Below are 134,912 nucleotides of genomic sequence, written 5' to 3' on the forward strand. Positions count from 1 at the left end.
TTTACTTTCGTGTGTTGTTTACATCTAAGACTAAACCTGTCACCTGGTGTCTCTGACAGCTGTGCGGACATGCTTTTCAGTACTCGTGGAGAATACATTTTCTTGTAGTTTTTGGGGCCCAAACCAATCCTCTTAAGGCGTCTTTATAATGAAGATGAATGAATCAGCGCGATGGGGTTATGAATGCATAATGTATTCAGAATGCTGGGCAATTCCAAAGGATCAAGACGCTCCTTTCAAGTGACACAAAGATCGTCTACTGAAAGACAGATGTTTGCGTGGTTAAACTTTTAAGCACAACCGATTTAAAGATACTGGATAATGGTTGTAAAGTTTTACTTATCGAATACAAACATCTTATACTTCAAGATCCACTTTAGCTTTACCAAGTAGACAAACCAAATATGCACCTTCTGTTTAAAAAGAAAAAAACCAGCAGTTAACCAATTTAATTTAAAAGTTGTTTTTTGGGTATATTTTTAACTTTTTTTCTGCATCAGAAAACTACAGTTTTTTATACTATAAAATAAATCGAGCCAACAAAATGTTGAATGAAATACAATATTGACAATATGATAAGTCTTGGACATATAAATTTGAGCACCGGATAAATTTGACTATAGTACAACTGAGAGGCAATGTGGTTTATTTAAAAATGTAAAACAAATTTGATGGTCTTTTTTGTAAATCGATTTTTAATAGAAATTGACCCTTTCCAGACGTTTGCTGTGGTATGTAAAGACTGAATCGATTACATTTGGCACGTGCCTGTCGGTTCGTGAGCATTGTCTTCCTCTTACAGTAGACGATCTTTGTGTGGAGCTGTTGGAGAAAAGCTCCTCTCCCGCTGGCTGCAATGACCGAGCGACTGGACCATACTTTCTGTTTCCACATATGTGCGTGAGGCAGTTTCGGTTTTTTTGGGAGGCTTTCGGACGTTAAGAGCAGCGTAGTTTATGAACCCCGAGCTTTTTTAGTGGTCGGTGCTGGCCTCTGAGGCTAGCTGGCTTTCCGTAGAGTGAAGCCAGCTGGTCGGACGGGGGAACGGGTGCTAGCATACGGGCTAATTAGCCAGAAAGACTGAGCCTGGATTACTGTGTTGTATGATCAAGGGAAGCGCAGCTCTGCGGCTTCTGTCACTGCGGTAACTATGAAGATAACGGTGGATTTTGAGGAATGTCTCAAAGACTCTCCACGGTTCAGGTGAGTGTTTACAACTGGACTTTCCCTCCTCTTTTGTGGGCTACACTTTTCTATTCCTGGGGGGGGGAAGTGTCCGTGAGGCTCCAGTTCTTCTTCTTGCACGCCTTAAAATCAACAAACCAGAGACCATTCGTTCGTTGGCAGCAAATTTTTCTATTTTAGTCTCTTAAGAACAAAGAAGCTGGATCTGTCTAAGGAGCCTGCTGCTGGAATCCAAACACAAACTCACAAGAGTTTGATGACCGGAAAAAGGTCCCACTGCTGTTTTTTTAATGTATAAATTATGTAAAGATAGGAAAATACATTAAAAATGAATGCTGGAAATTACAGCAGCCATTCTCTTGCCTGACAGAACATGATACTTTTGTCCTCTCCTTTTTTTTGGATGGCTCATTCATCCCTCCAACAGTCTGTAGGGTTGGATCAGACTAAAATGTCAGATTGCTTCATTTCTTTTTAAAGTAATTTTTGCTTTTCAACAATGTAAATGTCTGCTATACACTGCAGTCCTTTGATTCACCCCCATTTTTAATGAAAAAAATAGGTTAAATAGCTAATAAAAAAAAATACCATTGAATTTTTTAAATAAAAATTAGGCTGAAAGAAACTATTTTGTTTATTTTTTGGTTGTTAAAAGATTAACTTGTGTACAAATCAACACAATAGTCTTAATTTATTTAGAATTATGCTTAAGAAAATGTAATATTTAGAATTCTCATACTATATGCATAATTATTTTGACATAAAACAGAAGTAGTTGAAAAGCTTTACTCAAATACTCAATAACTACATTATTAGTGCTAAAGTTCATAAGTGTTATCCTTGCAATCAAAAGTAACTATTTAATGGCTTATGATATTTGCATTAAGGCTTATATGTGACAAATGTAAGTTTTCTTTGCAAAACACAAGTTTTTGAAGTCCCACTCTGATCATCTTTTGATCTATTGTAAAAGCAACCCCAGTGGTCTTTTAAATATGATTATGCCTTTTTTTAAACCCAAAACATATTATTTCTTGGACATAGTTTCTGCAGAGCGCCAGGAGTTCATTCGAATAATGGATTGGGTTTCCTTTTTGTGCTATTCCAGATGCTTAAAGCGCTTACAATGTGTATCCATTATTCATTCACTTCTCATTCATACTTGGTGATGGTAAGTGACTGATGTAGCCTCAGCTGCCCCGGGGCAGACTGACAGAGGCGTGGCTGCCGGTGCGTGCCTGCGGCCCCTTTGACCATCACCATTCAAACACCAGTGGAGCTGCAGTGGAGGCAGAGAGGGTGAAGTGTCCACTGCCTCACCTCTGAGTTGTAGCTGAACCTGTTGGCGCAGAGTAAGCCTGCCACTCAAACAACATCTCTACGTCTGCTCTTGATTTACAACAATTTAAATGAAGAAATACTCTGAAATGCAATTTCAAGCTTAATTTTCTTTCATGTATTGTTCTCCATCATTAGAAAAAATGCCACAGGAACATGTTAAAATGTTCATTTGAGTGGTTCTTTCACATTTTCTTCAGCCCTAATAACCCCATCATGGATTTATGTAGAAAACATGTTTTCAATATAATTTTCAGGACTTTTAACAATAAGATCCAGTGGTTGCAGTTAATGTAATAAATTCATGACAGCTCAGCTTTTCTGGTCATTTCAACACCCATAACAGCTTTTTTCTTTCACTTCTGCAAGCCCATAAGAGGTGTAAAGTGAGATGTTTGTGCTTCACTCCCATCAGTCACTTTGTATTCCCTGGTGTTTTGAAAAAAGCATCTCTCTTTTTTCCCCCCCTTCTCCTTGCCCCCACACTGCGCTGCTACAACATCTTTTCCCAACAAACGAGGAACAGATGTTCAAAAGCCGTAGAAAAATGGAGTCCTCTTTTTATGAAGGCATTTCCTTTAGGATCATATTCAGTGGGTTGAAGAAAAGGCCCCTTCCCAGTCTGTTGACGTGCACGCCACAGTCTTCCCTGGCCTGTGTCAGATGATCGGTATGCAAGGTGTTGGCACAAACTGGTCCTTTGCTTCTAAAGTTGTTTTTTTTCTGTTACTATAATGTGTGAGTGTATGTTTGGTTGTGGATAGCAGGACTGAGTCATTGCGGCACAGTTTGAAACATGACTGTATCATCAACGGAGCTTTTTAAACAAAGACAGGAAACAAGATTAGCAGGGGGCTAGGGCTGCTCACAGGATCTTTTAAACATGGATTTTCTTCTTCTTTATAACCTCTTATGTCTTTAAACTCTATAGTTCTCCTATAACACGTTCAATTTTAAACAATTATGTCTTCCTTGAAATAAAACATAAATGAGTTGTGAGGTGATTGTTGTATGAAGATAATTCAGACGGCAATTCTCTAGCAAACTTGTTTTCTTTTTTATAGATGTTCTTTTTTCATTTATATATTTAATTTATTATGTAATTCATTTTCTATACTTCGAGATTTAATAGTTCATATATTATTTAAATGTTTTTATAGTCGTTTGCTTTTCATCAAAGGTGCACCAATTCTTTTTTATAGATAAGATATAAAGGCATATAGTATTGTTTACATAAATTGAATTATTTCTTCTTTATTACTATGACACTGCCAAGTGTTGCCAGTGTTTTATACTTTTTAAAAAATGTACTGAGCTCATGGAAAAAAGATCAATGTGCAGGTTGGTCAAATTTGATTTAACAGAACAGATGTTAAGGTTTTAAAGAACAAAATCTAGAGAAACTTCAATATATATACCAAAACCGTGAAAGGTCTGATGAACTGCCATGCCTTTTTGCTCACACTATTGTTTAGTGTATTTTGAAACAAAGAATTGACTCTACTTGGCATGATCTTCAATATTTATTAACAGTTGGTTATTCAAGGCTAACTAATTCAAGGATTTGAAGTATTGAGGGTCAACAGTCCAGAGTAATAGAGAGTGTGGAAAACAAGTGAAGTGAGTGCATGCAGGTTGTAATGGGTGGAGAAAAGTGTCAGGTGTGATGCAAGAGTTTCAGCTCAAATGAAAGGAAAGGTGCACTAAACTGTGGTGAGAGCAGCCATGTTGTCGGGCCTAGAGACAGTGGCACCGATGAAAAGACAGGAAGCAGAGCTGGAGGCAGCAGAGATGAAGATGCTGAGGTTCTCTTTGGGAGTGACCAGGATGTGACAGCACATGTTGGAGGTTTTGGAGACAAAGTCAGAGAGGCCAGACTGAGATGGTCAGACATGTCCAGAGGAGAGACGGTGAATATATTGGTAGGTGGATGCTGGTTCCACAGCTGCCAAGAAAGAGGTCTGGAAGGAAGACCAAAGAGGTTTATGGATGCAATGAAAGAAGACATGCAGGTAGCTGGTGTTAGAGGAGAGGATGGAGAAGACAGGGTTAGATTGAGGAAGCTGATTCGCTGCTGCATAACCCTGAAGGAAAAAGCCGAAAGGAAAATAATAATAAAATTTATAAGGTTATTCAAGGCTATAATTGAGGAAATACTCTCTGAACAGTATTTATAATCTTTTGGCTATAGGGTCAGTTCTAAAATGTCCAAAAAAAACATTGACTAGTCAAGTAATTTATGCTTATGTTAATGCTTCAACTTTATGTTGTTGTGTTAAAAAAATTTCCAATGCAGAGTTCAACCGTGACTCCGTTTCACATTAACAGTTATGGTTATTTATTGATTGTCAAGTTTTGTTACGTTGTTCTCTCATTTGTAAAACCTGCCTTGCATACCTGCATCCAATGATGTAACTCTTTTTTTATTTTTTATTTTTTTTATCTGATATGAATTGTATAGGACAAAAGGAGAAAAATACCTGAAAAAGAGCAGACTTGAGCAAGGAAAATAAGCTTAAGATTGGTATTCAGAATTTAAGAAATGTCCTCTGATTCACTGTTACTTTCCTCTACTTGTTTGAATGGAGAAATGAAAGATTCACGATATGTTTCAAGATTCTATGTTTTACCTGATCAGTGGCTTAATTTGGACAAAAACAAAACAAGCACAGTAACACTTAAATAAAACTATTGATTAAATTAAATCGGTTAGACAAAATGTACGATGTGCAACACTGCAACACTTTGTTTCACACAGTTGCTGAATTTAACAACTAATTTATTTCAATTAAATGTAACCACCAGTCCTCTGAAGCAGCCCCTTAGAAGCAAGAAATCACCTCAAAGCTATGATCATTTATTTTTTATTTTTTAAATATACACTGTATTACCAAAAGTACAGTATTTACTCGCCCATCCAAATAATCAGAATCAGGTGTTCTTACCATTTGGCCTGGGTACAGATGTATAAAATCAAGTACTCAGGCATGCAGGCTGTTATTTTTATAAACATTTATGAAAGAATGGGCCGCTCCCAGGAGCGTAGTGAATTCCAGCCTGGAACTGTTACTGGATGCCACCTGTGCAACAAATCCAGTGGTGAAATTTCCTAAATATTCTTGTCAGCTCTATCATAAAAAAAGTTTGGGAACAACAGCAACTCAGGCACAAAGTGGTAGACCATGTAAACTGATGGAGAGAGTTTAGCGGATGCTGAAGAGGTCGCTGACATTCTGCACAGTTAATTGCTACAGAGCTCCAAACTTCCTGTGACCTTCAGATTAGCCAGAGTGCAGTACACAGAGAGCTTTATAGAATGGGTTTCCATGGTCGAGCAGCTGCATCCAAGACACACATGACCGAGTGGAATGCCAAGTGTCGGATGCAGTGGTTTACCAGTGCACAAGAAAGGTCAATAGGACATGGATGACAGAGTCTGATGTGGATGAATTTGACTGGCCTGCATAGAGTCCTGACCTCAACCTGATAGAACACCTTTGGGATGAATTAAAAGCAGAGACTTAGAGCCAAGCCCTCTCCACCAACATCAGTGTGTGACCTCACCAATGCGCTTTTGGTTAAAATTCCAATGAACACTCCTGAACTTTGTGGACAGCCTTCCCAGAAGAGTTAAAGATGTAATAGCTGAAAAAGGTGGACCAACATCATATTGAACTCTATGGATTATATGTGAGTCCAGGCAGGTGAGCGAATACTTTTGGTAATATATGGAGGTGACAACATATGTAAAAGAACCACAACTGATAAAGTGTTTTTGTTTTTAACATGTTCCTGTGGCCTTTTTGTAATTATAGAGGACATGCATAAAAAAAAACATTTGGGAGTAAGACTGTGTTTTTTAGTATTTTTTTTTTCAAACTGATGGGATCAGGAGCAGAAAAAAAAGTTTGTATTGAAAATAGCTTTTTTGTTGCTTAGAAAATACGCTGGGCGGGTCACAGGTTCCCTTCTCTGCGCCATTCTGATGCAACCACTTGCAGACAAACATGTCCATGTAGGTCTTGGTTTTCCTAGTCCAATCCTAGTCCAACTGAATGGCTGAATAGCTCCAACATTGCTCACCATTTTTGGTGCGCTGGTAAATGCCATATATGTTTGTACCTTCCTGGAAAACCCAAAGCGCTTTACAGTGACAGTCCCATTTACCCATTCACACACATTCACACACTGATCGCAGCTCTGCTGCCGAACACTGGCGCCGACCTTCCACCAGAGGCTAGGTGGGGTGCATCCAAGGACACTTCAACATATGGGGAGGCAACCTGCAATCTTCCGATCAGACTGCCCTACCGCTGCACCACGGCCCATCTCATGTGAGGTTGGGGCTGTAAAAGGCTGTAAGCTAGCGAGATAGTGTTAGCAGAGAGCTCTCAGCAACAGCAACTCAGAGGCCAATTTCTAATGAACTGCTGCTGCTCTGCAGAAACAGCTTTTTTGATTTGGGCTAAAAACGGAATAATCATAATTAAAAAAAACACAGGGAACTTATTTAAAAGATCTCAAAAGATGCAAATCTCAAAGAAGGGACTCTTCAAAGTTTAAAACTAAACATATCTCATCATATTTGGCTTTATTATTCATCAGTCATGCTGATATTGTAGTATTTGCACTTTAAACAATTCTCTACAATAGGAGTAACTATTCCTAGTCATAAGTAAAATACAGAACATTTTAACATTTTTAGCTTAAACATCTACTTGTAACAAGATTGTGTTTGAAATCTAATCAATATATGCTTGTTTTATAATGCCAGTGTTTTGTATAAGGCACAAAAATGAATGTTAGTTTTTTTCTAAAGTTAAAATATATTGCTATAGGAAAGAAAACTTTCAAGTTAAGTTACTATTCCCTAATACAATCATAGATTTGCTAGAGGAATTATTTTACTGTCACATTCTTATGTTGGATCATGATTCAACATTGCAAAGACTTTTCAAATCTGTTTTTAATTGTATTTATGAGATTGCAGCAACTTCTCATGAAGTGTAGCTATGCATATGGCCCCATCTTTGTCTATATTTGCAGTAACCTCTGCTCTTTTGGGAAGCCATCTGTTGCAATTTCCTGTTTCAAACTGTGCAATTCAGCTGCTTTTGCTGGATTTCTTCCCCTCCTAAACACTACTGTTGTACTCTCATTCTTTTAACTCCCTCTTGATGAATTTGGCTGAAGAAGAGGAGTGTGCAAAATGGAGAAAATATGGAATTCACACCAGCTCTTGCTTGCTCGACATCTGTTTCCATTTTGGTGTTTGCCTTCAACTTGGTCCCAAAGAATATGGAGCCCCCAAAATGTAAACATTGAGGGCTGATTTTTAAAAGTAGTAATTTGGCAGACCCATGTGTTTTATGTACTTTGTTGTTTATATTTTCATCTCTCATCTTTATTTTATTTTCAAAACCGTCCTCAACTAAACACTGTGCTTGAAACTTAAAGGAAAAATATGTTAGTTTCAGTATTTGTGAATAAAATATTTGTGAATTTCCTTTGAGAATAAATGTTGTAAATCTTAAGCTTCTGTGCTTTCCTGGCTCTTTCAGTCACAGTTTAAAAAGAAAAAAGTATTTCAGACATATGGATGCAGACCCGAAGGTCATAGCAACATATTCTGATCAATTCATCCTTTAAAATATCTGAGAAGGATAATATCTAGAGTGCAGGTAAGAAACAGTGTTTCATGAATCAACTGAATTTAACCTTTATCTACATCAGGATAAATAACAGTTGACTTTGGGTTTCACATTGCTGATTGGCAAGCTGCCATCCTATGAAGTCAGCACTTGTTTCTGTTGCAATTTCCTCTGAGTCATTGACAGAGGCTGCTGAGGCAGCATGACCAACAGATATATCTGCATATCTATGTACATAGATCCTCAAAGCATGGAATATACAGGCTTGTTTTTTTCTGTTCCCATTTGATTTAGCTAAGCTGTTGTTTCTTAAACCTTATTTAACTGAGCAATTAGCTCAATTTTGCGTAGTTAAAAAAGTATCTTCAGAATAATTGTTTTGTTTTTATAGCTTTATCAGTGATTTGGCAATCTTTGATATCATGTTTATTGTGAAAGTTAGATATTTTTTTATAAGACGTGAGACTTTTTAAACAAAAATGCTCTCTGTTGGTAAATCCCGCAGTAGCTTTTTAGTCATTCTTCAGTGTTTTCTGGTCTGAAATGGCTGTAGTTTTCACCTTCTTAGTGTTTCCTTCCTGTCATAAGGAAATGACGGAGAAACACTAAAGGACGCACACCTAACCCAACATTGACTTTGTGTTTAGTCATTACAACCGTGGTTAGAATTTCCCAAAGACTATAAGCATTTTTTTAAACAAAAAATGATCTCATGTTGTTGATATTTTTAGTGTGTGTTTTCTGTGGTGGCTTTTATCTCACAAGACCCCCTTGCACGTCAGTACTTGTCTGTATTGTAACAATTACAGGATCCACGTCACGCCGTTCTTCACATTTCCATCCCCAGTAGCAGCTTTTGAATTGTTTCTCTCTTTTACCACTGTTATTTCAGTCACATCAAATAAACCACTTTTATGTCTTTTCATCAGCTTTTTTTGGTAAAGACATGGTATACTTGGAAAAAAAAAACTACAAATGTGAACACTATGCACAGTCTACTAAGAAACACTGATGAATGCAGAGGAAAGGACAAAATGACCAAAGCAACCCAGCTACACTTCAAGATTTCATGATAGGTCAGCTTTCTGAAATTGTAACTGTATTTCTTACAGCAAAGTTGGGTGTTTTAAAAAAAAAAAAACGTGAAGTAAAAAAAATCCCAAATATTCATGTTGTTTGTATGTGGATGAAAGGATAAACATCATAGTCTGATTTAGAGATAATTTTGGTATAAACATGCTCAAATGTAGATTTGAAGATTAAGATGAAGATTCATTTGGATTGTTGGAAAGTGTCATCGATCAGGATGTATAGTTTATTTCAACCAATATTTAATACTGACTCATATAAAAGTACAAATGGGAAAAAAAATGTTTAGCTGTACAGATTTTTCTCTAAATATATTGTGTAAACACGCTAAACAGTTTTACTGAATTGTTGTTTTGCTACACTTGGGTATATTAATTTACTAAATAAAGATTTAAACCTATACAGTACTGGCTACATTCTGTTAGTTTTTGAAAATGCTAAAGCTTAGTACCACCGCCCAAAATACTGAATTAACGATTTCAAACCCCAAGTTCTAAATTGGATTTTACAATTTTAAAAATTCAATCAAAATATTTTTTTTTTTCGGTTATGAAAAACAGTTATTGCTTAATTATTGATCTAGATAAAGAAATTGGATTTTACAATTTTAAAAATCCAATCAAAATATTTTTTTTGGGTTATGAAAAACAGTTATTGCTTAATTATTGATCTAGATAAAGAAATGTAGAACTTTTTATAGGAAAAAAAACACCAAGTAGGTGAAAGCATCATGTCTGCCAAAGCGACAACAAACAGATTTAAAGGAAAGTGGATTCATGGATGAATTGTATTTTCTTAGGAAAGACTTGTTGGTCATTATTTTTAAACACAGCCACAGAAAATAACCTTCCTTTACACCGGCTAACATGAAAAGGATTTTATGGGTTATGTTTCCAAATATGTAAAGAAAAGTGGTGAGAACTGTGTCACAGGCTCATCAAGACTCCTTTGTAAAACCAAAACCAAAACCCAAAACCAGTTTAACCGTTTCAGTCCTGCATGCACTTCTCACCGGCAAACTGCTGGCTGCACACCAACAACCCCACAGCTCCACAGGAGTCACATTTTCTTTTGAAGCATGGTTGCTGAGTAACTCATCAAGTCCTGCATTTGTCATTTCTTAGACCAATTTATTTCACAGCTGCTATTTTACACACATCAGTCTTTTAGTAATGTTTGCGTAGTTACAATTGAAAATTGATTTTACGGTAAGGTGTGAAAACAGAAATAATTGAAAGACCCACTCCAGTGTTCTTGGTGTTTATAACATGTTTTTCTGGTATTTTTGTAACGACAGAGGACGTATATAAAAAATTGAGCAATAAATTGTATTTCAGGGTATTTCTTTATTGAAATTGTTGTGAATCAAGAGCAAATGAAAAAGTGCCATTTGAAAAAGCCTGTAGATCTGATGTAGGTGCTACAGCCACAAGCTTTCTGCTCCACTCCATTCCGATGCTTCTACATGTAAACAACAATATCCTCCTATGTCCTTGTATTCTTTATCTGCACTGGCATCTGGCTTAAAACCGTACTGCTGGATAGCTCCAATATTTTTGCCACTTTTGTTGCACCACTGATGTTAGCTTGGATTTGTGAGGGGCTGTAAGCTAGCAAGGAGAGTGTCTAAACAAAGGAATGATGGGGACCCAGGGCAGGCTATCTCTGCACCGACCGTCCCACCGACACCTCAGAGGTGAATTTCTAATGAACTCCTGCTGCTCTGCAGAAACTATGTCCTATAAAATGACTTTTTTTTTTCATTTGGCCAAAAAATGGCATACTCATAATTAAAATACCACTGGGAATGCTTTTACAATGGATCAAAAGATGATTGGATGATTGACGTAATTGAAGACATTCTAAAAATGTAATTATTCTGTTCATGAATGCTGAATTGGTCACTTTTTACATGGAATGGGTTCCGAGGCTGATTTTTTTCCTCAGTCTTTTTCCATAGCCTTCTCCAATAGAAAGTCTTTTTTAACCGCGACACCGCGCCCCCTGCTGGTTCATCACCGCGGTGATCAAAAATCCCACACAGTCATAACTCTATTCTAATGTCAATTTTGTAATTATCTGATAGTCATTGTGTGGCTGTCTATTCCCACCATTGTTGAATTGTACTGCTTTTTTAAAACACAAATGGTTCTATACAATAAAAAACTTCCTCAGTGCTCTATTTATTTAGGAACTAGATATGTTTAACAATAAGGAGAAATATGATGAATAACTGTATGTTGAAAGGGCTGGATCTTTAAAAAGGGCCTTAAATATTCTAACATTTAAAAAGTGCATAACTCATTTATATCTGGTTATTTTCTTTTATTTTCCTCACTTTCATGATATAGAAGTTTGATTATATTGTCTCCAGGTTGGAATAAAAAGATTGCTTTCAGAGTAAAAACAGAATGTTTTCTTTATTGTTTAAAATCAACCATACAGATTCAAGTGATGAGACCCATTGGTATAAAATGAGACCAGCACACACATGGAGAAACCACCTTTTATTGTGTTTTGGCGGGTTCCTGCTTCGTGATGCAGCTGCTGTGTGTTTATCTGTGTAAAGCAAACATTTGCATAGTTCTTTGAAAAGAAAGACACAGCAAAGGTCTTTGTATAAAACACAAGTCATTAAAATGAGACAAAAAAGGAACACAATATAAAGAGAAAAATGTACTGTTGAAACGTGAGATTAAAAATAGAGCTGAAGCACAGCTTTTTGAGGAGAATGGAATGCTTTCCTTTTTTTTCCAGTGAAATGAGAAAATGAAATGGCATCTTTTTGGAATAACCTGGGCTTTATCTTCAACCATCTTGTATACGATTCAATATATGCGGATGAGTACATTATCTATATATTACACATCCATCATAAATAATCAAGAGAACAGAGATGGCAAACTTTGTAAATTCTCCCCCTCTGTGTGGTGTTAACAGTCATTCTTCAGCTACTTTTTTTTTTTTAACGTTGCTAAAACCAACAAAGTGTTTTTGATTTAGTATGTGTTTAAATCTCTACTTTGAAGACTACAGTCAGACTTTCTCGAAAAAGCACTACCTCCTCTTCACATCGCACTTGTAGTACAAATAAGTCATTAATTTTCTAGAGCTTTTTTCCCTTTTTATCCTCACTTATTCTCTCAGACTTCAAGGTCACTTGTGAATAAATGTAGAAAAATATAAGCGTAAGTAGAATTTTCTTGAAGTTGGACACAATGAGTCTTCAAAGACGATGACTTTGCCGTTAGCAATCGACACAGAAGAGCAGGGCTTAGAATATTTTCCTCAGCTATGACTCAAGTTAATACTTGGGAGAGTAGAAAATGATTTATTGCTTTTGACCCGGTCCATGCCCTACTTGTTTACGTGAGGACTGATTTTACTTTGCTTTGATTGGGCTTTTATTAAAATCTCATGGATAAGAGTAGTATGCCATTCCCAAATAGAGTCTTTTTTGCCTTTGACATGGTTTTAAATCCATATATAAATAATGACGACGATAAAACTTTAAAAGTTGAAGAATCCATAATGCCCCATGCAGGAAAATAACCGAGATCTACATTATTTATCATAGTATGCGGTCTCACAGTTTCAAAAATAATTAAACTAACTGATAACGGTTTAAATAAAAATACATTTTCACTCATTTAGCTGGATTTATCTTTGTACAAACATAAAAACATAGTTCAAATATTTTCAAAAACCTCACAGTAGAATTTCTAATCCTGATGTGTGGAGCCAAAATATTTCAATCACATGGACCATCTAAAATTGATTTTAGTCATTTTAATCCTCAGCATTTTATGTTACTGTCTCATGCAAAGTAAAAGAAGAAAGTAGGAAATTAGGGGAAAAAGGTAAAGAACTGAAAAGGAGACATGTCAAAACAAAAAATGACCTTATTTATAGCAGAATTAATAATAAAATGTCATTTTTCTAATGCATTAAGATATTAGCTAGGGGCCTAAGATATTTCAGAAACACAAATTTGCAGTTATGGAATTGCTCCGGAGAGAAAATTGCTATTTCAGTATAACGTTAAAATGAGCCACAGCAGCTAAATTTGTGAGTTTCATGTTCAAAAATCATCTATTAAATCACTTAAATAACTAGACCATCTACACTTTCAGGATGTCATTAAAACATCGAAAAGCTATTTTTCTATAAAAAAAATTCTGTTAAGTATTCTATGGCCTTTCCTGAGAAAGCTTTTATGCTTTAATATTGTGCAGAAAAAGGCAAAAGTACCAATGAGGATAGGAAAATGCTGGCTGCTGTTACAAAGAATGTTTGGTTTCTCTCAACAGCTTTTCTAAACATAAACTGGAGAATTTAACAGATGGGTTTGCAGGGAATCCCAAGCAAATGGACCGTTTGGAGTGGACTCCATCCATTTAATTGTTTGCTGTTTATAGAAACATGGCACTTCATGAATTTTCCTTTCTCCCAAAAATTTTGGAAACTTGTTTTAGTTTTTTAACCTCTTAAGACCTGGCGTCCACATGCGTGGAAATTACATTTTGGGTTATATTACCACAGCAGTTAAATCTGCTTAACTGGGGCCCTGTGACTAAAAATCTAGAGGGTTTGCCTAAATATTGGCTCCAGTCTTAAGATGTTAAGTGTTTTAAATTGTTTTTTTTTAATTTAACATTGATTTAGTTTCCATTCGTCTCATTGATGTGTCTGACATTGAGGAAACCCATAGGTCTACTGTACAAATAAAAGCAGAGTCTGAGCTGAAATCAGTTGATTGAGTCTTTTCTTCCTGTTTTTGTATTCTGAAGCTCAAAGACTCTTGATCCAGTGGAGAACCAATCTGTCTTGTCACATTTTAGAAGACCAAGTGCCAGACTTGATTCCAACCATTAGGCCTGACCCAGAATGACAGCTTTGTGTTTGGCTGCATTTAATGGTTAATGAGTTAGTTCATGGATGCGTCTGATCTCTGTAAAGCTGGTGTCACGGTTGTAGTTCTTTGTGGTTGTGTTCCAGATGTCTTTTGTTTCTATCATGTTTTGAGTTCAGTTTCCTGTTTTATTTTGAAGGGCTTCCTGTTTCGAGTTTTGCTTTTGGTCCCCATCTGTCCTGAGTGTTTCCACCTGTGTCTCGTTTGTCTGCATGTATTTGAGTCCTGTCTTTCCCTTCCTCCTGTGCTGCTCCATAGGTTAATGTTCCCCTGTTTTAAGTGTGTATAAGATTTCGAGTTTAGAGTTTGCCTGCCTGATGCACTGGTTTTGGTTTGTAGTTTTTGTTTTGTTATTAAAGCAAGCCCCTGTTTCCCTGAAAACCGTCTGCCTCCTCCAGCTCTCTGCGCCTGGGGGCTTCACTCATTCCCCGTTCGTAACAGCTGGAATATGTGCAGGAAGTGCAGTTTTCAGATTTCAAACCTTTGTGTTTTCACTTTCCACAGAGCCACCATCGAGGAAGTGGAGGGGGATGTGTGCGAGTTGGAATCCAAACTGGACAAAGTGAGTACCACCCAAGAAAAACATTGTTTAGTAGTTCATTTGTTCTGCTGTGTGTAGCACCAGCTAAAGAAAGGTGCATGTTTGCCTTGTGTTTAGGTAATGGATGACTAGAAAAAGAATCGGATATTCACAGCAAAAAGTCACAATGAGTTTTCATGTTTTCATTGAAATTTCCATTGAACATACAACTGAAGCTCACTACACTTTAGGGACCCTCTCCATCATCTTTAGATCTATTTTAATAGCGTTCCCAGTGGTCTTTTAATTATGAGAATGATGTTTTTAGCCAAAACCCAGAAACCTGTGCCGTTTTCTTGGACAGTTTCTGGAGAATGGCTGTAGTTCATCAGACTGTTTTCAGTTAAGTTTTGCTCATATGAAATCTGCATCTCTAACGTTTTGTTGCTGAGGTCTGCACTTACACTTTAACTGTGTAACCCTTGTGCTATTTTAGGCACTTTAACATTGGGAGTTGGGTCATCTAGACCCACTAGACAGTGCTCTGAACCTTTTTTCTTCAATGATTTCTGATCCTCACTGGTGTCCATGGATGACATGAAATCTTTCCACTTTTATCCACCTTTGTCATGGTAGGGAGAACACGTCAGTGTAAGGGTGGGGTCATCTAAGATAGCACAAGGGTTAAACCTTTTCAAATAAATGAATAACCTATTCAAACAAAGGAGAGTTGATCAGCATTTGTTCAATGCTTTGACAGCAGACCCTGGAGAGTTCAGCTATGCTCACAAGCTGAGCGTGAACCTTAAGATTGAAAAGCTCTTTTCTTTGTTCCTGGACTTCGACTTAGGCTCCCGCCCTCCTCCACCCCCCACCTCTGTGAGTCAGCCGCAGCCTCACTTCCCCTTTTACTGTTTAGTGGAAGGATCAGCAGAGAGTGGGTGTGTTTGCCTGCATAAGTATGGCTGTGATAGTGTTAATGTTACCCATGACTTGGGTGGAGACGACTTTAAGAGGCAGAAGTTCAACATTTTTCCAATTTTCTTTTTTTTTACCAAGCTTGCTTTTTTCTGACCAGAACGCAAAAGTCAAACAATAAGTGATTTGCTGAAAAAGGGCTGGCTAAAATCCCATTCCGATCAGTTTTTAAAAATTTGCGAAAGCGTTTCCAGTGGTCTTTAAATATGATTATGCCGTTTTTAGCAAAAATCATAAAAACTGTCATTTTCTAGGACGTAGTGTCTGTCGAGCGGCAGTGGTTCATTAGAAAATCACCTCTGTGTTGTGGACCATTAGTGTGGAGTAAGCCTGCCCCTACTTACCGACATCCATCTGTTTACACACTGTCCCAGTAGTTTACAGACTCCTCACTCCCCCAACCTAACATTACCTTTGTAACGAAAATGGCGAGCAATATGGGAACTATCCAGCTGTACAGTTTTGAGGCAGATGCCAGCTCAGACGAAGAAAACGTCGTCTAAAATAGGATGCTCCAGAATAGAGCAGAGCAGGGAGCTTGTAGCTTCTACGTCCCACTTACAACCTTTTTCTATAGAAGTTTTAGCTGCTCTTGGTTTACTAAGTTTTGAATGAAAATATACACAGAAATGCAATAGTAAAAATGACGTGTTAAATTACATGTTAAAAAACACAAATATTTGATATTCATGTGGAATGTAGCAGTACCTCCTAGGTGTCCTAATACATACTAAATATTGTATCCTGACACTAAAGCTAACATTCTGATAGCTTTATTTATTTTTTTCATTTTTAAAAAGGACGTGTCTTCCTAAAAAGCTTATAAACGACATTAAGAAATGTTAGTATGTAATAGATTATAAACTATGAATATTAGATCTTCTAGTCGAACATGCAAAGTACTTTAAAGAAAAATAAATTACTCTTTTTGAATTTGTCACCTTATTAAAGGTGTTTTCAGTTGCTCAAAAATTATTGCCCTATTTTCACAAATGTCTTTGATTATGTGTTTGTCATCAGAAGCCCAGTCATCCTCTGGAAATACCTGAAACTTTCGTAGAAATGAGAGAAAAGCCATGCATTTTCTCTAAAATGTGGCAAATTATTTTCATTATTATCCTTTATTTTCTGTCTTTACTTTTGGAAATGTGGCGATCTTATGAATCTCCTAGAAAAGACCAAAAATATTTTAGTTCAAATAAAAAAGGTCTGTTTCACCGTTTTTTTTCTCTGTTTGTGGCTTCAATTGCATCAGCAAGTTTACATTTGTCTATATCTGTAAAGCAGTTTGCTTTATAAATACGTGTTTACACAAAGCACTTTTACAAAAAAAGGTTTGATTAATTACAATCTCAGAATTTGTTCTACTTAGTTTTCAAATCGAATTAATTTTTATAAATAAGATTAATTTTAAACTATGTTTAGTGGTTTTGGCATCACATACACTTTCAGACTGTCATCTCACATGTGGGAGTAGATAAATTCGAAACAGCCAGATTGAATGACCAGATTACGTAACCTGGAATTATCTTTGCTCCCAATGTGTCACAAGTGGGAAAAGTGTCTGTTGTCAATTATCCAAGAGATTATGCAGGCTCTTGGCATCTTGTTTTCAAGTGTAAATCCTTTAATCTGTTTGTCCAGGTTTTATTCTTAGTCTGCTTTTATCTGTGAATCACAGCTGTTACAATTAGAGAAAACGTAGAAAAGAACTGAGTTGTCTGGTCTGTTTTAATACACTCTGGATTGTCTCTCTCTAATGTTCACCTGTGGTTTTCTTCTGTTTTGTTGACTAGTTGGTGAAATTGTGTATCGGGATGATTGATGCTGGCAAAGCCTACACCGCTGCCAACAAACAGTTTGTCAGTGGGATCCGGGAGCTTGCCCACCAGTCCACCAAAGATGAGGTCATTGAGGTAACAACGATAATCTCGTTTAATCTGGAGCAACTACCGTTAAACAGCTATAGGCGGGATTTAAAAGCAGCCAAGATTTTCTTAAAGTTAAACCTGCAGCTGTTGGCTGTTAGTTGTTCAGTATAAAAACATGAATGCGATTTTTTTTTTTTTTTTTTTTTTTTTTTTTTTTTTTACTTTATTGTAAATCATTTTTTATTTTATTTGTTCTTCATAGATGGGGTTGCCACAGGCATGTCCTCAATGTACCTGAATTACTGTCTTCTCCCTTTTTTCCACAGTCTAGTCTCACAAAGTTTGCAGAGAGCCTGCAGGAGATGATCAATTATCACACGGTACGTCATCACTTATTTAAAGAGGATGGGTTTATGTACTGTTACAGCTTCTGTTGAAATTTATTTGTGGAAAAGAGCTGCAGAGGAAAGCGTAGTTGCGGCCCAAACTCTTTGAAGAAAAAGGATTAAACATGTTTTCTTTTAGATATATACTTTGTGGTTTAAAGTGAGCAAAGTGGCTGTCGTCTAACTTCACTCTGAAGCAGGCTCTGCAAGGAAAAAAATGGGCCTTTCCTGGTCTTTTATTTTAAACAATGGCCAGTTTATTACTTTTTTTGACTGTTCTGTCCAACAGCTAAGCAAGCAGATTAGAGCTGAAAGCCATTTGTGTTGGACAGGTTTTACCATCACAAAAACAGGTTATAGAACTTCAAGAAACTAGAGTGTAGATTTGTATAAACCCCTTTTTGTTGTATTATTTTTATTTATTAGTTACATTTAGTGTGTGGGGGGAGGGAGAGGGGAAGAATGTGAGAGGGGGGGTGGAAGAGAGTAAAAGGAAGAGAGCTGAGAAAGTGGGGGATACAAGTACTGATTTGAATAAGTCATTATTTTAAGCTGTAACAATTATACCAGATCTGCTGGAAAGACAAATATTACATCAAAGGTGAAATTCTGACACGAAGATGAGCGGAAAATGTCTGTCCATCAATACACTGTGGGTTAGGAGGAGGGATGAAGCAGACAGGGAGCAGTGTGGCAGTGTGCACGTGCACGTGGGGGTGGAGATACATGCATGCTGCCGACGTGAACCGTGTGTGCATAAGGGGAACCAGCCAGCCAGAACGGGAGAGGGGAGGAGAGACCCCCAGGCCAGGAGCGCCCCGGCATCGGGACTCAAGCAGCCCGGGAGGGGGGGGGGTTTGGTTTCAGTTTATTACTGAAAGCAAAGGAAAGAAAAAGAAATGAAAACTGAAATATTCAGGGGTTTTGTCATTAAAAGGTAGATAGGCCTTCAAAAAATGACAGAAATCAGAACTGAGAAGAGATATTTGCCAAAGATTTGTTGGAGAATTTGTGAACTGCCAAAAGAATCTTTGAAATCTGTTTTTATACAAAGACATTGATGAAAAAAAGCCGCAATTTTAATTCTGTTTAACTTCACACAAAAATAAAGTGTCAACATTTCGACTGAAATGTTGCTTATTCAACAAATATAATGCCAATAACTGTAATTAGACACAATTTTATAAAAACTCTTTAGAAATGGTTAATTGAGAGGTGCACTGATAACCCAGATTATGTTAACTCCTGTTAGATTAACAATAAGCATGTCTACATTTAAAAAGTTAATATAATCCCAGTGGTTCAATTTTATGACCACCAAGATGTAAAGAAACATCCCTGTCATGTTTGACCTTTCTAAATTTGTTTAACCAAGATTAATTGTACATTTATGTTTTATCTTACTAGGACTACTGATAACTTTATATTATATTGAAAAGTATGCTGATAGCGTTCTACTATATTGACCTTTTCATTCCCATGACAACCTAATATGACATGTCCCTAAGTATAATTTATTTACAATTTTTCAGGAATTCTTTAAAAAATGTTTAAAGAAATACCATACAAAACTACTGACCACTTTAAATTCTATTATTATTATTGTTTTACTAATATTTTCTGTAAAAATACATTCACATTCGCTTTTTACAACCTTATTTCTGTGGCAAATGAGTTCTTAAATAAAAAAGATGTCTTTGATGTTTTTTACACAAAGAAAAGCAATGTGGGAGGAAGACCACAGTGACTTAGTGACTGAGTTTTCACCACGTCCTCCTCCTAACCTTCCAGTCTCCTCTACCAGGAAGTCTCCAGGAGCCGCAGTGCAGGCCTGCAACTCTTACTCATCACAGGAGACTCTGACCACATCAGCTGACTGTCTGATAGCTTTTTGCCACTCAGCGATCTTCTGGTGCATATTGGTTTTTCCCTGCCACGCAGCTCATGTTGGCTTTTCTTGGAGCAAAAGATCAATTAAAAGTCCTTATTAGGAAAACAAACAAAACTAGTGTGTTTCGGTGAAACTCATTTTTAAGGAAACGTGAGTTAATGAGAGTATAAGTCAAATACAGAAAACGACCCACCACATCATGTCTTCTGTTTATGTCTTTTATGAGGGGATTTTACTGAGTCAGCTTGTTTGTGTAAATTTAACAGCTTAATTGCACCCGCTGTTGTTAACAAAGCCTCTTTAGACAGAAATGCTGAATGCTAAAGTGGCCTTGAAAAGGAATGTATTTATCAGCTTTTTTCCTGAGTTTCAGACTGTGTTATCCTGTTTGTGCCTCAATTTTCCATCGAGTTTCTAAAAAGTCAAACTCTTTTCTTTACAGATATTGTTTGATCAGGCCCAGAGATCCATAAAAAATCAGCTGCAAACATTTGTTAAAGAGTGAGTATCAATTTAATAATTAAAAACTGGGGGAAAAAAAGTTTTTGATCTACAAAATGTCTGTTCTGTATGCTCACATCTTGGAGAAATTTGTATCAAAATATCAATTTATTGCTTGTTATTCTTACCTTAAAAGATAAGATTGTTTGTATGGTAAATAGTGGTGCCTGATGATTTTTTTTATTATTCGACTTTTATAATCACTATTTGCCTAATGTTGTATATTCCATGTTTTGTAATAAAAAAAGTATGGGGATCTGTCAATAAGAAAAATTTTCATAAAGACAAAGTTGTGCACAAATTAATAATCTTTGCACAACTTTGCAAAAAAAATATAAATACAAATTTAGTTTTACGTTTAGCTTGTCTGTTTTGAACACGATTTTTCTTTGTTTTGAATTTGACTCTTGCTTGTCTTGAATACGAAATTTCCCCGTTAACAAACTGTCAAAAAAACCTTGCGGGGTCACAGGTGTAAACATCGAGTCCCGAAACATCGATTGTGTTTAACGTTTTTATAATTAGCTATAATAATACTTAAAAAAAATGTGACCTAAAAAAAATTTCAGTTGTCCTGATATAGTTATTGTTCACCTTAAACTCAGAAAGAAGAAAAACTTTTTTTCACAGCCTGGGGCCTCATTTATAAAACTTTGCGTAGGATTTGCGTCAGAAGTGGCGTACGGATGAAACGTAGGACGTGCGTACGCACAGAAATATTCAGAGTTATAAAACCGTGCGCATGCACATCCTACGCATCTTTCCCTTAATAAATCACAACCAATTCTAAATGCTGCGCAGCTTTTGCGGCCTCATCACACGCCCATAGTTGCCCATAAATAGTCCGTGAAACGCCCACAAATGAATATTCATTGATTGCGAAACCATGCCAAACACGGAGAGAAAATCAAAAAAACGTAACTTCACTCAATGTGAAGTAGAAGTTATCGTTGGCGAGGTGGAAAAGAGGAGAAAAGTGTTGTTTGGAGGGCACAGTGTGGGCATTACTAATGCCAAAAAGGCACGTGAGTGGCAGACGCCGTCAATGCTGTAGCCTCACAACCTCGGACCGTGGCCGAAATAAAAAAGAAAAGGTCGGACATCAAAGTCAAAGCAAAAAAACGTCTAGCGCTGTACCCCCCCCCCCCCACACACACACACACCCGTGTCTGCCACGGGTGTGTGTGGGTGGGGGGGGGGGGGGGGACACCGGAGCTGACCCCTCCTGATAAGAGACTGGCGGCAATAATTGGGGAATCCCTTTTAAGTGGAGTGGTGACTGAGGCGGAGGGGGACACCGACGCGCCAGATGCACGGGGTGACACACCCCCAAAAGCCCGCAGAGGAAGTCGGAACCGGCTCATAAGCCACTCGTCCTCGTTTGCCAACAAGTCTCCTTGCTGTCTAAAGATACGTTCACTCCGAATTCTTCCATTTGCCATATCTTCTAAGAGCGCAAGATCAGCCATTGTGCGTCATTACGCATTGTGATGGGGCATTTTATTTCCATCCATTTAAATTACATCTGACAAGCTACAGATGTCGGTAATAATCGACGTGGAAATGGGAAATTGATCAGCGCAAATGTAATTTCTTGTTGCTTTATGAATGGTGAGACATACGCCATACATTGTTTTATGAAAAATAAAACAAACTAAATGCATATGCATGAATACCATAATTCTGTAGCTTATGAAGAAATATTTTACTATGAAAACAACTTTCCCCAGTGGGGAATTAATGCATCTGTCTCTATCTATCCATCTGTCTGTCTGATTGCACCTATATCTGCTCCGCCAGACGGACACATTGACGGGAATATCAGTTGTGTACATTATTTCGTTCTGTTAACTATATTATTTATATTATTTATGAGGATGAATTGCACAACATGCCAATATTGCAGAACATGTTTCACTTTTCTTTTTGCAAATATGTGTTCATTTGAATTTCTGTTGTAATTTTCGTTTGTTGTTTTTGTTTGTTTGTTTCACTGCTGATCGATCAAACGTGTTCGTGTAGGCTGTTAATTGTAAGACTTGCTTTGTGAAGTCTTCATGTTATTTCTGAGAGGCAGTATTGTCATTTTCACTTTCACGTGTTTCTTCCAACTGCCGACGTTGTCGCCGTTTCTCATTTCACCCGTTTTTGTGCGTACGCCTGGGTCAGAGCTTGCGTGGAGGACCGCACATTTTCCCGTCAAGTTTGCTTTTTATAAATCTCAACTATTGCGTAGAGAGTGGCGTACGCCTTCTTTTGTGCGTACGCAACGTTTATAAATGAGGCCCCTGGTCCTTGTGTGTACTCGGATACAAAGCTAGGCGAGCAGTCAGCAGGCATATTTCCATGACAGAAAGGCTGTTTGCTTGGTGAAGAATTATTCAGCTTTCTCACAGATGTCATGTTTGGTCTCTACCACAACTTCAGCTTCAAATCATGCTGCCCTCGCTGTACCCCAGAAATGGGAAATCAAAGCTCTGTGCTTGTGGTTCTCATTATGCTACAGACAGCAAATTTTCATCAGCTGCTATATGCCTTCCAAAATTAGACATTTAATTCTGTATTTATGAAGAACTGACAATATTTCCTTTTTTTCCTGTTATAAACTAGACTAAATGTACCTATATTTGATATTGGTAGTTCAACTTTTTTTTCTCCCCTTCTTTGCAGTGACCTGAGAAAGTTCAAAGAAGCCAAAAAACAGTTTGATAAAGTGAGTGAGGAAAAGGAGACGGCCCTAATCAAAAATGCCCAAGCTCCTCGCAATAAACAGCATGAAGTGGAGGAGGCCACCAACATCCTCACTGCCACACGCAAGTGCTTCCGGCACATCGTCCTCGACTACGTGTTACAGGTGCAACACGCCTTTTCTACATCTGAATGCAGAAGCGTCACAGCATCATGAGACAAATGCTCTTCTTTTGGAAAAAAAGGAAGCTAACAATTGCAGAGAAGCTTAAAAAACTGAACTCATTGTTGACGGTCACATGCAACATTGAAGTGGAAGTTAAGGCACAGCATCACATTAGAATTCCTGATACAGTGAAGCTGCATTTGCTTTTACAATCTTCAATGTTCTGATATTACTATCATTCCTTTACATTACAATTGATTGGGTGTTAAAAAAAAAACATAGTATTTTAGCCCCTAAGTACATCTGGAGCAAAAAACAGGGTTAGGGTTTTTCAGACAGAAAAATGTTTTTATTAATTAAAATAATTTATAGCATATTTACAGACATATCTAACTGCTCTAGAGGGGCTTGTTTGTCAGTTACCATGTTTGATGTTTGTGCCCAACATGCTTAACGTGTATTCACAAAGGGATGCTCTCTTCTCCTGTTTATTCTTAGTGTGGAAATATTTTTAGCATCTGCTCTCATGAATATTAAGAGGAACTTCTCTTCTTGTTTGCTTGGTTGTGTGCAGTTTTTAATTTTTGTTTAAGGTCAATGGAAACAAACAGCTAATTTCAGTACATTTTGAGTTGAGCAGAAACTATACAGAGATTAAGGTGCGCTTATAAACTGTAACTACCATATTTTTCATAGTTTAAGTTGTGTTTTTTTTGGCTGGGGGTGCAACCTATTCTCAGGTACAGCTTAAATGCCAGTTTAAAAAAAAGGCTCAAATGTTTATTTTTTTCAACTGACAACTGCTACAGGGCACTATGTGTGTATCAGTATTTGCTACTGACAGCAGAAGACAGCAAGTCATCAAGATAGGCTACAGAGACACAGAAGGACCGCTGAAAGCGGCTGTCTTTCAGACACAACTCTGACAGCAGATGGTGAATTTCACCGTACTTGGAGAGTCTCTGAAAGACTCTCTCTGTGCCTTAATTTTATTTTTTGGAAAATGTTTTATGTGGTCACCGCATGTGGTGAGAGCTGCTTGTGTCATAGAAATCATCAGCTGGGCTTAGAAATCTGCTGAACCATGGCAGCTCCAATGAATACTTGCTGATTTGTGATAGAACAGCTGTTAGCCCTTTTATTGGAGCATTGTAAAGGAACCAATAGCTAAGACATGTTGGTATAATTTACCCCATGATCAGGCGGTGACGGGAAACCCAAAAGCACCTTTTAACACGAGTGTAACATTCTGCCTTAGCAGAAAAACTCATTAGATTAGGCTTTGGTTTGAAATATATATATAAACGCGCCTCCTTTAAAGTTTTACATGTAGTGTGGTCAGTCAGCCCTTAAAAGATTGCAGATTACTGCTTCAGCTGTGCTAGCACCAAACATTTAGGATCTTTTATTGTTTTAGTTTGGAGCTTTTTCAGAATGCAGGAAACATTTTTTTACACTTTGGAAAATGTATATTTGCTCAACAAGAATAAAGTAAAAGTCTGAAAGTTTTATAATTTGTTTTTAATATAAACACATTTGATGTAACAAAAACCAACATGGTGTCATTGAATGGAGATGTGAAATATCCCAGGTAGCTTGCGTAGTTGTCTAACTTATCCTGACCAACAAAACCTTTAACATAGAAACCATTTCCTAAAACTGAAGCCTACTTAAAACACAAAAAAGCAAAAACTGTGGGAAATTTTACTGGACATGCCAGTAAGTCAGGCATTTTAGTCTGCAAAACTTCCATGAGAAGTTTAATTTTTATTAATAACATTTTCAAAAATTGTTTTCAGCCACCAGCCTCTTACTTTAAGTTATAAAGCTATAACATCTGTGAAACTTGTTTAACTGTAATTTTATATTTAGTAAAGAAACAAAAGTGTTAGGCAGAATTACCACAGCTTTACAACCAGTCAGCAACCAATTGCTCATAACTTTTCCTTGCGGCTGTTTTCATTGCATTGTACTAACTAAATTGACATTATATTCGGTCCAACTCCAGTCAAAACGACTAAATGCCTATAATTAAAGAGAAGAAGAGAGCTTGTAAAAGTTGCAATACATCAACTATTGTGGTTTAGTGAAAAAAAATAAAAAGGAAAAAGCTTCCCTTTCATGATAGGAGTTACCACCTCTGGATAAATTCAAGCGCAGTTAGAGCGGAGTTTCAGCCATGAAATTATTGTCGGCCACAAAAAGGGTTTTAACTTTTGCTCTCTGATGTAGTGAAGTGTGGTGACCACAACCAAACCTTTGGGTTCAGGTCAGTTCATAAGCATCGGATAACGCTCTGCCTTGCTTCCTTGTTGCTAAATGCATCACCACACCCAGTCTTTACTGTTGGCCAGATGGGGCTGGCAAGTGTTAGCCTCCATAGTAAAAATCATGTGTGCATTCTTCTGCTGTAACTTTCACCCTAAAACAATTTCTCTCTTAATGAGTTAAGCAGTCCATAAAAACCATGGCTCGACTCCCATGAAAACAAACACATTAGGCTGGAGTACTTTAGGCCTGTTTTAAAAGAAAAAATGTTGTAAGTGGGTTAAACTTTGGGGTAAACCTAGAACTTTGAGCTCCCCCTGGTGCTCTTGAGATGCAGTTATTTATGTCATGTACTTGCCAGCTTAAAGTCTACTTTAGTTTTATGCTTTGCATATTTCTTTCTCCATTTTCTCCGACTAGTGTTTTCTCCAATATAGCTTCATTTTGCTATCCTAACTAATCATTTTGGTGTTTTTTTAAAAAAAATGTGTTGCAGATAGTTTATTCCTTCTAAAATGTTTTTTATTTTTTTATTTCCCAGATTAATGTTCTGCAGTCCAAAAGAAGATCGGAAATCCTGAAATCAGTACATTTGTTTTTCTTTATAATAAATTATAACTACTGTATGTCTGCCTTTCACATCATACTAAAAACACGTTCCTGCTTTTTTTTTCTTGAAGATGCTGTCTTTCATGTATGCCCACTTGACGTTCTTCCATCAAGGCTACGATCTCTTCAGTGAACTGCAGCCTCTTATGAAACAGCTGGGTGGACAGGTACACTATTTATAATTTGCTATTGAATTGTTTTTCCAGTAAATGGTATTTATATTTTTGATTCCACTCTTCACAAAAATGTTTGTTTCTTTGATCTACTTGAATTGGGCCAGATTCCTTAACCAGATTTTTTTCCGGGGCCAAATTTTCGCACCGGTTTATAAAATAGGGGTAATAAAAGCGTTGTAATCTTTTTGCTAAAAATCTGTGAAACAAAAATACGCTTTTATTTATGGAGAAGTGCTGTGTTTGCAAAAAGTGTCAGTAGCTCAAAGCGACAGATGCAGGTAATGGCACCATTTCAAAATGATGCTGTTCCTTGAATTCGTATCTGCATGTACTTTTATGATCATTTGATGCTGCCAGAAAGATTTCTGGGTTTTTCAAGCTGAAAAAGCAAAGTTAATAATTGTAAAGAGGAGGAAGTGGTTTAAAAACAAGACTTAAGATCAAAGTAGATTCATTACATTTTATTCTTTGGAAAAGATATTTACTTTAAAGTCTCAGGAAATAAATATGTTTACAGACAAGACAAACAAGATACCTTTGAATGTTAATAACTAAACATAAATTATAGGTTAATGCATTATATTTACCAACATGGCTCAGTATTACGTTGTTGGTTCTTGTCTGCATAGTTTACTTGTTTTTTTTTTGCTGAGCTAATACCGACATTTGTTAAAACAGGTAAAAACTAAGCACTGCACTGGATTCTGGGCAAGAGTTGCTAGGCAACCGGATGTGCTGCATTTATGGACTAGACGTGGGCAAAATATTTTCTGTTGGCATTGTCTTGAATGACGTGGTGTTTGGAGTGTTTTCTGCTTTTGTGAACAGAAGCAGATTTTTATGTTAGTTTTTATTTGTCTGTCTTTGGTAATAGAAAGTTGGCCGCCGCAAATTAAGAATATTGTTATGAGTTTTGAGCTTTCCGTGGTATAGGATAGGAGGTCACGGTTGACTTTGGTGGTAACAAAGTCCTTGTTTTCAAAGTAGTTTTTGTCTAACTTCGAATCTTTTTCCTGGTTTTATGATCCTCAGAACAAAGTACTGCAGGCTAGTCAATTCTTTGTAGCTGTGAAATTTTTACTTTAAGTCAACTCGTACATTTAGCTTATTTGTCTTTCTCATTCTCATCTCATGTGTGTCAGACAAAGTATCAGTGGGGCTGTGCGTTTGTGGCTCTTCCCTAATAAACACAGCCTTCCCCCTGAGATAGAGCAGCATAGCTCACAGATGATTATCACAGCAGAGCTGCTTGTGGCAAGAATGAGGAAGAAAGCTGTTTGAAAGGTCTGTGAAAGGGAAACTCCCAATGTTTGACTGTCAGCTGAGCGAACACAGCAGAGAAACCCAAAGGTGGTCGAGCTTGAGAAAAGGAAACGGTCGGTTTTCTAAGCTTAAGACGACGACTAGATGAGACCTCTTTCAAGCGTGGAGTTTGCGTTTGCTGATGAGGGAAAAGTGGACTTGTTTTTTTTAAGGAATGGATAAACCAGAAGAAGTTGTTGTGTTTATTTTGTTCGCCAAAAGCCAGATCAAAAAGCTGAAGCAGCCATCCTCTTTATTGGACCAAAGTGAAGAGTGACTTAGCGAAAGAAAAGAGAAAGAAAAGCAAGAGGACGGAAAAAAGCTGCATCTTCAAAGTTAGAAAAGGCAGAAAGCGATCTCCTTTAAACAAAAATCAACTGCGAAAAGCATGGATTGTAAGCCGGAGGCTGTAAGATTCAAAGGTCTGGAAGCACAAGGAGAGGAAAGGACATTTTCAAAACCTAAACCTTGAAGAGGGAGGGAGAAAGGAGAAAGAGGGTCAGATTCAAGCTGAAGAACAAGAGGAGTATAACTGCTGTGGATTAGAAACTTGTCACGCTGAATTTGGAGCAGACCAAAGCGAAAAAGGAAGATCAGAGGCCGAGCTGTGGGAAACAGCAGCAAGAGGGATTGTGTTTTAGATCCGTTCCTGTCTCCGCCATGAAGCTGAAGAAGGTTGAAAGGCTGTGCAGGGAGGTGTGGAGGAGCTGTCAACAGGTCTGGTAATTTTATAACTTGATGCCTGTAAGCAATATGAAATGGACTTAGGGTTGCCATTCACAAAATTGTGGAATGCTATGTTTTTATATTTGCCTGATCCCTGAAATGAAATCTGTGTTATTAAAAGTGTGACTGTTTTCTTAACTATAAAAGAAAAGAAAAGTGAAACAAAACAACTTCCAGACACTTACAGTTAGAGGATGGATTAGGAGAAAATCCAACACTTTTTAAAACTGTTAGCTCAGATATCTTGACGATGAATTGCTTGGCTAATATGTAAACAATAGTTCAGTATCTGACAATAAAATTACAGTGATGAGTGAAGCCTGAAAGCTTCATCCAAGGTTGAGGTACCAAAACTTGAAAAACCTGAATTTTTATCTTTATCCACATCCTCCAGAGCAGGGGTCGGGAACCTATGGCTCGCGAGCCATATATGGCTCTTTTGATGGTCACATGTGGCTCGCAGACAAATCTTTAGTTATACTTTTATTTCATTAGACCAGTCCTTCTCGGGCGCGATGCGATGCTAGAGGCGCGCAGTAGTAGCGGTGCTTAGAGAGAAAAATCTGCGCCAGCACTTTCAGTTTACTATTATCTATTATTTCACAGAGTTTGTAACAGCCGGAAACCTGTGAATTGCCATGCCTAAAACTGCGCGCTCCCGTCTCTGAGAAAGAGCGCGCAGTTGCGGGGACGGGACGTCTGAGGAAGAAAGCAGATGGTGGGGGGTTGTGGGGACAGGCAGCAGGTGAATCGCGCAGGGATTGTAAAAACGTAAAACCCGCTTCCCGTCACTCACTGCAGCGTGTGAGTGTGTGTTTGGCTCCGCGTCTGCATGTGATAAGAATGTCTCACATTTACAGAACATTCAGACCTACGATCACGTTTAAAGTCTCAACGCCTGCGTGAAGCAGAAACTCACCACGTATCAACCGGACTAAACCATCAGCAAAACCACCACGAGAAATACTCATCATTTATTAGCAACAGCATAACAATGTTATAAAAAAGAATCCACAGACGTATTGTACTTTAAAAATGTTGAAATTACATCAAAGCACACATTCACTTGTATAATTAGTTTTAAACATATTGTCGCGGACTGAGTTTAACTTGGCTGTTGGGCCGCGTTAAAAGTTCTGGAGTTCAATGAACGCATCAAGCAGAGATCTGATTGGCTCTCAGTTCTGTCGCTCAGCCTGTTGTTAGGTAATTTGGACCAATGGGGTTCAGCTATGGGCCGAATAAGGAAAATGGGAGGGCTGGAGCGGGAGCAGGGGAATAAAGTTGGGAGAAGCGCTCTCGTCTCAGCGGGAGAGATTCAGGAGTTGCTGAATTAATTGTACGGCGTTTGTTGCGGTCTGCAGTAACCAGAATAAAGAACCTTAAAAAAGGGTAGGGTTTCCGTGCCTCAGTGTGGGAAAGGGACACTACATTGTTGTATGGCTCTTTCGAAATTACATTTCAAAATATGTGGCGTTTATGGCTCTCTCGGCCAAAAAGGTTCCCGACCCCTGCTCCAGAGGAAACAAAATTAGTTTAATCTCATTCTGCAACAAATCTACATCAGACGAATGTTCTGCATCTTCTAATAATCTTCTAATCTAAGCCGATGCTAATCTTCTAATAATAATTGTCAGAAGTGAACTTAACAAAGATTTACCTTTAATAGACAAACATGTAAGTAAACTTTATTTCCCAGAACAAGGAGCTTCACCGTGGTAAAATATGCAGAACAAAACAAGGCAGCCAATATTTTGTCGATATTATCAGGAAACTGTCCTAAGAGAGAGGGGGAATGCTCATTACATGTAAGCTGTGACAGAAGATATATTTAAAAAAATCCCAAACAAACTACAGTTTGGATTACGATATATTGGCAGGAGAAGGGGAAAAAACATTTCCCATCTGATGATATCAGGCTGCTTTACTCTCATCCACCCATTTCCGTTCCAAACAAAACAAAGGGCCTCTCAATTATTTTCTTCTCTGAAGTTGTCAGAGGAGCATGAGTGGGTTGTGAAGGAAGACATGAAAGCTTCAGTTTAAAACTTTTACATCTAAAAAAATATTGTCATTTCATTCAGCTGTTTTGCTTTATAAATGATAAATGGCGTATACTTGTATAGCGCTTTTCTACATTCTTCAAGGCCCAAAGCACTTTACAGTCACAGACCCATTCACCCAGTCACACACACATTCACACACTGCCGAACACTGGCACCAACCTCCCACCAGAGGCAAGGTGGGGTTCAGTGTCTTGCCCAAGGACAATTTGACTCATGTGCGTGCAAGGCGGGAATCGAACTTGCGATCTTACGATTATGGGTCGACAGCTCTACCGCTGCCCTACAGCCGCCCCATTAAAGATGGAACCTTTTTTTTAAACCAGCCATTGATTCCTTTCGAAACATTGTGATTTGTACTTTCTTTATATGCTTTGATTGAGAGTAACTTTCCATAGATTAAAAAAATGTAAAATTTGTGTTAGAAACTGGTCGGTTAAGAGAACCTGGGATCAGTTTGTGTGAAAGTGAAATATTTTCCCAGTATAAACTCATCCATGTTAGGCTATGATGATTAAAAATTGTACATTTGAGTGAGTGTGAGCATGTGATTGACTCGTGGTTTTGTAGCTTTTCCTTTTTATATTTATGTAAAAAAACAAATGTAAATCACAATATTTTAACTCAAAGAATTTGATTGCTTTGGTGTGGAGCTTATTTAAAAAATGTTGAACTTTGTCATCACATTTAATGAAATGCTTCCAATCCGATGTTAATTCGCTTTGAAGACTGAGACTTGCTGATCTAGGTCACCCTGCATCAACAGGCTATCAAAAGACCCAGCAAGGAATTTAGCTGCTCAGAGGCAAACTGGCTGGTTTTCAGCATCCAGCCTTCTATTAAAGGCTTTTTTGTTGTTGTTGTTTACTTCTCTCCTTAAAAAGAGCCTTTGTCTCTCCCTCTGTATGGACTTGTTACTTGTGGGAATGAGGAGAATCAATCATCTCCCATTCAATTTCACACATGATGAAGCTTCAGTAGCGCAGCCCATTTTATTTCAAGGGGACCGTTCGCTCCGTCTAGATCTGGCCAGAGGGAAACATTCATCTGCTTGATAGATTTTTATTTTTTTTTTTTATTTTTTTTTTTTTTTTTTTTTTTTTTTTTTTTTTTTTTTTTTTTAACTTGTCCTGTCCAACAGCTAGGCAAACAGATGAGAGCTGAGGGCCTCTTGTGTTGGACATATTTTATTCTAACAAGAGGGGTTATTCATCTTCAGACAAACCAAAGGTATGTCTGAATAAACCCCTTTTGTAATTGAGGCCAAACTTTATTAATTTCAATCATGTTTGAAAATCTTTGGTGTTGGACCGGACGGAAAAGGAAAGAGGGGAACAAGAGAGAGGGACGTTAGAGAGAGGGGGGGGTAGGAGGGTGATAATAGGAGGGGAAGGGGGGTAAGACCATGAAGCAGCATAGAGCAGGCAGGTTTACTGGTTGTTTATCGTTACGGTACGGTTCAAATGTAGTACAAAAAGGGCGGGGCCTGTTCACACACACTCAAATATTATCAACACACCTGCTAGCCGCAGAAATGTCCACATGTCAACATGCACACAAAACAGATAGTGTTCACGAACGCATACTTATGCCTTTAAACCAACTAGTGTGAAATCTTTCATTCATTCAATCATGCAAACTATTAGTGCAAAGGTGAGCTAACACCTGTGCTCAGGTGAGTGTTTATGTTCTTCTAAAATGGATGGTGGAATGTGAAAAGAAGGAGGAGGAGCGCCCAGCCACCCCCACACCCATACCCCCGCCGCAGCAGCAGCGGCAGCCGGAATTCCCCCAGCGCCACACGGGAACAGGCAGGGAACAACCGCCCCCCGGGCGACCAAGACCGCCACCCAGGCCAGGGCCAGCAGGACCGCCGCGAGGCCCCCAGAGCCAGAGAGCAGGGAGGCGCAGAGGGAAAGAGAGCGCCGCCCCAGCCCAGCCAGGAAAGCAGCCCCCCGCCGCGCCGGAAGAGCCCAACGCAGGGCCCCACCGGAGAGGGACGCCCACAGCCCCAGACGAGCACCCCACCACCACCCAGGAGTTCCGGGCATCCCCCCGCCCCGACCCCAGGTACGAGCCAGGACCCCCCAAGGGAGACCCGCTCCGCACTCCAGGCAGCCACCCACCCGGCCCACGGTTGGTCCAGGTAGGAGCAAGGCAGGGGCCCGCCGCCCCCGCCCAGGAGGGGGGAACCCCGGGGAAAAAAGGGCGGCCCATAAGGGATGTTATAAATATGGCCCGACCAGGCTCGGCCATGTTGGAAGTTTGGCGGGGCCCAGCGCCCAGGGGCAAGGACCAGGACCCACCCCCCAGGGACACGAACACCCCCGGCTCAGGTGTAATATGAACCCCCCCACCGTGCGGAGAGAGCACCGCCGGGCCCAGGGAGCCGGCACCCAAGGGACACGGCCGCCATCGCCAAGGGGCCCACACCCCCCACCAGGGACGGGGTAGGGGACAGATGGACCCAGGTCCCACCTTCCTTGTAAAATGTGTGTGCGTGTATGGGTGTTTGAGAGGGTGTTTGTGTGCATGTGTGTGTGTTTATGTTTGAATGTATATATTGAAGGGGGAGGGGTGTGTGTACTAAGGGGGGTGCAGTTAAAATTGGCGAGTAGGGCACTAAGGGGACATCTCCTGATTACTCACAGTGATGTCCCCTCACCCTCCACACCAAGGGGCCCTAAATGTCTAAGGTGCGGTTAAAATTGGCGGGTAGGGTGCCAGGAGGACATCTGCTGCTTGCTGGCAGTGATGTCCAAGCACCCCCCCTACCAAGGACCCTACGTGTCTAAGGTGCAAATAAAACCGAAAGAGGGGGGGCCCACTCCATACGGCAACCATAGGAGGGGGGCCACTCCCAAGTAGCCCCCCCCCAAGGCGCATCGCAGGCTAAACCCCCCACCCCCTCACCCTAATATGAGGTTATATAAGGAAGGGGGTAAGTTGGGGACAGCTGGTAGACTGTCCCCTGGTGGTCAAACAGCCGTCCCCCAGCCCACCCCCAGCAAAGGGGCCAGGGCCACCCAGCCCAGGGGCCCACCCCCGGAGGCGCCGACACCCCAGGCCCGGCACCACCCACCCCACACAGAGAGAGAGGAGCCAGAAAGCGTCGCCCCCCCCCGGAGCAAGCCCAGGCCCCCACCCCCAGACGCCGGCCCTAGAAGAGCTCTGGTCAGGCCTCGACGGGACCGAGGAGGCCAACCGGCCGAGGCAACCACTGATTGCCTCAGCGGAGACCCCGACCCGCTAGCCCCCCCGACCCGTACTAATAATGGGCCCCCCCTCCCCCCCAGAACGCCCCCCCACAGGACAGGGCCGACAAGCCCCCCACCCCACCCCACCCCAGACCCCGCAGCCGAAGCGGGTGACACCCAGAGCGACCGGGGGCCCCGAGAGGGTTGTCCCGTCCCGTCCCAGAGCCAGGGAAGGGCCGATCCCAGCCCCAGGTGCAGATGGGCAGCCCCTCCGGCGCCGCTGGGCCCCCCCCACCCGAGCAGGGCCCCCCGCCAACCCCCCCCAGCACAGGCAAAGGGACCACCCCCCCAAGCCAAGCCAGACCACCACCCCACCCCCCCACCACGCACCCCCACACCCAAGCCCAGAGGACCACGCAGCGCCCCAGCCCGCCCCACCCAGGCACCGGACCCGACCCCCCGACCAACGGAGCCCCCCACCGCCCCCGCCAGGCACCGGAAGCCCCGACCCCCACCCCAAACCACGGCAGAAGGGCAAGGAGCAGCGACGACCAGGCCCTCCACCCCCTAAGTCATGGAGTCAACCACAGGAGACCAGAGAGACTGAATTCTTTCAAAGTTACTTGAGCTTTGGGCTGACATTTTTTCCAAGCTGATATGATCAAACAGCAGATTTCTGTGTTGACTTATGTTTATATTTTTCTTGTTTTTCCAATTTATTAAAATAGTTTTTTTGGCAATACAAAGAGTTATGAAAATGATAGATGCTAATCCTTCTTCTATATCGATGGCACTCATGTCACCAAGCACACAAAGTGACGGTGAGGCAGTGATTGAAACCTTAAGCCAGACTGATAAATCGGCACATACCTGCTGCCAGAGAGCCCTGACAGGAGTGCAGAACCACAGTGCGTGCATGTAGCTGTCGGGTAGATTATTATCACAGTGCTCGCAAATGTCTGAGTTACTGAGACCCATCTTGAACATCCTCTGTCCAGTGTAGTAAATTCTGTGAAGAGTTTTGAGATGGATTAGCTGCAGATTTGGACTTTTTGTCAGTTTAAAGGTGTTTAGACAAAGTTCTGACCAGAAGCTTTCATCTGTGCTGATGCTCAAATCTGCATCCCATTTTTTTGTTGGAAGGGCAATATTGTTATCTAAATTACATAAAAGTTTGTATATTTTGGAGAGAGTTCTATTCATTGAAAAATTAATCAGAGTGGTAACTACATCTGGTAGCTTTAAATCGTCGTCTTTAATTTTATACTTTTTAGTAATACTTGATTTAAGTTGCTGATATTCCAAGAAGTTATTTATTCCATGTTTGTCTTGAAGTTCCTGGGGGGTTATGAATCTTCTATCAATAATTACGTGCTCTAGTTGTTTTATGCCCCCTGCTTGCCAAGCTGGGAAGTGAATCATTTTTTTGTTAATAAGGATGTCCGGGTTGTTCCAGATGGGTGTCATTTTGCACGGTTGAATTGATGATTTTGATATTTTGAGAAATTCCCACCAGGCTGTTAAGGTGGCATTTATATTAATGCTTTTGAAACAATCCTGTTTTTTAACTGTTTGGCTAATAAATGGTAGCTGTGACAGGTTGATCTTTCCACATAACACCTGTTCCAAGTCTAACCATGAGTTGGTTTCTGGATTATTTTTTAACCATTTTAAGATATATTGTAATCTATTTGCAAGAAAGTATTTGTGGAAATTAGGTAGTTCTAATCCTCCACAGCTTTTTGCAGATTTTAAAGTTTTTAGACTAATTCTTGCAGGTTTGTTGTTCCATAGAAAGCTTGATATGGATGAGTCTAATGTTTTGAACCATTTTAATGGCGGTTGTGTGGGAATCATTGAGAAGAGATAATTAACCTTGGGTAAGATTTTCATTTTAACCGTGGCTACCTTGCCCATAAGGGACAGAGGCAGGTTGGTCCAGCGTGTTAGATCGTCCTGTATGCTTTTCAGTAATGGGGTGTGGTTTAGCTGCACCAGTTCTGATAGTTTGGGGGAAAAGTAGATACCCAGATATTTGATATTTCCTGTTTTAACTGGAATTGTGAGTCTTTGTTCCATATTCCTGTTGAGTGGTAATAAAACAGACTTATTCCAATTAATGGAATAGTCTGATATGGAGGAGAATTCATTTATGATCATTGCTGTTTCATTTACAGAATGTAAATTCCTTAAAAACAGTAATATGTCATCCGCATAAAGACTAATTTTATGATGGCTGTGTTTGGTTTTTATTCCTATAATGCTCTCATTCTGTCTTATTGCTGCAGCTAAAGGCTCAATGAATATAGCAAAAAGAGAAGGAGAGAGTGGGCAGCCCTGTCTGGTTCCTCTTCCAAGAAAAAACCTGTTTGAAGTCTGTTTATTAGTTCTAACTGATGCATTGGGGTTGTGATATAATATTTTGATCCAATTGATGAATGCTTCTCCAAAACCAAACTTATGGAGGGCAGCAATAAGGAACTTCCAATTAACTCTGTCAAAGGCTTTTTCAGCATCCAGCGATAGTACCGTCATTTCCTGTTTTTTAATGGTGGCAAAGTCTATTATATTAACTAGTCTACGGACATTATCATCCGAGTGTCTGCCTTTGATGAATCCAGTCTGGTCGAAGTGAATTATGTGAGGAGTGATTTTTTCTATTCTCTGTGCTAGTGCTTTGCAGATAATTTTTACATCTGCATTGATTAAAGAAATGGGGCGATAGCTTGAAGGACTAGTGGGATCTTTGTCTGGTTTTAGAAGAAGAATTATGTTGGCTGAGTTCATGTTAGGTGGCATTGATTGGCTCTCATTAATAGATGTGACAGTTTTATAAAATGTTGGTGCCAGTTGTTCCCAGAATTCTTTATAAAACTCAGCAGGAAAGCCGTCAGGCCCTGGTGCTTTACCATTAGGCATAAGTAACAGAGCTTCATGAAGTTCAGACGGCAAGAGCGGAGAATCTAAGTTTGTGATTTGATCCTCATTTAGCCTGGGTAGGTTTACATTATTAAGAAATGAGTCAATACTTTGCTCTGACGGATTGATCTGCGGTGTGTACAGGTTTTTATAAAAGTTTTCAAATTCGTTATTAATTTTGACCGGGTCATGGGTGACATTTCCTGTTTGGTCCATAATAGAGGTGATTGATGATTTTTCTCTGTTAATTTTAAGCTGATTAGCCAGAAATTTGCCAGATTTATTAGAGTTTTCAAATCTTTCAAGTCGTAGCCTTTGTATTTGAAATTGTGTTTGTTTATTAATGATGTCATTTAACTGCAGCTTTAAATTTTTCAGATCTCCCAGAATGTGTTCCTGTGCAGAAGCAGCATAAGCAGTCTCCAGGGTTTTGATTTTATTTTCTAATTCTAATAAATCTGCTTTCTCTTTGCGTTTTTTGTGCGTTGAATAAGAAATGATTTTCCCTCTCATGACTGCCTTTGCTGCTTCCCAAAGAACGCACGGTGGGATGTCTGGAGTATTGTTGAAGTCTAAGAAGGTTGCCCACTCTTTTTTAAAGAATTCAAGAAATTCCTGGTCCTTTAACAGAGACGTATTAAACCTCCAGGTTGTACCAGAGGGTGTGGATTTTTCCCTAGAAATGTTTACAGAGACTGGTGCATGATCACTGATAATAATTGGATGGATATTGGAGCTTTGAATATTTTTTAAAAGAGAGTTACTGATTAATAAATAGTCTAAACGGGAGTGTGAATAGTGAACTGGAGAAAAAAAGGTGAACCCTTTAGTGCTTGGGTGACATGAGCGCCACGCGTCGCAGAGACCCAGATCATTCATGTACTGCTTTAGAATACTTGCAGACCGCCATGTACGCTGGTTTGCTGCTGTGCTGAGTCTGTCAAGTTCAGGGTCCAAAACAAGGTTGAAGTCTCCTCCTATAATGATTGTGGAGTCAGAGTGAACTGAGAGTGAGGTGAAGAATCTGTGAAAGAAGGAAGAGTCGTCAACATTAGGACCATAAATACTCACTATACAATAGTCCTTATTCTGAATGGATATATTAATGATTACAAATCTGCCTTCTGGGTCAGTAACTGTATCCTTATGAGTAAAATTAAGATTTTTATTAATTAAAACAGCAACTCCTCTTTGTTTGGAGTTGTAACTGGCAGAGTATATAACTGGAAATTGTAAGCAGCACATAAGGTGATTCAAAGAATCTGATAAATGGGTCTCCTGCAGTAGAGCTATATCTGCTTTTAGACCATCCAGGTGATTTAACACTTTCAGTCTCTTTGGCTCAGAGCCAAGTCCACGCACATTCCAGCTAACGATGTTAAGACTGTTCATAACTGCTCTGACTGAAAAGGTGTAAAGCTAAGTAGTGCTTGTGTGCCAGTCCGTGTGCGCGTGCCCGCATTTGAGAAGCGCTGTGCGCGTGAACGTTTTCTGGCTATGTGAGCTGCGTGTCGCGTGCGTCCTATGAGAGCCTGTGTGAGGTGATTGCAGTATGTCGGCGTGTGTGTGCGGGATCGCATGTGCACGCCCCTGTGTGCGCTTGTGTGTGCGCGCGCCCGTTCCGTGCATAAATAAATACTTACCGAGGATGAGTTGCTTCCAGGTGATTTACATATAATGAGGGGGGAGAGGGGGGGGGGAGAGTAAAGGAAAGAAAAAAAGAGAAGGGAAAACGAAAACAACAACAAAACAACAATAGAAACTACAAAACAACAATTTTTTTAACGGTGTCCATTAGAAAGAGAAGTACATAGTTCAGAGCACACGTTCACCTTCAAGTTTAATGTCAAAAGGGGACAAATGGATACAACTCTGTTTTATTACTGCTTCTACATTCACTTGTTAGCTGTTTTTCCATGTTTTTATGAGATTCTTTGTAATATTAGTATCCACATTTAGCCTCAAGAGTCTCTGAAGTGAATTTAAAAGCTCACAAACAGTTGGTCCGATCAGCTTGATTCACCAGTTCTATTTCTTGCAGTTGGACCAGCTGGTGGTTGATGCTGCCAAGGAGAAGAGGGACATGGAGCAGAAGCACTCCACTATCCAACAAAAGGTGCTTTAAAACTCAATGTCTCATGTGTCAGGGTTCAGACGCAGGCAAAAACACCTTTATACATTTATAACTATGTAATTTATAACATGAAACACGAGAACTGAAAACACATCTTTGTAAAAAAACAAACCATCAATAATTAGTTCTTTTTCTCCAAGTCTTGAAAATAAAAGATACAGAACATTTATTTTGATGCCTTAGTTGGACTGAAATATTACTTTATAACAGTTAACTCCTGTTGTTTCCAGAAACTTCTTTTTTTGTTTTGACAGGTTTCTCCTATAAAGTCACAGCATTTTAGGTTCCCTTAGAATGATGCTAAACAAAATCTGTCATTCCTTTTAGTCTCTCATTAGCTATGTCAGATGACAGCAGTAGTGACTGTTAGCAGATTGTTTGAAGTTTGATGTCAAAAGAGTCAAAGTAATAAGTAATTCCTCTTACTCTGATCTGCTGTTTTATTCAGAATAAAAATTCCTTTATGAAGTGTTTTATCAGTGAGGATCAATGGTTGATTTGTATATTTGTCATTTGAGTATTCGGAGGTAAAATCCACCCTCAGGTGTAAGGTGATCACTGAGGATGATCTCAGCCACACACTCGTGCATTATTGACAGTTGGGCCCAACCCATTTCCAAACAAACAAGGTTCGGTTTCAGTGTGAGGCTATGCCTTCCAACGGCTGTGCCAAAACAAATTTCTACACCATGTTGGAGAGTCTCTTTTATTGAATAGAAACATTTTAGATCAGAAAATCTCCCTGATCTTCACAAACCCTCAGAACTAAGGAGCAGCCGGATGCGAGTTGTTCATTTTCATCTTGCTCTTAATTTAGAGGCCGCATCATACGGCATCAGTAATTACAGACATCTGCCAGAACCTTTTCACGATGGGATACATAAAAATATGAATAATTCCAGATAATATTTTATTGGATGTTGTTTATGTTGTCCTGTGTTTTTCCTTTCTTCCTCTGTTCTCTGTTGTCTCCAATTGTGATTTATGGGTCCTCCTTCTCCCCCTGTACCCTTCCTCAGACTCATGTGCTCTTATTGGTAGCTTTATTTTGACCCTACTTTTTCATTACTGTTACTTTTTTCTCTTTCTCTGCTCCTCTCAGGCTGCTCTGCAGGTAAGCTCCTTTTCTATCATTTCTCACGCCACTCTTGTGTGTTTTCTGCACGACTTGATATGTGCTGCACACATGTCTAAAATCAAATTCATCATTGTTGCCCATACCCAGCAAAGAACATATTTAAATAGGAAAATAAGCACAAAATGATGCTATATAGGCTTTGGTTAGAAATGCAAGTAAATAAAACCCTTATTTTGTTAAAGAAACTAAGAGTTCCTGTAGCTTTAACGGCTTGTTTATGCTTTTAGGTGCTGCTCTAAATGTTCCTACTAACTTAAAAAAAAGGATTTTAATGCTGGAAAGGAAAGTTCTTGACAAATGTGTATGTTGTATCTGTCTGTAGTTTGACATAATTTAAGCATTACTGACATTTAATTTAAGCCTCTTTTAATTACATTTTTTAAATTTACACCTCAGACATCTTTTTTTTTTCTTTAATTGGCTAAATAGTCTAAAAAATTGACTTCTAAAATGTTATTTAAAGAGCTTTATTGTTCGTTTATATTCTACATCATTAGAATTGAGTCACGTTTAATTTAGCATGTTCAAAACAGCTTCCTGTTGGGCAAAATTGTTGTAGTTTAGACGTACCAATAACAGTAAAATACATACTAGTGAGCATAATTTAGCAATTTTGTTCCTAAATTTTATTTAATATAATGTTATCTTCTTTAGTAATACAGGTATATTTTTTAATTTGTCAATTTATTTATACAGTATAAGCGTGTGAATTGTTTTTTGTGAGCCTCTTTTTTTGTCAGAGTAATTGGATCCTTTTATCTGTAAACTTTCCTGGCTGTATTTGATAAAGAATGATGGTCCTGGTGGATGACTGGACTAAAATCCTGAGTTTTAGTGTCCATAGTGTGTATTATAAAGGTTGCTCTGCCGCTCCAGTTGTTTTTCTGTTGCCTTCTGTCATTCAAACTGCACATTATCTAAAGATTATTGGGACTCTGAGGTTGTGTTTAGTATTCTGTATCTCTTCCCGTTTTCCTGATTCAGCAGAATTTGTGGCGCCAGCGAATCGCTTGAGTTACTGTTGCTTAAAAAAGGACGGTTGACTGTCTATAAAGATTTAAAAATCTCTAAAGAACTAATTGGAAATCCCATGTTTTTAAAGATTTATAGTTCCAACTGAGTCCAAGTTTAGTCCCCTGAAGGAAACAAACTATTTCAGTTTCTACTAAATGGTCAGATGCTATGGATTTTCAGCTTGTTTGAGCAAGTTAAAGGGAAAAGCTTGGTGCATGTCTGCTGAAGTGGTTTGTATAAATGTTTTATGTGCAAGCCACTCTGCACAGAGCTCTAAATTATTCTAATCCTGCAGTGACACCAGCATCTCTCACAGACACACAAAAACAGATGACCTTTGCTTAAAGTCCTCAAAGGAGGAACAGCTGAATCTGTAAGGGACGTTGTGATCGACGGTCAGTCAGGTTAGAGTCTGCTGAAGAGACACAGCATGCTGCTCAGAGAGACTTTAGTCGTTCGGATGCTGCACAGAGAGGCTGCAAGGCTCTGACCGTTGATTGGACTTACAGAAAAATAACCCTTACACGGTGGATCACAAATAAATCTGTGAACCATGAAGATATTCAGCCGCTTTCATTATGTTTGGTATCTGGTGAGTACATCAGTGAGACTGAGAATATCCGTTAACGTTTGCTTCCATCGCTGCCTATGGCAGCTTGCAGCTTTACTTTCTGCTTTCCTTGTCTTTTCACTTATGTGTGTCGACAAGTCCGGCATGGATGTTTAGTTTGAAAAAATGCAGACACTCTTCTCTGTGTTCTCTTGGTGTGTGATGTTTTAGGAGGTGACAGAGTATGACTTTTTGCCAGACTACCGCATCTTTTGTGCCTGGAGGTCGAACTCCGTACGTAGTCAATGCATCAGTTTCCATCTGACCTCTGTTTTGTAACCCCACATGCCTTAGTCTTTCATTTCCTGTCGACTGCAGTGAAATGTTTGTCCAGTAAATTTCATCTTTGCCTGTTTCCTCATCGTTGAAGGCAGCACACACGTGTTGATTCAGCATGCAACTTTTTAATGCATCATTGTTGGTGTTGACAGTGACTGCTGTGCTTGCTGTGCAATTGATGTCGGAATGGTTTTACTCTTCTTACAATTTAGCTCATATCTACCAGTAATACTGCTAAACCGCTGACTCAAATACATTTGGATCCATATCTTTTACCGGTATATTTTCATTCCAAAACAATTTTTTTTCTTGTAGAAAAACAGGAATTCTTACTTTAAAATCATCTGCAACATATATTTTTGGTTGAAAGACAATTCTCTAAAGGGAAATTATTAGGTATTTCCTTGAAGGTTGACTGATTTATCTGTTTTCAAACTATCCCTAGTATATAACTGCAAGAATCAAATTTAAAATCGTAATCTTTTATTCAAGCTCACTCTGACAGAAATTTCTTGAGTGATTTAAAGAAAAACAGACGATTCAGTTTTCTTTGCCACACAAAATGCTGTATTTTCTCTTCATGGTTGTATAAAGAAATGCACACATGTAAAAAGAATTGTCATTTTAGTGTAAAATCCTCCCTACACCAATGTTTTTCCCTTGCATGTCACTACTTTTAGAGTACCGTAAATTCCGGACTACAAAGCGCACCCGATTACAAGCCGCACCCACCCATATTCACGTGTTTGACTGCTTTTATACATACACAAGCCGCGTCAAAGTACAAGCCGCACATGTGTTAGCCGGTATTGTCATCCTGACAGATCACGCCCAGCATCCCAGAGTGAGTGCAATTCATTAGCACATTGTGGGTGGTGCCAGTTTTGCCTCTGAGTCACGTATTTGAGTGTATCGACATCTGTCAAACAGCATGAATTTATATTCTGTTCACAAGTCCCTCAGTTATGGTGTTTTTATTTCATTTTTTTTTACTTATTGACAATCTAGGTATCTAACATAAAATTACAAACAGTAACCACATAATCAACATTACATCCCTCAGTTATAATGAGGAAATTTACATCCGCGATTCCACATTTCCCATGAGTCTTAGGGGCTAAAGGCGGGGCCAACGCCCGGCTCGCCATTCTGTTGTACGTGTTTAAGAATTAGCAAGTAGCAGCAGTGCATGGAGGGGTGAACGGGAAAAGCTCTCCTTCCGCTTGTGTCGCAGCAGCGTTATGGGAGTAACAGGACTGGTTAGAAAACACAACGGTAAAATACAGCAGCGGCGACTGAAAAGCGCGCGCCTCAGCGCGATACGCGCGCCTCAGTGCGGCGCGTGCGTCAGAATTCAGAAGCCTCTGCACTCCGCGGACGCCTCTGCGCTCCGCTCCCGCCCCGCGCGCTCCTTGTCTCCCCTTCCTATCTACTCCGACACCTCTGGCCAGGGCGGCTTCAAGTAGGAGCCCTTCGTCCCCGTTGCGCCGGTGAACGGAGCAAATCGTTTCTGTGCAAAGCAATCGGACTTAATACTGTACGTTTTGTGTATGAGGGGCGGATGCGTTGTTACGTGTGGGAGCCATCAGACTGCCATCGGCCCCGCAGCTCAATCAGCAGGAGAAGATGTCTCCAGCTCACACGGAGGCTGTGAGTTTTTCAAAGCAAAATCCCGCTTTTACGGTTTCCTTAGAAACCGTAAATGGAGTGTAAATTCACTCCATGCGCTGTTCTCTCCGTCACGCAGCAAACCGGCTTTTCCAAACCCGTTGGTGACGGTGGACTTTTTTACGCTGCTTTTAACGATTGCTTTTAACTTGAAAGCTTCATCATAATGTAGCGGCGATCACGTGCACGTTGGGTCTAATGGCCCCAAAGGATTCTGGGATGCGGCCGGGCATGCGTGTTTCGTTTTGTTGAACCATGACTGAAGTGTCTAAGACCTGAAGTCAAGTCCATGCTGTTTGGCTGCTAAGAGGTGTGTTGAATAAATATGCCTCGTGCTTAGTGTCAGATAGAGAATTCAAACTATTCACTGACTTCGAAAGTACGTACATGGCGGCCGCTAATTAAATCCATAAATTAGCCGCATCACTGAATAAGCCGCAAGGCTGTAAACGCAGGAAAAAAGTAGCGGCTTGTAGTCCGGAAATTACGGTAATTAATTTCTTTTGTAAATATGTGCACGGATTTCTCTTCAGAAAATTGACACACCGGATTTGTTTCTTATGTGCAGCCAAACTACTTCACTTACCAGTGAATGTGGTTCTGAGACCTGTGTAAAAGTTTACCAAAACTCTTACTACTGCCATAATGAAGGTTGTTGAGCTTTTTTCTTATCTGATTCCATCCTGGTGATGAGAGCTCAAAGTGTTTTAGCGTCTAATGAAGCTTCTGATCTGTAGGAGTTCCTGTGGACAACGAGGCTCATAGTTCTGTATCACTGCAGTGAGGTTGTCTGAAAAGTTTATACGTTTTGGACCTTTGGGAAAGGTGGATCAGACATTTTGTTTCGGTTTTGTAGAGGCTGAATAGGAAATGAAAAAACTGCTATTTGGTTTTCAGGGGATATTTTGTTTGCTTACAGAATTTATCGGCTCTGGCACATTTGGTGACTCAGTCCTGTGAAGGTTTATCTTTTTTATGAGTAATTTATTGCTAAAGTTGTTTAAAAAAACATTTCTTATTTATCATAGAAAAAATAACTGTGGCCAAATCACAAGACAGTTGATTTCAGTAAATTAAATCACCTTTAGAAAACAGTTTTTGAAACTTTTATTTTCACCTCAACTGCCTCTTCATTTTCAACATGAGTTTGCAGCAAACTATATTTGAATTTTTTAGGACTGCAGGGCATATGATTCAGGGTCTGACAGTAACAAATCTTGATGTAACAGATCTTTATGTAAGCTTTAAGGGGAGACGCTGATGCCTGGTGTAACAGGACACCACAAGGACACACATATTGTGTGTATGAGTGTGTGATTGTGTCACATAGTGTCACCTGAAGCTAAGAAAGCTGATGGACCCAAGATGAGGCATGTTTTAGTTTGGAGCTGCAGAGTCATTGACTGAAAGGATGCAGCTTACTCTGCTGCTATACACCTAAAGTTACAAAAACCTAAAAAGTTATTGTAATAAATGCTTGCCTCAAATACGGACTATCAGATTTTTGGTTCCATTTGTTATCGCACATTTTGTTTTTATCTTGCTTCTTTTCTCTAAGCTGCTGAGTTTGTAGAGAGTTTTATTTTAAAAACAAATTTATTGAAATTTAAATGTAAGCAAATTGAAAAACATATTACATTCAGGAAAAGTCAATCTGTACTGATATCATAATTAATTGAATTTTTTCCGCTCTTATCTGGACACCCGAGTCATTACATTTTCCAACAGTAGATTTATTGTTTTTTGATGTTTTAACCTTTTTTGTTTTCTTTTTCTGTCTCCTTCCCACTTTTGCCTCTTGTCCTTTGTTTTTCTCAGGACTTCTCGAACGATGACACAAAGCTGGAGTACAATGTGGATGCAGAGAATGGCATTGCCATGGAGGGTTATCTCTTTAAGAGGGCCAGTAATGCATTCAAGACATGGAACAGGTATGGCACAGCTAAAAATGTTAGTTTTTAAAAATTGATTATGGTTTATAGAGATTATAACCTAAAGAAAAAGGTACTGACCGTTAGGAAAAGATCGACAAATATTTCATTGTAAATTCTACTTAAACAACAAAAAATCTTAAGGTGATGTTTACTGATGTCTTATTAAGTAGCTTGCAAAAACAATGTTTTGACATTTGAATAATAGAGATAATTCAATGCATTTCCTGTTCATCATTAAAAAAGTCTTAATTAGTAAACATATGCCTGAGACAACCATAGTAATGGTTTGGTCGTTTGGCTGGAGATGGTCTAAACACCATTAGATTTAATTCCCTGGTCTTTTAATTTATGATTTGAGTAAATGTATGGTGGCTAACTTGAGACTATTTGATTTAATTCTGCTCTATTAGTTTTAGTTTAATGCAAATGACGTAACAGGAGAACAGGAGGGCAAGCCAGGGGCCAGTTTAGCTCGTGCTGGTTTGCGGCGCCTTCCGTCCGTCAAACCAGGGTTTGAATCCGGGCTGCTCCCTATTCCCTTCTCTGCTGCTGTGCCGGTCCTAAGCCTGGTTTGTTTGAGAGGGTTGCGTCAGGAAGGGCATCCGGCTTAAAACATTACCAAGTTAACCATGCAACTCATCCTTCAGGGAGGGTTGTTTTGCTGTGGCAACCCCTGATGGGAGAAGCCGAAAGTGAAAGGAGGGCAAGCCAAGACCTTTGTGATAGCATGAAAAATCCCTAAAAAGCCAAGTCTGTCTGCTGACCTGAAATCTTATCTTCATGTTCCCCACTTTCCACAGAAATGGCCATAAAAAAGGAATAATTTCACAGTTTTAAGTTTCACTTAATTTGCTTTGTTAGTTCATGTGATTTTACCAACAACCATTCTTATTTTTATTCTCCTTAATTTGTCTCAGTCTGACTGAGGTTTAAGTAAACAAGCTAAATGAATGGATTTTCTTCATCTCCCATCCCAACAGAAAGACATCCAGCGGGAATTTTTATTTAAAAAAATGTTTATCGCATGTGACTGTTTTCTAAAAAATCTTGTGATTTCTTTTTTTTTTTTTTTTAGACGTTGGTTCTCCATCCAAAACAATCAGCTAGTTTACCAGAAGAAATTTAAGGTATGTCAAGTGACTCCCTCCATGCTGACCACACTGAAAAATGCTTCTGTATGATTTCCAGCTCACAGTATTTTTAGCCTGCCTGTACTTAAAGGCTAGAACATTTGTAAACCATAGCTGTGCATGAGAATGGCTTTGTGTGAGGTTTCTCTAGGAAAATATATTTTATTGTTTTTATTTTTCTAAAAGTGCTTTACATTACTTCATTTGGATTGCATTGTACACAAGTGTTTGGTTTGTGTAGTTTAAGCCAATTTGTTGCCATATTTTCAAGTACAGATTGACCAAAGTTTTGATTGAGAATTAGCAACATGTATAAGTGCAAAATGGAATATTTTAGTCTGTGATTGTTGATTAGGCTTTATGAAGTTAACCGGTTCCTACAGCTTTCCTAATTTTAACATGCTGGAAGAGCCTTTCCGCTCTTTGATTTCTATTTTTTTTTTAAAAAGACACTCAAACAGCTTACCGGTACACACATGTCTGATTACGACTTTTCAACATCTAGATTGGGAATTTTTGTCATTTCTGGAGTGACTGGAATAGGAAAAGTTGATTGCAAAAAGATTGGCTTTGTTTTAACATTCTGAGACATTTCTTTGCAATTATGTTCTGCCCTTGTGTTGATTCCCCAGGACAACCCAACAGTGGTTGTGGAAGACCTGAGATTATGTACAGTCAAGCACTGTGAGGACATCGAGCGGCGCTTCTGTTTTGAAGTAGTTTCACCCACCAAGTGAGTTTGAATTCCCATCAGTAACAGTGAAAATAAAATTTAAAGAAGGAGGAGGGCTGTGCAGTGGTTAGCACTCTTGCCTCACAGCAAGAAGGTTCAAGTCCCGGCTGGAGGACCTGAAACGGATCATTAATGGGGGACCTTTCTGTGTGGAGTTTGCATGTTCTCTCCGTGCATTCGTGGCTTTTCCCCAGGGATTCCTCCTAACATCCAAAAACATGCTTCATAGGTTACTCTAAATTGTTCCTAGGTGTGAACGTGAGTGTGCATCGGTGTGTGATTTGTGGCCCTGTGACACACTAGCCTTCACCCACAAGTGGCCGGGTTAGGCTCTGGCAGCCCAGTGACCCAGAAAGGGACAAAACGGGTTTAGAAGACGAATGAATGAATGAAAGAAGGAAAAGAGTGTGAAGATGGAGTTCTGCCATTTGTTCAGACCCTATGGGAGCTGACAGCAGCTGTGTGGTATGTGTGTTCTCTCCCCAGGAGCTGCATGATGCAGGCTGACTCAGAAAAGCTGCGACAGGCTTGGATCACAGCCGTCCAGAACAGCATCGCCACAGCTTTCCGCGACAAGGGAGATGACGGCGAGGTAAAATCAGAGCTAAATTCCTAGTTTGTAATGTAAAAGGTGAGAATTCATCTTTGCAGGACATACATTAATTTACTGAAACACTTAGCATGATGTTATTTATAACAACATAGTTTTGACGAATACATTAAAAAACATTCTTTCAGTTTATTGTATCTCATTTTAAAAATCTTTAAGACAAAACACTTTCCTGTTGTCCTCCTTGGGTCAGAAGCTCGACAGGAAGTCATCCACATCAACAGGAAGCTTGGACTCCGGAGGTGAGCCAAAGGAGAGGTTACTGAAGGGTGAGAGCGCCCTGCAGAAAGTTCTAGCCATCCCTGGAAATTCTTGCTGCTGTGACTGCGGCCAACCCGATCCCCGCTGGGCCAGCATCAACCTGGGCATCACTCTGTGCATCCAGTGCTCTGGCATTCACAGGTAGGTTGTTCTTTTTTTCTGGCTTCTTCAAACTTCATCTTTAAAAAAGCTTAAACTAAATGAACCCAAATCTCCTTCAGAAGCTTAGAATGATTTTGCCAATTAACAAGGAAAATCACCAAATACAAAAAATTGTCTGTTCAAGGATGTACACAATACACATTTAGTACAGCAAGGCATGCTTTCATTTTTTATTTTTTCTGTTCATTTGGAGTTTATTTTATCTGTGAAAGCCTGAAATAATTAAAATGTTCTCTCTGTTTATGTAAGTTCCATGGAAATAAAAACATCTCCATCTGTACTTTGGTGTGAAAGGACAGTACAGAGCATTGCTCCTCAGAGATTTAGGATAATGTTAACTCACTGTTGTGTAAGCTTACAAACCTGCCCATAATTCAAATATTAAGATCTAATTAACCGGCTCAGTTCCCACAAATTCCCTGTTTTGGAATAAAGCATTACTGGCTCTATTCAAACCTGGACAAGTAGTTTGTTTAGATAAAAAAAGATTCCTAAACCTGAGATGACTGAGGTTTTACTGAACAGAAAAATCAACATAAATCATTAATTTCGTCAAAACTGATAAAAGTTTAACAGAACAAACAGAAGACAAAAATGACTATCTTACAATTTAGGGCTAAACACATAGTATTTAAAAGTTTTAATAATTTTTCACAAAGTATTTAAAAAATGGCATTTAATGGTTTTTGCTAAATATATATATTTCCGAGTTGAGAGAGACATTTCAAATGTTAAATGTTTGAGAATACAACCCTGACCAGTATTTGAATGGAACTAGAGGCAAAAACTAAAAGAGGACATTTGGCTCTTTCTGTTCAATATTTAAAGATTAATTTTAAGATTAATTTTGGAATTTACAAGTAAGTCATCCAGTACAATATAATGATTTTTTTCAACATTATGCTATTTTTTAAGCATACAGAAACTAAAGAAAAATAATAATAATGTCATGGTGCTGAGATTGTTTTGAAATCTTTTAACAACAGGAGTCTGGGAGTTCATTTCTCAAAGGTTCGATCGTTGACTTTGGACTCATGGGAACCAGAGCTGCTTAAGGTGACTGAATTCATTCATTCATTCATTCAAACTTCTTCTGCTCCAAACTTACCTTATTTTGGCATGTACATAAGTGACTTTTTTGTTGTTGTTGCTGGAAATAAATTCGGGTGTGACGGGCTTAACACCAAAGTTCTGCCCATGTTTGAACATTAAATCCCCCTACTTACTTCTAATGTGCAGTTCCAGTGATTGTGTTTTTTTATTTTTTTATTTCATAGTTGATGTGTGAACTGGGTAACAAAGCAATCAACGAGATTTATGAAGCTCGTCGTGAAGAGCTGGGAGCCCGAAAACCACAGCCAGGAGACCCCAGGTATTGACCCCAAGAAGAGGATAGATATGTTCTGACCAAAAGATCAACATCCATCTAGTGAATCTGTCACTGTTACCGTTATGATCAAGTTGCTAAAACTGTCGGGATTTCCCTTCATGCATCTGCAAAACGTGGTTTGTCAACAGGCATGAGGTGGAGGCTTATATTAAAGCCAAGTACGTGGATCGGCGGTTTGTTCGTCGACCATCAGACGAGGAGCTTCGAAACAAAGTGGTTTCTCTCAGTAAACAGGAGAAGAGGCTAAGCAGCAGTACTGAGCATCTGCCACCCAGAGCCCCTCCACCCACGCCAAAACTTGGTCCTGCTCTCAATGTTCCAGGCCAGACCGGTCAGTACATCATAAAAAGAAATGTTTTTTTTTTCCTCTCTGCTTATGTGAAACTTTAAAAAAATAATGTAGTACCTACAAAATCAAACTCCAAAATGTTTATTTCAATATTCCTACAAATGAAGGTTAGTGTTCTGGAAGGAAATGGTGCATCATGGATTTTTTTTCGTTCACACTGGCATACTGTATGTTCTTTGTGAACAGCATATGTCTGAGCCCTCTCAGCTTCGCTGCGCTTTCTGTAGTCTTTGTGCCAGTGTTAGCTGAGTCAGTATCTATCTGTGCTTTCACCCTGCCTTCCTCCTTTTCAACCTCCTGTTTTCCACTCTTTTCATTCCCTCCTCTGGCTGTTTTGTGCTCCACAATAACTTCTGCTCATAATGCCAACCCTAATGTCCCCACATCACCACTTGCTTTGCCCCCCTTCCGCTTTCCAAATCCCGAACTCCCGCCATCCCCTGCGTAGCTGCCGCCGGCGGCGTGGAGGCCCGCCGCGACTCTCTCTTCTGTCCCGATGAGCTTGACTCGCTCTTCTCCTACTTTGACAACTCCTCCAAACTTAGAAGCAGTAAGTACTAAAAGCTGAGTGTCGGCTTGCTTCCGGTCCACCCCCTCCCGTTCATTTCCATTCACATCTTGGAGCTGCAGACTAAAACCTTTCTTCCACTCTCCTGTTGCTTCCCCATCCAGAGCGTCTGAAAGAGCATGCTCTCAGTTTGGGGGAATTTCAGAGCCCCTCATCTACTTTGTTTTCTTTGGGAAAGGGCACATTTGGTTTGGTCTTTGGTACCTGCACTTTAATGTGTCATCATTCTTCAGACCTTAAGGACCCGAGTCCTAACCCTGGAGGGAATTTTTCATCCTGGTCTCTTTGTTTTTCGTTGCTTTTTTCACCTTAAGTTGGAAAAATATTAGGGGCATCTTTGGTTCTGGTTAATCAAACATGTAAAGGTTCTTTTAGTTGTATGAAAATGCTTTTTACTAAGACAAAAAACGGGTTAAAGACCCACTCCAATCATCTTTGATCTATTGTCAAAGCGTTTCTCATTGGCCTTTTGGATTGTGATTATAGCCAAAACCAATAAACCAGTCACTTTCTAGGACATAGTTTCTGCAGGGCAGCAGTCGTCATCAGAAATTCACCTTTAAGTTGTGGGCGGGACTGTTGGCACAGAGTAGCCCCCCACCTTCTCCTCTCTGTTGCAAAGCAGAGCAGGGAGCTTGTGGTCCTCCCAGCATATTTTCTACATCACAAATAAGCTCTTTTTCAAACAGCATTTTTTTGTCTTCTTGTGATTTGCAACAATTTAAATAAAGAAATTAACCACATTTTCTTAAAATATTTCCTCCATCCTAAGTAAGAATGCCATAAGAACATGTTAAAAACACCAAAAGCACAATTTTCATCGGAGTGGGTCTTTAAAGATACAAAAAGAAAGCACTGGTGACTGTTGACCTGCAGAGCAACCAGCAGAAGTGTTCCTTTTATTTTTATTCTCTGATATGAGTGACTCACATCCCGATGTTCCTCTGCATGTTGTGATGTATGTTGTTTGTTTTCCAGTGAGGAGTGCAGACAGTGGCATTCAGAACAGTGCTGATGGGAGCAGGGAGATGCTGGCCAACACACCTTCCAACAACAGCCTGGCAGATGCAGGTGAGACGGCTCGTCTGCTGCTGGAGTCTGATGAACAAACCCAAGCTGTCAAAAATACAACTCAAATGTAATATGTGGTTTGGACGTGCATAAAGGTTCAACTCACAAGTTGATTCTGTTTCCACATCAGGATATGATAAAATATTGATTTATTTTAATTATAAAATCTTTTTCACAGAGCTGGTAATTTAAACTGTTCGTTCGTCAATAAATTATTAGATTTTTTTACTTTACAAACTAACAGAATCTTTTTTTTTAAACAGGAAATGTATTTAAACTTTTTTTAAGTGGATTTGTTGACTAAGTAAAGATGGATTTGTTTTGAATAATTGATCAGTTAGGCCAGGGGTGTCCAAACTTTTGGCAAAAAGGGCCAGATTTGGTGAGGTGAAAACTATTCTTTGAACCTTGATAATAATATTAAATGCAAATAAACTGTTTAATTTTTTGCAATGAGATACTTTTCATTTCTTCACACAGAACCAATGCAAATGAACTGGAATACTTTTTTTTCAAAAACACTGAATTTCTGTTTTGAAGACCAGAAATAAAATAGTAAAATAGTTAAAGAGAATAATAAATAATTGAAGAATAGAATAAATGTTTACCGGGGAAAAAAAAACCTTTTGTAAACATTAAACCTGGCTTCATATGAAATGTTTCATCAATTATTCATTAAATGCTCACTCTACGCTTCTAAATTTAAACCATGTACACAGGAAATATAATATACAGGAAATAATCTCAGAAACAAAACAATTTGACCCTTAGGCTGTTGTCACAGGTTAACACTGTAAGTCAGTTTTAACAATGGCTTACAATGTAATTCAGGCAATCACAATCAAGCAATCGTACACACAGTTCCTAAATTTATGACAGGAGCCTGCGGGCCGGTAGAAATATGAATGCAGGCCCATGGCCCGGACTTTGGACATGCCCAAATTAGTTAGGCCCAAACCTTTTTGTTGTTTGTCAGCACCAAAAATTCACAGGGCGTTTAATCCCACAGCTCAAATGATTCTCTACTTCCTGAAAGCCTCGTGTGAACAGTTTCAACAGTACTGAGGCTAGAAGATCATTTTTTTTATCAGGACCAATGAACAAAATGATAAAACCAAAAGTTTATTCGATCAATAAAACGCAAATTCATCCTTTTTCCCTTTTGTCAGAAGCAGCTGAGTCTCCTCCCATGCCTTCTGCGGTTCCTCCTCAAAGGCCATGTAAGGACATGGTTTTCTACGAACCCAAAGAGTACAGCCCGGGTCTGCAGCTCTACTGGGCTTCGTGTGCCCGCAGCCTCAGAGACATGGCAGAAGCTCTGGCACATGGAGCTGAGGTCAACTGGGTCAACACGGAGGAGGAAAAGAGGACGCCACTCATTATGGCGGTGCAAGGGGTCAGTGTGATGAAGAAAACTCACTCCTGTCAGAAAGTCGGCTGATGGAAGTGTTTTCTGATCCAGTAAAATCTCACCTTACATGTATTTCATCATTTTCCATCTGAATTGTTCCATTTAGCTGTATAAATGCTGGTTTCAGGGCTCTCTAGTCACATGCGAGTTTCTACTTCAAAATGGAGCAAATGTGAACCAGCAGGACGCTCAGGGCCGAGGGCCGCTGCACCATGCCACCATGCTGGGCCACACGGGGTCTGTAAATAGATTTGGATGTTCTATGATGCTGAGAAACCTGCAGGAATATTTACTTTCCATTTTCTGTTTTAGGCAAGTTTGTTTGTTTTTGAAAAGAGGAGCAAATCAAAACGCAGCAGACATCGATGAGAAAACGCCCCTGACCGTTGCAGTGGAGGCAGCTAATGCAGATATCGTCACATTGTAAGTTTTACCCATTTCTAACTTTTTTTTTTTCAATATAGTTGGCAGCTTTGAAACATTTATTTTCAAAGAGAGATTTTGTGGTTTAACCCATAGAGTTTTCAATAATGAGCCGAGGCACCCTCAGCTTTAGAATTGAGTTAGTTTATTTTCTGACCTGATCTAGGTCACAAAGAAGTCATTAAACTTATTTGACTTTTTTAGGTATAAATGCAAAGAATCACTTTTACCACAATTCAGTTAAAACTTCGATTTTGGAGTTCTATTAATGATTTGTGTATTACAAAACAACAGCAAAAAATAAAAAATTCAGAAAAATACTTTTTTTTTTTTATTTGCCAATAGGCAATTAACCATGAAGAAAAGCTTTCAGTTGGCTTATACTAAGCCTGGTCTCATGTAATAAGACAATATGAACTCTATTAAATTTAGCCCAACACGTGTTCTAACGTAATGCAAACGTATGCAGTAGAGATGCAATGATTCACTTTCCCCACGGTTTGTTTCAATGGTGTAACATACGATCGGTTTGAAATCCATAATAGAGGCATCCCTAACTTTTATTATGACCACCTGTAACTGGATTTTTCTTTTGAAACTCCTCAGGTTGCGATTGGCCAAGATGAACGAGGAGATGCGAGAGTCGGAGGGGCCCTACAGCCAGTCAGGTCAATATCACTCCAACAGCCCCACCGAAATGCAGTACAGGAAGTGCATGGAGGAGTTCATTAACCTGCAGTTAGACGAGTCTCAGTAGAGACGTTCCAGCTGGAGTGGATTCATTGAACCCATTCTGAGTTAGAAACAAAAAACAAAAATGAAAGCATTATCTTTATAAAGCTCCAAAGAAATGACAAACCTGAAACGTTTGCTTTTAAGTGTGAATACCTGTATTTAAAACACAAAAGTATTTTAGATTGACAAAAGAGAAAATGTGGTGAAACTCTCTATCGTTATAGAATCAAAAGGACTAAAACATTTAACACTTTAATAATGAAAATAATGTTGTTGTTTTTAAGTAACTTGATTCAATGGGAGGTTTCCTTCCAGCTCATAGGTCCAGCTTTGTCCGGGGGGGCGTGGTGAATACCATGCACCCCCAACTATGCTGAAGAGCTTTGTTCCAAAGTGGAACATTGAACTTTTCTTTTTCTACTGTTGCTCATGTCAGAAATTGATTATAAGCAAACTAAAAGTTAATTTGACTTTATTGTGGGTCTATTTTTTTTGGTTAGATTTGACATATTTTTCCTCTGTTTAGGGGATTTGTTTAGGTCATTGATCCATAGCAGTTGTTAAAACATTTCTGCTCGTCTTAGTATCTTTGTTCTATTCTGTTATTGAGTGTTTTTTGACACTAACATTGCAAAGCAAACGCCATTTCCATCATCCGGCAATAACTACGATTATCAAATCAACATTTCTGATGGCGTTTTATTTAAAATCTGTTGGAGGTTATGCCTGCTTTCAAAGTTTGTTTACCTGCTGTATAAATACTGTGCGTCTTTTCCTTTACATGCCCGAGCAGAAAGAACACATTTAGATATTTTTCATAAAGCTTTTCTTTTATTGGGGAAAACTTTCTGATCCGTATGCAGATACCCTAACTGTAAGTCTTGTAAATGATGATGTACATCTGTTTACTGATCTGCATGGGACAGAAGAGGAGCGTCTGCACAGGAAGGACTCTGTTCACATGACTGTTACATTTTTCCTATTTAAGAAAAATATTTTTATTGTTAGTTAGGAGTGATCGTTTGATGTCTGTTAATATGAAAAATCCTAAATATTGTATTATGAACAGCATTTTACTGCAAATCCATTGATGAACTGGAATGTTGGTGTCTATTCAAATATAGACCAATCATGTATAAATTGTAAAGGTGGTGCAATAACTCTGAAGGACATGTAATCATTTAGAACACAGTAGTAGATACTCCCTGCTTTTATTTATCAGAATCTGGGGGGGAAAAATTTTACTGGAGTTTTCATAAACGAAGGTTGTGAAATTAGTGCAGATTTTTGGTGCCCCAGTTTCATTTTTCCTCTCATCATGGTGCAGGCCCCATCCCAAAAACTCCTCAGAGTGCTCCAAAGCGCTTTGATGCTGTGGTTAAAGGGAGAAGAGCGCCCCCTGCTGAACAAAATGTCTTATTTTGAGCATGGAGCCTGTTTGTGAACATTTTAAGAATCTAATCACTCACAAATGAGGCTTTTATTTTCTTAATGAATGGTTTTTTAGCATTTATGCGAGTTGAGGGACGTCTGAGCTCCCCACTGTCAGAGATTGTAATATTTTGGGTGTTGATGCTGCTGCAAGAAGCTGGACTGTTTTTAGCCTGAACGTTGCTTTATCAAAGTGTAGAAAATGTTTTTTTTTGTTTTTTTTTTTAGAAATAAGAGTATATGAACGAAGAGACTAGATAAAAATGTGTTTTCAGTATTTATGTTCATGTATTTCTTTACTTTAAATACAAGAGGGTTGTTTCCTTAAAAGAGTAAAGTGTTTGTCATTTACCTATCAGCTGATGAGGAATGATCAGATGTTGAGGATGTGAGGGAGAAGTGACTGCCAGCTGTTCTTACCTTCACAATAAAAGAGAGAGACAGAGCAGCAGCTGTTTTAACCTCAAAGCTACTCCCCATTTTTATTGGCATTTCTTAAATAACTTTATTGACAACTGGATTTGACTCCATAGTTCTGTGTTCTTCTAACAGTTAATCAAAAGGGCTGCTTTGGTCCACGTTGAGACTCTTTCTTCTCTGAAACTCTCTTCTTCCTCATGGCTCACATCCTCTCCTCATTCTGAATATTCTCGCTTTGCTTTCATTGCTCTCCTCCCCAGAGTTTGTGCCTTTCCTTTGTTGGTTTTCTTTTGCTTTGGGGGCGGTGAGGCCAGCACAACTGTACTTTTGTACATAAACTCTGCACTTTAAACACAATACAGTTGTTGACAAACCTGCTGTTTGTGGGCTTTCTTTTTGTTCTGAGTTAAAGGAGCTCTGCTCTGTTTTCTTGTATTTTTTCCTCTTTTCTTTCTGTTTTTTTCTTGTCTATGTGTTGTCATGTTTGTAGCCACACAGATTCTCTGACAGGTATGAGCAACTTTTTCTTTTTCATCTCTTCTTACTTCAGTAACTCGGGTGATAATTTCCCATAACAGTCTCACCGAAACGTGGCAACATGTCAGTTATTCGTATATTTCTTTATATTTGATCTGAACATTTATTAGTGACTTTAGGGGCTTGAAATGCCATTGTGAGGTCAAATTTCTGCCTGACAGAAGTAATTTAAAAAGAAAAAAGTGGTTTGGTGGGAAATACTGTGTGTCGTCACTTCAATGTGGATTCTCTTTGTTTTTCTTTGCTATGAATCTTAAGACATTTTTAATTTTAATGGACTTTAAGCTCATATATTAAATATCTAAACTTCAGACGGAGTCAGGAAAAATATATTATACAACAGGTTGTAAAAGCTGCTTATTTAGTTTCTCATCCGTGTTCTCTCCCCCTTTGTTTTTTAAAGGAGATGAAACCTACCAGGACATCTTCCAGGATTTCACTCAGATGGCATCGAACGACCCGGACAAGCTGAACCGCTACCAGTACGACACGCAGAGACCCTGACGGGCAGAAACGCCCTCCAGCAGCATTTTTCCAAAAAGAGCAGAGACGTTCACTGAACCTCCTGCTTCATTCACAAAAGACTGATTCCAAGGCTCTGCATCAAACATCCCAATCCCCACTGTGGCTTTTGTTGAAAATTATAGGCACTTAGTCAAACTTATGCGAATGGGAAAAAAAAAAACCTTTGTATATTAATTCTTTAAAATGTTAAAGGTACAGTATATTTAGTCTTAAGGGCCAAAAAATCCCGAATCTTAAAATCATCATTCCATTTGGCAGTTGAAATATTTAATCTCTTTACCTGATAACTTTTTTAAATGTTGCTGTAGAAAAAAAAAAAAAAATCGCATGAAAGATTTGAATGTCTTTCTGCTTTTGAGAATTTTCCTGCAGATCCAATCAATTTTCTTTGTACAGAAGTTACGGAACCAAACAGTTGAGCTGTACCGTGGCTTTAAAATACTGATTTAAATGTTCTGTGCTTTTTATTTTTTTAGAAATGTCTAAATCACTTGAGTTTTAAACGTTTGAGTTTGTGTTGTTTAAGGGAAAGTGATTCTTTGCTTTTAAATTCAGTCTGAAAGAACAGTTAGTGGTTCTTTTTTAGAAAAAAAATGCTTTATGTGAATTTTAATCATTTCTGGGATGAAACTGTTTGTCTGACTGTAATTTAAAACAAATCTGGTCTTGCACGATGCTTGCAATACGCTCTATTTCTGTTTAAACTGAGGAAAAAATAGCCATTCAGCGATATGACAACATTTTAAAGCTCATTAATCTGAAAGTCATGCTGCAACACGGGGAGACGGATATTTTGGTCTTTTTGTTTACGAGCTCAGTATTTACATCGATGCAGAGAAGTGAACTGAAATAAACCTAAAAGTAATTTTCGGCTTGACCCTCAAAGCCTGCAGCGCTTAGCAGAACAAACTTTACCTGTCAGTCTGAGGATCTGAAAGGCCCCTCCTCCCTGCTGACTGTGGGATCCACAGATCAGAACTGGACTTCTCTGTTCAACCTCTGCAGTCTTGTGAGGTGGTTTAGAGGTTTTGTGAGCAGTTGTGTATCATCCTGCCAGCTGATGACTACATCCTTCATATGTTAAAGGACACAACATATTTGGTGCTACAGTGAAACAGTTTTAGTCACTACTTTTTCCGCCTGAGCTTGGCTTGTTGTGAATCCTAGAAGTGATGAGACTGAAGAAAACATTTGCTGCTGCAGGTAAACCTTAAAAACCTCATGCTTCCTCCTCTAGCCTGGAACTAGAAAGGAAAAGACTCAGACTTGAGTCTAAAAGACTTTATAACAGTTAAACTCCTGATGGCCTTGTGGCAGCCCATCAGACGTGAGAATAGTAAACCCTCCTCTGCTTCAGTCGCATTTTTAGTAGAATAATCGTCGCTTATAAAAAGTATGATGTCAGCTGTTGATCCGAAATTGAATCCAGAATATGTTTAAGATTCTTAAAGCATCTTTTTGGGTGAAAAAGCCCCCAAGACAACAAAAAACCACTGCAGGCTCATCTTCATCATCGTGCATCAACATCATGCTGTAGAAAGAGGCTTTAAACGTTTGTTTGGGAGGCAACACTATTCCTCACCTGGAGGTAGGTTTGCAGCATTAAACAGCTTATTACCCACAGTGCTTTGTTTCTGCCTTGCACCTTTTTATTTATATATATATATAAATGAACTTTTAGACAGTAAAAGCTGCACCTAATCAAACTGGTTTGTTAGTTTCAGTTGTTTGTGGGTTTTAATGCTTTGGGGGTGAGGTGTGTAAAACATTTCCGTCTGTAAAAGCAAATTCACTGACAGGAACTTTTTGGTGTTGAATCCTCCTAACATTCTTCACATGTAGGTTTGGAGGCAACCTTTTTATTCAGCCAATGGGATCCAGTTCTTGTACATTTTGTAGAAAAGTCTTAAAGAACTGAAGTTAGTGGTACTTGAATCATTAAATAAGCTTTTTTATATGCTGTTCTTTGTATGCTTCCAATGCGACAACTCATTTTATACTGCCTGCCTTAATGCCAATGTACTGTATAATACACCTGTATTACGTCAAAGATTTCAATACAAGCATTTTGCCTTTTACTGGTTTTTTATTTGCTTTTTGTGAAGCGGCAGAACAAAAATATAGAGTTAATTCACTCAAAGTGAGCTGGAGGGAGCACAATGAACCCCCTCACCTGCCATCAAACCAATGTCTCACAGCGGTTAGCACACTTTCTTCACAGCGAGAAGGCCCTGGTTCAAATCCTGGCTGGGTGGAGTTTGCATGTTCTCTTCATGCATTTGTGGGTTTTCTCCCGGCACGCCGGCTTCCTCCCACAGTCCAAAAACATGCTTCCTAAGTTATTTGGTGTCTTTAAAATGCCCTAAGGTGATTGTGCGGCCCTGCTCACGGTGCGCCCCGCCTTCGTCCCACAGTAACGGCTCCAGCAGCTCCAGCAGCCGTTACTGTGGGACGTGTGAACCCTAAAGGGATGCCTGAAGATGAACGGATGGCACTGCAAGTCAATGGGGCTGTTGTGTTAGTCTTTAGATTAATAGTTGTGTGTTTGTATTGTTCTGTTATGTAGATAGTGGGGGGAGGCTTTTCATTTGATATTTTTTAGCTTTATTTTATTTAGCTAAATCATTAAATCTGTGGTTGTTCTGATCAAAATACAATATAAAAATTCCTATTGGGACCCTCCATTCCAAACTTACTTTACTCAAATGTTCTCTTTGAATTTGCTTTGTGGCTGTAATGTCAGCATTACGTCCAGCAGGGGGAGGAGTGCTTCCATACTGTCATGCTCTGTTTCTTTTCCCTAGATATCAGGTTTAAACCTCTTTTGAGTCTTTCTGTGTGTGTTTTTCTGCAGTAAGAAGTGACAATCCAACTGTTCTTTTTTAAATAACTCTCCATGTCAGTTACTCCAGCTAAAACTAACTGCAAACACGATTAGGTCCAAGCAGCCTCTTCAAACCACCTTCATCTCTTTAAATGATGAATCCTTCCATGTGGCCTTAATGAATTGCCAACTCTGCACGTTTAATAACTAAAGCTTGTTTATTTCTGTCAAAACGAGCAGTGCCAGCTTCTTGAGATGACTTGCAGGCGTGCGCGTGTGTTCATGCATGTGTGTAGATGGTTAGCCAGCTGCTTGTTTAGTCTGCGGCACACTCAAGCTCCTCACGCTGTCATAACTCACCTCTGTACAGAAAGCTCAGGTTAGCGCTGCTCCTGGGTAACATCGCTTTGTACCAGCTGGGGTTTTTGCTCCGAGGTGTCCTTTGATTGATTTATTTCCATGAAGGTAATGCAGGGGGACACGCATAAAGAGAGGAGCAAGTAAAAATGTGCAGGTCAGATGTGCCTCCATAATGGAGGCTTTTTAGACGTTGATCTATCAGAAAGAAAGGAGTCGACACTTTGAGTCAGATAGCAAAACCTCTGGAGTTTATGAGCTGATGAACATTTGACAAATGCTGAATATAGACAGACAAGATTGCTTTTTCTTTGAAAGAGTCTTTTAAAAAAACTGAATGCAACCACATTAGGTAGTCTGACATTCGGGAAACTTTTGTTTCTTTTTTGTGTTTTTTTTTTTAAGCAAACTTGAAACCAAATGCAGTTCTCTCATACTTCCACTTCAGTCAGGTGTAATTTTCACCTTCACTGCCTCCCAGACATCAGACTTCAGCTTTGTGCTACAAAGTTGTGGAAACTCAACCCATCTGCCAGCCATTTTCCATAGGATTTGGTTTTAGAGGTCATTAAAGGTCATGCGATGCGTGGCACCTCTTCCCATCTGGCTGCTCCCTGTCTGAGCCGACCTCCGAGCCTTTTCCAGGAAATCTGTGGTCTGATCACCCGTGAAGAAACGAAGGGCCGCTGCTGGAGACTTTTCCCTCCATAAAAACACCATGTGAACAAATGCTGAGACGGCCAGACCCCGTGAACGCCAAACTGCGGCGCATGTCGGTGTTAACAAGTCACCCCGTCCAGTGGTGAGTGAGGGTTTGTTTCCTCCAGCAGAAAACGCCTGCCAGAGGATGGAGTCCACACAAAAAACCTTTCTTTTCATTCAGGGATTTTTTTTCAGTCACTTTGCAGCTAAATGATCAGAGTTTGGACCACTTTCACATTTTTAAAAGATGTTTTTGTGCTGAAGAGCAAAAGTGGACATAAAAATGTAACATTTGCAGCTTTTTACAGTTGGAAAAATGAAACTACAAGACTTTTCGAGGCACTTCAAAGCCTGCTTGAAGATGAAAAATGATTTGTTAGTCTCTTATTAGACAGGAATAAAGCCAACTTTGTTTTATTTTTTTCAGTGAATGAGGTGGTATTTACTTCAGTCTGAACTAATGCGGCAAAAATATTATTTTAAACGTGAAAGAAGAAAGAAATGCCAGTAAAAGTGGAAAATTTACATCTATTGAAGATCTGGCAGCAGCATGAAAGAGCAGATTACCACTGTGAAGGGTGTCTGCTTCAACAGAACTACCAAAGTCTTTAAATCTTCACCTGAACCGAACAGAGAGGCCCGGCTTACATGTTGTGGAGCAGCTGTGTGCAGAGAATCCAAACAGGCCTGCCTGGATCCTCCAGATGCAGATGATGAATGGACGGGCGGCATGAATAACCGCAGTGTTAAATCACGTCTTCATGCTGCTGCATCTTCCTACTGAGGTGTGAGACGATGAGTTGTACCATGCACTACCTTCACCAGCCTACAGAAACTATGCGTGTTTGGTTTATGTCTCTGCCTTCCGTGAATGAACAGGCCTGGCTGTGTTCCCTCTTCTTTTCTTCTTTTTTTATTTTAAATTTCTTTCCACTGACTTTAGGAGAACGCCGGCTACAGTCGGCTTTTTCTTTCACCTGCCTGCTGCCGCCTGAACGCCCTGAGGCCTTTCACCACCCAGAGGCTGGTGGTCAAACCAGAACAGTGCAGGTCTCCAAAGAAGGTGCAAACCTGCATCAAACCTGTAGTGTAGTGAGTGATTGTATTTATTTATTTTTCCCTCCTGGCATATTAAAACTCCTTCAGTGACGGAAACCATCAGGCCGTCATAAACGTTTGGATCAAAGTGGAGCTGTCGCCTTCTTTTCCTCAGATTTGACATAACACTTGCATTGCTGTTTAGTTATTGCAGCATGTTGCCTCCATTCTAAAGTCAAAACTGCATATTTTCCTTCACAGAAATGCATTTGTTTGTCATTTGGACCCTTTTCATTATAGAGACTTTTGGAGATAACATCAAATGTTAAAAAAGCCACAAGGGTTCCAGTTAACTGTCTTACCTTTCAGTGGAATCTAACCTTTCTTTGCTAAAAAAAACTGCATTGGAAAAGCGGGTCAAAGTATTGGCTCTGTCTTCCCGAAATATGTTTAGATTTAAGTTTAGTTTACAAAAAGACCCTGCGATGAATCAGTCCAAAAGGGATTTCAAAACCATTTCCAAAGCTTTTGGACTTCACTGAACCAGAGGCTTTATCCACATATGGAGAAAACCCGGGACTCACGAATATTACTTACAATGTATGGCCAATTCATCTAGGAGCTCATCAGAAAAGTCATGGTTTAACCTCCAGAAGACTAATCAAAAAGGTCTGCTAAAGGAGAGTTTCAAATCCTCACTGATGAAAACCGTGTTTTTGGTGTTTTAAACATGTTCTTGCAGCATTTTTCTCATGATGGAGGACATATGGAAAGAAAATTAAGACTAAAATTGCATTTTGGAATATTTCTTCAATAAAATAGTTGTGAATCAAGACCAGACAAAGAAAGGCTGTAAGAAAAAGTCTGTAGGTGTGACGTAGAAGCTACAGTCAGCGGGGCCACAAGCTCCCTGCTCTGCTCCATTCTGATGCATCCATTTGCAGACAAACAGATCCATGTAAATCTTTGTTTTCCTCATCTGAGCTCCCATCTGGCTCAAACTGTACGGCTGGATTGCTTGAATATTGCTTGCAATTTTTTGTTGCACTGGTAGTATTAGCTTGGGGTTGTGAGGGGCTGTAAGCTAGCTGGGGAGTGCAGCAACAGATGGATGGGCGGGATGTGGGGACGGGTTTACTCTGCGCCCCAAAACACAGAGGAGAATTTCTAATGTATGACTGCGGCTCTGCAGAAACTATTTCCTAGAAAATGACTTCTTTTTTTTTTTGCATTAAAAACGGCATAGTGATAATTAAGAGACCACTGGGAACGATTTTAAAGTAGATCAAAAGATGATCGGGGAGGGTATTCATGGTAAAAGATACTGATGGATGAGCAAAGACTTTCAAAAAGAAAATATCTCCTGGAAAAATATTCTATGGAACTAACTAGATAAAGGTTAAACCATCTGAAAGGTGTGAGTCATTCTACAGTTAGCATAAATTCAATATCTAATCAAAAAAGATGGCAGAAAATCATAGGCATGTCGGTAACAGGAGAACATTCAGTGCAGTTCTTCAACCAAAGCTGAAGAATGAAGGTTGTGAAGTAAACTAGTCCAAGTGTGGCCGTAAAAACGTGTTTGAGCTTCTAAAACTCTGCATCGAATCAGTGAGACTAAGATATGAAAACTCAACAACAGTAGTTGCTAATGCTTGATTCCAATTGATGCTGCAGAGAGAGGGACAGCTGGTAACTTCAAGGGAGGCAAATACTTTTTTCTTTTTTCCACACGTGGCTGATTAGATTTGGGCATCCGTCAATCATCTAAATGAACTTCAATCCCATATGGAGGTCATGGGGTGGCTGGAGCCTTCCCAGCCACTGAAGGTGGGGTACATGCTGGATGGTTACCATCACAGACAAACACCATCACACTTATACCTAGAAAACATTGTAGAGACACCAAATCACCTCTTTTTGTGGTGTGGGATGAAGCTGGAGTGTCCCACACACTCCAGCTTCATCATCAGATCATGCAAACTCCACATAGTGAGGACCCCCAGACGGGTTTTGAACCAGGGTCTTTAAGCTGTGAAGCAAGAGTGCGTACCACTACACCATACACCTCTAGGTTTTGACAATTTTTTATGTTTCCTCAATCTTAATGAGAATTTTGGGAAAATTGAACTAATGATTTCATCTTAATGTTAAAAATTCAGCTTTATGTGGTAAAATTCTGAAATTGGTGTGGTAAAAATGAAAAGTTAAATAAATGTAACTTTAGGCTTTAGACAAATCAGGCAACAGAGCACATACATCTAAAAACGTTCTTGTGTGGACATTTCAGTGAAAGCTAGTGTAACTCATTTTTTTCTTGAATCTTTTCTGATGGATGTTCTTGTTTAGTTTGATGCTGGTCTCCTCCGAGTTTCCTCCACACAGTCGACGCTTCCCTTCCACCAAGAAGAAAAACCGTTTGCAGGTTTTAAGCAGCTCGCCAGCTGGAAAACCGAAGTTCACAACAAAGAAGCTGTGAAGTTTAGCTCTCTGATTGAACACAGAGCTCACTGCCACGTGTCCTGCTCTGCTGCTGCAGCTGAAACGCACCGTCTGCAGAACGCTCCACATCCTGGAGCAAGCCTCACCTGTCAGGAGATCAGAGAGGTCAGGTGATGACCTTTAGCAGCATCGGACGCGAACGACAGGGTTTCGAACAACCGATGACTTCCTGCAGTCAGACAAAGGGGACTTTCTAGTCCTGACACTCTCACCACTTTAAAACTTGCTTCTGTCAAAACATTTGTATAACATTTAACAACGAGGACAAACTCCCTCAAAAAGTAAATCCAGAGCACAACTCACTAAATCCAAATATTTTTATATTTTTGCTGAATCGAAAGAGAGAAAACTCACTGTTAAAGAACAAATGTCCTTGTTGTATTGGGTTTATTTTAAAAAATGTAAGAAAAATAAAAAAAAATAATGTTTTGATACAGTTAAAACATTTTAGACGTATAAAATGAGAACAAAATAAAAACCGATGGAAACATATGAGAAATTTCTAAATACGCAAGGACATTGAGCAAAACAAATAAAGTATAAATAGTATTAGAAATATGGAATTCAGACACACACACTGAGAAGACTCCGGTTCAAATCCCAGCTCGGACATTTTTATGTGGAGTTAGCGTGTTCTCCTCCTGCATGCGTGGGGTTTCTCCAGCTTCCTCCCAACGTCCAAAAATATGCCTCAGAGGTTAATTGGTTACTCTAGTGTCCCTTGGTGGGACTTGGAGTGTGTGACCCAGTGATAGACTGGCACTCTGTGAACCCCACTTTTGCCCAACAGGAGCTGGGATAGGCTCTAGCCACCTTATGACCTTAACCCTTGTGCTATCTTAGGCACCTAACATTGGAAGTTGGGTCATTTAGACCCACTAGACAGTGCACTGAACCTTTTTTCTTCAATGATTTGTGATCTTCACTGGTGTCCATGGATTACATGAAATTTTTCCACCTTTATCCACCTTTGTCATGGGAGGGAGAACACGTCAATGGTCATCTTGACCCCATAGGATAGCACAGGGGCTACAACAGTATAAAACAAAATGTTAAGAGATAAGAGAGAAATATAAAATTATAAAACACCATAAAGACTCACATTTAGCAAAAAGCCCAGTAACGCAAAAAGGTCTTTAAATGCTTAAAACCTCAGCTGAGTCAGTGGAACGCAGGAACAGAAACAGAACATTCCAGAATTTGGGAGCCATCATTTGGAACAGTCCATCCCCTTTAGTTGTAACCCTTGTGCTATCTTAGATGACCCCACCCTTACATTGACGTGTTCTCCCTACCATTACAAAGGTGGATAAAGGTGGAAAGATTTCATGTAATCCATGGACACCAGTGAGGTTCACAAATCATTGAAGAAAAAAGGTACAGCCCACTGTCTAGAGCAGGGGTCACCAACCCTGTGCCCGCGGGCGCCAGTGCGCCCGCGAGCACCCCTTGTGGCGCCCGCAGGGAATGCACCCAAAAAAAATCTTTTTTTTTTTTGTTGAAGCAAATATTCAACAAACAACCACGGCATGTCTGTCAATGACAACAATATCAATTCTGAGATAAAGGTAGACAAAGAAAACCCAAATATGTAAACAAATATAACTTAAAAAATAATCACTAAAAGTAAGGGTCTATTAAAAAAGTTTAAATAGATCAAATAAATTACACAATTTCTGGACATTCTTATGATTCATGTAATGTAAAGATTTTGAGAATAGGTTGAGGTGGTTGAGTAATCCATTAATGTGAGGATTAATATTGCTGTCTGTTTTTATTTACATTTATGTTTAAAAAGTTAAAATGAAGTTAAAGTTCTAAAGGTTTAAAAGTTTAGCTTTAGCGTGTTCAATAAATATTTATCTTGTTCGGCTGCAACCTAAAGTCTGTTTTGAAATTAGGCTCCCTCTGCAACTGAGTTTGACCCCCCCTGTAATACGAGTCTAGAAAATTCATGCATGTCTTTGTGTGTAAAATGAGCAAATAAAAATAGGGCACACAAAAGGAAGTCCTCAAATTGTGTTGTTTTTTTTTGGGGGGGGGGGCTAGGAGGTTTTTGTGGCGCCCTTCATACCACTTGGTGCCCATGAAATAGCCCTCGGTCTCAAAAAGGTTGGTGAACCCTGGTCTAGAGGGTCTAGATGACCCAACTCCCAATGTTAAAGTGCTTAGGATAGCACAAGTGTTACATGAGATTTTAGTCAAAATTATCCACAAAAAAGTCAGCAAATACTGTGACTATTATGACATTAGGATTTTAAAAATATGGATAAAACAAGAAGGTATTTAAAAATCCAAAACAATCAAAGGTCATGTTTTCAGAAAACTAATTTTATTCTTATCCAGGAATAAGAATCTATTTAAACATCTGTTTCAAGGAAATGGGAGCAGCTGAGCAGTAACATGGCTCCCAGCTCAAAAAAAAAAAAACACACCTCGAGGATGAATGAGACAAAGTGGAAGAGGAAAAAATGCATATTACACAAAAATTCTACTAGAGATTAGGAAAAATGGATTATCTGCTGGAGCCAAAGTCCACAACCTCTTGGGTTTGTTTGCAGATAACGTCCAGAGCTCCCTCATGGACCACCGACGCATCACCGGTCAGCCAGTCCTGCCAGGACATCTGCAGGACCTTGACCCGGTCTGCGCGCCACACACCAGCTGACCTGGAAGCCCTCCGGTTGGTCTTTTTGTTTACTTTACCAGCAATGCTAATCCTTCGTCCTTTCAGCAGTCGCACAGGGGCATCCGCAGACGATGACCGCATGCGTCTGCTCAGCCCGCCGCCTCCTCGTCCCTTTGTCCTCCTTACAGCGCCTGCACACGTCCGGATAACCGCTTTTTTCCTTCTACGGACATTTCTGGTCCTCAGTAGTGCGGCACAAGGACAAAAAGTAAACATCTTTGCTTTTTACTAGAAAAAAAGATTACAGGAATCGTAATAAATCGGTGAAGTCAGAAGCATGAATGAAGTTTGCGTTTTTTTTAAGAGGCCACACATTCATGCCGGAGTGGAAAAGTCAGGAAGAGACCGGCCCTCCGTGTGGAAAACATCTTCCCAGCTTCCAGTTTGAGGGATTCATGGCAGCAGGTGGAGAGGAAAGCAAACGAGGAGCCTCTCACTCCATCACACAGGAAGAACGGAAAGTCTGACGTGTGCTTTGAGCAAAGGCAGATGTTCCACATAGCTGCAGCTCAATCCACCTGAGATTTATTGGGATGTGCTGGAGGTGAAGGATGAGGCAGACAGCAGCTTGGCTGGACTTGGGGCTGCGAGCGTGACCCAAGTTTCCTACTTGCCTGAAGAGACGGCGCTGCAGAATCTTCAGGAATGTTGTCCCAGAAAAATGGAATTTTTTTTTAGGATGTGAAGGAGGTTCTCGTTACTTCAGGGTAACAATGGATCTCAGGAGGAGCCGTTTTCCCTCTTCTGGGTTGGGACATGAACTTGGAATAGTGAGAAGAAGTCACAGCATGATGATAAAGGCAGCTGCTCTCCACCAGGTTTACACACGGAGCGTTAGACGACTGCCGTTCCAGAACATGATGCAAAAAATAAAAAATGTCCACCGTTTTATCCGCCGTCCCCATAAACCACTTTTCCACAGGAAGCTGGTTTTGCCCAAACAGTCAGGTGTGGGAGCTGGCCCTCAGAGACAATGAACTTGTTCATGTGTGGAAAACCAAAAACCACATTCCTACTCAATAAATTCCTCTGCAGCTCAGGTTCTATTTACAAACCGGACGGTTCGACATTTTTATTTGCCATGGATTTCTAGGAAGTTTGGCGCAAACTAAAAATCCAATCCTAGATTCTGTTCAGAACACAGAAAAAAAAAAAAAAACTAAAATCCCATTTTACTAAGAAAAACTCTTGCAGAAAGCAAATCCCTCACAGTAAACCCGTCCATACCGAAGCACTTTAAAATGAAGCTGCTTTGTGAGATTAAACCTACATTTGACCTTTGGTCCTGAAAGCAGGCTGATCTGAATGGATGATCAATGTTCAGGCAAACAAAAACTCACACCTCTGTAACATGTATAGTTTTTTTATTGAATAGACTGAGAATTTTACATTAGAAGATTATAAAACAAAGCTAGAGTGACAGAGGAAAATCCAGAACAGAAGGGGGGCGGGGCTTGGAGGCTGATACAGATGCTGAAAGGAAACCAAAGTGTTGGATCCTCCATCTTCTGATACCTAAAGAGAAGAAAAAGTCTGTAAAAAAAACACAAAATCAAAAGACATTCAATTCCCGCTCTGAACATTTTTGTTCCATTTGCGTTGGTCTTAAATACATTTGCCTTTTCTACTCAATCAGCGTAAGGTTTCTGCCTTCAGGCTCTCAATTCTATATAATGGAGAAAAACCATCATTGACAGAAGAAATGTGGACAAATGTTTTTCTGAATACTTTCTTGCTGAGCAATGCTCCCCTCATATCAGCTGGGAGCATCCCTCCGTGAGCCCGGCTGCTCCTGCTGTTTGTGTTGGACCTAGGCAGCCATGCACGTAATGAGATGGATGAGGTGTCGACGACCAAAATTAAGGCCTCGGCGTTCACCGCGTCTACCCCCCGCCCCCCGAGACTGAAGAGGTGTGTGACGGACGAAACGCTGCACAGGCCGACTACAGGGCGTCAGTTTGGGAGCTGCAGACGGCAGAAGCTGCTCTGATGATGGACTGTTTGCTCTGAACTCACAGAAGTCAAAGTGTTTCCAGAGTTCCCGTCGCTCTAACTTCATGACTTGCTGACATGAACTTCACTGCTGCAGGTATTTGGAATAATTGATGGGATTCTGGTTTTGTTTTTGTATTACAGACAAATCTAAGAAAAGTGGGAGGAGTTTCTGTGGGCTGACCTTTGCTGAAGGAGTGTTTCTACTCATCGATGTACTCAAACGGCTCCGGAGGCTCCGGCTCCTGCTCTTCCTCTTCTATTTTGGGCCCATGTGCCGAAACTGGTTCCACCAGCTCTTCTTCCTCCTCACTGGTGTCCTTTAGGATGATGATCCCACCAGTGTGCAGCTGGAGAAGAACAGGATCAATTAGACACGGTGAGAAAAAGAAAGACCAGGATTTCTGTGAAATGTGATGCTTGTGACGAAGCAGAAACGGCTCTTTGACAGCTGGGGTTTCAGTAAATCAATAAGTGTCCCGACAGTGAGCAGACTTCCACACTAGTCAAAAACAGGCCCTTAAATCAAAAACAAACCCATAAAAGGAAACTCAACTTTAGACAAACGACAGCAGCTTTCTAGCGCTCGACTGAGATGGCCGTACGATGTCAGACTGAGCACTCTAACAGGACCCAAATTCAAACATTGCCTCCTTTTTATGGGGCAGGGCGGGTGCTAGTGGAGGACAGCGTGGCGTCCTGCACAGAACTGTACACATTACCAGCAGAGCTCTCTGTTCAGGCCCACTGGGACGATCTGGGCCAGAAAAAGAAAAGACTTCCACCAACGTGAACCCTTTAGGAAGAAACCGACCAACTTCCTTCTACTGGGTTTTTAGTCTTCCCTTTTGAAGGCCTTTTCAGTGAAGGTGAACAGTTGCAGGCCGGATCAAAGCTGTGGGTTCTGTGTGGGCCTCATCTCACTGGATCGTACCGGTTTGAAGGGCTGGTAGCGGCAGGCCTCCGGCATGGTGAGGACTTTGAGCTGAGCTGGCATCGCTCTGGCCGGGTTCTCCATGAGCTGGAAGTTGGGCTCTGCCTCTTTTTTCTTCTCCTTCTCCTTGTCTTCATCTTTCTTTTCTTTTTCAGTTTCTTGGACTTCCTGTGAAGAAGAACAGAAAGCTGAACTTTTCTGCATCCACATTTCTAAACCTTGACAAAAAAAAAAAAAAAAAAAAAACTATTGTCAGAACAAATTTCCATCTTTTGCAGGATTCTCCTTCTGGTAATAATACTGACTCGTGCTAGTAAATGCTTGAGTTTAAGATGAGTCAAAATGTTTGGTGAAAGATTTGCTGTCTGCTTCTTAAGCAAAAGGAAAAAGCAGAGTGGAGAGTGAGCTGCCATCTCTCAGCGCCCAGCTGGGACAGAAAAACACTTACGGACTGACAGAGTCTGTTGGAAAAGCCGGATGTGTGCGAGTGCACAGATGAAGAAACACGTGGAACAAAAGCAGGCCAGAAACTCAATCATGACAATACCCCAATAACATTCAGCTTAGCGCCGTCTGTGCTTGATTGTCAGAAGATCCTAAGTTAAGCCATCAAAGCTGTTCTGCAGCCAGCAGAGTGTAAAGACACTTTCAGGTTTCCACACTGCAGCTGCTTTTGGCTGCAGCCTCAGAAAAGTACATTTCTGTGTGTTGTGAGGGTCATGGAGTGTGTGCTGGTTCACGTCCCTCCACAACAACAATAAATACACTGAGAATAAAATTCTCAAAAGAAGCTTTTAATTTGAAAAGACCACCCACAGAAGGTCAGACCGTTGTTTTTTCCATTAAATCTTTAAGTTTCAGAAGAAGAAGCTGCTTACTTCAAGCTTTTTGTGCTTATTTAAATACACAAAAACAAATGCATTAAAAAATGAAAGGAGTGAAAAGAAGGTTGGAGGTTGAGGGCTTTTTCCACTCACCACTTCCATCCTCTCCTCCTCCTTCTCCTTCTTCTCCTTCTCCTTTTTCTTGGCTTTGGCTGTGATGGAGAGAACGGCGGTGGATACCTGCCATGTCGAGACACGTTTCAACAATGTAAGTTAATACTGTCGACATTTGGGCCTTCTGCTTACATGAACTGTATGTAAAAGACAGTCAACCACAACATAAACAACTTGTATTTTGTTCTTCAGGAGTGGGGAAAGTGAAGCAGCTGAGAAAAAGGCTAAAATAATAAATAGCACCAGCCAGAAAGCGGGTTGAAATGATTCACAAATCAATTTAATGAGGATTTTCTCTGAGAAAGAGGCTAAACACATGTTAGCTCTCACCTTCTCCTTCTCTTTCTCCTTGGGGACCTCCAGAGCAGGAGGGTAGGCGAAGGTGGACGGCTTACAGTTGGAGCGGTACTGCACCTTTGGCATCTAAACAGAAAGTGGGACATGGCTGTTCAGAAGCTCCCTGGGACCTGAAAATACTAGTGATCATGAAAAGCCCTTAAATCGTGAGCAGAAACCTTAGAAATCCACTTTGAGAACTCCTTTCCTCTCACAGCCACAGACTCCTCCTCATGGAGTTGTGACGAGCCGCTTTGTCAGCTCTTTATAGACAAATGTAAAAGAAGATCTCCAGCTACGGCTGCAGCGGTGCAGGCTTTATGTTTGGTGTATTCTTTAAGTTACGACTCTCTGCTGAAACTGCATGATTTAAGGGACAACGACCAGGAGAACGCTGAAGATTAGAAGCAGGAATATCATCCTAAAGCTTCAACTACACCTTCACTTCTTCAGTTAAGACGATGTAAAGATTCATTTGTAAGACTGTAAAAGGTCAACTGCATTCAGATCAAAGCCCAGCTAATGTTAGTTTAAGGTTAATGCTTTGTTCATGCCGCACTTCCAATGGAAGGTCTTTGTAAACGCACGTATATGCGTGTTTCAGGCTCGCGTTCAAAACTCATCACAAATTTTTGAAGCTCTACGTACTAAACAGCAGCCATTGAAGGTTAAAGCGGTTGAACTTTGACCAATCAGGGACTCAGATTTGGTAGTGACGTATGGGTATCATTCCAATTGTTTGAAGATTTGTCAGGGAAGAGAAATAAATGACTGATTAATGATTTGACACCAAGTCTTTCGAATATCAGAATAGAGCTGTAAAATAAAAGGCCTGAAGCAGGATTCATGAGATTTGCACCTACAGTATGGTGTGGACACTGTGTGCTAAAAGCGCGTTCAGGAACATGTGTTCAGTGTGTTTTGAACACATCCCCGGTGTGAACTTAGCATAACATTAGCTGGGGGTGTTGATCCCACAGCTACACATTTTTGTCACTAAAATATTGACTGGTCGTTTCCTTTTACTCAAACTGTTTTTTTTATACCTTTAAAAAATGTCTGTTTGCCTTGGGGAAAGCTAAAGACCTTTCAGTACCTTCAGGTCCTTGTTGAGGCCGATTATAGCCGTCGGTGTGAAGGACAGTGAGAGGAAGTGGGAGAGGGGGAACCAGAACCAGAACTGGGTGAAGACCAGCAGGCCAACCACAGATGGCATGTGAGTATGCCCGGTTCTGGACTGCAGAGAGATGGTCACGTTTCTTCCACCTGGAGGGCAGACAGGAAGTGAACAAACAGAAACATCAGAAAACAGCTTGGAGCTTGAACAAAGCACCAAGAAACCAACAGCTTTTGACTAAAGAGGCCTCTTTTAGTTTGAAGAAAAACTAAAAAGCTCAGCTTTTCCAAGGAAACGAGGGTGTGGGGGTCAGGACATTCACCACCCTAGGTATACTGACTTCAGTCTGAGCTGATATTTTTAAGGCGGGATTTGAAAAGACAATGAAGGGAGACCGTCCCACCCAGCAGCACATTGTTTCTCTTTGAATGTGCATGTCAGCTCTCATTTATCATGGAGTTCTGGATCAGACACGACTTCATCAGGACATGAATCAACCAAAACGCATCATTTCCCAGCTGCACCATAGTCGCAGATGACATTGAACCTAGTTTATAAAAACATATTTAAAATCTGGATTTACGTGTCCAGTTTGATTTGCCTGAACTGGATATAAATCAATTCTGCAAACAGTAGCATTTCAGTTAATGATTTTAAAGAGTGTAATCATTTTGTTGTGTATCACATTGTCCACGTTTTCTTTTATTATAAACCGAATGTATTAGCTTGGGCGTCCCAAATTCTATTCAAACCTTTCAGATTGTATTTATACACTAATAATTAGGAATACACATCAAAACAAAAAGGATTTTTTTTTTACTTGTGAAGAAAACTTCTAAAAAGGTCTGCATGAAGTGACATTTAGAAAATGTGGTTATTTATGGTGTCGGGGGGGGGGGGCATTCGTGCGTCTGTGCTGATTAACGGGGGTCAAAGTTGCAGCAGAGAGAAAATGTTCTCCACCCGGCTTCCTGGAACTGAGGACAGGACAGAAAGCAGATTCATGAGGCATCTCTACAAAGGTGAAACAAAACAAAAAAAGAAAAGAAACACACACCCAAGGAAAAGCTGCAAGGGAGTAGCTCCAACTAAAGAGGAATTCAGTCCAAACAATCCAATCTAAATCATCAGCTGTCTTCTTGATTTGGATCCACTTTGATCTGAGAAGGGTCCCGACTTCATCACGGGAGCCTCATCTCCACAGCTAAATCAGAGCTTAAAGCCTCCACGTCCTTCAAATTAGCCGCCGGGCCGAGTGACTAAAGAGCAGCCGACTGACGGAAAGTCTTTTAAATACTTAGAGAGGTTGAGTGCTCTTGACCCGCCACCCCCACCTTTCCCGCTGTTTTTGCCAACTCAAAGCATGGTGGTGGGCCAATTTTCATTCCAAGGAGTTGTCAGGATAGCTGCGATCCCTCTGAGGTGTAGCGTGACTATAACAACAACCAGCTTGCGTGCTCAAACAGAAAACACCGGAATTTAAAAGAAACCCACCGAAGAAAAGATGTGAATAAGAAAGAAAAGACGAGGATGAAGAGAGAGAAAGAGCAGAGACAGATATTTCCTGTGTAATGAGCAGCGGTGGTCATGGAACTGGGCTCTAATCGCTTCCGCCAGTCAAATGAAACACAATTACCGTGCACCTCTAACACTCCTAACGCCCTGCAAGAACCAGGCTAGTTACGCATTCGTACAGAGGGAGTTTGAGAATGTCTGACACATAACTAAAAACCTTCAGCGTCATGCCTAATAACCCGTAAAGACGCAGATGACCACCAAACAGTGGAGTTTCAAAACAGACCAACCGTGGGGTTTGTACAGGGTCACCTTAGAATAAAGCAAATCTGGGAATCCAGAGTAAACAGATTCAGACAAAAGACAAAAAACGACCACATACATCTCACAGAAAGCTTTCAAGAAAAGTCTTAACGCAAATTATTGGGTTGTTTTTTTGTATGAAAAAACAAAAACAGTGATGGAGACCGCAGTATAAACTTTTTTTCATGACATCTTTGTTGTTAACAGGTGTTTAAAAAGTCTCTGAACTTTTGATATTCATATGAATCTAAGAGCTTAGTTATTCATTAATTGCATATGTGGCCAAAAAAGAAAACAAACATTTGAAAACCGTTAATATCCTCTGCTGATGATTTTGTTTATTTTTTATTAGCTGAATCATTTCTCTAGATATCATGACAGGACCACCTAACAGGAAACAATGGCCAAGATACACAGGATCTGGATATTTGCTTTCTTATTCAGAGGCTTAGAGACATTGATAATTATCAATAAATAATAAAAAAAAAAACTAATGGATCACCAAAAGGGAGTAGAGGACAAAAAGAAAATGTAGACAAAAACTAAAAAAAAGACATCATAAAAGGTTATGTTCTCCAGAAGCAGGAACCAAGAAAGGTTTTTTTCCATGTAAACACGGGGCAGCAACCCAAAGTGTTTCTGCACACGTGTGAATGTACAGTTTGTGTGCATTAAGTGGGAAAGCCTAGCTCGGCCTGGGAGGGTGTGCAGCTCTCTTGGACCTCACACACATTCACACACACCGCTTGTTTGAGTCCACAAACAGCCACGCAGACACACAAACATAGAGACAAACAGTAATCACCAGGAGGCCAACAGGCCATGTTGTGGAGAGCAGAGCGGCGCTGAGGTAGGACCGCCAGGCGCTAATGCACCTTAGCATGATCTGTTCCAGAGACTGAGTTCACGGGTGGTCAACCTAAGGAGGTCTATCTGTGTTTGCATGAGTGTAAAGGCGATCCACTTAGGGTGCAGACATGTACACACAAAAACCACAAACCCACATAACATTTAGAGGAGTTCACTTCAATTACAGAGTAATTCAGAAATACAGATCTCCTCATACTCCACTGAGGAGCGGGGGTCACATGGGCCGTGCAGGACCACATACCCGCTCTATCTGGTGCTCTGTGACAGACAGGGTAAACCCAGCGTTGCCCTTTTCGGAGACTGACCTGCATCCAGAATTCCCTGGGCCAGGATGGCGCCAAACTTGGCCATGACATCATCATGTTTGTCGTTGATCACTTTCGAATACAGTTGCCTGAACTGGTTGACCTATAAATGAACACGAGCCGTTTAGATATACCGTAAAATAAGCAAGTACTGGATGATCTGCTGACAGAAACTAACAACACAAAAGCCCCAACATGGCAATGATTCTGGGGTGTGTGTGTGTGTGTGTGTGTGTGTGTGTGTGTGTGTGTGTGTGTGTGTGTGGGTGTGTGTGTGTGTGTGTGTGTGTGCACTAAGCAGTTCCTCGGTTCATTAGGGTAAAGTCCAACACCTCCCACACCGTTTGGTGTAGAAGAAAAAAAACAAAACATATACACTATTACATAACAACTTGAGCTTTAAAGGCAATTGCTGGGCAGATTGAAATGCTTCTGTTTGTTTTTTTGACTACCTGTGTCAAACTATGAAGTTCTGTGAGTGAAAGCATGCAGGTTCGACTGATCTAGGCCCAAGTGGACAACTTCCATGACAAAAACGTTCTACCTTTACAAGTCTTATTCTCTTTTAGAAACGTCTCGTGATCCTTCTCATATCTTAATCAGAACATTGTGATTTGAGAGGCATCAGGAATCATTAAACATTCACTGAAGCATGTTGGTATTTAGCACAGAACCAGACGGGGAACATGACAACATTGTTCTGAGCTCAATGCTTTGTTATATAAAGTCTGGATCGCATCAAAAAAAAAATCCTCTACTTTTTCATGGAATCTACAGGAAAGTCTTTGATCCACGATGATGACCGCACAATGCACTCACCTTGGGACAGGTGACTTCAGTCTGTTGGATCATGATGAGCGCTGAGGCAATGAGGGCACCCTGCCTCACATAATTCACCGGATCGTTGGTCATGGGCTCCAACAAATTGATTGCTTCCTGCACAGCAAACAAATAAAAGCAAAGTTAAAAAATTCATCTAAATTTAGTCCTTTGTCCAGAAACTGTAGGAAGCTAGAAATATATTCAAAGTTGTGTGAACTTCAGAAACGCCAGATTGAATGCTGGATTATTCATTCAAACACATTGGAAAGTATTCCTGCAGAAACACAAAAACAAAGATCCCTGATTTTACAGATTCTGTCTCCTTTTGGTGCTTTGCACTGCAACCATGTGGCATTTATGTGCTTTTAGAATGAACAGCTGCTGCTCTATTTACCAAGTATCTTTTTAGGTAATGTTTATTGTGATAATGGAGTCTGGGTAATTGAGTTTTTTTTTATTTGGTTTAACCTTAAAAATATAAGCTTCGTACAATATTTTCAGTTCAACTAGGAATTTGTTGTAATTTAAATATTTAATCAAAAATTAGTTTTATTTCCTTTAAAAAAAAATTCATTTATTAATTAAAAAACTATTTTATTAACATTTTGCAAAGAATTCTTGGATTATTTTTTTTTTTGTAAAATGCACATTTTACAAAAAAATATCTCATTTCTGTGACAAGTCAAGGTGGGAGTGTCTTGTAACTGTGTCAGAATGTAAAAGTCAATGAAAACAAAGGTTGTTTTTCTTTTCAAATCAGGAGATGACTGATGATGCACTTCTGTCTGGTTAAATACAGGAAAAGAAATTATCAACAGAGGCGAACAGAGCTCACAAATTAATTACATTACTGTCATCCATATCTGGTTGCCGCTGACAACAGAGTTAACAATCGCCATCTTCCCATGATTACAGTGAAAGGAGGAGAGATTAAAGGAGGACCACCTCCTGGTCTTTTCTGTCTTGGCTCATCTCTGCTGCTCTGATTTGAGCAGAGCTGGAAAGAGCCGACAGGTTCAGAGGGAAGTGTCATCTGTGATAGAAGAGTGATAACGGCGGAGGGAAAAGGCAGCAGGTCTCCAGGATAAGTTAAAGTGTAAAGAAAGTGTTGATAAAACCACATCCCTTCTACAATGGGCTCGAGGGGGGGGCGCAAATGAGGGTAAGAAAATGCTGGTTCAAAAGCCTTTCTGGGGTTTTCCGTCAACTTTCTGCCCAAAAGTGAAAAGACCTTTAACCTGGTGTTAATTCAAGATGTCTAAAATCTGTCTGGAACATTGTGTAAATAAAGCTCTCACTCTGAAACAAAGCAGAGAACGTCTAACCTCAACATCATTTCCATTTAAATGCACATTTATAAAAAGGTATCAGATGACAGGTTTGTGAAACAAACATTTCATTTCCACAAAAATGTGTTTGGGAAAATTGCTTCCATTCAGTGAGCTGGGCTGAGATGACTTTTTTAATGTTATTATGGAGCAAATATTAGGGCAAAAGTGCCAGAATAATGAGGAGGATCAGTGAAGGTAAACAGAGTGCGGTCCTGCTCCACATCTCTTTTCACATCATCATTGTCACTGAGGGACGGCTGTCCTGAGAAAACCAAGCAATGCAGCACTGGAACTATCTAGCTGAAATATAAACGTTAGTGGGAAAGAGTTCAGATTACAATGGTTCAAAAACTGTGGCTGGGACTTTGTCGTGTGACACTCAAGAGCCAACTTGACTGAGATAACACTGGAACTGACAGCACTCTTGATTTCTGCCCCTACACACTAATATTTAGACTTCACTGGGCTCGAATGCAAACACAACAACTCTGACCAGTTTCTAAGAAAACCTACACTGAACTGTTAGATTTCAAGGTCCCTGTGCCTCCATAGGTTTATAATTAAGGCAAATGTGTGTTCATGAAGAATTAAAAAAAATAAATAAATAGAAAATATTTGACAATCTGCAAGGGGTAAAAAGAAGGTTTTGGGGTTTATTTAAAAGGTAATAGGGTTAAAGCTACATTTGTTCTCTAAAAATGACCCAAAAATGTCAAATAGAGCTTCTGATAATTAATTTAGAACCAACAACCTTCTTCTACAGCCCTAAATTAAACTTGATCCAAGAGATAAATGCAACAATGTAAAAATATGTCTTGAAAACCGTTACACTTAGAAAAAAAGCCTTACCTTGTTGCCAGTTCCTGCACAGCAGATTCCCAGAGCCATGGCAGCTCCACAGCGCACGTGAGGGTTGTAGCTCTCGGACAGCAGAGACACCACACTGGGACACTGCTCCGGGGTCCTGGAGAGACACGAAGAAAATAATCAGAACTGGAAAATAAAAACACACCTGTTACTCATGCTGATAAGCTCTGTTTTCATTAAGGGAGCAATTGGTGTAAGCCAAAATCTTATATATTAAAAAAAAAAAGACTTTAAACATCTGATCATGACAAAACTACTTCAGGACAAAAGTAGATTTAACCTTTTTCCCTTTCTGCATTTAGATGAAAGAACAAAGAAGTCAAAGCTTTGCTTGTGAAAACACTCCATACAAATAAATGAATTCAAAGTAGAAACAAACACACAGCATGTAGTAGAAAAAATATACATAAGAAGCAAAACATTAGTGATGATAAAAAAAAATGCATAATATTAATACTGATGCATGGATGCAATAAAATAAAATACTAGTATTATTTTGTAGCCATTACGACAAAAATGGAGCTCAGTTTTTCCTTTAAAAAGCAATAGTGTTGGGGCTCCATGTTATGCATTTTAATTACAATTTTGAAAATACAAAAACATTTTTGAGCTTAAGTCCAAAATCTTTGGTCGGATGATCTGGCGGTAGTGCCAATAAAACAAGATTCTGGAAAAAAGAAATTGGACGAGGATTGTGTTCAAATGTACAAGTATAACAAAAATCAGATGTCAAAATTGTGTAGATGGACGTCACGTCATCCATACAGGACAACGTCCACATTCACCACAAGTTTTTGTAGACCAGCAAAGATAAATACTCTTTACTTCTGTCCGTAAAATCTTCCAGCTCAGATCCTCGCTTCTTTATAAATAGAAAAAAGTAAAGCAACAATCGCACAAAAGGGTTCTCCCCATGAACCATTTCTACCTCACCCATAGTGTCTGGTTTCAAATGGGGGAGAGAACAGAGAGTGACAAATGTAAACAGTGGGGTGGCTGTGTTGAAGGAAATTACCTCCCTGAACTGCTGGCATGTGGCCAGCGAGAAGACATTCATCTGTTTTGTATAGAGCCTGACTCACTGGTAGGACAGAGGGGAGGGAGTTGAGGAAAGAGTGAGACAGCGAATGAGACAGGAGAGAGTGAGGTGGAGCGGGCTGTGAAGAAGAAGCAGTGATTAGGAATGGGAGCGAGCTGGAGGCGCCACAACATCTGAAAGTTTTAAACCTGTGATTGCAGCAAATGATGTGAAGCAAAGACTCCAGTTAGTTCCGACACGAGGAACCAGAGCGCAGTGCACGTGGACTCCACCATCTAAAGAGATCTGAATGCAGCTACTGCACAACGCTTAAGAGAATCGGGGTGCGAGCAAAGAATAGAGGATGTGGAGTAAATAATTAAATACAAAAAGTGCAAAAAGATTGAAACGGACCGAGCTGTTATCGTATTCACCCCAAGACTGTAAACATCAAGGAAAAAATCTTAAAAACAAAGACAATTGAGAGGCCCGACACACAAGAAGGTAAGAATTTGTTTTAATAAAGCTTTTTTTTTTTTTTTACTTTAAGCTAAGTTCTTGATGTTAATAAAACAAACAGGTAAGAAGTTATCATTGTTCCTTTAACAGACCTTTTCCTAATGAATGGATAAAAGCTCCAGCTGCATGGAAAATAAGCGACGTGCTGTGGAAGTACCACTCTGGCTGGGATTATTTTAGCATTGGACGGCTTTATTTTTGACCCTTTCAAACGGTGAATCTTCAACCAATTGTGAGCTATTCATTTTGGTCTGTGGACAGTGCAAAGGAAGATGCATCTTGTGCTCAAACCTTGAGCCATCCCACTACACTCTGCACCCTTGCCTGTGGGACCCTGTGACCATGCTGACCGCCTGTCCATCACCACAACAATCAGAGCCCCAAACCTCGCTCAGGCCCGCTGGAATTTCAACAGCAACATGTCTCAGCCAGTCGTGGCACAACTCAACACTAACAGCTCACGAGCGGCTGAAGCGCCTGAGATTCAGCTGAAATGGGCCGCCCTGCTCATCATCATGGTCATCATCCCCACTATCGGAGGAAACATCTTAGTCATTCTTGCAGTGTCACTTGAAAGGAAGCTGCAAAATGCCACCAACTACTTTTTGATGTCACTAGCTGTAGCTGATCTGCTGGTGGGACTCTTAGTGATGCCGATCGCCCTGGTCACGGTGCTCTACAGTAAGTAAAGTCTGGGACTTTAAGCCCTGACAAATGAAATGCTAAAACATATGCAGTAAAATAGATATCAGCCGCTATTTCAGATATTAGTTGCCATGATTAAGATAAACACCAACAAACCTGATGCAATGGATAAAAAAAACAACAGTTACATAAGTGATTTCTGCAAAAAAAAACATTTCATATGTTTGCATAAAAAATATCATTAAGGAAGCTTTCTAATTTAATAATTCTATGGAGCACAGGTAAAATAAAATGTTGTCAAACACAAAAATAGAGGTAAATGCTAATAGCTTTTGAGTTGTAGTAGATATAATCAAGGCCAAACGAATTACCATTAATTGAATGTAACAAGGTAGTGGACCTTAATTGCTCTGGTAATGGAGCAGCAGCTGCACAGCTTGCACTGGGCTCATGTCTTGGGACTTATAATAAATGTCGACAAAAATGCAAACAAACAAACAAACAGAAGACTTTTGTTAGCTCTTGTAGTTGTGCTGTGTATAAACACAGGGATTCAAGTTTGTTTCATCTTTGGAACGGTTGATTTATTACAACTACACTTCTCTGTGACAGCGAAGCCATCATTCTCCATTCATTTAATTAGAGGAAAATGAGCCCGATCATTATGAGGTCTCTAACAACAGGCGCACAGGGGTGAAGGATAGTGTATTGCAAACTCATTTGTAGTCATGCCTCCTTCACTTTTTAATGGTTTTCACAAGAACCGCATGAAATACTAAAGCTGTGGCAAAGTTTTGTCATCACAACAAATCTGTTTAAAATTAGGCTGAGAAATCACAGTTATGTAGAGCAAAATTATTTGTTATAAATCAACCTAAAGTATCTTACACAGACTTTTTTGTCAATTTTTATACAATCTACCAATTTTTTAATAGACCCTCCTTTCATGGAGTAATAGGGCTTATAGGAACAGATTAAATCTGTTCTGGTGCTCGTATTAAACTTACACAGATGTCATTATTAAACGGTTAACAGAGATGAAACTAAAAGGACCTTTGTAAACACACAGAGTAAATTATCAGGAGGTGAAACAGCACAGAGTACATGAGTTACAACACAGACGGGAGCAGGAGCAAAGGCAGCGCCTCATCCCTTAACTGAAGGACTTCAGACACTCCCAACCATACACACGAGGACAAAGTATGACCAGATTTCAGCCAAATATATGCCGCTTGTGTGAAGCTATGTGAGACAAACATAAAAAAATGACATGATACATTTAAATTTAAAAATAAAAGTGTCCTTCTATGCAAGTCAGTAAAATTTTTGACATCCTCCCTCATGCTGCTCGTCTGGTATCACCATTCAGGCCTTTGTAACTCAATGTGCTGCAGGATCCAGTTAACGCTGGCTATCCAGGATGCTGTTAACTTATTGACCCACCTCCCTGTAGTCCTGCAGTCATCTTTAGGTTTTGATAGTAATTACCAAAGATGATAGTCATGTCCCTTGACAGGAATTTGAAAAAAAAAACTGCCTTTATCACTTGTGCTCTATGGTAAAAAAAAAATTCCCAATAATATTCTTGGTTAAACGTTTCTATTTTTTGATTACAACATTTAACAAAAACTGCTTTGTTCACATTAAAATGTTAAACGTTTCGCAAAGTAGTGCAGCAAAGTAGGACTAGTGTAGCAAAGTAGGACTAGTGCAGCAAAGTAGTACTAGTGCAGCAAAGTAGTGCAGCAAAGTAGTACTAGTGCAGCAAAGTAGTACTAGTGCAGCAAAGTAGTGCAGCAAAGTAGGACTAGTGCAGCAAAGTAGTACTAGTGCAGCAAAGTAGTACTAGTGCAGCAAAGTAGTGCAGCAAAGTAGTACTAGTGCAGCAAAGTAGTACTAGTGCAGCAAAGTAGTGCAGCAAAGAAATACTAGTGCAGCAAGGTGCACTAGTGCAATAACCTTTCCTTATGCTGTTTGCAGTAACTGAATATTAGCGATCCCTTAAAAAGAACCTGTTCCTTTTCTGTCACTGCCTTGGTAATGCTGAAAACAACCTTTATGTCTTTAACAAAAACATTCAAGGAGGCAAAAAACCTCCATAATAACATTTTCAGGCATAAAAACATTCACTTTTTTTCATTTACTACACACAGAAACTTTCATTTATTCAACACTTAAAATATGTACAAACCATAAATGTTTTTTTTTGCTCTTTGATTGACTGGGCAGCCACAGGTATAAAAAAGCTGAGGAAACTTGAGGACTGCATCATTGGGATCCCTTTAACTCATTTCTTTCACTTCCCAAACTAGCCAACATGAAGATGCTTTTCTCACCATCAGCAGATCTGCATTAAGCATCAAATCTGTTTATAAGAAGGTTCTGCACTAATCCAAACTCATCTACAAATTTGACCAGGTTCTATGGGAATTCATTTTAAATATACACAAACGGCTGTGCTTACATGGCCTGTTAGAAGTTACACAACTAATACAATAACCTCCATTTTACTAATGACACCTAATGGAAAGAACTTCTGCTCATGAGTCCCATTTTTATGCAAAACTATTCTATTTGCCACTGACTGGTTTTTGCAGTTAACCAGATAAGCTGCACATTGGCAGGAATAACAGAGGAAAATATCTTTCCACACTTGTAAACCAAAGGATTTCTGTACTTAAAAAAATCTTAGATATCAGCTGGTCCCTAAAGATGCTTTACCTTCATACGATTATGTAAAGAAACAGTTTCTAAGCTCCAACAATTAGAGCCTTTTTAGCATTTCATGAAACAAACTTTTACAATTTCTGAAGAATAAAATGACATGCATTACATTGTTAAACCTTAGAGCTAAAAAAAAAAAAAGATCTTATTTGCAATTTTCAAAGTAATTATTCCTAAAAAATGTATTCTTCTAAACTGTGAAAGATTACATAAATGTTGTGGTAATTTAAAACACTGACAATTTAAGTTGAACAAATTTAAATGTAATGGCACTAAAAAATAAATGAGATTATTCAAAAACCATGCAAATTTATTCTATAACCTATAAAATAAAATAAAAAAATTTAAAGAAATTATATTTAGTGTAAGGTTGAGTTTTTACTTAACTTTGCATACAAGTCATCTTTTAGAAAACAGATCCAGAAGGTTTCTCTCGAGACCAAACTCAATTGTTTGTTGAATAATCTTCACAGAAACATTAAAACTGTGGCTCAGAAGATAAAGGGAAGGGAAAAAATAGTATGTTGAAAGCCTATGAAAAGAGGACGGGGGAGAGAGGCAACAACAGAGTAGTATTTTATGAAATATTTCCAGCCACAGCCTTTTGCAATGTTAATAGATGGGAGACAAAAGCCAGATTTCTTGCCAGTTTTAAGCCTGAGACTCAAAAATAAACATTACTGTTGAGGATCGTCTCAGCCACAATCTACATAAAGAGCTTCTAGTTCCATAAACAGTCAGTGAACCCTCTTGTTTCCAGTAAAGTCATTCCTCACAGAGATAAACAAACACCAATCTTTTGCACGACTGCTACTTCTAATCTCCTGCCATTCTGCTATACTTAAGATCAAGTTCTCTGACATATAAATCACCTTTACAAACTCAAACTGAAGAAGTTACCACTATAAGATTTGTTGACCGATTTCCGTCTCATCTTCTCTGCAGACTCTGGATGGCCTCTTCCGGATTTCCTTTGTCCCATTTGGCTTTTCCTTGACGTGCTTTTTTCTACAGCGTCCATCATGCATCTATGTGCCATCTCTCTAGATCGTTATATAGCCATCAAGAAGCCAATCCAACACAGCCAGTACAAATCCAGAGCCAAAGCAATTGTCAAGATTGCATTGGTGTGGCTTATATCCATTTGTAAGCATCAACTAAGAATTCTACAACTAAGTTCTGAATATTTTATTAAATGTTTTTGGTTTTCTAACGCGAAAGCACACAAATATAGTTTTCCTACTGATCACCTGTTTTCGTCACATTTCAGGTATTGCAATTCCCATTCCAATAAAGGGGCTTACAAACTACCATCCTTCCAACAACATCACTTTCAACAGCAACCACACCTGCCTGCTGAAGACGGACACCTTTCGGGACTTTATTATATTCGGTTCCCTAGCAGCGTTTTTCATCCCACTCATGATCATGATGGTCATCTACTTACTTACTGTGCAGGTGTTGCGTAAAAAGGTGTATTTGCTCAAGTCAAAAGTGACTCAGCGCTTTAACTCCCAGATAGTCTCCTCAGTTTTCCAAAGGGAAGCAGCTACACCACCACTTCAAATGGAACCAATGGACATGCTGGATACCAAACTTCCAAGGATGCAGGACAAACTGAACGAAGGGATGGGGACCCCCCCTACAGAGGATGAACTGTCTTTTCGGAGAATGTCCACAATGGGAAAGAAATCAATGCAGACTCTGAGCAATGAGCAGCGGGCTTCAAAGGTGCTCGGCATCGTCTTCCTGTTGTTTGTAGTCATGTGGTGCCCATTTTTTATTACAAACATCACATCTGCTTTGTGCACTAGTTGTAGCGCGAGCATCGTTTCTCGCCTTATGGAGATCTTTGTTTGGGTGGGTTATGTGTCTTCAGGTATCAACCCGCTGGTCTACACACTTTTCAACAAAACCTTCAGGGAAGCATTTACCCGTTACATCACCTGCAATTACAGCAACAGCGCAAGCAGCAGGACAGGGCCACATCTAGCAGCACCACAGGGAGACTGGAAATTAACAGGGATTTCATTCAAATCTTCCATGACGGAGAACTCGAAACTGCTGGTGAAACAGGGAATGAAGAACGGCATTGGAGCCATGGGCTGCCAAAGTCCACTAAGGTGTCGCCACACGCCTGTGAAATCAGCTAGCTGTGTTATGTTAGACACATTACTGCTGACAGAAAATGAGAATTCTAAGGAGGAAGAACACATAAGTTGTGTATAACGATTAGAAATTTGGAGAACTTGACGTGTATCAGATTAATGGTGCAAATTTAATATCCAAAGCCGAAATATCTCCTCACTTAAAATAAAGATGATGCCAACCCTGAAGGCAATAATGTGAATCACCGGCATGACAGATCACACAAAAAGACAAAAATGTCAGATGCTATGAGGAAATAACTTAAAGACTGGTCAAAGAAAAACTGTCATGCGAGCTTTTCTTTAATCCCCAAAAAAACTCAAGCTGCCAGACACGATTATTTGAAAAATCTGTTGTACATAAAATATGCTCTTCTGATATTTGAAACTTTACCTGCCTGTATGCTGTAAACCATCTCAGACCACATGCTCCTATTAACTAAATCTTTTAAGCAAAATAAAAAATAAAATCTTGCACTTTTGAAATGATATTTCTTCCGTCAGCTGGATTGTATAAAAATATTTTTGGGTTCATCAGCGTGGAGTTTTGACATGTTCTAAGAGATAGAAGAGGAAAACAACCTCAACATGCATATTGTTGATGTTTTTAAATACTTTAAAATCGAAGAAAAGATTCAAGTAAGTTTTTAAAATCCAGTGTAACATAGCTAGTGGTAATATTATTGTGATATGGGCTCATAATCAAATGGTGGCACAGGCAGAAATAAGAGGGTAAAAAAAGACAGAAAAGGATTAAAAAATCTCTTGTTTTAGTTGGTTACAATTTGTATGGACTTACATTTTACACATTAAATTTGAACAAATTAAAAAAAGGAAACATCACATCTGAGGAGGGTTATACAAGCTCAGAGTACAGTATGTCATTACTGTATTTTGGTTTGAAGCCATTCAGTCCTAAATATATTTTGGGATCAACGGTGAAGAATGACAAAAAGTTTGAGATAAAAATTTGGTGGATGTCCAATTTTTATGTCGATGTGCATGAGCGGGAAACGTAAGGGGTTATTCCTGAAGCCATGAGCACTGGAAAGTGTAGACAAACTGTATTGCTCTGGTTCACGAGTCTTTCTAAACAAAGAAGATTTACATAGAGTTTATCCAGCAGCCAATTGATCAAACGGCCCATCAAAGCCTTTTTTGGTTTAAACATGTACACCCTGGTATGGTGTAATGGCTGAGCTGTTCATGAAGCAGAGCTCAGATCTATGATGAGTAAAGTCACATTAAAAGGGATAATACTTAAAAATAAAAAAAAGGATGGGAAAAAGAAAAAAAGATTGTAAAAATTATGCAAAAAACGTTTTTAAGAAAAGATATTTCCTTCCAACAGAAAAACCCTGGAGGTTGTGAATATCATTGCATTTATAGTGATACTTTTTTTTCTTTGTAAAGTCACAGTTTATACTCTGCTGATTTATGCAAGATGAGTGTAAAGACTGATGACCAAACTGGTAGCAAAAGTGAACTAATCAGAACAAATCCTTCAGTATTAAATCTAGGATACCTAATAACCTTGAATACATCTATGTCAACCTTTTGCACAATATTTGTACAAAATTAGATTAAGCATGATGAGTATAATGAATGGATTTTTTTGTGTGTTTTTTCTGGGATGACCTAAGGTGGCTCCTACCTGAACAAAATGAAGCCAATGGACTCCACAGCAGCTCTTCGGACATCATCATTGACGTCACTTACCTTTAAAAAAAAAAAGCAGGCAGACAAATGAGAAAAGATTGCTCTATGGCACATATGTCAAACTCAAGGCCCGGGGGCCAAATGTGGCCCTCCATGTCATTTTATGTGGCCCCCGAGAGAATAAAAGTTTTTGATTTCTTAAAATAAAAAATAAAAATTGGTGTGTATTTATATATATATATATAGGGGGAATCTGCCTTGAAATATCAGATTGGGCAACTATACATTAGGACTTAAATACTGTCCATATAACCTAACCTGACAGAATCAAATTTAAAAGGATTTATGATAGAGTAACAAGCAAACATATGTTTTCTATGCAACTGTAATTGTCACTTTCAAAAGTTATAATAAATAAATAAATTAGTTGTTTAACATTAAGGAGTAGTTACATGTATGTTTCATTACATTTAGTTACATGTATAAGTTATATCCGGCCCTTTGAGGACAGCTGCTATACTGGTGGCCCTCGGTGGAAATGAGTTTGACACCCCTGCTCTATGGCCTCCTGACACTGATGACATCGTATGTTTTAGATGCTAAAGGAATGGCATCCTCAAAAACAGTCTCTCCAATTTAGTTTTGCACACAGTGCCACCTACAGGGCAACAGGTAAACACATTCAACAGAAAACAAAGTTACTGGAAGAGATGTGCTTTTACTATTACTTAGCTTGTCTGAAAAGAAATAATAAATGGTAAACTCAAAGAAAGGAATCTAACTTTGAAACATTTTTTCATAAATGTCAGGAAGAAATGTACAAAAAACTATTTTATGACAGAACTTTTTTTTCCAAGAGTTAAAAAAGTTCAAATAAACGATGAAAGCAATTGTAATTCAACAACAAAACAAGAATTATTAAATAGGAGGGCATATTTATCCTGCTGGCATTGCCAGCAGGATAAATATGCCCTCCTCATCCTCCAATTGATTATACTCTACAGAAGGGTAAAAGGAAACACTCACAGCGACATGGAGCAGACGTCGGATGGCCTTGTTGTTCCCAGAGCCGCAGTAAGCCATCCCAACAGTGTACATACCAGATCGCCTCAGAATGGGGTCCTATGAAATACAGTGAAAGAAAGCAGCGCTTTGAGATGGTGTGTCTGGATTCACAGCAAAGATCAACACAGGCTGAGTCATTTCCCACGTCTCGCTCTTAAAGAATAAATCCTGGCACCCAGAACAGAGAAGCAAGCTCAAGTTTGACATGGTATAAACACAACTTGCTTTTGTAAGAATACTGAGAGCACTTAATACATAAAACATTTTCACATTACAACTGTAAGCATAATGAGGATTTTCTTTTTTTGGTGGATATCAACTAAGCTATTTTTTTTAAATAGTAAAAACATTTAAGCACTTTTCCTACTGAAGACTAAAACAATTTTGCGTTTATACTGTCACAATATGACAATCTGTAGCTTGCAATAACAGTGATTCTTCTTCCACTTTCGGCTTCTCCCATCAGGGGTCGCCACAGCGAACAAGTCGCATGGTAAATTTGGCAATGTTTTACGCCGGATGCCCTTCCTGACGCAACCTTCTCAAACCGGGCTTGGGACCGGCACAGGGGTAGAGAAGGGAAAGTTGCAATAACAGTGATTAATAATGTAAATTAAAAATGCATTACTGCATTTTGTTTCCAAATTTCTTTTTGTTTATACCTTATCTCTACAGAGACTTTCAATTAGAGCATCCGCCTCTTCCATCCGTGCATACATGACCATGGCAATTCCCACAGCCAGGCCACGCAAGATTTTCTCATGTTGGGTCTCCTGAGCATAGCCCACCATGTCCTCGATTGCCTGAGCTGATTTGGAACCAAGCATCACCAAACCCAGAGCCAAACCTGCAGCCTCACCTGGAATAAAACATCACTAAATGTCACATATTTGTTTTAATATTCTTGTGCAAAAAATGAAAGAGAAATAGAAAGTCATTTCTTTCGAGCAGATTTTAACAAATTGAGAAAGAATTATTTAAATGCAGACCGGTGACAGCATCGTCCTGGTAAAGGTTTGACTTGAGCAGGTCATAGACATCCTGCCTGGCTGTGCCAAGGGCAGCCAAACCCAGACCAAGGGCACCACCATGGCGAACAATCTGTGACAGAAAACCAAACCATCAAGAAAAGCAGCAGTGTGTTTAGCAAAAGAGATATTTAAAAGTTAGACAGTCTCAGATAAACCACCTTATGACATTCCTTCTAAATTGGGCTGTAGAGAACTTTATTTTGTAAACCTGGCCTTTTTATTATGGGAGCCTTAGAGAAATTTCTCCGCAGTGGCCAGTGCAATGTAGACGCTTGGCAAAAAGAAGAGAAAGATTCTCACGTCATTGCTTGCATTCTTGAGCTGGCTTAGCAGGTAATCAATGATGTCTCCACCATGATTGGCATGAATAAGTCCCAGAGCATAAAGGCCTCCTCCTTCTTGGTATGCAGAGCCGGGTGATGTGTCTTTGGGCAGATATGTGGCCATCAACTGGAGCGCCTCTTTTTCGTGGCCCTGTAGGAAAGCACAAGAAACAATGGATATAAAACAATGTAAAGAAAACTGACTAGTTTCAGGATTGTTTTGCAGAGAAATAAAAACAACTTTACCTTATGGATGACACCAAGACTTGCTGTAGCTGTAAATTTTGCCCAATTGGTGGCTCTGGCTAGCCATTCTAAGTTCTCTCTGTAAAATCAATTAAAAGAAAACAATTCCCTTTTCTCTCTCTCTTTTTTTTAATTTGTAAGAATCCTTCTGTCTCCATTGTTACCTGAGGAACTGGTCACTTGTAGTCCCTGAGTGCATAAAAGAATTGGCTATGACCGTGGCTGTGTGACACACAGAATTCCGGACTGCGTCCTGAATGGAACAAAAAAACGGGAAGAAGAAAGAAATCTCTTTAGAATTACAAAGCCCTCTGGGTAATTGATGGATCTCCATTTGTAGCAACTTTGACTACCTTTGTGTTTTTTAGAATCATTAGATCTGTGTTGTTATTTCGAATTAAGAACTGCAAGTGCAGCTCAATAGCCATCTCCCCGCTAAGAATCTTGATCATCTTGGCATTCTGGTCTTTAGGTTCATCCTTCTGCATATAATTCAAACAAGCAAGAAAAATACAACAATCAACAAATATTTATCAAATAAATGCATCATAGGTACAATATAAAAAGTTACTCGTCGTTAAATGTATACCATTTCTGCTGGCTTTCCTGCAGGAGAGCTGCCAGCCTTTTCATCAGTCTCCATTGCCTCACTATTAAAAGAAAAATAAAAGCTCCTTTATGTCATCCTGGTAAACCAATATAGTGAACATTGGTTAGGCTTAGGGCAATTTTTTTATTTACATTTAAGAGTAAGGAGTTTTTTTTCATTTGGTAATGTATTATTTGATATAGTGAATAGCTTTTATTGTCACATGTACAGCTTTTACACTGACATACGATAGCGTGCAGTTAAAAGTACTAAAGTCTTTTTTTTTTTTTACATAAAGCGGTATTAATATCCATCCTGGTTTTTCATCATTAATAAATAACTCAAATCAATTCAAATATGGAGAGGAACTGGTAGTTAATTGTTTTTCTATCCAGTCATACCTGTCTTTGTCTGCGGTTGGAACAGTGCCTGTGTTTGTAGAGCCGGGAACAGCAGGGATCGGTGTTCCAACTGTGTGCAAGTTCTGAATCACAGATGAAAGGAACTGCTGGCTGGCGCTCTCATAGAGGTCAAAGCAGATCTGATACGCCATTAGCAGGTTGTCGTCTTTAACCAGTTTCTCAAGGATGTCACTAACAGCTTGAGGGTCATCCAGGAAGATCAAGCACTTTGATAGAAAAAGACAAAAGTCTAAGTGTAAAATAACGCTTTAACCTTAATTTATCAATGACCTGTTTATAATGACTGGGTTTTGTTTACAATCATGTCTCTTCATAACTAGGAAATTACAATAAAATGTATGTAAGATAGTTCCAAATAATTCAATGTAGTAAGTAATTATTTACTCCAGGCCCATTTTTAAATAATTATTTCATCAAAATGTTATAGAAAGGAAATAAATAATAAAACCTGAAAAGATATAACAAAAAACGAAAGAAAGACACTTTTAAAAGTGTTGCAGTTACCTGGCAGACATTAATGAAATCAGGCTTTTCCAAGTTCATATAGAGTTTCACCAAAACCCTCAGCACTTCGTTGCGGAACTTTTTGTTTTGCATCAGGGACATGCACACCTTCAGACTGTAAGCAAGAAGGCCACTGACGTCATTCTGCATTTTGGGAGAAGAAATGTATGAAAAAAGAGACATGACACCAGAAAACCATTAAAAACAAGTTATTGAAATCCTAAAATGTTGTGAACTTCTTAAAATGTACATATTAAAAATTCACTGGCATTAAGGAAAAAATAATAGCCATTATTTAAGCAGTTGTAAGTAACTGTCATACCTTTAGAGATTTAGGAAATTCGGATAAAAATTACAATCAAGACAGAAGGCATTTTTGGTCTTTAAATAAAATTTGAAATGATTATTTTAAATGTACTACTTTTCATATACAACATGACCACAGAAGATGCTGACCGATTCCAAAATGGTTTTCTCAAAGATGTCAAGACGTCTAGTTTCCAAGGCAATTCCAATGGCCTGCTTGTACTTATGATCATCAAGACAACGCAAGAACATCTTGTTGACAATCCCCTCGAGGCGGGGGTCGATGCTCTTCTTCTCCTCATCTTCTGGGAGCTCTGCATTCTCCACCCGCAGCTTGGTGTAATGATCGATGCATTTGGCTGCAGAATACAAAGAATGGACCATAGCTTTTAAAATCTTTTCTAAAAAAAGATATCAGCACTGCACCCTCCATTCAAATTTGGGGCAACATTAAAGCATAAGCTTGGACCATTTTTTTGAGTAGATCCATTTAATTCATAACTTCACATACACTTACCAATAATAGTTTCCACATATTCCGAGTCATCTGTGACACTGAAGAGATCTCCAGCACCAAGAGCATAATTCAAGGATTCCTCAAATGCTCCAAGGTGGTAGAAAACCTTTGAGGCCACCAGGGCAGCAAATGCTCTGCTCCGAAAAGTCTCATCTTCATACAGAACTTCGCTGTAAACCGAAAGGAATTGGTAAAAAAAAGACTGAAAAGGAGTACTTGAGAAGCATATTTAACAAATATTTACATATTTAATATTCAATACATGATCTGAGACTTTATGAGCTTTCGATTTTTAATTAAAACTACAAGTCGTGCTTTTCTATGCTTGATTTTTGCCTAGCTGTGTTTCAGTGGAGTCCTGATTCTCTGGAATATAACTTAAGACATATGTACAGCATACATAATAATTAAAGAAATGATAAAACTAGGACAGTAGAGCTTACATTTTATCAACAGATCCTGAAATCTCAGCCCAGAAGTCATTTACAATGGAGTCCAGCTTTTGAAGAGCAAACTCCTGCCAATGAAATGGAATGTTACTTACACACTCATTAACACAATTTAACATACTGAACACATTTTTATTTCACATTCCACTCTTCAGTTGCTCAATAGATTTGCCTTTAAAAGAAAGTCCAGAAAAATAAAGCTAAAACACTAAGATTGTTTAAAGCCCATTCATTCAATATAACTCTTCATTGCAGATGTTCACATCTGTAACTGAGTACTTTTTTGGTTATTATTTATGTAAAGCACTTTGAGGTGTTCTGTATGAGGAAAAGTGCAATATAAATGTAACTCAATTTGAATTTATTTAAAATGGGAAAATCTTATTTTACAAAAGAAGTTGCATTTTTTTTCTTTTGACTTCTCCTTACAGGGCTAACTACAGTAAATCTTGTGCCTCTATTCAATGCTTTTCTCATGTCCACGGCATCCCATGGGCCTCCTCTAACCCTCATTTGTTTCATCTGCATGTAATTCAAAATACTTTTGCATACTTAAAGATTCAATGATCTTTTTTTTTAATTGTCATTGAATTCTCTACAACGAAATTTCCAATGGCACTGAGTCACACTACAACACTAAAGCTCCACCATCGTATATATAGATTTTTTTTTACCTTGAGTTGGGGGTCCTCTTCATCAAGGAGTGAAATTATTCCAGCTTTAAAAAACGGGAAAATTATTGTTTTATAACTTGTATCCGTACTTTAACATTTTTTTCCCCAAAAAATATTTGGGAATGTAAGAAGACCATTCAGAACATTTAAGTTAACCCAAACAAGACTTTATTCAATATCAAAAGAACAATATTATAATTTATAATAGGGTATTTGCGTACAGCCTTACGCTGTTATGAACGTTTAACGGTGTGTAATGCAAATAAATTACAAACAAATGTACCAACTTGATAACTGCTGAGAACATTGTAAATAACGTAAATGTGCTTTTAAAAATTATTTCACTCAAGAATTTAATTATCGAAGCTAGCAAGGTTGTGGTAATGCAGTAGATCATGGCACTTAGCCTAGTCATAATATACAGTATGATTTGTTAAAACATCTAACAACTGGAGAATGGCTGTCAATACGGGTTTTGTGTAGTTTAAGCAAGGTAAAACGGAGTAAAATATCAGTTTTCATATGTTAACGGCTGGTTAGGGTTGTTACCGCTGTGTGTGACTCAGCTAATTCAATGGCAGCTAGCTTAAGTTGCGGGTATCAAATACAGACTTTCGTGACTTACCCGCCGAAGTTATCATGACTGGTTCTTTAATCGCACCTTAAGAATGCCTGTTTAAATTTGGAATTGGGTACGTTTCTCTGAAACTAATGGTAGAAAATACTTATTGTATGTTAAGAAGAACCAAACCAGTAACTCTGCTTTTTGTCCGTCTCTCAAGGACCTTAACCGTAGCTGGCCTACGCGCGCCTGTATGACACAGTAGAAATATTTACAAAATTATTCGTATCATTAAATTTTAATTAACCTTTGGTAGTTTTTATTCAATTTTAAGAATTTTCAAAATAAAATAAAATAAAAATTTACTGAGAGAAAAACATATTTGAATGCCAAGGAGCGAATTCTAGGCAGGCAATTTCAACTTCATTCAACAACTTTCAGAGCGTGTGCAAGTGTGCTTATGTGCTCCTGTGTCATAGTAACCATACCCATTTTGATGATAACCCCCCCCCCCCCCCCCCCCCGTCCTGTTCGGTTTTCAAAATGCAGCCACATTGATTACTTTGAGTCAGTACATCATGTTCTCCACCGACTACCTGCATTTACTAAATGTTCAGATCTATTTCTTGTAAAATTATAAAATTTCAATTCATTTCCCAGGCTCATATTCAAGACGTGAATGCACACAATGTCTATCTTCACACTCAAGAATCCAGTCTTCAAAGCCTCATTTAAGGGATGTGACGTTATGTTGGTTACTCTTCCCTAAAATCAACACAAGAAAAAAATATCTTAGCAAAAATGAATCTAAACTTCAGACAAAAATACATTAAATGAAGATGGAATCGAATGAAATGTTGAGGTTTATCCTTAGGAGGTCTAACTTTAAATGTTCATTGGATTAATTTAGAGAGCAATATTAAAATGAAATCTTAAAACAGACAAGAGTTGTATTACATGTTTATTACAAATATTAGTAATCTCAACATTACATTGCAATACTTATCAAATGCACTAAAATGTGTAAAAAACAAACAAACTAAAATAAAAATAAAAAACCTTAATAGATTTATTTACTTTATATTCCTGTTCAGCAGGTTAGGCTCCTTTTGCTCACAGTTAGCTTGAAATACAGCAGTTTGGCAAACTTCAGGAAGCTGATGCTTCTAGCACTTACCTTCAATATTATTAAGTCAGTACTGAAACCAAACTTTATCTGTTTAAACTGACTAAATTCAGATAATTTTAAGGTCAGAAAATATCAGCTGATATTGTGCTTTTGTGTAATCAAAAGTAAACATCAGGAATCCCTAGGCAGTAGGCTTGGAAGTTTTCTGTTCACCACCCAACTTTTTAGAATCTAATTAAAGGCTACGTTAGCTTAAAAAGGTTTTTAGTTTTCACAGTGAAAACACGATTGTCCACAGTGATGGTCTGCAGCCAGTCACGTTTCCCAGGATCCGTATCAGCTGACTATCAATTCACATCAGTTTCAGCAGAAATGACATGGGTTTTCAGTGGGATTCCTTCTTCCGAGTTTTCAGTTTCACCTGAAAATGAATTGAAGTTGAACTTTAGAGAAACTACATGTTATACAATACATTAAAAAGCTTCTGACAAATTTAGATATATAATTTTGCTTTTTTGCAAAGGTTTATCTGAGCTGTGTCACTTCTAATTAAAAAAAAATTAACAAAATACAAAGAATCTGTTCTACTTCTTCAATAAATTTCTATATTATAGCATTACATGTGACCTAGATTGGACTGTATTTATTTTGAACATCCACTGTTGACCATGTTGCATTATGCCCTGCTCCAGTACTCTAACTGCAGCAAGTTAGTTATTAAAAGCAGAAAAAGTGTTAAAATAAATCAAAAGACATCAAATAGGAAAGTAAATCCTTTTGCCCGGCTCTGCAAAGTTGAACACTGCAAGGATATTTCTACCTTTCTGCTCACAGGTTGAAGATTTATTATTATTCTTTCTGCTGGATTCCCTTCTCCTGAACCAGCACGGACACAGAGGCTGGTCTCTTTTATCTGTGGTATTATCTGAAAAGCAAAAAATGAACATTCAACAAATTGGCAGATCAGTTTCAAGGACCAGAAACTTCTTTGAAATAGCAAACATTAATAGCTCATTTTGAAATTAAAGTGACATTCAATGACAAAATCAGCAAATATCTATACAATAACTTTAACTGGACATTAAAGCATTCTAAAGAAGCTGTTGGCAGATTTTGTGGTGCAACAGCCCATCTGCAGATTTTTACCATCAACCAGAGAACCAACGTGATCTTCATCACTGGAAGCCTTGTCTTAAACTGTATCTTAATGAAAAAAATAAATCTTGTCAGAAACATTGCCATTGCAGGTCCAACTTAAAACTGGTTTGAAAATGGACATGTAAATGTCCTTGTTGAAACAAACTTTAATTAAAAATGTTTTCCTTGAGAAACTTTTAAAATCTTTGGGAAAGCTGTGTAAAATAGGATTTTGATATCAGTAGTTTCTAACTGATTTTGCTGTTAATCTTTTAAATAAAAAATGATTAAAAAAATGATTTAAATTTGTAATGTCAGCTGTTATACCTTATTTGCTATTAAAAGTATCACTCTTGTTTTATTTACATTTTATTTCCAGAGTACTTTTTTTCTATTTCAAAGCCACTCTTTGTCTTTCACGGTCTAAGAACCCATTTTCCTTTAATGAATACATCTTTTGTTCAGAGGTATTTGGCTGGGAACAAAAAAAGAAAAAGAAAAAATCTGTGGCCTTGTGAGTGTCATAACCTGACCTACATGCCAGAGTGTATTATCACACATCTCTGACTAAAGATCAGCTATCATTTTAGCTATGCAGATTTTCTATGCCAATGGGTCCAACAACCAGTTTTTCCACAATATATTTTAAGTATTATTGCACCTGCTGACTGAGATGCGCAAACAACTTTGCAGGCATTTTTCTTGATGCTGACAATTTTGGCTTCGGTCTTCGGGAGGAAGCAGCCGACCCACACCGCCTCAGAAGGATGTTTGTGGAAAACTGCGCCCAGGAGACTCTCCAGGACCTGCGCGCACCTGTGCGTCTCTGCGCTCTCCTGCGTGGTGTGGACTAATCCAATCAGAGCGGGCCGGGGGATTGACGCGCCTTTTGTGCGCGCCTTTACGTCCTTTAGGATCTCTATCAAACAGCCTTCATTCGGGCCGTGGCTGATAAAAGTCTGCGTGAAGATAAACACGATGATGCGGGAGTCTATCGCCCGCTTTTTGCTGTAAATGTTCGCCCTGCTCGCTGACTTGCTCGTTGGCCGCTCCTCCTCGTGCGCTTTTGACCCTTCATCCTTGGACTTCACTCCACTACTTTTACCGGTCTCCACTTTGCAGTCCTTCTCATGTGCGTGATGGGGGCGCGGCGGCTGTTTCTTGCTAAGCACCGGGACGTTTTTGTTAAACATGTCACGGATGAACTCCTGAAAGACCAGTCCGGTGTCATCTCCGTCCGTCGCTTCGCCTTGGCGCGCTTCACCGACCAGATAAATTCTCTCTTCACCACCGATCCGAGCTATCATCTCCCTAAACTCTGTCTCTTCTTCGGGCGAACTCGTTGAATCTGCCATTTCTGCCGTTTAAATTGCAAAGGAAGCTTTTCGTAACCTACATTCATGCGACTCTTCCTGGGAACGTCGATGTGTGGCTGCAGACAGGACTCGCCGATTGGTCGATGCGTTCAGAGGGCGGGGCTAGCAGCTCAAATGGGAGGTTCCAATGGGATGAAGTCAATCTTTAATGAACAGGTAGACTTGTTTATAACAATAACAAAAAACTGTCATAAACCTGACATTAATTAGCACACCGTTAATTATCAGATCTATTCATTTATAATTTTAATTTGTGGAATGACGAAATATTGCATCGTTAGGGAGTCACTTTTTTTATTCCAATTATTTTCATGGAAAAAGTCCCAGATGTCTCTCCAGTCTTGTACAGTCCGGGTTTCTAAAAGAAATATAAAAAAAGAAGAAAATTATAAAATAGGACAAAAATGATAATTATGTTGAGTTGCTTTTTTTTTAACATCAAAGCTCCTCCACCCTTAAGTCCCTCATCACAAGTGGGCTGAGTTTTCCAGACTCTAATCCTTTAATCCACTCATGCCAGATCTGTAATTAAATGCTGAAAAAGTCTAAAATGTCATAGCGTCTGTGCTGAAATTCAGAACTTCAGCTGCAGCAGTTTTTATCAATGTTTACTGAAACATATATGATAAAGTCTAACTAGTATCAATACACTGATTTCAGACACTGATCTTTGGACCCAGGGAGCACTGATTACTTAGTGTGATACTTTCACAGTACCACAAAATCTGCACATTACGTTGCTTCATTATGGTAAAGTCTGGCACTGATTTTGATAAGTTAGAGATTTATACATGGAAAGATAATTACGATTGAGCAATAGAAGTTTTATGGTTTTGGTGATTCTGCATTGGTTTTAAAGTTTAAACCAGTGCCAAAATACTGACCTCACTGTTGAGCATGAGCTGCTGAGGAACGAGAAACTCCTTTGGACCCCAGAGAGAGACACGGAGACCCAAACGAACTAGAAAAAAAAGACATATTTATTCTTCTTGCTTTTGGACAAAAAATATTTTAAACTTTTTTACACTTGCCAAACTGCCAAGCCACAATTGAATATAATGCGTAAAAAGCTAAGAAATTGCAAACTTTTGTTAAAAAACAGTTTGACATGGGCAAATAATTGCAACAGAATCATGCATTCATTTTTGAGAGCTTCATTGACTGAATTTGCAGTTTCTCAAAAGATAAAAATATGACAGATGAAGGACACATGGGCTCCAAAACCTCTGCATATCATATCTAAGTTATCCCGCTTGACATGTTTGTTCTCATTACTGGGTCTCCCTGACATAGCCTTGAATCCCCAAAACAAATCTAATTGCAAAATGCTTCATTATGTGTCATTGAAGGTGGCCAGAGAGTGTGCATAAATCATGGAATATTCTGGAGTTTTATTAAACTCCACATATTTAAGCTTGATTTTACTTTAAAAAAAAAACTAAAAGCAACAACAAAATAATATTTTCTTAACCGTCGTTAGAAGGTGAAGTCTATTAAGTTGAGGTACTTGCAAAGAGATTAATCAGATTGCAGAACATAAACTGAAAACAAATAAGACTTTGTGTCCTGATATGCATTTTTGTAAAAAAAATTGCAGCATTAAAGTTACAGAAAATGTGAAATTAGTTTGCATGCCATTGTTCCTGGGTGTTGTGAACATGTTTCAGCACCTGTAATTTTTTTTTCTGACAACAAATCTCTGAGGGAAGAAAGATCAGAGGCAGTCAGAATCCTCAGAGAGTCCACGTGATCAGCAGAGCCCAACTCAGAGCTCCTTCTGGTTCTGTTGGCATTTTGTTCGGTCACACTGATGTTATTTGAAATCTGCAGGGAAGTATGTGTTCCTATGACAAAGAACATTAGACATTAATAAATAATTGTTGATACAATACTTAGTTTATTACCTTCATTTTCATAAAACCAGTGGCACAGCTGCAATGTAAAAATGATGTAGTGCAAACATTGCAGACCTTGTATGAGAGGTTCGTCCCCTTGATTCCTGTAAAGTGGATGTTTTTCATAGCTTGAAATAAATTCAGGTGTCACAATTCAGGTCACATTTAAATAACCTCCGCCTCACATGCTGCAGGCGGAGGTTACATCTTTCACCTAGTTTCCAAATGTGTTTGTGCACATTAACATATGTGCATTCAAACATTTGCAAATGGAATAAGATTTGCAAGTTTCTGGCAAAAGTCACAAGTGTGTAATAAAGGATCTTTGAAAAAAATATGTCTTATTTAAATTGTTTTGAGGGTTCACATCCACAGTTCTCAGAATTCCCTGATTGTGAAAGACAATTTGGCAGATTTAATCTTTGCCCTCCAAATCTTCAGGCATACTAAAAAACAATGGAGTTATTGTTTAACTAAAATTCGCACATTTTATAGTTTAGTATTTGAAGATATTTTAGAACTTCATTGATGGAGTTACTTCCATTCTGTGCAGTTTGGCTATGGTTGAATATAGCCTATAGAAAACTGTAAAATATTATGAAAACAACTAATTGTACTTCTTATTGTCCCAGTATATCATGTCAATCTCTGTTGAGTCTCATGGAAAAAAAATCACATTAAAGACTCTGAAAAACCCTCACTGTTAGTGTTTGTGACACCGCCCACAAAAACGATTGTGCCCAAAGAGCAAAATAGTTATTGAAGATACTTTCATGTGTTTCATTACTTAAAGGAATTCAAGAGTAATATGAGAGAACAACTTCTTCCTGAACAACAAATCACAGACTTGTTAAAAAAATTTAAGAAACAAAAAACAAAAAAATGCGACTTTTAATTTCTAATGTAAAATGGCATTGAATACAAAGAAAACACATTTCTATTAGTAACTATACATCTTGTAGACAAAATACATTGTTTTCCCTTCTGGTCAGACTAAACATAATCGATCATTTTAAGAGTGACTTGCTTACCAATGAATACGCTTCCAAGAAACAGAAAATTCAGACAACTCCACAAAACCCCAAAGCAAACTTTAGTCTTTGCCATAGTGAGCAGGTAAGCAAGAACTAGGGTGGTTCTGGGAAGAAAAATGACAATGCTTCTGTGTTATACACTACACAATAGGAATGAACAGAGAATGAGAGGTTTTATATTTCACACAGGTGCTGACTGTTCTCATAAAGCTCTTTATATATAGGGGAAATGTTTCACATGTTAATACTAATGCACACATTTGGAAACAATTATCGACTTAACTTCATGACCATTATGTATGTTTGAAAGAAAATATAGTTTTATTTATTTATTGTTTATCTTTTAGGTAAAATCAGAAAAATTCATTGTAGTTATGATGATAAAAGTGAAAAATAACATATCAAATAAGCACCGACAGATTTTAGCTCTCATTTCTTATAGCAGTTTGTTATTTAACAAAAGATGACATGATACAAACTGTGGTAACAAAGTCTACATAAAACAAAGAGAGCTCTGGAATTTTACCAAAGGCACCAGTACTGGACTGTCACATAAGCCTTTGTTTAGTGAAAATAAATCCTTCATATGAGCACAAAAACTCCTCAAAATGTTTCATTCTTCAGCTGAAGGGTGTAGACTTACACTGGAGGAGGTAAGAATTTGATTCCTTAGTGATTTTGTAGGTTTTCTCACTTAAAAAGACAGTCTGTCATCCTAATAGTAAATTCATTTTAACAGTGAGAGATAGAGTATCACAAAGATGATCAAGAAATTGACTTAAAAAATGTATACAAATTTATTTGCATTTCATGGAGGTAAATATTTGATCCTCAAGTAAAAATGTATCTGGTTCAAACAGACCAGTCAGACTTTTCGTCTTCTAAGAGTTTCTGGCAGGCTGTACCCTAGATTGTGGAACGCTGCCCCCCACAGGTTTCAATCAAATCGTAAGATACAGACCAGTTCGACAGAGGAAATGAATGACTGCTTGTCTAAATGATAAATCAGAAACACATGATGACAAGGCACCAGGGACCTTGCGACCACAGCTCCAAGCAGCAGTAGAGACAATGCAAGTGTAAAACATGGTCCACTCTGACTCAATGTCCCCAACCTCCCTCTGTACCTGTTTGAAGTTTTCCCGGATGTGGGAGTGCCACAGATGCCACAGAAGGCCACAGATGTTGCAAGTTTTGAGGGAGCGTGCAATTGGCATGCTGATAGCAGGAATGTCCACCAGAGCTGTTGCTAGGGAATTGAATGTCCATTTCTCCACCATAAGCCGTCTCCAAAGGCGATTTCGGGAATTCGGCAGCACATCCAACCGGCCTCACAACCGCAGACCACGTGTAACCACACCAGCCCAAGACCTCCACATCCAGCATGTCCACCTCCAAGATCGTCTGAGACCAGCCACTAGGTCAGCTGCTGAAACAATCGGTTTGCATAACCACAGAATTTCTGCACAAACTGTCAGCAACCGTCTCAGGGAAGCTCATCTTCATGCTCGTCGTCCTCATCGAGGTCTCGACCTCACTCCAGTTCATCGTCGTAACCGACATGCGATGGCGTCTGGCACATTGGAGAGGTGTTCTCTTCACGGATGAATCCCGGTTTACACTGTTCAGGGCAGATGGCAGACAGCGTGTGTGGCGTCGTGTGGGTGAGCGGTTTTCTGATGTCAATGTTGTGGATCGAGTAGCCCATGGTGGTGGTGGGGTTATGGTATGGGCGATATGTTATGGGCGAAGAACACAGGTACATTTCATTGAAGCATTTGGAATGCACAGAGATACCGTGACGAGATCCTGGGGCCCATTGTTGTGCCGTACATCCAACAACATCACCTCATGTTGCAGCATGATAATGTGCGGCCCCATGTTGCAAGGATCTGTACACAATTCTTGGAAGCTGAAAACATCCCAGTTCTTGCATGGCCAGCATACCCACCGGACATGTCACCCATTGAGCATGTTTGGGATGCTCTGGATCGGCGTATACGACAGCGTGTTCCAGTTCCTGCCAATATCCAGCAACTTCGCACAGCCATTGAAGAAGAGTGGACCAACATTCCACAGGCCACAATAGATCAACTCTATGCGAAGGAGATGTGTCACACTTCACGAGGCAAATGGTGGTCACACCAGATACTGACTGGTTGTCTGGGTCCCCTGACCCCCTCAATAAAACAAAACTGAAGGTTTCAGAGTGGCCTTTTCTTGTGGCCAGTCTAAGGCACACCTGTGCAATAATCATGCTGTCTAATCAGCATCTTGATATGGCACACCTGCGAGGTGGGATGGATTTTCTTGGCAAAGGAGAAGTGCTCACTATCACAGATTTAGACAGATTTGTGAACAATATTTCAGAGAACTGTTTATTTTGTGTATGTGGAAAATGTTTCACATCTTTGAGTTCATACCATAAAAAATGGGAGCAATAACAAAAGTGTTGCATTTATATTTTTGGTCAGCGTATAAGTCTGGGGCTCTGAACAAGAGCTCACCTGGTGGGGGTTCCATGATCATGAGAAACGTGAGACATTGGCCAAAAACAACATCGCAGCAATTAATTGTTGATCTCAAAGCACAGATTGCCACAGTCTTTAAGAAAAATATTGGTAATATTTTACAGCGCAATGGTTTAACAAGTTTCAGTGCTTGTAAAGTCCCCTTGATTAAGAAGGCCCATGTGCAGGGCTGCACGAGGTTTGCCAATGAACACTTTCATGATTTAGAGTGGTTAGGATGAGGTGCTGTGGTCAGATGAGACCAACATTAAGCTCTTTGGTATTAACTTAACCCGTCGAGTTTGGAGGAAGAGTAATGCTGCCTATGACCCTAAGAACCCCATCCTCACTGTCAAGCATGGAGATGGAAACATGCTTTAGATGTGTTTTTCTGCACAGGGCACAGGTTTACTTCATGTAACCTTGAGTGATAACCTCTTTCCCTCCAGGTGTCTTAAAATTGGTCGTGAGTGTGTTTTTTCAACAGCATAATGACCCAAAGCAATCAGCCAAGGCAACCAAAGTATGGCTTAAGAAGCATATCGTGGTCATAGAGTGGCCCAGTCTGTGTCAGGACCTCAGTTTGTTCTCATGACATTGACCTCAGTCCTGAAGCTCAGAGTTGCAGAGTGACTGCCACCAAATCTAAATGATTTAGAAGTAATTTTTAAAGAAAAGTGGACCTACTTTTCTTACTTTTACTTTTACTCTTACTTTTCTTTTCCTACTGATATTTCCAGAATCCTATTCATTCATCAATTATGAGAAGCATCTAACCTCTATGCTGCTAATAAGGGTTTTGTCTTTGGTGTTTATGTTACTAAATGCAACAGCATCTGGGGCCTGTTTCAGAAAGGAGGTTCAACCAACTCTGAGGTTAAACTTGAACTCTGAGTTGGTCAATCGAGAGAACAACTCTGAGTTTTCTGTTTCAGAGAAGCTGATCGGAGTTAGGTCAATCAATTCTGAGTGGATTGATTCGGAGTTAAGCGTGCGCACCGCGGCTATAAGAAGCCATTATCAATGGAGCGCAGATATTACAAGTCACCAAGGCAACCGTGAAAAAAAAGAGGTCTGCGTATTTTTCGCCAGCTGAACTTGACGTGCTGCTGCAGAGTTACAGTAAATATGAGCACATATTACAGAAGAAAAGCAACACCGCTGCATCTGCAAAACAGAGACAGTTAGCGTGGGAAAACATAGCTGCTCAAGTTAATGCCTAAGTTTGCATTTAAATCATTGTTATAAAATATTGGCTGTAATAACTTTTTAAATAGCATAAGGTGTGAAATAAAAATGGCGATATTTAGGTGTACTTTTGAAGTGTTATTCCTGGTGTAATTGCATGAAATGCTGCATAGTGTACAGAACCAATCTGGGGGAAAATGCATTTAACGTCGGTAATGTTTAGAGTGTCATGGTATGACTATAATTCGGAGTGACCCAGATGCTGTAACCCAGAAGGAGACTCGGACATTAAGGTGAGTTTAGAAGTTTTTATATAGGAAGGTGAGTTTTGGCTTATTTCCAACAGAGGCGCGGCGGCTGGCTGGAGGAGAGCAGTTGCAGGATTCCAGAGGTGAGACGGCGTGAAACCAGAGGACTGCGACCAGGTGAGATCCAGAGTAGATTATTCCTGAGGCAAAGACGAGAGGAGCAATAAGTAACACAGAACTTGGTAAACAGAGCAAGAACATGAGCGAGCCTGACTATGCACCGTGGGAGGTAAAACGAACTGGCACCGACTGAAGATCCAGGAGATCCTTAAGAAGGCAGCGGTGATGAGGTAAGTGGTGGCAGCTGGTCGCGTCCAGAACAGAGCAGACGGGGGAGGGGGAGAGTAGCTGGCAGAGGCACCATGTCAGTACCCCCCCCTCAACGACCGCCACCAGGCGGTCCAAGACGACGGTCAGGATGGGCGCGGTAAAAGTCGTCGATGAGGGTATGGTCCAGAATGAGGGAACGGGAGATCCATGAACGTTCCTCCGGACCATACCCTTCCCAGTCCACCAAGAAAAGCACCCCCCGCCCACGTCGCCGGACATCCAAAATCCTACTGACCGTAAAGGCCGGGGCGCCGTCGATGGTACGGGCGGGCGGCGGGGAAGTGGACGGCGGGCAAAGCGGACTCTCAGTGACTGGCTTGATTTGAGAAACGTGGAATGTGGGATTGATCTTGAGGGCAGCAGGAAGACGAAGCTTGACGCAGACAGGATTGATGACACGGTCAATGATGTAGGGTCCAATGAACTTAGGAGCCAGTTTCCGGGACGAGGCCTGTAGAGGAATGTTACGAGCAGACAACCAAACCTTCTGTCCAGACTGATAAGTGGGACTCACCACCCTATGACGGTTGGCTATCTGACAGTTGCTCTCCTTGGTGCGGAGGAGAGCCGCCCTGGTCTGCACCCAGATGTCACGACACCGCTCGAGGTGGAGCTGGACCGAGGGCACTGCCAGATCCAATTCCTGGGAAGGAAACAAAGGGGGTGAGTAGCCCAAGGAGGCCTCAAAAGGTGATATCCCGGTGGCAGTGGATGAATGAGAATTGTGGGCATACTCCACCCACACCAGGTATTTGGACCAGTCCTCCTGATTCTGGGCCACCAGACATCTGAGAGCCGCCTCCAGTTCCTGGTTTGCCCGTTCGGCCTGTCCATTGGCTTGAGGGTGGTACCCGGAGGTAAGGCTGACAGTGGCTCCGAGGGCGGAGCAGAAAGCCTTCCACACTTGGGAAGTGAATTGCGGTCCACGGTCGGACACGATGTCGCTGAGAACCCCATGATGACGGAAAACGTGGTGGACTAGGGCATCGGCAGTTTCCATGGCAGAGGGCAACTGTGGCAGGGGAATGAATTGAGCGGCTTTAGAAAAACGATCAATGACTGTGAGAATTACCGTATGGCCTTGTGATGGCGGAAGCCCCGTAATGAAATCCACCGCAATATGTGACCAGGGACGGCTTGGCGTGGATAGGGGCAGTAGATGTCCAGAGGGAGGCCTGTTGGAGGACTTAGAACGGGCGCAGGTACTGCAGGCAGAGATGTACTCCCTGACGTCCCGCTCCAGAGTGGGCCAGAAAAAGCGTCGCTTTAAGAGGCGGATGGTCCTGTAGACTCCCCCGTGGCAGGCAATGCGGGACGTGTGTCCCCAGGCTATGACCTCAGACCTGAGGGAATCAGGGACATACAGAGTGCCAGTGGGACAAGATGTTCCGGCGGGGATCTCACCTTGAGCTTGCTGGACTTTGCTCTCGATCTCCCAGGTGAGTCTACCAACGAAACAGGACTTAGGAAGGATGTAACAGTCAGAGTTGGAATCAGTGGTGGAATATTTACGAGACAAGGCGTCAGGCTTAACATTACGGCTGCCGGGACGGTAAGAGATAGTAAAGTGGAAGCGGTCGAAAAACAAACACCACCGGGCCTGGCGGGAGTTTAAGCGTTTAGCGGAGCGGAGATAGGCAAGATTCTTATGGTCTGTCCACACTATGAATGGTTGTTCTGCTCCCTCCAGCCAGTGGCGCCATTCTTCCAAGGCCAACTTAATAGCCAGTAACTCCCGGTTGCCCACATCATAGTTTTGCTCGGCCGGGCTTAGTTTGCGGGAAAAGAAAGCGCACGGTTTGAGCTTTCCAGAGCTGTCGTCCCGTTGCGACAGAACCGCCCCCACACCGGAATCAGAGGCGTCCACCTCCACGATAAATTGCTTGGTGACGTCTGGTTGGATCAGGATGGGGGCTGAAACGAAAAGCCTTTTTAGTTTCTGGAATGCAGAATCGGCAGCAGGGTTCCAAGCGTAGGGTTTATTAATGGAGGTGAGTTGAGTGAGAGGCGCCGCTATGCTGCTGTAGTTCCGGATAAAGCGGCGGTAAAAATTTGCAAAACCCAAAAACTGTTGAAGCTTCTTTCGAGTCTGCGGTACTTCCCACTGAACGACGGCCTCAATTTTAGCAGGGTCCGGGCGTATGTTGCCAGCTTCAATTATGTATCCCAAGAAGGGGATGGTGGATACATGAAAATCACATTTTTCGGCTTTAACGTATAACTGGTTGACCAATAATCTTTCAAGGACGAGGCGAACATGGTGTTCATGCTGGATGGAATTTGCGGAGTAAATGAGGATGTCGTCCAAATAAACAAAAACGAATCTGTTAAGGAAATCCCGCAGGACGTCATTTACAAGGCGTTGGAACACTGCAGGGGCGTTGGTGAGGCCGAACGGCATAACAAGATATTCATAATGGCCTAGTGGGGTGTTGAACGCGGTTTTCCATTCATCCCCTTCACGAATGCGCACAAGGTGATATGCATTGCGGAGATCGAGTTTGGTAAAAATCTTGGCCTGTTGGACAGAGTCGAATACAGAATCAATTAAAGGGAGAGAATATTTATCCTTGACCGTTATTTGATTTAACTCGCGGAAATCAATGCATGGACGTAGCGTCTTGTCTTTCTTCTCTACAAAGAAAAAACCTGCGCCGACAGGAGAGGACGAGGGGCGAATGTGACCTTGAGACAGAGCTTCTTGAATGTAGTTCTCCATGGCGACCTTTTCAGGTCCAGAGAGATTATATAATTTCCCCTTGGGGAGAGGAGCACCGTTTAACAGTTCAATGGAGCAGTCGTAAGGTCGGTGCGGTGGAAGTGAACTATCCTTAGCTTTACTGAAAACAGTACGAAGATCGTGATAACAGACTGGAACCTTAGACAGGTCAATTTCTTTATCTTGAGCAGAATCAGGAGCGTTGGGAATGGGCAAGGCGGAATGGAGACAATTAGCCAAACAGTAGGTGCTCCAGTTAGCGATACGGGGCGAACTCCACTCTATGCACGGGTTGTGAATCTGGAGCCAGGAAAACCCCAGGATTATCGGGGTCTGTTGACAATGAGTAATGAAAAACTGATGGTACTCCCGGTGATTTCCATTGGTGAAAAGGAGAACTGGGCTGGTGCGTTTAGTGATGCGAGTAAGTTGTTTGCCTCCTAGGCCGGCAGCCTTAACAGGATTAGCGAGAGTTTCAACAGGAAGAGAGAGTTCCTGAACGAGACGTTGGTCAATAAGACTATGTTCTGCTCCTGAGTCTATGAGAGCCTTGACTTCGAAGACTTTATTTCTGTGACTGATCTTGACAGGAACAAATAAAAACTTGGAATTGTGGATGAGTTCCGAAACTTTCCCCCGTGGCCTGTCATCTACTAGCGGGGGGTTTAAACGTGCGCGGCATTCGGAAACCATATGACCGGCTTGGCCACAATAGAAACATAAGCCCTCGACGAGCCGTTTTAAACGTTCTTCGGGGTTTAACTTAGAATGACCGATCTGTATGGGTTCCTCAGAAACATTGGCAGGAGTTTCATGATTTGAAGGTTGAATCACATACACAGGAGGAGATGGAATAACCGGAGGAAGCGGAGGCTTACGTCTTTGTTCTGCAAGACGTTCTCGTAGTCGGACGTCAGACCTTAGGGCAGCGGTAACGAGATCTTCAAATGAGTCCGCCTCTGGCTGTGAACATAAGTGATCCTTGACACGTTCGTTTAGTGACTGATAGAAAACTCCTTTAAGAGCAGGATTTGGCCAACCCGTTTCGACCGCTAAAATGCGGAAATCTATCAGATGATCGCTTACCGGGCGGTTACCTTGTTGGAGACTTAGTAACCGTCGGACTGCTTCTTCCTGCTTTCGAGGCTGATCGAAGACTAGTCGGAACTCCGCTATGAACCGGTCGTACGGAAGATGAGTGATGGGATGAGAGGCCAGAAAGGCTTGGGCCCATTGTAGTGCCTTGCTGCGGAGAGAGTTTACAGTCAGTGAAATTCTGCTATGATCCGCTTGGTAGTACCTGGGAGCCTGTTGGAAAATGAGTTGGCACTGAAGTAGGAACCCTCCACAGGTTTCAACATCGCCGTAAAAAGGTTCCGGCTGGAGACGGACATTTTCCGGGATATCGGCGGAAGTGATGTTGACGGGAACTTGAGCAGCGGCTGCGGGATTAGCATGTTGGCTATAAGCAGCACTGAGTATTTGCGTGATGCTGTCGAGGCGACGAAAAAGATCCCACTGGGCCGAGGACATGAGAGTGATGGCCTCCGCTTGACGTGTAAGAAGATTTCCTTGTATGGATAAGGTGTGTTGGAGCCCTTCAGGGTCAGCTGGGTCAGGAGTTTGGCCAGTTCGTTCTGTCATGGTATGACTATAATTCGGAGTGACCCAGATGCTGTAACCCAGAAGGAGACTCGGACATTAAGGTGAGTTTAGAAGTTTTTATATAGGAAGGTGAGTTTTGGCTTATTTCCAACAGAGGCGCGGCGGCTGGCTGGAGGAGAGCAGTTGCAGGATTCCAGAGGTGAGACGGCGTGAAACCAGAGGACTGCGACCAGGTGAGATCCAGAGTAGATTATTCCTGAGGCAAAGACGAGAGGAGCAATAAGTAACACAGAACTTGGTAAACAGAGCAAGAACATGAGCGAGCCTGACTATGCACCGTGGGAGGTAAAACGAACTGGCACCGACTGAAGATCCAGGAGATCCTTAAGAAGGCAGCGGTGATGAGGTAAGTGGTGGCAGCTGGTCGCGTCCAGAACAGAGCAGACGGGGGAGGGGGAGAGTAGCTGGCAGAGGCACCATGTCATAGAGGACTTTTTTGTTAACCTTCCCCTCTTGCAAACGTTGATCAGTTTAATATTAATACATGCAATTGTTTTTTTAAAAGTGAACTTATGTCTACCCTTGTATTGATCAAGTAGTATAGGTTTATATGGGATTAAGAAAGTAGTTCTAGCAAATTGTGTTTCCAAAAAGTAATTGTTTCATTAATCTAATTCAATGTCCCTGATTTCATTTTCATGTAGATGCAATCCTGCAGGAATTAAAAGAACATGGCAGCAGCTAAAAATGAAGTATAAAAACATAATTCAATCAGGTCAAATTTGAGCATGTCATGGATGTAGGCTTTGTTGACAATATTTGACATATGAAACATCTACATAGCAATACATATCTAATGTTGTTTTCATTGTATATATGTAATGGACTGCAACGAAAAACGGTAACGCTCAAACAAAAACGTATGGGGAAATGACAAAAAGTCGAGGCTAGGTCTCAAAATCCTCGCACGACGTAAATGTAATTCTCTACGAATTAATGCAGCCTCCTCGTCTACTGGGTCTTTCAAAAAAGGACAAGCCATTCTTGTCACTTGTCTCTGTGTGACGGAAATGTGGGCAATGAAGGTTAAAGCGAAAAATACCGCTTCATCTTTTAAAAGGGGAGGGGACCGGCAGAAACCTTGAGTTTAGAGAATAAAACCTGCTCCCGACCAGGTTAGGTTCACAGCGTAAGTAACCATGGACACTGACTCTGAGTATAAGTTACCTCTCTTTCAGAAACGGGTTTGACTTACTCTGCTTTCTCTGGTTTAACAAACCTCCCATTCTGAAACGGAAAACCCAGGGTTTCCCTGATTTCAGGCTTAACGCACTCAGAGTTTACACTTAACCTCCTTTCTGAAACAGGCCCCTGGAGGAGTCTTGAAGTTTTCCGCCCTGTAGAATCAACAAAGTTTTTATTTAAGTTACATGTTGAGTTGTTGAAAGCATTTAAGTCGAATACCTGTAGCATGGGAGAAGTAAACCATTTCTTTTGGTGATATTTCTCAGATTGAGACATCAACTAAATGAGAGTAACTGTTGTGCCATCCTAGGCACTTTAACATTGGGAGTTGGGTCATCTAGACCCCACAAGACAGTGCTCTGAACCTTTTTTCTTCAATGATTTGTGAACCTCACTGGTGTCCATGGATTACATGAAATCTTTCCACTTTTATCCACCTTTGTCATGGTAGGGAGAACATGTCAATGTAAGGGTGGGGTCATCTAAGATAGCACAAGGGTTAAAAATATGAAAGTATTTCAACCACATGTTCATCCCCCCATATGTAAATCTGTTTTTCTCTAACACCAAAATGCGTAAGTATTTTTGCGTGTTTAGCTCTAAAGGTAGGGCTATTTCTGTATTGGGAGGAATCTAGTAAATAAGTCTGGATCAGTGAGAGCATGTTATTAAAGTTCTAAGACACAACAAACGGTATTTGAAATCTTCAAATAGAAATAATCATAATTATATCAGCTGGAAATTTTCTACCAGAAGCACTTAAAGAACCACTCCAAAAGACTTAGTGTTTTTGGTGTTTTTACCACGTGTTCTTGTGGCATTTTTCTCATAATGGAAGACATATATAAAGAAATTTACATTAAAACTGTGTTTCTGAGTATATCTTTATTCAAATTGTGAATAAGGAGCAGATGAAAAAATACAATTTGAGAAAGCTTGTAGCTGTGATGTAGAAAACTACAATCGCATGATAATCAAATGGTAAAATCATAATTAAAAGACCACAAAGAGCAAAAACAAAAAGGCATTAAAACACAAAACACGACTGAAGGAGTTGTTGCCAACAATGCACTTCAAATGTAAGGCTTTTTGATTTCATCTTAGTATTTTCAAATGTGGATTCTTAATTTGTGCCATAATCTTATAAAACTGTAAAAACTGAAGAAAAAATAATCATAAACTTTGGAAAAATTAAAATGATAAAAGAAAGATGTGCATTTATGCCTAATAGTTTATTATGTCCAAGTAGTTGTAATAGATTTTTGGCTTTAACCCTTGTGCTATCCTAGGAACTTTAACATTGGGAGTTGGGTCATCTAGACCCACTAGACAGTGCGCGGAACCTTTTTCCTTCAATGATTTGTGAACCTCACTGGTGTCCATGGATTACATGAAATCTTTTTACCTTTATCCACCTTTGTCATGGTAGGGAGAACACGTGAATGTAAGGGTGGGGTCATCTAAGATAGCACAAGGGTTAAAGTCAATGTTAAATTTACTGGAACCCTCAGGCAAGGTTTCCAGTGTGGCAAGATAATATTGAAAAAGGTTAAATCATCTCAGCCAGAGCTTTGAAGATCATAAATATCAGTTTAGTATGCTGTCCACATGAGGGCGCTCTCAATTTTCAAATCTTTGTGGTCGCAATCAAGTTTTTTCTCATCACTCACTGTTGCTTGATAACCTTCAAATACCCATCATATCTAGCTCCCCACTGCTCCCACACAAAAACCCTTCATTATCAAACACTTTGTCCACCAATGTTCCCATTCATGTGCAAACTGTATTAAGACAAAAGGTTTTTTGGGGAAAAGTGCAATTGCAAGAAACAAAGATTCCAGTCCAAAAAAAACAAGCATTGTCCACGTATGTCATGATCTCATTAGAGTTTTGTGCTGAATAATGAATCAAAAACCAGAACCAGAAACAGCCCTGTTAAAAGAGCAATGCCTTTAAGGCATGAAAGTAATGTCAAAGCACATTCCCAATGGTGTGGAGAAGGCCAAAAAATTGCTAAAGAGATATTTGAAGTTCATAAATGACCGGGAAAAGCTGCAAAGGAAAATATAACTGGCAGTGTGTTCACATTCAAAAGGAAAATTAATTTTGTCCACCGCCATCCATCTTTTAGTGCATTTTCAGGACGGGTTACTGAATTAAATTAAAGGTAAAGGTCAAAATACAAGATCTTATGAGCGACTGAAATAAGGAAAACTTTCATTCAGAATTGGAAAAAAGTGACCTCATGGGACTAGAAATAAATTTATTTTTTTTATTGATTATTTGATTTTGGTGAAATAAAAAAAGTAAAGTTTTTTATAAACTCACTTTGTTAGGTTTGTCTGCCTTAACATTATCTGCTGAAACGATGTTCGATATGAACTTGTCATGGTGCCTCTGGCAGCTCTCCTCCCCCTCCCCTCTCTGCTCTGCTCCTGAGGACTCCCAGCGGTTTCCACTCAACTCATCTACCTGCAGCCTTCATAAGGAGATCCAGATCCAGCTTTCATCGCCAGTTGTTTCTCTTCCTACCCCTTGGTTTCAGGAAACAAACCCACTACGAGTGTAAACCTGGGAATTGCCTCTAGAATTTTCGGACCTCCTTGATCACGCCATGATTCCTGTTCATGCCAAACCTCCAGCACAGCCTTTGCAGTAATACCTTCAAGCCAGGGTTCCTGTTTCTCATTCTGCTACTCACCTGCCGCCATCAGCCGTCATCCTCGCCTACGGATCCACGTCCTGCAAAAATAAATCGCCTACCTTACGCTCTCCTGTTTTCCTTCCGGGTTCCAGCGTCTGGGTCTGTCTCGGTTCTTGCAAATCATGACAGAACTAATACTATAGAAGAATATTTATCATAAACACTTTGGTTTGGATCTTAGTTTCTAAACATATTTATACTTTAGTGCAAATGGTTTGGGGAAAAATGAATGAAAACCAAATTCCGAACACAAACAAAACAAGAAAAATGCAGACTGGAAACACAAAGCAAATGTTTAAAATCAAACATTTTTGACATCTAAAGAAGCTCTTCAAAACAGATCGTGTATAGTCTGGGTGCTATCAAAGCAAAACGTCTGCATATGTAATACTTAACAGGCACAAACTTTTTTGTAAAGACATAAAAAAATAACAAAGCTGCAGGATTTTCCTCCCTGTGCACATAGGTATGGTCATTAGCAGCCCTTTATGTCAGTCTGGTGTCTAAGGCTTTATTGAAACATTCCTCAATTTTTGCTTTAGTGAGGGTTGATTAAAATAAAGATCAATTAAAAGTATTAAAAGTTTTCGTCATGCTATTAAGAAATGTTACTCTTAAGTGACACTTATGTGTAAAACAAATCAAACCTTCATGATAATCTCTAAGGATAAACATACCTGTTAAAAAACTTTAATGGCAAAACAAATAATAAAAAAATAAACTACTGCCCACTAGATGGTAGTACTTCCTTCTCCAGAGCAACACACATTCACATAATTGTTGATGTTATCACCATACATTATCAGAGGATACATCACCAAATCCACAACCCACTCTACTGTTTGATACATGTCTGTCAAAAATACTGACTTCTGAAATAATTTAGGTTAACCCTTGTGCTGTCTTAGATGACACCACCCTTACATTGACGTGTTCTCCTTACCATGACAAAGGTGGATAAAGATTTCATGTAATCCATGGAAACCAGTGCAGATCACAAATCATTGAAGAAAAAAGGTTCAGCGCACTGTCTAGTGGGGTCTAGATGACCCAACTCCCAATGTCAAAGTGCCTAGGACAGCACAAGGGTTAATAAAGATCTATCGTAAAGATATGAAGCACTCTTTCTGAGGAATCGCTGTATAGTTGTGGTATTCTGACGGTCACATGACGCCTACCACAGCTTCATCTGCCATGGATTTGAGAAATGCTTTATCTGGTTAAGAAGGCTGATTTGTACATTGATCATCTGACAGGATTTTAAACCACACAGACGTCACAAATTTTCCTTCAAAAGACATTCCTGAAGTTTATGCTCTTCATTGGGTGTCGATGACAAAACGGGGGGCTGAAAGGGAGGCTGCCCGCTCTGTTTGAGGCCTGTTTCAGCTTAAGCACAAAACAAGTGTGATGAGTGACATAAGCTTGTCCACATGCTTTAGAACCCACAGTCCAAACAAGGAGGGTTTGAATGAAAAGAACTACATCCTTTACCTTTACTTCCTCATAAAATTTTTGTGTTCTCAAGACAAAAAAAAAGAAGGTCCAGGTGCTCTCCTGTGTCTCTTCTGCTTAAACTTTCTCCATCCCCTGTAAGAATCTTTTCCAGCCCAGTGGATCCGGACACTCGTCCAGGAGAAACAAGTGATTGGGGGTGGGTGAGAGGGCACAGATGGTTACATCTAGAATACGTCAGACACAAATCCACAATGCGTGAAAGGTCAGGGGTCCCCAGAGACGACAAGCTCCACAAACCTGAGTGAAGGATGACTTGAGGTTTCTAAAGGTTTTGGAACAGCTTTTTAAGGCCCCCTGTGCTAAACTTCAGAAGATCTGTTAAGACGTGGAACATGAGAAACTTCAAAAGGATGTCAGGAGGATAAAAAATTAGTTTTCTGATGCACTCTTTAGAAGACTTTCAAGATAAAAATTTGGAAAAAACATTTCACACACTTCACTATAGTTTAATTATCATGATAAGAACTAAATAACTTTGCTGAACGACTTGAGAAATTTCATAAAACCTTCTCACGATTTTTTGATTGAACTCCACTTAAGGAGCAGCTCAAGTAAGTCAAAGCAGTTGATGCTTCCATTCTCCAATTTGACGTCTTCTATCCTTAATTTTTTTCCTGCTGCATGGTAGACAAAGCTTTTTTTTTTCAGAGTTTCTGAAAGACACATTCTTTCAGATTTTTATTATGATTCAGGGACCAAGAATTAAAAGTAAAACTTTTAATAACCATCAGATTGAGCTGAATTGAAGATCCAAGTACATGAAAACAGAAAGAGGACGTTCTGGCCTTGTCTGCCGCCTTAAGATTCATAAAGTACAAAAGTCAGAGAACCTTCAGCGACGCGGTGAAGTTTTATGATGCAAATCTCTGTGATGAAAAAGGCTTTCCAGCTTTTGGAGTCCTTGGTTGCACTAATTGAATTATCTCTTTTGTTGGCTCCAGGCATCGAGCGACATAAAGAAAAGCAATAGAGAGAAATAACAAGTGTCTGTCACCAACCTTCCTGTGTGTATAAAGTTATCTGCAAGTTTCTTTTTTCTATTTCTGAAGTGGCTTAAATAAATCAGCAAAATGGATATTTATCATGAGATTGTGCAAACTAGAAAAGTGGCAGAGGTTTGATGTCATCGGGGTAGAAACAACCTAGATAAAGTAAAAAGAAGAGGAGAAAACATGCAACAACAAGGCTAATTTCCCAATTACTTCCACTAATTGCTGCCTCCTGAGGAGAGGTTAAGAGAGACAAGTCAGAGCCTTCATGGGTGCTGCCAAATTGTAATCCATCCTGCAGTCTAATCAAGTTATATCAACCATTTCCCCATCAGGGGGCCCCAAAGCTGACACTTCCAAAAAGATACCCAGAGAGCGACAACAATTTTTAGCAGCAGGATACAAGAGCAGGGCAACCATGAATGCTACCTGCAGCTGATGCTCTAACTGGACACTCCACCCCAGTTGCCCTGGATGTGGCTTGGAGATGAAGGCAACATTCCCATCATTCAGCTCTGCACACAAGAGTGGAGGGGAACACTTTGTTAGTAACTTTTGTGGTGGAGATCGGAGACTGCAGACCCCCTGTGGTGGTGTAGGGGGACACAAGGTCAGGTTTTAAGAGTTGTGCAGTCTTGCCTGGGGAGTAGGTTAATGTTCTGTTATTCTGGGGTCAGAAACACTCCTTCACTCCCGCGCATCATCAATCAATGTTGACTACCAGCTCTGTCATAAACTCTTCACGTGGTATAGTTGAATTTGCTCACACATGTCTTAAAAATTTAAGAAAAATAGAGTTACGCTGTGCTATCAGTTTAATTCGCTAAGAAGAAACATTTCAAGGAAACATGTACTGAATTTGAAGGTTTACAAGTAAAGCCGACCTTCAAAGGGCCGACAGAGTTCACAGGTGAGTGCAGGCGGTATCATTACAACCTGACACAGTACGGGCAATGTTTAGCTCAGCAAAATTACCACATTTTCCGTCCCTATGCATGCAAACTCAGAGTCGTATGTATACACAAACCACCCCCTAACAGCACCAATAGCTGAGATGTTATCAAAAGGCTGGTTTTGAGTTTATGAGTAGTTTCATTCCCACTTAAGTGCAAAGAAGAGGTTTTCACAGCAGCTCATAAATGCAATTATGTATTCATTGACAAGTGAGGAGTGTGCTGAATTAATCCCTCCGCTCCACTCTTTTCCTTATCTTAAAACTCTGCTTAATGGCGTGATGACTGGTTTCTATTGTTTGTAATTGGGGCTGTCTAGGCTCGTGGGGGCAGTGTGGAGGGGTCGGAACTGGGCAGGTATGGAAGAGCCCACCGGGGGGGCTAACCTTTGAACCTGTTCTGGAGAGGGACCCGGATCTTTCCAGCAACACAATACTTATAGCATCCAGCCTTCAGTGGCTGCCTGCTGCTACCCATAATGAAGCTCTTTGCCTGGGTCCCTGTAGGCAAAAAGGCCCCCTGGAGCGCTGACTGCCATCCGGAGGTCTTTCACCACTTTTCCCCCTCTGCCTCCGGCTGCCTCCTAGAAGAGAGGAAAAACTCAATACGAGAGAAAGATACAAGGGATACAATGGCCTTTGGAGGGCATCTTAACCCGCAACCAACAGTGTCAACATCTGTGGCAAGCGGTTTGCTGGATAGACGCCGTGTCCACCATGCACAAAAAAGGACCTTTTCCTTGTGGGCAGTCACACTGAAAAGGCTACAGTGTTGTTTTCTATGAGAGGGATTTGGTTCCCGTCTCTTTTCAACTGCAGTTGAACCGCACTGTGGCCCGGGTGAAGCAATTTTGTGTCAACAGAGAGTTGGGGGGCAAAAGATAAAGCAAAGTCTTCAGATCCAAGCCTTTTTACCCCGGGACCAGTTCTTTCAGAGGGGGAAAGAGATCATTGTCGAGCACGAAGAAAACGCATGCATCAAAGTCGGCAGGAAGCGTGGCTTGGATTGAGAAAGTGAGAAGTTCATGTTGAAAGGAGGGCACAAAGATGGACACGTGTTTTTCTGAGTGTGTGAAGGCCACACACCAGCTCAGATGTGTGGGAGTGTGTTGGATCCTCATGGGCTGTCTTGGAAGGACAGTGTCCTGTTCTGTGCTCCTCTATTTTATCCCCTGTCAAGCGTGTGGTCTCCTGTCATGTGAACACACTGCCAGCATAAAGGATCTCTTCATCTCTCTTTTTGAGCTCTCTTTTGCATCCTGATGTGAAAAGGGTTCATTCACTGAGGCTGTGACTTCTAACTCCCACTCATCCCAATTTTATCAGTTACTGCCAATTGGATGTAACTGGGAGCTTGTGGGAATCCAGGTGCTTATCATTAACGCTTCCTCTATGTGGTTTGTGAGGATACGCTGGAGGAACTATGTGTCATGTTCCTGCTTGTCTGCAAGGGATTCGCCAAACCGCGCTCACCCCTTTGGTGCACAGCATGCAGACACTCACGCAATTACACACATGCACACATGCATGCCTGCGGTGAGGCTGCAGACTGTTGTCGGGGCAAAACATTCAACAGTACTTTATATTAAATGTCTTTTGGGTGTGTAAGTTGAATTGCCACTGTATGATGATCCAGCAGTCCCATAGTTCTTTTCACTGACATGTGCTTTGGGTCAGCTTATAATATTTCTTTCAGATCAGTAATCGCTTTCAGCGTCACTCAGATAATCACACAGCTTCACATTTGAAAGCAGGAATTCATAGTACTTGAAGCCCTTCAAAGAAAATGGGCTAATGACAAACAAAGGCAGACTTTGAGGCACTGTATCATCTGAGAGCTAAATCTTCCAGAAAACCCACATCCTGAAAAGTCACTGCCGCAACAAATATGTAACTCGAGTTGGACTTCCTCTGGACGTTTCAGAAGTGACACAAATAGACACATTCATGCTGAGATCAAAGTTGTGTGCATGTTGGTGCAGACTGAGGGAGCAAAGATTTACTTTAAAGGCTGCACCCTTGGATGACTTTCAAAACAGGCGTGTAGACCCAACAATCCTAATTTTTAATGACCACACACCGACAAATGAGGTCAGACCACATTTTTATTTGGTTGAAATTGATTTGGAGGAGCGCGGGAAAATACAACAGAACTGTGGGGCTGAATAAAGAACTTAAAAAAAAACAACCATACAGACACTAAATTTCACACAGAGTAAAAACTCATAAAACAAAACAAATCATCAGGGGGTGTGATGGTATAAACAAGATATCTTTAGGCTCTCAGTCAAATATCAAGTTCTGTTCATCATCACACCTGGAGAGGACCAGAGCACAAGGTGCACCTTTGTTCTGCAACATTGTACTTGGAGATGTTTGGTAGCATTAGACATGGCTGAGCTAAGATGAATGTCTGTTGAGGTGGGGGTGGTGATTAAGGACGCAGAGGTTACATACTCTTAACTGATCAGGTCTTGCATCCTTTACCCCCCTAGAGTTTCTTATTTCCAGCATATAATCCCTTTTCCATTCCCTTGCTTGTCAAGCATTTAATGACTGTTACAATAATTGCTTCTGAATGACCCCCAGACCCACCTAACATGACTGGCTTTAGGACCCAATCCAGTGAAAATAGTGTTTTTAACCCTTGTGCTATCTTAGATGACCCCACCCTTATATTGACGTGTTCTCCCTACCGTGACAAAGGTGGATAAAGGTGGAAAGATTTCATGTAGTCCATGGACACCAGTGAAGATCACAAATCATTGAAGAAAAAATGTTCAGCGCACTGTCTAGTGGGTTTAGATGACCCAACTCCCAATGGTAAAGGGCCTAGGATAGCACAAGGGTTAACATGTCCATGTGGCATTTTTCTGATGATGGAGGACAAATATAAAGAAAACTCAGATTAAAATGGCATTTCTGAGTATTTCATTATTGAAATTGTTGTGAAGCAGGAGCAGACGAAAAAAAATGCAGTTTGAAAAAGCTTTAAACTGTGACGTAGATGCTATATTTGTCAGTCCGCAAGCTCCCTGCTCTGCTCCATGCTTATGCATCCACTTGGAAACAAGTAGACCCGTGTACGTCTTAGTTTTCCTCATCCGAGCTGGCATCTGGCACCAAAATGTATGGTTGGAAAGCTCCAATATTCCTTGCCAATTGTGTTGTATCTGTAATACTATGTTGGGGTTGTAGGAGGCTGTAAGCTAGTGAAAACAGATGGATAATTGGAAATCGGGGTGGGGTTACTCCACGTAAACAGTTTCGCCCACAACTCAGAGGGTAATTTCAAAGACCTACTGCTGATGTGCAGAAACTTTTTTCTGGAAAGCGTCAGGTTCTTAAATTTTGGCTTAAAACGGCACAAATCGTAAATAAAAGACCACTGGGAATGATTTTACAATAGTTTCAAAGATGATTGGGGTGGAACTTCAACAATTTTTCTGTAAACAAATATTACTAAAGAGTGATAAAGTCACCATTAATTGTTCCTCTTGTTAGCCGAGTATTAAAAAAATGACTAAACAGAAACCCATCAGGGCTGCATGATGCAAACGGATTTTCGTGACTAAGAAAAATGAACAACACATGGTGAGTTAGGTCCAATGAAGAGAAAATAAAAAGAGAGCACCGTAAAAGGTCACTTAAACAAGAGCGCAAATTTGTAGGGAAACTGTAAAACACGGCAGCGGTGGGAAGAAAAACCATAAACGGGCCAGTTGTTTCTGGGGGTACTTTATATGCCACAACAAATGGCAATCTGAATGGCTGTTTCTCCTTTCCTCCTTCAACTCTCCCAGGACGGCAAAGCATGCTCAAAATACACCCTGGTTCAGTTAGAAACCACAAAGCACCCTCCTGTTAGGATCAACCTTAACGAGGCAGGAGGTGTGTCTGCGTTTAGGCAGAGGATAACACCTGGACCAGCTGCCAGCCATAAAGTGTGAACGCTGTCAGAGACCATTAAAGCGCCTCCTGGGCAGCTTTCTTGCTTCCTTTCCTTCAAACTCCAGCAAAGCCTCCAAAATCACTTAACAGCATCCTCCTTTTATAGACCTTCAGCAGACTTCAAGCTGCATAAATTTGGGCATTTACATAGCGGGAATGCTCGTGTGATACCACAAACAAACACACACATACACAAAATAACGCATATGTCTGTGCATTAGAGGCTGAGAGAGGAACTGCAAAGTGTAATATTTGTAGATATCACGAGAGGCTTCTTCATCCAGTCAACTCTTTTTGATTTTTCTGTGTCGCGCGTCTCTTACGTCATCAACCCACGTCCGTGTGTGTAATGACACCGGATGTTACATCCCCCTTGTTTTAAACTTTTAAAATTTTAGTACATTGTCTTTGTCCGTATCTTTACAACATGTAGTAACAGAATCGACGAACAGTTCTGGTTGCTGCTCATCCTCCATGACCGTATGCATCTTTCTGGGCTTGTATTTAGAGTTTTTTTACTGTCTTTGTGTTCTGCACATCTTCACGAAGTGGTTAAGCTTCTTACATATGTTGCACTGGTGTCCCTTTGCTGGACAGTCCTCCATGTGGCTGTGTTGTCTTCCACATGCTCCACATTCTGTGTTTGGAGCAGTCGTGCTGCCATTATTACCTTTAAAACCGAGGATGAGACGAGCTTGGCGTATAGTTTTTGACTCATTGCATGAGCAGACTGGGTGGAAGTGTTGGGAGTGGCACCTGCCATTACTTTTAGTTGCTGCTGAGACAGCTTATGTGATTTCACGATGTTGATCACTTTTACTCGAGTAAGGTTGGCTTAACAAACACTGTTCTGTCTCTGATCATCCCAACGCTGTTTTGATAATAACAGTATTTGACTAGGAGCCTTAAATTAGTTAAAAACCCTGATGAAAACTTTCACATTCTCCCTGTATCTTCTCATGGAATTCGTAGCGTGCAAAGATTGGGTTTGCTTTGGGCGTGACATATTCTTCAAATCTATCAAAATAAGTTTGCAGTACCTTTCTTTCATCAGATGTGAGAGTCCACATACTGTACACATCTCTGCCTTCTTTCCCAATCCACAACAGCAGATAGCTGCATTTCTCCTCCTGCGACTTATTACGCAGCAGGCCTGAAAACATTAGCTCCACGTGCTGGCGTAATTTCCTCCACGTGTCAGGTAAATTGGTGGAATCCCAATCCATCCTCAGCATCGATGCTCCATGCGCTCTCCATCGTCTGTCGTCAGGTCGATGTGGGCACGATCTGTTCTGACACCATGTAATATATTGTCATACTTTGTGATATTTGCAGAGATTACAAGAGGCTTTTTCATAAGTCAACTCTTTTTTATTTTTCTTCGCCGCGCATCTCTTACGTCACCAACCCACGTCCGTGTGCGGAAAAAAACAGATGTTACACAAAGAAGGCTAGTCAGGCTCAGCATCGCTGTTAGGACGGTTTTCTGACAATCCTGATGAGGAGAACATGTCGTTGCTGTTCTATGAAAAGCAGACAACAATTTGCTCAAACAGTTACTGGTTCCACAAAGCAAAGTTGTTATAGCCTACAGACTTTAAAATGAGGTTTTAAAAAAACTTTTTAACAGAAAATAAATGCATAGTTTCTCTGCTACATGTCTACAATCTGTGTGCAAAAAAAAATTGAAACTTTATATGAACTAATTTTAAAAATAGTGTGACCTCTAACAAAAATTGCTTTCAAAGTTAAATAAATGCTCATAAACAGAAACATTTTTATGAGTTTTAATTATTTAAATTGCAAAACAAAATTTTTGTGAACTCTAAAATGCTGCTCTTTTAGGTACCCTATAAAGTTTTCTATTCATGGTTATTTAAGGTAATCACAGGTAGGACTAGTTGTAAGTATTTCATTTAACCCCATTTTTAAAAAAGAGAAAAAAATAATCTCTTTAGGGAAGGCAGGAAATAACGTTAAAACTAGAGGCCTAAACATTTTATTCTGATGTCTGACATTTGACCTCCAGTGAAATGTGGTAACTCCTGCACCTGGCTCACAGTTAGGAAAAAACAAACCGTGAGAATGATTTGCAAATGTTACTTGACTCTGATCTGCTCAGCAGCTCAGCTGGGTGTGTGCCATCCACAAGAACATGTCAGCGTGAGAAAGATTTACAGCCTCGGAGGCTGTCATGGTGAGGAGTGAGATTCTGATTAACGGAGTATGTGCTGAGGCGGAGGACGTGTGTGGAGGTGCGCTTGCGAATGTGAAAGTGGACACCAGTGCGAGAGAGAATGTGTTGTCTGCTGATGATGTGACATCTGTATATGCACTCGGACTGTTTTGGATTTTTTGGAAGGCCGTGCATTCCTTTTGGAGTTTTCGAAGCTGTCTGTTTTTGTGTTGTCTTGGAAGGTGTGCAGCAGGCAGTATTGCTCTGTTTGGGGTGGAGCTGAGTTAACAACTCAGTAAAAGCAATTCATTACGGGCCACTTCTACTTTCCACATAGTGATCTGTTGTTAGACACAGCAGAATTTTACAGGCCCATACATCTCCTCTCCCTCTTAATTACAGGTTACAGGTCAATAATGTAATCTTGTTGTATGAAATGGATATGCAAGATTATCCACAAGTGCAATGATCAACTGGAAATTGGTGACACTTAAACATGCATTTTTGCAAATTCCAGTCTGGCTTTTTTATGATTTCCTTTCAACAGTGGTGTCCTTCTTGGTCGTCTCCCATGAAGTCCACTCTGGCTCAAACAAGAACGAATGGTGCGATCTGACACTGATGTACCTTGATCTAGGAGTTCACCTTTAATGTCTTTGGAGGTTGTTCTGGGTTCTTTGGATTTAGTTCCAACTATCCGTCTCCTCAATTTGTCATCAATTTTCCTCTTCCGGCCACGTCCATGGAGGTTGGCTACTGTCCCGTGGGTCTTAATTTCTGAATAATATGTGCCACTGTCGTCACAGAAACTTCAAGCTGCTTAGAAATGGTTTTATAGCCTTTATCTTTACGATGTTTGTCTATAATTTTGTTTCTAATGTCCTGGGACAATTCTCTCCTTGGCTTTCTGTTGTCCATGTTCAGTGTGGTACACACCTTTTCACCAAACAGCTACGTGACTATTTGTCTCCCTTTAAATAGGCAGACTGACTGATTATGGGTTTGAAAGCAGCTAAGGAGGTACCATCCTTTTTGTCCAGCCCCATTTCATTAGTTTTTTTTTTAATTCTGTTATTCAACAACTCGAAAGTAATGGCTGATTTTGATTATTTAATTTTCACATTTTTTTAATTTATTGTTACTTTTGAACGTTTCAAGTCATTTCAGTGAGCATTGTGGACTTTCTTTCTTTAACTGAGGCGTACCAACAATTTTGTCCACCACTGTAGATGTGGCTTATCCCATTGACACATAAATAAAAGCCACAGAAGACAGCTTTATGGTTGTCTTCTGTCCAATAATATTTTCTTGTCTTACAGCTCTCTTGGCATACCCAAAGAAAGGACCAAAGGACAGTAGACGGGCGCTCTAAAATAAAAAAATGGGAAGAAGCAGAAAAGAAAAGTCCTAAAGGCGATGACCTTAAACACTTCCCAAAAGAGAAAAGGAAATAGAATTTGATGGGGCGAAGAACAAAAGAGCCGATGGAAGATACCAACTCACAAAAAACTAAATAAAACTGTAAACACATAGATGATTTCTTAAAAAAAAGAGCTTCCTGAATAAACAGGCTACAGAAAGTTCCTGTAAATTTAAAAGACAATTGCTATTAGTTGAATTAAAACAGGGGTGTCAAACTAATTTTCACCGAGGGCCACATCAGCATAGTGGTTGTCCTCAAAGGGCCAGACATAACTTATACATATAACTAAATGTAATGTAAAATAAATGTAACTACTCCTTAATGTTAGATTACTCAATATTGATTAATTATATCTTTTTAAAGTGACAATTACAGTAGCATAGAAAACACAGCTTGTTACTCTAGCATAAATCCTTTTAAATTTCGTTCACTTATTGAAACCCACATAGCTCCATTAATGAAGGATCAAACTGTCCAAGTGAATAAAGAAAAATAACATGAAACTGAGCTGCAAAGAACATGTATTATACATGTAACATTTTCCAAAAAAAGGCTGCACACAGCCTTGCATCCAATTGATGGTTTAATGACAACAATTTGTCTGCATACACACAAGACCTGCAAACATTGAAAAATAACAACAGCAGCTACACATAAATAATATGTAATCAACAACAAAAAAATATAGTAAGAAATTAAAAACTTGAATGCTCTTGCGGCCCACATAAAATGACACGGCGGGCCACATTTGTGAATGAAAACAATAGATGTAACTCTTAGGCCACAGACACACCAGGCATGTGAAGCGCGTTTAAGAACATGGGTTCTTGAACATTCATTCAGCCTATGGTGTTCACACTGGACAAGCAAGGAGGGGCTTCTTTTTCTTTTGCTACTGTTTACTAGCGCATGTCTGCCACCTACAGTTGGAAGAGGCTTGGTGTGAAATGTTGAAGCGGGGCTAATCGTCAGGCTTTTTCTACAGATATGTATCTACTATTCAGATATGTGAAAAACTTGGTGTATATAATTAATACCGGGCACAAACCTCAAACATTAATTTCTCCTTCATTATCAATTTTTAAATGGTTGGCACTTCCGTGAATTGAAAGGGTCGCCGTCTGTACGTCACTACCATATCCAACTCCCTGATTGATCAAAGTTTGACCTGTTTTAAGTTTCAATGCACATTCCGTGGCCACGTGTTTTGCATGTAGGGCCCAAAAATGGTTGTAGAAACTTGCTTGAATGCAAGTTTTGAACATGGAAGCCCAACACGCATGTTTTTTTATTGGAAGGGGCCACTTAAGCATGTGTTGCTGAGGACGGTGAGAATGGAAAAAAACGAAAAATTAACAACTAGCATAAAATAGATGTATCATAAACCCCCCACCCCACACACACTCACATGATGTGATTTGTCAGACAGCTGCAGGTTTTGGCACATGGTTCTCAGAGGGAGACTGCCTGAAGCACAGCTGCTAGAGGTGTCGAGACGCGCTCAGGGACTATTGGTGAGTATTTGTATGTCAGTAATCTGGCCCTAAATATTCTGACCCTCTCAGCACCTTCATTTGTAACTCAGGACAGGTCTGTACAGACAAAGAGCTGAGAATGGAGATCAAAGAGACCAAGGAGAGTATCAGATACAAAGATATGCAGACTAGAAATTATCTGCAGCCTGCAAAGGTTGTGACCCTTGACCTTAGTAGCCTTATTAGTTTACACTGCAGACTAAGAGGCAATAATCCTTACACACTTTGTTAATACAAGTATCATGTAAATTAAGTCATTTTTTTCTGATTTTACTATTGGAAATGTAAAAAGAAAATAGAGGGTAGGTTTTGTTTCTCTCTTATAAATCATCAACTGAAAAAAAAACCAACAACTACCCACTTTTTGCCCACAATCACTCAGGGCTTTGTATCACTGTCATCAGTCCTAAATTCAAGGACATCTCTCCGTTACGACAATGGCATCTGATGGCCCTCTGGAGGACTATCGTCTGTCCTTGATTCAAAAGCTGCCTATTGTGGACAGAGTGAGGAAGAAAGGAACTCAATCCTCTTATTATGGCACTAATAAATGGAAGCATATGGACTTGCAGCTCACAACGCTTTCGGAGCGTCTTTGTTCTGTGCTTTGGGCACAAATTCAGTCCTAAAAGGTATCTAGACTTTAGCAGAGGGGTTGATGAGGTGAGCGGTCGTTACCTTCTCTGCATTTTTCTTTTGAAGCCTCCACATCCCTGACCTCCAGAAATGAAAGAGAAGAAAAGCCTTAAAACCTATTTTCCATTACGTCTCTTTAAAGTGGTGCCCGGGAGTGAAGGGATGGAGGGACAGGGAGAGAAAAGAAAATTGGCTTCTGGATGCTGTTTACATCACTCACTTGTCAATGCGAATAAGGCCATTTTGCTGTTCAGAACTTCGTTTGCTCCCAAAACAGACAAACCAACAAGCTTCTTTGTATCCTAAACGATGCGATGAAAGTGTTTGTGCCCATACATCTCCTCTCCCTCTTAATTACAATAAGTTGGTGCCATAATAGGATTGTCAACCTTCAAGGAGCGACAGTTTAAAAGAAATGCTTTCCAGCTGAAATGTGCCTTTGAGGGCCGATTTTCCAGAGCTTTATTGCTTCACTTTAAAGCTCCATCCAGTTCAGCGCTCCTTTCAGTGTAGCTGGGATACAAATCCATGCCACTGCAGCTATCACAGGGCCAGAATGAGCATAAAAAAGCTGCATTACATCTTGCTTCATTTTTAAAGGTTCCCTTTGGCTTCTCATGTGCGGGAGCCTTATAAAGTGCCCCACTTTGCTCTGCCAAGTGTCTGTGTTACCGGGATTCGTCATAGAGGAGTCAAAGAATTGCTACGTGAACAATGCTAGAGGCCTTCATTTCTTTATGGTGTGGGCTCTACATCTTATTTCAGAAATAGCATTGTCATGCTTCCTCATGCCAGGATGAGGACCTTCTGCAAGCTACCAGCCAGCTGTCCATTTCTTTTTCCTGTGAGCCACTCTGCTGTAAAGGTTCTTCATTGTGTCCTCATCTCCATCAACAATTTGACAGGTTCCAGGAGTGCTTTTTTTAAGCCAATGTTCCTGTAAAGACTGTGGCAGCAAGCGATAAACATCCCCAGCCAAGGGCTACTGCTGTGCTTTCAATCCCTTTGTGGTTGATTTCAAGGCATGCAATCATGCACCAGCCACCCTCCAAGTACCTCTCCACAAAGGGGACACATTTTGCAACCTTTACTGCAGATGTGCCAGTACTTTAATGAAAGAAGAGAAGCAAAGCAGACCCTGCTGATGATTTTTAACTTGTTTAGCAACAGACTGGGCCAAAATAGAGACAGATGTTAGGAAGGAGAGGTAATAGGGCAAAGAAAAGAAGCCCTGTAGCATTTCCTGGTGCCAACAACACAAACGCAAATTGTAGAGAACATCTCGTACCTGTTAAAACTGCTGCATCTGCACTTGCTTTTTTAAAAAGAAAAATCTGCAATCTAAAGATAAAAGAAAAGATTTATAAAATATCCATTAAGATATCATTTAGCCCTTCTCCAAACAAAAAAATAAAAATAAAAAAGGAAAGAAAACATTGTCTTGAATTGAATTGAACTTTGTTTATCTCAAAGTAAGAAATCCACTCATCATGGCAGCAAAAAGAGAAAACAAGTGATTACAGCTCACCAGATATGGAATCATACAAGCAAAAAAGCAAATAGATACATAAATAATTGTGCATAATTTGTGCTAACTTCAACTTCACAAAAGCAAAAAAAAAAAAAAGAAACACTGGCAGTGTTAGAAGTAGTTGCTGGCATTTAGTGCTGCTCTTAGACTATATTAAATTCCAAAAGAAAAAACAAATGCAAGTTTGCTCAACCTACTTCGTGGACTCTCATATACCACATGTTTAAGATGATGTTGAAATCATTTTAAAGGACAAAGAGGATTTGGGGGCAAAAAGTTGCCAACATGGCCCTAAAAAAGAGGGAGGCTCAACTATCGCTCTACTCTGTTCATTGATATAAATCTGGGAAAGAGGGGAGACCTCGTAAAACATAATCCCACTTTACATGGACCCCTTGTCTGTTTCGTGTTATGCTTTAATAAGTAGATTAGTGTCCATCAAAGATCATGAGGATTAGAGGGCTGGAGGGGACGGATGACAACTAAAAAAAAGGGAAATTTATTTCATCATCTTTAGCTAAATTCAGATCTAGATTACAATGAAGGTGAAGGAAAAACGGATACACAGAAAACACTTTGAATTACTGAGTAACTGTGTTTGGAATCCAATGCAAATGTTTTCTTTTTCCAATGCTGTAAAAAAAATACATTGAGTCACTTTTTAAAGTTAAAACAAGCATGATTGCGTTTTTATGGATTGACAGTCTTTGATTGTAAAATGTGAGGACAGTTTATGATTTCCACCACAAGTTACACAGTTTTTACCATGAAATAAAATGTAAATAACCAGTTCACCGGATGAAAAATAATTTTATAAAATGCTAATAAAGGAAAATTGATTAAAAAATGCAAGGTCAACCTTTTCATTTTGCTTTATTATTTATAGTTCATCATAGTGTGATATTAAAACCATAAGAGTTTTATTATGCTGTTATTCTGTTTTTTCATTTTTTAAGTTTTTTTTTGTCAGTATTTATGCTGTGTCAAAATACAAAGGCAGGATTTAAACTAAACAAAACTGTTTAAAGAGCTAAATATCATTGGCAGCACCAAGCAAGTATCAGTCAGTTAATTTGCATTAAGATAGGCCCACATTTGATCCATAATGATAAAAAGAGGGACAAAAAAAGATGCAGAGGACAAAAAAGGAACAAAAACTGTATGTTAAAGTCAGGAAAACCGAAGAACTTGGTGGTCATGCAGGAAGCAGTAAAAAAAAGAGGACAAAGTTGACAGAGAAGATGAGCCAAATTCTGCATCATAACCTCAACCGCATCTTCACAAGCTGCAGATCCTCCAGGCTCTGATTTTGCTATGAAATTGTTTCCAAAGACAAACATCAGGTAAGAAAACAAGAATGAGAAATAGTGAGGAGAGGAAGAGGGGCAGGAAACAAACACAAAATGTCCTGGATGACACCTTTGGCCAAAAGATTTCAATGTGCTGCAGAAAAGACCTTGGCATTATGCCCCAGCACTTGCATGCAGTTAAATGAATGGCTGGCTCCCTGCAGCCAGTAAGACATTTAAAGGAGTCCAAAGGTGCAGCAGCCAAAACTTTGATGGACCACCTGAAGTGAAATGGGATCTTTACTGGTCGGACTGCAACCTGAGCCGCACACAGATGAAGGGTGGAAACAGTCACGGAGCATGGCTGCCAAACTCCAGGCACGCCGCTGCTGTGGGCTTTGAAGAGGAAAACATGTGGCTGTTGTCAATATAATGTTGATGTTAGTCCCACTGGATAAACGCACGACATTGGAGACCCATGACAGAGTCTGTGAACAACAGCTGTCTGGATTTGTGTCTGGGTTCACCATTAGTGAATTAGAAGTTTATCCCCCCAAAATTAATGCTTTATCTTCCAGGTTCTTCACATCATTTGGTGGTGAGAAGGACAAAGTAACATGTTTTAAACAGGAGACTAAGATGTGTAGTGAAAATATGCCCTCATGTTTATGTGCTACATCAGATCTTCTTTGTTGCCCAAATATGAGCTGCTTTACTGGGAAGAAAATCAAACGATCAGTTGAAAACAAAAAAAAAGCAGAGTTGCTTTTTTGCCTATTTAGAACCTGATGACCAAGCAGAGATGTAACAGATACTGCCAACTTCTTTAATAGCCGAAGGGTAAAACAGACAAGTTAGCTGGTTCAACTAAGTCCAATATACTGATTCAAACAATGTGGAAGAAGTTCTTGCAGAAAAAAAAAGCTTGTCCCTCAAATGCCTGCATTTTTATTTTTACAAATAATCTCATCAAAATTTAATTTAATTTTATGTCTTATTATCCTGAGTTTGATATGTCTTTGTATGAATGTATAACTCCTGATTTCTTTGTTTTTGTGCATTATTCTTATTTGATAGCTTGAAATAAACCATTTCAAATCAAATTCAAATGAAATCACAACAACACAGCACTAAATTGCTCCAAATTGCACGTTTGGGGCTGCTTTTATTTGAATTAGTTTTTTAAATATAATAAAAAAAGTATCCTATTTTTTAAGGTAGTATCATTTGTGAAGTATTTATTTATTTGTTAGATTCATTTGATAGGGAAAGATGTAAAAATATTGACTGACTGTTAAACAGTAGTCCCATGCAAGGCAATGCCAGAGGGCTAGCCAGGTCCACCCATCCACAAATCAGGACCCCAGGACAAGTAAGTCACATTCAGCATTGTTATACCCTAACATTTCTAAAATAGACAATGGAACTTGATGCAAATAAAATAGATAAGGGAGCCCAGAATGCATAAACAGTAATTAAACAATGAAACTGCAGAAACTCCTTCAGCATCAGCGAGGCAAATGCAGCCAAGCACAGCTTCGCCTCTGCACTCTGCTGACTAAAGGCCCGTACACACCGGGACGAATATTCGCCAGGCGTTATTCGCCAGCGTTTTTCGCCACGTTTTTTGTGTTCACACCCAGGCGATTTTCGCTGACGATGAGTGGAGTGAACATGCAATTTCATTCCCTGACATTAGATGGCGCTTAATGTAAAACCGAAATACTCCTGTACACAAGGTGGCGCTGCGCAACTTTACGCTTCTTAAAGTCGCTTTTCACTCAGAAGAAGAGAGCAAGTATTTACACGCTTGTCAGAATCAAACAAAGAAAACATGAATATTTCAAGCACCAGTAGCTCCAACTGGTGCTTGGTTCGGGGATGTTTTAGAATGTCCGTCATTATTTCTTTGCGGCTGTGTAGACGCTACTTGGCGTCTATCTTCTTCGCTGGTATGTGTGCTCAGCAAGGCAGTTTTGTTTGAGCGCCCCCAAGTTGTGTTTTACTGTAACTTCAGAAGCTCCAGACACGTGAGCAAAAGCGCCGTTCTCATTGGTCGAGTAGATTTCGACGCGACGCGTCGAAAAAAAAAAACGAACCCGAGGCGTTTTTTTTTTTTGACGCTTTAACGCCTGGCGTTTTTTCGCGTCGGTGTGCACACTCTCATTGGGGCCCTTTGTTTAGTCACGAGGCGTTAAACGTCGGCGAAAATCGCCGGCGAAATTCGTCCCGGTGTGAACAGGCCTTAAGAGTGTCAGCCGCTGCAAGGCGGCAGCAGCTCTTGGATTCACCCGTCGGATTCAGTGGTTGTAGTTAACAAACCCAATTATCCAGAGCAACATTTTTCTGGAAAGAAACAGTTCCTCCAGTTCATGGTAACACAACATTCCCTGGTGAGAATATTCAGTACAAAGTGATGCTGCATGCTTTTCCCATAAAGACAATTCATCACAATTTGATTTGATCTCAGACTAAAAATATTTTTGTAAAAAAGAAAAATCAAGGACATCTCACTTTGGATGATTTGCTACAAAAAACAAAAAACAAAACTTTGACTAAAACATTTCAGATGAACATAAGGAACAAGCTACATTCCCCATAGGAAAGCAAGCTTTCGCTGCTGCAACGTCAACACTGGTCATTGGGGATAATGCCCACCATATGAGCTCCTGCAGAGAAGTCAGTGATGAATTTGTCGGCAGGTCCAGTTTCTGCATTACAATGCAGAGGACTGCCTCAGTCACATAGGCTGTCACTCTGCACCGCCCAGGGTCACGGGCTCTGTTCTGTGCGCCCGTGACTGCTGCGGTAATTACCTAAATTTGTGTGCAAAATAAAAGCCTCTGCATTCCATCCGTTTCACATGGGCTTGGTTTGTGTGCACTGAATGTGCGTTAGATTCCCTCAATCCCGGGTAGATGCAAAAGGATTTTAAGCACTCAGGAATTTTCCTTTCTTTATATTCTCCCCTGTCACCATCCCACCAATCACCCCACCCATCCCTTGATCTGCTTCTGTTTCCCAACAGGGGCAGAGAAAGTTAGTGGGAGGAGAGAGACGCAATGGAGGTCAAGTGAATTATATGGTCTGGCCTCCCTGGTCAATACAGGAAGGTTGGACAAACTCTGGCTCAGTCAATAGGGGCTGGTACTGTCAGACAAAAAAATCCCTCCAGATTCAGATCAGCGCATTGACTTGTCATAAAACAAAGGGTTTACATTGGCATAATGAGCTAAATGAAGTATGTCTGCTTAATTTTTGGTCTCAGATTTTTTATTATTTTCCCCTGTTTCTCTCCTGCCTCCTTGCAGCCAAGCATGCTACCCAGATATGACAGCCTCGCGTCACTGGTACTAACAAGGTCCAAGCTTTTTCTTTTTCCACCAGGCCTGCCAACAACTCCCAGGCAGGGCCTCCATGTCATGCCTTCCTGCACAAGGTGTGTGACTAAGTGTGGGCCTCTTGCTTCATTAAGGGGGGTATGATAGAGGATTAATGTGGATTTTCTTGCACAAGACTTGTATGCATCCTCTCTCTGAATTGTCGGAGCACTGTAGCTACTTATGTGGTCGGTGTCAAGGGTAAAAGGAGGTTTCTCAGTAAAAGTTTCATGTCGTTTTCTCTTTATCCAATCAGAAGGCAGTGGAAGCCCCCTGCCTGGTCAGGCAGGAGATTGTGGGAAATGCGGTCAGACTGCAGGAGTTGATGTGATTTAGGCCTCGCTGGAAGGGAACACACAGCTATTTTGACAGACGCTGGCCTCCTGCTCAGATTGAGGTCCGCAATTACACAGGACATAAACGCGGCACGCCGCAGCCAGGCTGGAGCAAGACAGGCTGGAGCTGCAGGGGCCCATGGGAACACAAAATGATCAGCTCTGGGAAGACCGCAAAGAACTTGGCAGACATGGCCATGGTGTGATTGTGGGAGTGGGATGACTACTATAGATTGTAACACCTGGGATCTCTGCAATGAATATTATTAAGTAGAGAAACATACAAAAGGATATCCAACAAAGTTTAGAGGGACGGTTTCAATACACCCAGTAGTGTCTAGTTCATAGCTACCCTTCACAATTAACCATTTAAGTGGGCTAAACCAACACAGCTTGCAAAAACAAAACAAGGGCTGTCAATGTTATTTACTATGATGAGTTGGATCTTATTGAAAGCATGCTGCTCTCTGAGAATTTCACACACCTGAAAGAAGCAAACCTGAATGGATGTCAGGCTTCATAAAACTTTTTAAGCAACTCCAAGAGTGTTGCCTTGTGGATAAAAAGAAAAAGCGTGAGATCGTATTTACCCACTATTCAGGCTGTTTTATGCATGCCCATCGACCGCATCCTATTCGGATAAATCAAGGAAGGAAGGCGAGGCCGGCAGACGAGAGTGTACTCTCCACAGTCAATTCATACTGAGACCTGACACAAGCATGGGAAAGCAAATAACGCGGATTAAGCTTCTTCAAAGACCTTTTTTCCGTAAAAGATGGGAGTGGGAGGAGAAGACAGAGGTGGGAGTTGGCGGCACACACACACACACACAGAAGTATGGGATTGTGCACAACAGCCAGTTCAGCTGAGGTGTGGATTTCTGGGCCGTATTTGACCTATTCTCAGGTGGAACACCAGCACAAGAAAAGGCTGAGGGTGCTGTCCAAACAGATGCTGGTAGAATGAAGCAGAACAAGCTTTAGCTCATTTTGGATCATCTGTAAGCTCCACATTTGGTTGAGATCTCTGCGGCACCACAGCTGGCGCGTTTGTAGATGAGCATGGACATTCTGCATCCTTGCTCAAAGTGCAACGAAAGTTCAACATTGGAAGTCTGTGTTTTGTTAAAAGCACCAGGGCTCCTGATGCTGCAAGAAAAATATTATGAAATGGGTTTCCTCTCCAAAAAAGTGAGGGAATCTGAATGCTGCAGCTTTGTAGGATCACTCCACAGCAATTGAGAACATACACAAAGTTTAAAGGCACATTATTTCACACCACAATAAAATGAACGGTGGCGCGCGGTAATCTGCTTGTTACAGGACTATTAGGACTGTCAATTCCATGTCACTGCAAGGACAAGAAATCCTGTTGCACACATACGCTACATACCTGCATACAGCGTCTGCAGTGTTGACATGAGTTGCTCTTAAAAATCTATTCAGCTGCAGGAATGTTCACAGCTGGGTGTGTGTGTCTGTGTGTGCAATAGGGGTTTTCAGAGTCACTTCCTTTTCTCTCCATGCTTCAGTGGAAGTTTCCCTTCTTCACTTCTTATCTTTTCATATCAAAAAGCTCATCTTCTTCTCTCATCACGGCAGTCTCCAGACTGTAGGCAAGCACAAACTCACAAAGGCATGTGGAGGACACATACACACTTCCACATGCAGGCACGCTGTGCTCCACTCCCTCCGGCGGTCTGGCTGTAAGATGATACTCAGTCTATGAGCATTTCACACATGCCTTCCTGGACAGTTCCCACACTCCTGGCTGCCTCAGCTCGTCTGACCTTTGTCAAGCTTGCCATCCCTCCCTCATCCCCCCAACCCTGATCCTCCTTCCTCCATCCCTGGTCTTTCCTCCTCCTCATCTTCACCCAAGGCTTGCGGTTTGGACAGCTGCAGCCAAGCTGGTTGCTCAGCTTGTGGAAAACATCCGCTGCACATGCGGCCTGTGGTGATCTCCCTCAGTCTCTGCTGGCTGGCTGGCTGGCTGGCTGGCCCGGGCCCTGTGTGACTTGCTGCCTATCAACACATCATTTGAGCTGTGTGCACATCTGCATTTATCCCAAAGCCCCAGTCAGCTTTGAGAAAATGAACATACAGGATGAGAAACATGTCATGAAACAATTAAGGAAGAATAAGCT

At 40.1% G+C, this 134,912-nt stretch overlaps 4 protein-coding genes and 1 long non-coding RNA gene across 26 annotated transcripts; 2 read left to right on the forward strand and 3 right to left on the reverse strand.

Annotated features, from left to right (window-relative positions):
• Positions 1 to 762: 762 nt before the first annotated feature.
• LOC101158345 (arf-GAP with coiled-coil, ANK repeat and PH domain-containing protein 2) lies at positions 763 to 59,047 on the forward strand. 20 transcript variants are annotated; one of them, XM_023954214.2, is made up of 26 exons: positions 763 to 1,203; positions 14,680 to 14,737; positions 17,470 to 17,589; positions 17,871 to 17,924; positions 20,264 to 20,322; positions 22,993 to 23,176; positions 25,986 to 26,030; positions 26,125 to 26,220; positions 38,478 to 38,552; positions 39,673 to 39,684; positions 41,504 to 41,566; positions 45,098 to 45,210; positions 46,289 to 46,340; positions 46,976 to 47,076; positions 47,563 to 47,668; positions 47,880 to 48,088; positions 49,096 to 49,165; positions 49,387 to 49,481; positions 49,628 to 49,830; positions 50,297 to 50,398; positions 51,395 to 51,487; positions 52,657 to 52,883; positions 53,026 to 53,135; positions 53,211 to 53,321; positions 53,928 to 53,989; positions 56,848 to 59,047. In XM_023954214.2, the coding sequence occupies exons 1-26, from the start codon at positions 1,151 to 1,153 to the stop codon at positions 56,946 to 56,948; spliced, it is 2,574 nt and encodes an 857-aa protein (XP_023809982.1). In that variant the 5' UTR covers positions 763 to 1,150; the 3' UTR covers positions 56,949 to 59,047. The 20 variants fall into 20 exon arrangements, with proteins under 20 accessions (XP_023809982.1, XP_023809986.1, XP_078802711.1 ...); XM_078946573.1 differs by lacking the exon at positions 763 to 1,203 and adding an exon at positions 14,427 to 14,605; XM_078946570.1 differs by lacking the exons at positions 763 to 1,203; positions 14,680 to 14,737 and adding an exon at positions 15,383 to 15,574.
• A 9,381-nt stretch (positions 59,048 to 68,428) lies between these two features.
• psmd1 (proteasome 26S subunit, non-ATPase 1) lies at positions 68,429 to 94,140 on the reverse strand. Of its 2 annotated transcripts, none has more exons than XM_004067894.4 (25): positions 93,935 to 94,140; positions 93,310 to 93,353; positions 92,630 to 92,703; positions 92,187 to 92,356; positions 91,820 to 92,028; positions 91,364 to 91,507; positions 90,839 to 91,065; positions 90,438 to 90,498; positions 90,202 to 90,330; positions 90,013 to 90,101; positions 89,849 to 89,927; positions 89,580 to 89,753; positions 89,238 to 89,349; positions 88,911 to 89,107; positions 88,210 to 88,305; positions 87,179 to 87,243; positions 78,454 to 78,568; positions 76,271 to 76,387; positions 75,452 to 75,554; positions 72,438 to 72,607; positions 71,336 to 71,428; positions 70,985 to 71,071; positions 70,008 to 70,175; positions 69,258 to 69,423; positions 68,429 to 68,596 (listed from the first exon to the last, which is right to left on the reverse strand). In XM_004067894.4, the coding sequence occupies exons 1-24, from the start codon at positions 93,948 to 93,950 to the stop codon at positions 69,277 to 69,279; spliced, it is 2,886 nt and encodes a 961-aa protein (XP_004067942.2). In that variant the 5' UTR covers positions 93,951 to 94,140; the 3' UTR covers positions 68,429 to 68,596; positions 69,258 to 69,276. The 2 variants fall into 2 exon arrangements, with proteins under 2 accessions (XP_004067942.2, XP_023809989.1); XM_023954221.2 differs by having other exon boundaries at positions 68,429 to 68,614.
• Positions 79,552 to 86,001, forward strand: htr2b (5-hydroxytryptamine (serotonin) receptor 2B, G protein-coupled). Its single transcript, XM_011473985.4, has 4 exons — positions 79,552 to 79,993; positions 80,099 to 80,689; positions 84,323 to 84,523; positions 84,648 to 86,001. The coding sequence occupies exons 2-4, from the start codon at positions 80,428 to 80,430 to the stop codon at positions 85,604 to 85,606; spliced, it is 1,422 nt and encodes a 473-aa protein (XP_011472287.1). The 5' UTR covers positions 79,552 to 79,993; positions 80,099 to 80,427; the 3' UTR covers positions 85,607 to 86,001.
• A 679-nt stretch (positions 94,141 to 94,819) lies between the features above and the next one.
• Positions 94,820 to 100,555, reverse strand: LOC101162592 (uncharacterized). 2 transcript variants are annotated; one of them, XM_078946591.1, is made up of 6 exons: positions 100,440 to 100,555; positions 99,184 to 99,357; positions 98,398 to 98,474; positions 96,799 to 97,871; positions 95,821 to 95,925; positions 94,820 to 95,421 (listed from the first exon to the last, which is right to left on the reverse strand). In XM_078946591.1, exons 4-6 carry the CDS (start codon positions 97,490 to 97,492, stop codon positions 95,348 to 95,350), a joined length of 873 nt encoding a protein of 290 aa, XP_078802717.1. In that variant the 5' UTR covers positions 97,493 to 97,871; positions 98,398 to 98,474; positions 99,184 to 99,357; positions 100,440 to 100,555; the 3' UTR covers positions 94,820 to 95,347. The 2 variants fall into 2 exon arrangements, with proteins under 2 accessions (XP_078802717.1, XP_004067945.1); XM_004067897.5 differs by having other exon boundaries at positions 99,184 to 100,510.
• An 8,649-nt stretch (positions 100,556 to 109,204) lies between these two features.
• Positions 109,205 to 109,574, reverse strand: LOC144992034 (uncharacterized). The gene is made up of 2 exons (XR_013655764.1): positions 109,440 to 109,574; positions 109,205 to 109,358 (listed from the first exon to the last, which is right to left on the reverse strand). It is a non-coding gene; the product is annotated as an uncharacterized LOC144992034 (long non-coding RNA).
• Positions 109,575 to 134,912: the final 25,338 nt, after the last annotated feature.

Source organism: Oryzias latipes, chromosome 4 (assembly GCF_053564925.1).
Source record: "Oryzias latipes strain Hd-rR chromosome 4, Olatipes_Hd-rR_3.1".
In the NCBI taxonomy this organism is placed as follows: domain Eukaryota; kingdom Metazoa; phylum Chordata; class Actinopteri; order Beloniformes; family Adrianichthyidae; genus Oryzias; species Oryzias latipes.

Coding starts and splice junctions, on each gene's coding strand:
- LOC101158345 (XM_078946570.1), top strand. CDS start 15,398: ATGAATAACCTATTCAAACAAAGGAGAGTTGATCAGCATTTGTTCAAT. Junction 15,575..17,469: donor CTCCTCCACCCCCCACCTCT/GTGAGTCAGCCG, acceptor TTTGTTGACTAG/TTGGTGAAATTGTGTATCGG. Junction 17,925..20,263: donor AGATGATCAATTATCACACG/GTACGTCATCAC, acceptor TTTTCTTTACAG/ATATTGTTTGATCAGGCCCA.
- htr2b (XM_011473985.4), top strand. CDS start 80,428: ATGTCTCAGCCAGTCGTGGCACAACTCAACACTAACAGCTCACGAGCG. Junction 80,690..84,322: donor CCTGGTCACGGTGCTCTACA/GTAAGTAAAGTC, acceptor TCTTCTCTGCAG/ACTCTGGATGGCCTCTTCCG. Junction 84,524..84,647: donor GGTGTGGCTTATATCCATTT/GTAAGCATCAAC, acceptor GTCACATTTCAG/GTATTGCAATTCCCATTCCA.
- psmd1 (XM_004067894.4), bottom strand. Junction 78,569..87,178: donor ATTGGCTTCATTTTGTTCAG/GTAGGAGCCACC, acceptor GTGTCTCTCCAG/GACCCCGGAGCAGTGTCCCA. Junction 70,176..70,984: donor AGGAGGAGAGGATGGAAGTG/GTGAGTGGAAAA, acceptor TCTTCTTCACAG/GAAGTCCAAGAAACTGAAAA.
- LOC101162592 (XM_078946591.1), bottom strand. CDS start 97,492: ATGGCAGATTCAACGAGTTCGCCCGAAGAAGAGACAGAGTTTAGGGAG. Junction 95,926..96,798: donor TTGCGCATCTCAGTCAGCAG/GTGCAATAATAC, acceptor TTTGCTTTTCAG/ATAATACCACAGATAAAAGA. Junction 95,422..95,820: donor TTCAACCTGTGAGCAGAAAG/GTAGAAATATCC, acceptor ATTCATTTTCAG/GTGAAACTGAAAACTCGGAA.